Source organism: Cyanistes caeruleus, chromosome 26 (genome assembly GCF_971803275.1).
Source record: "Cyanistes caeruleus chromosome 26, bCyaCae1.hap1.1, whole genome shotgun sequence".
NCBI lineage: Eukaryota > Metazoa > Chordata > Aves > Passeriformes > Paridae > Cyanistes > Cyanistes caeruleus.
The window spans coordinates 2,507,676-2,609,442 of NC_141726.1; the positions used below are offsets into that span (position 1 = coordinate 2,507,676).

The 101,767-nt window shown below is 51.8% G+C and overlaps 7 protein-coding genes across 14 annotated transcripts; 5 read left to right on the forward strand and 2 right to left on the reverse strand.

The window, feature by feature from the left end:
• Nucleotides 1-19,979: 19,979 nt before the first annotated feature.
• Nucleotides 19,980-34,503, forward strand: RSPO1 (R-spondin 1). 2 transcript variants are annotated; one of them, XM_023940988.2, is made up of 6 exons: nucleotides 19,980-20,099; nucleotides 27,436-27,824; nucleotides 29,412-29,603; nucleotides 30,360-30,509; nucleotides 30,854-31,042; nucleotides 31,590-34,503. In XM_023940988.2, exons 2-6 carry the CDS (start codon nucleotides 27,731-27,733, stop codon nucleotides 31,739-31,741), a joined length of 777 nt encoding a protein of 258 aa, XP_023796756.1. In that variant the 5' UTR covers nucleotides 19,980-20,099; nucleotides 27,436-27,730; the 3' UTR covers nucleotides 31,742-34,503. The 2 variants fall into 2 exon arrangements, with proteins under 2 accessions (XP_023796756.1, XP_086719955.1); XM_086863829.1 differs by lacking the exon at nucleotides 19,980-20,099 and adding an exon at nucleotides 25,651-25,767.
• A 1,079-nt stretch (nucleotides 34,504-35,582) lies between these two features.
• On the forward strand, nucleotides 35,583-48,647 carry GNL2 (G protein nucleolar 2). 2 transcript variants are annotated; one of them, XM_086863825.1, is made up of 16 exons: nucleotides 35,583-38,700; nucleotides 38,774-38,858; nucleotides 39,762-39,856; nucleotides 40,764-40,903; nucleotides 42,167-42,351; nucleotides 42,613-42,679; nucleotides 43,747-43,905; nucleotides 44,465-44,578; nucleotides 44,724-44,852; nucleotides 45,200-45,304; nucleotides 45,391-45,549; nucleotides 45,682-45,798; nucleotides 46,120-46,556; nucleotides 47,196-47,275; nucleotides 47,947-48,047; nucleotides 48,467-48,647. In XM_086863825.1, the coding sequence occupies exons 1-16, from the start codon at nucleotides 38,637-38,639 to the stop codon at nucleotides 48,614-48,616; spliced, it is 2,187 nt and encodes a 728-aa protein (XP_086719951.1). In that variant the 5' UTR covers nucleotides 35,583-38,636; the 3' UTR covers nucleotides 48,617-48,647. The 2 variants fall into 2 exon arrangements, with proteins under 2 accessions (XP_086719951.1, XP_086719953.1); XM_086863827.1 differs by lacking the exon at nucleotides 43,747-43,905 and having other exon boundaries at nucleotides 38,455-38,700.
• DNALI1 (dynein axonemal light intermediate chain 1) lies at nucleotides 48,346-53,388 on the reverse strand. The gene is made up of 6 exons (XM_086863830.1): nucleotides 53,201-53,388; nucleotides 52,999-53,093; nucleotides 52,750-52,919; nucleotides 51,439-51,617; nucleotides 50,575-50,739; nucleotides 48,346-49,643 (listed from the first exon to the last, which is right to left on the reverse strand). The coding sequence occupies exons 1-6, from the start codon at nucleotides 53,279-53,281 to the stop codon at nucleotides 49,608-49,610; spliced, it is 726 nt and encodes a 241-aa protein (XP_086719956.1). The 5' UTR covers nucleotides 53,282-53,388; the 3' UTR covers nucleotides 48,346-49,607.
• Nucleotides 53,389-53,413: 25 nt separating this feature from the next.
• SNIP1 (Smad nuclear interacting protein 1) lies at nucleotides 53,414-56,857 on the forward strand. Its single transcript, XM_086863828.1, has 4 exons — nucleotides 53,414-53,580; nucleotides 53,653-53,755; nucleotides 54,209-54,807; nucleotides 55,410-56,857. The coding sequence occupies exons 1-4, from the start codon at nucleotides 53,429-53,431 to the stop codon at nucleotides 55,672-55,674; spliced, it is 1,119 nt and encodes a 372-aa protein (XP_086719954.1). The 5' UTR covers nucleotides 53,414-53,428; the 3' UTR covers nucleotides 55,675-56,857.
• Nucleotides 56,858-57,825: 968 nt separating this feature from the next.
• MEAF6 (MYST/Esa1 associated factor 6) lies at nucleotides 57,826-64,338 on the forward strand. Of its 6 annotated transcripts, XR_015279438.1 has the most exons (9): nucleotides 57,826-57,975; nucleotides 58,091-58,206; nucleotides 58,286-58,373; nucleotides 58,727-58,772; nucleotides 59,293-59,485; nucleotides 62,270-62,299; nucleotides 62,403-62,460; nucleotides 63,060-63,093; nucleotides 63,553-64,338. XR_015279438.1 is itself a non-coding variant. In XM_086863831.1 (8 exons), the coding sequence occupies exons 1-8, from the start codon at nucleotides 57,880-57,882 to the stop codon at nucleotides 63,559-63,561; spliced, it is 612 nt and encodes a 203-aa protein (XP_086719957.1). In that variant the 5' UTR covers nucleotides 57,826-57,879; the 3' UTR covers nucleotides 63,562-64,338. The 6 variants fall into 6 exon arrangements, 4 of the variants coding, with proteins under 4 accessions (XP_086719957.1, XP_086719958.1, XP_086719960.1 ...); XR_015279439.1 differs by lacking the exon at nucleotides 62,270-62,299; XM_086863831.1 differs by lacking the exon at nucleotides 62,403-62,460.
• Nucleotides 64,339-64,542: 204 nt separating this feature from the next.
• Nucleotides 64,543-67,956, forward strand: LOC147649263 (uncharacterized). Its single transcript, XM_086863914.1, has 7 exons — nucleotides 64,543-64,554; nucleotides 65,915-66,481; nucleotides 66,630-66,720; nucleotides 66,803-66,969; nucleotides 67,053-67,155; nucleotides 67,388-67,450; nucleotides 67,572-67,956. Exons 1-7 carry the CDS (start codon nucleotides 64,543-64,545, stop codon nucleotides 67,871-67,873), a joined length of 1,305 nt encoding a protein of 434 aa, XP_086720040.1. The 3' UTR covers nucleotides 67,874-67,956.
• A 3,142-nt stretch (nucleotides 67,957-71,098) lies between these two features.
• ZC3H12A (zinc finger CCCH-type containing 12A) lies at nucleotides 71,099-80,176 on the reverse strand. Its single transcript, XM_086863408.1, has 6 exons — nucleotides 80,109-80,176; nucleotides 79,500-79,943; nucleotides 76,424-76,563; nucleotides 74,961-75,195; nucleotides 73,954-74,060; nucleotides 71,099-73,848 (listed from the first exon to the last, which is right to left on the reverse strand). The coding sequence occupies exons 2-6, from the start codon at nucleotides 79,898-79,900 to the stop codon at nucleotides 72,854-72,856; spliced, it is 1,878 nt and encodes a 625-aa protein (XP_086719534.1). The 5' UTR covers nucleotides 79,901-79,943; nucleotides 80,109-80,176; the 3' UTR covers nucleotides 71,099-72,853.
• Between the last annotated feature and the right edge of the window lie 21,591 nt (nucleotides 80,177-101,767).

Below are 101,767 nucleotides of genomic sequence, written 5' to 3' on the forward strand. Positions count from 1 at the left end.
CCGCCCGCAGCCACGGCTCAACCACAACTGTAACTTTCCAGCTCGCCTCAGAAACAGGGGGGAGGGCGGCATGCAGGGGAAAGAGCTGGAAAATGTTAGGAAAAGGCAGCAAAGTCTCTAAAGAGACCAGAGGCAGCTGAGAAAAACAACAAATGGTCTTGGTAGGATACTAACATTTTAACAAGAATTCCTTTAATTTAATCACAATAAGATTCACCAAGAGGAGGAAGAAGCAGAAAGCTTCATCTGAGCATTTTATGAAAAAAATCTTCACAGTACAGGCCAGTGTTCCTGCAATTAATTCCCCTTGGTGGGGTTTCCATGTGCACCTCCGGAGTCAGAGCTTTCAGCCCTTGGCATCTGCAGAGCAACCAAAGGGTTGGCGGAGATTAATTTGCTTTAATCTTCTGCATCTTCCTCTGCTGTTTGTGCCTCTCTCTGGGATGGAAAACGAGGGGTAGCAGGAAACACAAGAGGTAGCAGGAGGCTCTTTTGGTGAGAGCAGCATCCATGAGGGCTCCCTGTCCCATGAGAGCCCCAGGGTGCTCACAGGGAGAATTTGCAATGCCACATCTGCAGCGGGCAGGGGAACTCTGCCCTGGGTGTCACAGCTGGTAAGAGCTTCCCTTGCCCTGCAAATCAAATAAACTCCTTTGGGTTTTACGTGGAGAGTGGTTTTTACTGCCACTAAGCTCAGCCGTGCTGCAGAGAGGCCCGAGTCAGACAATAGCAATGACACGTCCTAAACGGCATTTTTAAAGGCTCAAAGCGAGCTTGTAAAGATTTTATTTGTATATGAGGCTGTAATGAATAAAGGAGTTGGCATTGCCGCCTCTGCCACCCTGCAGGAGCCCTGTCTGCCTTCCTGAAGGGAGCACTCCGGGTAGCAGAGGCCGTGACGCTAGAGCCTTGGGCTGCTGTGGCACAGGGCACAGGGAATGGACAGGGCACAGGGACAGGCACAGGGCACAGGGACAGGGCACAGGGCACAGGGACAGGCACAGGGCACAGGGACAGGGCACAGGGCACAGGGACAGGCACAGGGCACAGGGCACAGGGAATGGACAGGGACAGGCACAGGGGCAGGCACAGGGACAGGGACAGGAACAGAGCACAGGGACAGGGCACAGGGCACAGGGCACAGGGAATGGACAGGGACAGGCACAGGGACAGGCACAGGGACAGGGCACAGGGACAGGCACAGGGACAGGCACAGGGCACAGGGACAGGGACAGGAACAGGGACAAGGCATAGGGCACAGGGACAGGGACAGGAACAGGGACAAGGCATAGGGCACAGGACAGGGCACAGGCAGATGTGTTTCTGATGGGGTCTCTTGCTCCTCCTGCTCTGGGAGCAGGGCACTCCCTGTCACACTGCAGGTGACAAGGTGCTCTGTTTTCAGGCTTGCTGCTTTGGGAAGCATCATAACAGAAACCAACTTTGCATTTAACCATTTTCCTTGAGAAGTAAAAGCAGAACCCAGGGATGGTGAGAGGCCAGGGAGGGCTGTCCTGAAGCTCTTGTCCTGTGCATTGACCTGTTCTGAGCCTGGCTTCCCCCCATCATGCCACACCCCTGACAGGCAGCTCCTGACCCCCCGGCCTCCCCAGCACAAAATCCAATGCTGCCCTTTCCCAGACGTCCTTCCCGGGCTGCACAGGGTGATTTCACCAGCTAATCCCAGGCAACTGCTGAACCATTGTCTGCCCAGCGCTGAGCTAGGATATTATGGCTGGGAAAACTTCCTTCCGATCTGCAAGCTGTGTGAACAGAACTTGTTTAAAATAGCTGCTTTGGCAAACAAACAGAGCCAGCTCCATTTTCATCAGCACCTCCCCTCCTCAAACATCAACATTTGCGTTTTGGTGACAGGAGATGGCCTTTGGAGCAACCGCAGCCGAGACCGTGCGGATCCTCGCCAGCTCTGCTGGCAAAGGGCAGGAGTGAGGAAGGTGCTGAACAGCCAGTTTGGGCAGTGACAGGATCCCTGGTGTCCCAGCAAGGCCCTGCCAGCAGCCACTCTCCCTGCCCGGATTGTGGCCCCATGGGGTGCCTGAGTGGTGAGAGGCACCTCAGGCACCTCGGGAAGGGGTTGCTGTTCCTGGGTGCGCTCCCTGGGATGGAAAGGAGTGCTGCTGTCAGAAATCCCATGAACCAAAAAGCATCCCCAGGACAGACTTTGAAGCCCACGTTGTTTTCATTTGGATGTCATTATTAAAGAAGTCATTTGCGTGTTTTCTGGTAAAAGAGGTTGCTGCAATGTTTTCCTCTTCTCCTCCCGCTCCAAGAAGAACCTGACAGGAGCACACAGGGGACCTGCCTGTGGGGATGGGATGGGATAGGATTTCTCATCAAAAACCTCTGCAAGTGACCAAGGTGGAGGTGGGGACAGCATCCTGGGCACCATGATCTTGTCAGGCCTAGTTGATGCTGGGTGCCCAAACTGCCATCTCCCAGAGCTGGGGGTGAAGCTGAAAAAGGGCAGGAACTCTGGGTTTCCAGCACAGTGTCGCCTTGCTGCAGGCAGTGCAGAGGCAAAAGGAAGTTCTGTGGAAGAAGGAGAAGGCCAAGTGGGTGGATTGGTCTGCAGTCAGTGCCACTGCTCAGGGCCTGCAGCACAGCCCTGCACGGCTGTCCCAGCTGTCCCCACAGGCAGGGCCATGCTGCAGAACTGTGTGCCCTGGTGCTGCAGAGAACCAGCTTGTATCTAGAGGTGCTTGATAAAGCCAAATAGGCTTGTCCAAAAATGAAACAGCATGGCAGAGGGACAGGGAGGAGCCTAGGAGTGCTGCTGCTGCCTCTCCCAGCCAGTTCCTGAGAGGAAAGGGTGTCCTGTGCTTCGGAAATCACTTTCACTGGCTTTTAAACCCAGAGGATCCCTGCTTAACTGGAAACTACCCTTCCAACAGAGAAAATTAATTATGTCCCAAAGACAGTGCGAGAATCAGCAAGGAGGCCAGCTGGAAGCAGCCTGAGTCCTCTTGCACCCAGGGCCAAGTTCCATTTCACATGACATCAGTGGGTGCTTTGGCTGCGATGCCAAAGTAACCAAGGTCTGTCCCGGGTGCAGACAGCTGCCTTCACAGAGAGGAGAAAATCCAGGCCTCTGGATGGTGCTCCCAGTGCAAACGGCTCCCTCCCTGCTGCGCCTTGGTGGGGATTTGGAGTGTACTGCCCTGAGCCACAGTGCAGGCTGCTCTGTCCCCAAACCTGCCTGGGAAGAGTGGGACCCACCCAGCCTGTTCAGCCCCGTTGCCCAGAGAGCCCCAGCAAAGAGGAACTGCTTTGGGACTGGGCATCTCCCTGCCTCTTCTGCTGCTGGCCACAGGTGGCAGCCCCAAGGGGCTAGGGAAAACAAGGTGCCTGCCTTGGGGGTGGTGGGTGACTGTGTGCAAAGTCCCTTTGCCCTTGGGAGGGTGAGTGTGGCCATGGGAGATGCTTTCAGCCCTGGAGACTGGGCATGGACTGGCAGAGAGCTGTCCCCAGGGCCTCTTATCCACACAGACCAGTGACAGCACAGGACCCTCACTGAGGGAAGTCATTTGACTCCAGTAACAGCCCTTGGGGGGTTGATACCCCAGGCACTGGGGTCAGTGCCCTGCTGGGTGACACTGTGTGTGCAGCCCGTGTGACGCCTAGGATGGATGTGTCCTGCTCCTTCCCACCCTTGCAGCAGCACCACCCTTGCAGACACTATGAGGAAGGTGAAGTGGTACAGCAGAATGAAGAGAGGCCTGGGGACTGCCCTGGGGGACAGCACCGGCCTCAGCTGCAGTTGTGTGTCATGGATGGTCCCTGCTCATCTCGGGTTTCTCAGCCCCGTGCACCTCTGCTGCAGCAGCAGTGTGCCCAGTTCTCCATGTGGTGTGGGGCCATTCCTCCTGGGACTGAGCAGGGCAGAATGGGTCACTGGCACAGGTTCAGCACAGCTCCCCTGAGTCCCTCCCTGTGAGCTCTCAGGCTCCAGCACAGCCAGGCAGCCTTGCCACGAGCTGGGGAGGCCTCGCACCACGCGCTGCTTCCCCTGCCAGCAGCGCTCAGGTTACACTCGACATAGTGAAGTGGCAGCAAAATGAATTTAATTTATTTACTTTTTAAATGCAATGGTGGAAAACAAAACATGTTGCAAAAGTTGTTTGTTCCATAGCAGCTCTGCAGAGACCCGCTGCAGAAGGAGTGGCTCCTGGCAGCTCAGCTCTTCGGAGACCAGCGATTGCTGGGCTGACACGCTGTGCCAAGGACCAGATGCCTGTTGGAGACACCCTCCCTCCCTGGGGGCTGTGCCAGGCATGGCCAGGGCTCGCACCAGGCCAGCTCTCTGGCCAGGGTGACCATGTGGGCTCCCAGGACCACTGGCACAGAGCCGGTGCCAGGCAGAGCCCGAGTGAGTCGGAGGCAGAGGCGCTGTCAGTGTGGGGCGAGCTGCTGCCCACCGTGCAACAGTGCTGTTGTGCCCATGCTGTGGGGCAGGGGAGAAGGGGCACCCACCAAAGCACCTGGCCCAGGTGGGACAGGGCACGGGGACCAGGTGGGAGCCATTGGCAGGGCTCAGCCACCCCACTCAGACAGGGGGCTCGGCAGGGCTGGGGCTGGTGTGTCCGGAAATCCCAGCCCCATGACGCACCCCAAGGCACCACCTCCCCTCCCCGGTCCAAACTTTCCCATGGCACCGTCAGCGCTCACAATTTATGAGGGACCACCAAGCCTGGGCATTGTCAAGCACCTAATTGAAAACACTGTAAAGGCAACACGGCAACATGGCCTGAGAGCTGATGCTGATGGCCACCCAGGTGCCTTGTGGCACTGGGGTCCCAGCACGGCACTGGCACGCAGGCCAGGATCCCACTTGGTGGGCACTGCTTGGCTCTGGGTCCATCCCAATCAGGCATCTGTGGAAAGGGGAGAGGCCCCAGGGAAACCTCCCACAGATGTGCTGCCTCCCACACAGGAGGGTGCTCTTTCCCAGAACTTTGGTTAGGAGATACTCATGAGTTAATTAATCCTTGAGTTTTTAAGCAGAGACATATTTATGAGCCCTGTAAGAGGCTGGGGCCCAGAGAGACATTTCTTTATTCTTCCTCCAGCTCAGCTGAAGGAAACCATAAGGGGAAAGAGCGACTGAGCCACGAAATCATGGAAGATGGACTTCAGGCTGGTGATGGGGAAACAAGCCCCAACTTGCCAGGGTGGGAACAGTGGCCAAATGACTGCTCCCTTCCCTCTCCTTTGTCTCCTTCTCCCTTGTCCACACTTGGTCAATGGGTGCTGGGGAATCTCCAGTTTGAAGTGCAGATGTGAAGGCCACATGGGGTTTCAGCACCCACCATGAACCTCCCCAGCTCCTTCAGCTGGGAGGAAGATGTCATGGTCTCGTTTGTCCCCTTCCCTGACACTCGTGGGGAGCATTGGCCCCAGAATTGCAGCTGCCCATGCCAAGGGGATCTGGCAGGCTTCTGTGTCAGGAGATGTAGGACATGGCTGTAAGCACGTGGAAGTTGTCACTGGTGCCAGCAGCCCAGGGAGCAGAGCGCAGCAGTGAGAACATCAGCCAAAGCACCAATGTCAAACCAAGAGTGGAGGACACATCCACTGTGCTTTTGTCAGGCTCTGCTGCATCCCAAGCAGCCGAGAAAATGTGTGATAGGGACAACCAGATGCCTTCCTGGGCACAGCACATTTTTCCAGGCTAAAAGCTTGGAGCAGAGGCTATTTAGCTGTACCCGTTTCCTCAGAGTGAGCTGCTTATGGCATTCCCTGTCTCTCTGCAATCTCCAGTTTATCTGTGCACCTCAGATGATGTTTCCTCAGCTTTACTGTGCATCTTGGCCAATAGCAGTGGAGAAATGTGGCCACCACATGTTGGCAGCAATTGAATCCTGGGCACATTTTTTCTCTGTGCAGCCTTTAAGCTGTGGGAACCATTTCAAAGGAAACCATTCCCCCTATAACATGCTTGTGATCTGAAGATGTCTATTTAGATGGCAGCCCGGCATTAATTTAGCAATTCACTACAGAGTTTGGCGTGATGTTTAAAGCACTAAAATAAATTGTGGTGAAGTCGTTTCCCTCAAACCAGATTGTGTGGTTTACATTATTTGTCAACCTTAAGTACAACTGGCATGTTTGTATCACTCATGCAAAGCCCCATTGTGCCTCTCTAGAAGGGGGAAGAATCCGCACAGAAATGCATCCAAGTTCCTGCCCCGGCAGTTTCATGTCCCTGGGAGATCTGCCCCGGAGGCACGCAGCCCAACTGTCTGGAAGAGAGCCTGGGCTTTCCTCACGACGATGGGTGTTAAGTGCAGGCTCATATAGGTTATATTACAAAGGGCCGATTTAATCAGAGGCAGATTTGCGCTCTCCGCCTGCAGTGCCTGAACTCCGCCGCGCCGCGATGGCCCCGCCACAGCCACCAGAGCGCACACACGCACCCTGCCATGAGAATCCCAAGCAGGAGGCTTGGCACAGCCCACCCTGCTGCCCCACAGCTCGCGGCCTCTCGCCCTGCCCGATGTGCCCAGGCTGTGGCCGGGAACAGGAGGGAGGGATGGAGCAGGTGAGGGAGGGCTGCCCCGGGAGCCCCACGGGGGGCTGGGTCTGCCTTCTGGAAGCCCCTCTCTCTCCGAGGGGCTGCTTTGAGCTCTCCCAGGCACGCAGACAGCCGAGGGGAGCCGGGACGGGCTGCCAGCCTCACGCAGGGGGCACCTGGAGCGGCGCTCACCTGAGATGCTGCCCCAGCCCGGCTGGAGCAGCAGGCGCACGGCGGGGTCCCTGTCGCTCCTGCCGTGCCCGGCTGTCCCTGCTGCCCCTGGCCGGCGGTGAGCCGCGCTCCGTGGGGACGGCTGCGGGGTCAGCCGGGGACAGCACGGCGGCACTCTGGCCAGCGCCGCCGGGAGCAGGGTGGCGGGGCTGTGGTGCTGTGGTGCTGCGCCTGCCTCTGGGCGAGCAGGCGGGATCTCGTCTGTGATCTCAGTGCTTTATCCCTTCCTTCCCTTGCCTCGGTCGCTGCAGCCAGAGAAATCCCCGGATGGCTGTCACAGCTCTCCGCACACAAGCTGGGCTGGCAGCGCCCTGGGTGTTTCATTCCTGCACCTCCCAGCGACTCCCTGATGCCAGAAGCGTCCTCGGAAGCGGCCGAGGCTCTGCGCTGACACAATTGCTCTCGCACACTCTGCAGCCCCCGGCAGCTGTCGCAGGCTCCCAGCTGAGGGTTTTCTCCCTACCTCACTGAGCCCACACCCCGGGACGCCGGGACCGTGGGGCAGGTCCGCTCTGCCAGGGGAGAGGCTCCCTCCCCTCCTCCTGAATGGTGACATCACAAACCCTTGGGATCGCTGTGCAGTGACCAAGGTTCTGCTGCTTCCCTCTTCCAGCCCCTCTAGGCGCCCCCTCCCTCCACTGCCCCCTCCTCTGCAGGTCTCTGGGCCCCGCTTGGGGCATGTTCTCCACCGTGCCCCCAGAGCAGCGTGGTAGCAGTGTGCCCTCCACGTTCTTCTCGCAGCGGCTCCTCAGCTGCATTTCTTCTGCAACATTTCTGAATTTTAAGAGACACCAGATTTTCTGAAAATTAGCTTGAGGCAACAAAAAGCTCCGGGAGCCTCAGAGCCGCCTGTGCTCTGGCCATGGCCATGTTTGTGCTTTCACTGGGCGGTGGCAGGAGCTTCATCGCTCGAATGGGAATTCCAAGGAATGAGCAGATGCCGAGCCAGGCTGGGCAGATATGTGGCAGCTCTGGCAGCTCTGAGCCTCTTGTCGCAGGTGCCCGGGCAGCGCCTGTGAATGAGACACTGCCCAGAAGGGCTGCACAAAAGCTCCCAGCCACGGCATTAAGTAATTGTCACATTTTTCTTCTGTAAGGATTAACGTTCCTGCTAACCTTGCAAACCTTCATTGAGCCATTGTCACCCCCCCAAACGCGGCACAATCGCCAAGGGATTAGGGTGTCTGCAGAGCAGCCTGTCCCCGCTATTGTGCGCTCCCGGCGGGGGGAGGAAATCCTGCGACATCAGCCGATGAGTCCCTGCGGCGGGGACGCCAAATTCCCTGCCGGCCGGGCACACGGCAGCCCCCGGGGAGCCGGGGGTGGTGGCACCGGGGAGCTGTCCCTGCAGCGTCTGGGCGGCCGGGCTGATGCAGCCGAGCTCGGGGTTACTGTCCCGGCGTGGGCAGCCCTGGGCACCAGGAGCCGGGAGCTCCCCAGCCCTGTCCCCTGCGGGCAGCAGGTCTCCCCGCTCGGCTTTGCCAGTGACAGGGCTCTTGGGTGCCGAGGAAATCCCATAAAAATGTAACGGGAAATACAGAGCCATAAAGGGAAGCTCCTGGCATTTTTGTCAGCTGTCGGCAGTGCCCGCTGTGTGTGCTGTGCTCAGGCACCTGGCAGCCACAGCAGCACTGTGGCCAGGCCAAGCTGCGTTAGCAGCTCATTCCCAAGCCCTCCCTTTGGAGCAAGAGCAGATGAGCATGGCAACAGCATAGCCCGATGCTCTTGGGAACAGGACTCAGACTCTGCAAAGCTCAAGCTTGCAGATGGGCAGGACAGGCAGAAGCTGTGCTGCAAGAGTGCAAGAGGAAAAAGGAATGCTGAAGCAAACCTAAGATTTATGCACGTAGGTCCCAGGAGGGTCCTAAAGAGCTTATAAATGACAATACATATTGTCATTCCAACCCCCATGCTCAGTAGCAAAGGAAAAGGAGTGGGAAGTGTCTCCAGTGCTGGGGCCATTGCACAACAACAGAGAATGGAAAACAGCCTCATCTGCTTCTCCCCCGCATCTGGGCCCTGCATCAGCATCCCTTCTCTCGTGGTGCTGTCCCAGGGGACAGAGCCATCCCTTCCAGAGAGCCACGGGGAGGATGGGGACAGCAGAGTCCCGAGTGTGGTGCTCAGGGAGCAGAGCCTGGCATTCTTCTGTTGGACTGCTCAACCAGAAAAACTAAGCTCCAGCCCTCTGCTCCATGCAAATAAGGACTCTTCCAACCAAGACAGAGAGAAGGCTCCATCATGGATGTCTCTGAGCCCTGCAGGTGTTCATTTCTGGAAAAGAGTTGGCTTATGGGGAGGCTGGGCTGGGGCTGGTCTCCTGCAGACCTGCACCAAGAGGATCTGTCATGGCAGATGTGGCATCTGGATGCCTCTGCCCAGCAGGATCTGGATTTGCCAGCCCTTTGGCAGGGCACTCAGTGTTTAGAAGCCAGGATTGTTACTGCTGTGCAGTGGGATTTCAAGGCAGTTTTTCATCAGCTTTGCACGTGTTTGATGGTACAAATAGGAACTGAATCTCCCCACAAGTGACAGCAGCCTGGCTGCCTGGGGCCCGCTGAGGCTTGAGAGGAAAGATGTCCATTCACATTCAGAAACTCTCTGTATTCACTGGGTACACGGGGCAATTTGGCTTCTCTTCTCTAGTGTCACAGCAGAGGAAGGGCTTCCCACTCTGCCTTGAGGATGTACAGGTGATTGAGCACGGAAAAAGCACACTCCTAAAACCAGACAGCAACCTGGAGCTCCTCTGCTATATCCTGCAGTGGGAGCTTTCCCTGGACACCTCTGCTGAAGGCAATAAACAGGTTTTGCATTTTGATCTCTTTTGCTTCATCTGGAGTAACTTTGAGAAACAAGTCCTGCAGTCAGGCTGGCTCTTCTTGGTCTCATCTCCGGTGGCTAAAATGAGCCCCCATGGACAAGGAAGGAGTGTTGAGGTCACACAGAGTCTCTCTGTGCCTCTGTGGGGCTTCTTCTCGTTGAATCCTCCTCAGACCACACCTTCTGTTCCATCAGGGTGTCCATTTCTGAAAAGCAGGTGGTGACTATGGTGGCCAGGATCTATCCTGCAACATCTGGAGGGAGGCTGATCTTCAGAAAGCAGCAGCAGATGAGCTTAATGATGAAAATTAGGCTCTGACAGTATATACCATCCTTAAAACACAAGCAGCTGCAAAATTCTTGGTCTTCCAAAGGCAGAAGGTGGTGACACCTCCACTTTGGCCTGCCTTGTTCTGCGTGGGGCGGATTGTGGCCGCGCACATGCAACGGCTGCAGTGCAAACGGGAAAGTTTCAATGAATTAATTTTTCACCAGAAAAGGTCACGAGGTCTGGGATGGGTGTCCCACCCTGGGAGCAGAAGTCTGTTGATGCCAGCGCAGCCACCATCACGGCAGTCTGAGCCACCACGGTCCCTGCTTCCCTGGCTCAGCGTGACCCATGGCTATTGGCTATTCCGGAGATGGTTTCCATGAGGACCTTTTTTTTTTGGTAAAAATGTTGAACAATTCTGGTTTCGTCCCCATGTGGAGCGGGAAAAATTTTGAAATCTCAAACATTTTTGAGGGCTTAAAAACAATTTCCCACCCAGTTATAGCCACCAGTCTCATCAGGATGTGTTTGAAAACCCTCCAGCAGGAGCTGAGCAGAGCTGGTCTCAGCTGGATACCACTCTCAACGAGAAATGCCGTGGCAAAGGGTCATGTTTCTTCAAAAAAAAAGTATCTTCAATAGCTCAGGAAGTTATTAGTGTCTGCTAACAATAAGAGCTTTGGATTGATTCAATAGATGCTCATTTTAATTGTAAAATGCCAGTAATGAGAAATGTGCCATCCAATGACTCATTTTTCCCTTGTAAAAATTATTGGACATTTTTATTAGTTTTACAAATGACAGGACCTCGTATTTCTGAGAACACTTTATACAAGCCTTGCACAAGCCCACTCTCATAAAAGCGTGTCTGTGGTGACATCCAGAGCCACAAGAAGGGGAGCGGTAGAAAGGCCCAAAGTGGTGAGGACAGCCCACAAGTGGAACTGGCAGGACCGAACCCCAAGAGGGTGGGAAGGGGTGGATACAGCACCGGAGACATGAGCCCCGGCACTCCTTCCCAGCAGTGCCTTTCTGGAGAGGCACGGGGCAGGCAGGGGGATGGGTGCCAGGCGGCGCCCGGAGGTGCGGAGCCCCGGAGCGGGGCAGCCGCCGCGGCGCTGAGCCCGGCCGGGCGATGTGCGGGGCTCAGGGAGGGCAGGAGCCAGCCCCGGCCGAGCAGAGCTGAGCCAGGTAAGCGCCGTGCCACGGCAGCGGACAGAGCGGGACCACGGACCGTCCTCCTGCGCTCCCCCGGAGCCGCTGCTGGGCGCCGCTAAGCCCGGAGCCGTCCCGGCGCTCTCCGAGCGCACGGCTCGCCTGCCCTTGCTTGGAGACAAACACCATAAGGGGTCAAGCGCGGGCAGGGAGACGCGGGCAGGGACATCGGGACAGCCCGGAGCAGCCCGGCTGCAGGAGCAGGGCTGCTGGACTGCGGCTGGACGGGCTGGAGGGGATTGCTGGCATCACGTTCCGCCTGCTCCAGAGAGCAGCAGAACTGCTTTGGCCAGACTGTGCTCTTTTAAAAAATCCAAGCGATTTCCCATGGAGAATTAATTTGCACAAGGGGAAAAAAAAGTAGTTTTAGAGGATTTGTCATTTCAGCATTTCATTTCTCCTCCCTTGGTGACATTATTTGTATTTTTGTTTACATCTCCTCATGAGAAGTCATCTGTAACTCTGCATAGTGTACCGTGAGCTGGCATGATATGACATAATGCAAGAGCTGAGATAGCCCAACACTTCTATTTTAGTTTGGAGGATATTTTAAACTTTATGTTATCCAGGAAATTTCTGAAATATTTGTCTTCATTCCAAGCCAGAATGAAAACAACTTTTGAAATGTCGGAAGTTCCCGTGAAACAAGTAGCGAGAGCTTCCAGCTCTGCCACTGTGCATGACAGGGCGGCTGGTGGGGAGGCCCCAGCCCTTTGCAGGAGAGTGGCAGTGGGCACTGGAGAGCAGGAAATGTGTTTCTGTGTTCCAGGACATCCCAGGAGGGACCTGTGGTGACTTCACAAACCCTGTCTGGTTTGTGGGGCACCAGTCTAGAGAGGGAGAGGCTCGGTGGGGCTGCAGGCAGGACCACCAGCCTCAATGCTGCCTTGGCCAAGGCTGAGCTGCTGTGGGATAGGCAGGGCTCTGTGGGGGCCGCAGGAAGCCAGGGTCCACACGTCTCTGTGTCTGGGTGGAAAGGGCTATCAGGTTCCCAAAGTCTTTGCCTTTGCCTCTGTGCTGAGACACTCAATTCTCAGAGCTTTGTTTTGTGTACTCTGGGAACTGACAATTTGTAAAGACATGCTGCTGGGCTAATCCTCCATCAGCTCCTGGAGTGGAGACCAGCTGGATCTGGCAGCTCTCTCCCTTCTCCCACTTGAGCCTGCTGAAGCAGTGAGTGTCTGTAACCAGTAGCTCACAGGTTTTGATTTATACGCAAAGCAGAGCCGCAGCTTTCCCAGCCGGCAGCCGGGACCACACAGGCACCTTGTCCTTGCAATGCCGGCCGTGCCAGCGAGGTCTGCGCGCCACGCTGGTCCTGGCAGCGATGCCAGCCTTGGTGCTGAACTCATCTTGGCCACTGCTGTGCCCTGGAGATGCTCTCAGGGAATTCTCCACACAGCTTGCTTTGCTGTTGCTGCACTCCACAAGCTGATGCGTCAGGGAAGCAATAAAATTAAGACTCTAAAATTAAGACACCTTTCTCCTTGCATGCAGGAAATCCCACAAAAAGGCAAAGGGCCAGGGGTTCCTAGCACAGAGCTCACCCACAGCCCAGTGGATTCTATGTTTGGGGGTCCTGGGAAACTGTGGGAGCTGGGTGTCCATCAGTCTAGTCCCTGGAAAATGGGATCTCCCTGCAGCCCTCACTGGGAAGGCACCAGTGCCATTGCTTGGCATGTACTAGGCCTCAGATTTTGGGAAAACTCATTTTTTAGCTACTTGTCAGAGCAAATGAGTTGTGGTTTCAGCAGCCACTTAGTCCTGGTTTAACCCTAGGAAAGCAACTGTGTTACAAATACTTACCTGATGAGGTAAACCACCAATATCCTTGAAACTTACATTAAAAAATACTGGACTAGAGCATCTTGTGGGTTTTGCTTTTTTCCCTTGCTGATTTGTTTCACAATATGCCAGAAGCATGGCTTGAGTTAAGGTTTTGGCAGGGGCTTTTATCATGATTGATACAGTGGAGGATAGAAAAGAAATTTGGTTATCAGAGGATGCCAGAACTCAACTTCCTAGCACATACATTCAATAATGCAAAAATTCTCCTTTAAAGGTCTCCTTAGAACAAATCCCAATCATCACAAAACCCATGGAGATAAATTAAATTACGTTTTAATAGTGGAGAACTCATTCCTGGGCCAGGCACAGCAGTGAAAGTATGTTCTCTCTTAGGCAAAAGTAGCCTCATCTCCCATCAAAATTCTGAATGTTACCATATGAAAAACTTAATTGGAAATGAAACCCCAAAGCTCCCAGGGCAGAGGCACCATGAGAGATCACCCCACCTCCTGATCCACTGCCCCACAGTTGCTCTGGCTGTGTTCTTGCTTGCCCTGTGCTTGGACTGGGATTGAGAAGCCAGGCTTGACCCATCTCTTCCTCATGCTGTTGTCCTGAAGATATATAAAATAGATACCAGTGCAGACATGGGTGTCTGAAGTGTCTGGTGTGTGCACATGGTGCTGAGGTGTAGGGTTATTGGGGTGGTGATGCAGGGGGCAGGGGATGCTGGGCAGTGACAAGGGTTGGTGGTACAGGGTGATGTGGGGTGATTCAGGGTGCTGCTCTGGGGTGCAGGCTGGCCCAGCCTCACCTCAGGGTCCCACGTAATGAATGCATCCAAAAACTGAACGGGGGCGAAAGGCAGAAAGAGAAAGGGCAGAGCTGCCATAGCTGTGCGGCAAGTCCTTCCCAACCAGGGAGCCTTTCACTCCTCATCCTCCCCATCCTGACCTCCCCTTGCCCTGGCTCTGAGAGCCTGATCCTTGCTCCCTGCGCAGCCTCCTCCATCCCAGCCTCATCCTGCAGTGCCGGGCTGGGCCTCACTCTTCTCCATGTCTGTGCAATGACCAAAACCCCCGGGCAGAATTAGCTCCTTGCTCAGCGCTGCATCCCATTAATTATACAGTTTAAGACACAATATGTAGACATTTCCCATCCACACCAGCAAAGCTCTTGGCTCTGCTAAGAGGTTCTGCAGAACCGCTGAGCAGCAGAAGGTGGCTGGGTAGGGGCAGGGATGTGCCCTCAGCACAGGCATGGCAGAGTCCCAAGCTGTAATTAAAGTAATTACAGGTATTCTGCAAGTGGCTCAGGATACAGCAGGGCGAGCACATCGCTACTGCTTTGGCTGCACAGGATTCCCCTCCTCGTGTTTGCTGCTGGGCTGTTCAGCTGCTTTCAGCGCAGTGATGCTCCTGGGCCAACCTGAACGGGTCCCTGCCCAGGGGACACACGCCCACTGTTAGTGAGGACACACAGACAGGCACTTCCCATCCATTGGTGCTGTGTCAGTACAACCCAGAGCACCAGCATCCATTCTGTGGGTAAGCAGGAACCTCCAGCTCATGCCTGGAGCATTCCCAAACTACCCCAGCATCCCAAAATCACCCCAGGGTCCCAAAACTGCCGCAGGTCCCTTCTGCTGCAGCCTGTTCTGCATGGGCACAGCTGGGCCAGCAAGGAGCTCTGTGTCACTGCCAGTGCCAGCCCAGGATGCAGGGCTCTGCTCTCGCTGTGGCAGGTGACCCATGGGACTCCCAAGGTTTCCAGTCTGTCCCCACACGGTGATGGGAGCTCACAACAATTACAGGCTTCCTGCATGTCCAGCCTGTGGGGTTTTGTCACACATGATGTCCCACATCTGGGACTCACCAGTTGGAGATGGCAGTGCTATTTCCATGTTGAACTGTAACTTTTTTACCCCCAGCCGTTCCAGGGCTTACAACTATTGTGTGGGGTTTTTAGTGTTGCAAGAATTTATATTGGGAAAAAAGTGCTTTTTTTTTTTCTCTATGCCTTGGGAAATGTCATCCAGCAGGAATGTTCCCAAGAGCTGATCATGGCTGAGAGAAAGATGGGTTTGAGCAGGGGCTGCATGCCCAGCTCCCATCCCTGTCCCAGTCTCCCAGGACTGGCTCACAGGGCTGTGGCTCCCTTGGGTGCCCCATCCGTGCTCCTCAGACTCTGCCCCGTGGTCCTGAGGGACATCTGCAGCACCAGCAGCAGAGGCAGGAGGGAGGGAGCAGATGCCTGGAGAGGGACAAGCTGCTCACAAAGCCACTCCTGCTGCAGAGGCTCTTGGTTTCATGTCCTCTTGACTGTGCCAGTGGCCTCTTCCACTTCCAGCTCTGGACGGAGCTTACAAGAAATGCTGGAAGTCCCAGCCCTGTGATGTGTCATCATTCAAACTTCTCTTTTATAGCATCCCAAAGTAATTTATTTTTCCCAAACATCAAAGCCCCCTGAGCAATGCTGGTTGAGGCAGGGCTTCCCCCCAAATTCCAGTGGCTCCTGCACCCCTCTGCCCTGCCTGGGGGCTGGACGCCCTCCTGGGCTGTGCTGGGGAGAGCGATGGTTTCAGGTGGGGCCGTGGGGCCAGGGGAGGCAGAGCTGTGCCACTGCATGCAAGATGAGAAGACAGATCTTCCCCTGAAAACACAAGTGAGATAGATATGGATTGCCCTGCTGTGAGGGTTCTGATGCCTTTTCCAGGGTCAGCATCACATCACAGACCACTTTTAGGAGCAGGTACCAAGGGAAAAAGAATAGTAATGAGAAAGAAATAGTGAGGAGATGCGAGTCTGCATCTCCTTCTCCTCTGCCAGGATTCAGTGCCAGGGGCACTGGGGAGGCAGGCAGAGCATCTCCTCAGTTGGATCTCTGAGCTCAGGGATCCCCTTATTCCCCAGTGCTGCTATCTTCCCCAGCTGCACGAGTTTTTGTAGAGGGAATTTTACAGAAAAATTGCAGCAGCTCCTGCCTCTACAAACACAGCATGCTGCTGTCTCTGCCAGCACTCCATGCTGGTTTGCCTCAAGGAATCTGTGACATCCGTCCTGCTGTGATCTGTAACAATATTGGGATTAAATTAGCTTCCCTGAGCTGCGGAGAGGTCAGTGTGTAAGGCCCCTGGTTAATCCAGCAGGCCAGAGAGAACAGAAGCCTCCCTGCATTGGGAAAGGAAAACAACGGGGTCTGTTTGCAATCCATGTGGCTAATTCAAACAGCATTCCTCAAACAACAGGGGAAAGGGCCTTCGGAGCGAATGGGAAAGGAGCATTTCCCAACACGCACATAATGTTGCTCCTCAGGGAGAGGGGAAATGTCCAGACTGCACGGATGAGCAGCCAGAAGACATGTCAGGCCCAGGAAAAGGGTCTGGATAGCCAGGCAGCTGTGGGGCACACAGGAGCTACCCCTGCCCTAGAGCAGGCCAGTCCTGCTGGCCCACAGGGCAGGGGTGTGCACATCTGGGGCAGGATGGGGCATCTCAGCCCCACCTCTGGGATGACAGGGTCTCACTCTCCTGTCACCTACAGATACTTTTACACTGAAGGAATTTGCGTGGCTCTGCAGCTTGTGGCTCTCAGCACCAAGCTGGGATGACGATCTGGGGACAATCCCAGATGGAGACACTTCCATCCCGGGCCAGGCTGTGAGTGTCACTGCCTCTGAGCACTGCCCATGAGCAGCACGGACTGGATGGAAGCCCGGCTTGCTTGGGAAACAGAGGCATGCCTGGGTGATCCTATCAGGAAGTCAGCTCCACATCCTCTGGCTCTCACATCTCCTGTAGAAGGCGAGATCCTGGTGCCCCCGTGCCTGACCCCCAGTGCAGGCTGTGCAGCCCTGCCAGGAGCTCAGCCAGAGTTAAGGGTCAGGCACTGGCAGAACTGTGCTCCTGAGACTCGGGCTGCTGATGTTCAGCTGTTATTACAAACAATTCCTGGGCTATCTGTCATGCTGCAGCAGAGAACCCTCAGAGCAGCAGACCAGAAAAGACCTCGTGTCCAGTCTGGGAGTGCCACAGACACTTCAGGACATACTCGCTTTCCTTCTGCTTTCTCTGTGATTGTCTTTTCTGCTTTTTGCTTATGCTGAGATATTATCAAAGGCTGATGAGGCACTAGGGATGAGTAATGCACCTTCTGTGCCAGCTGGGAATTTGTAGGCACTGGTAGGGTTAATGTGAGTCTGAAAGAAGCTGTGGTGCTCAGTGCTGGATCTGCTTGGTGCAGACCTGGCTACACCCACAGCCCCTGTCCTCAGTTGCACCAGAGGCAAGGGACAGGGCTCCTGGTAGTCCTTGCAGTTCCTGGGCAGCGTCAGCTTTCCAGGGAGACCTCTTTTCCCCTCTTTGAGAGAGGCAGAGAGTTTTGCAAAGCAGGAACTACAGAGGGATGAGATTGGACCAAAATATTGCTGTTTTTTGTTGTAGAGGAGGACCACATACTTTAAGGGTGGGCTAGGGGATGTGCAGGAATTGGCACTTCCTGTGCAGAAGCAGAGTGGGGTTCTCCCCTCAGCTTTGTGCAGAGCCACTGTGCCCATGTCCCAGCCAGAGGAGCCCAGGAAACCCACTGTGGGTGTCAAGGAACCCTCTGCTTTCAATCTGGAGTGGCTTGGCATCTTATCCTGCTAAAACAGGGAATTTCATGTCCTTTTGTACAAGAGGAGAGAAACAACCTGTTTGGGATTAATTTAGGATCAGCTTCAACAGCCATTAGCTAAAGAAAACCAAGCCTGTAAATGGGCTCCTGTCACAGGGGGAAGAAATGTAGGACTTGGTGCTGTATTTATTGTTCAGGGTGTTAAGGCAGGTTTTAGTGTGATTTACCATCCTCTGCAATGACACCTCTGGCACCAGGGAGCTGTGAGCCTGTCCCTCTGCTCTGTTGGCTAATTACTGCTGTGCCAGTAGCCCTGCTGCTGCATCTGGGTCTGCCAGCATTGCCAGTACAGAGCTCTGACTTTGGGGTTTATTGCTCAGTTAGAAACTTGATCTACACCTGTCAGCTGAGGCTGCACCACTCCAGTGTCAGAAAGGAAGTTTGGCTGTTCGGTGTGCATGGAATACAAATCTTGGGTTCATCAGATTTTTTACTCATACAGTCATTGGAGTAATGTTGTCCCTGACATTTGGTGGTAGTTAAGAATTTCGTAGAATAGAAAAGTAGAAATAGAAAATAGAAAAATAAATAGAAATAGAAGAAGGTCTTAGATATGGAGACTTGCAGCAGTGACTGCTCAGCATCTGCCAACAAGCAGCACGCATTCCCAACACTCCCGTGAGCTAGCAAAGATCTCAGTGGCATCATTTATAAATAGGAAACGAGGGACATTTAACAAGGTGCCAAGGAAAATTCAGGATGAATAAAACTTCCATGTATATGAGCACTAACACACACAGCACAAAGGAAGAGCTGCAGAAAGGGTGAGTTTTCCCTTTTGTCTGTGTTTGGGCTATTTTGCATCTCTGTGTTCACAGCTGCCCACACACAAGCGCTGTGTATGGCCGAGAAGATGATGGTGTGTGAAGAATTCATGAGGCTCTCCGAATCTCTGTGTCTGGGGGGCTCTTGATGCCATGTTCTGTATCCATACCCTTGCCCTCCTCTTCCTCAGGGCTGTCGGGTCCATACCAAGTCCCAGTGAGCACGGCCAGGCTCATGCCAGCAGCTCTCAGGGATACTCAGGGACCTCCCTTCAATGGGAGCTCATGGGCAGCAGTGTTGAAGGGGAACTGCCCAGCAGGGGATCCAGGAGGGATTCAGGAGCCACCACAGAGCTATTCACATCATTTGAAAGAGCCTGGGCCCTCTGGCTTCAGCTCAGAGCCCTGCTAGCTTGGGGAATGTCCCCCAGGAGTCTGTGGGCATGTCATGCCAAGGGGCTGCCTGGCAGGTTGTCACACGCCCCTGGGACAATTGGCCAGGGCACCAGGGCTCTGGGCAGAGCCCCATGGTCTTGAGCATCACATCAGCCCTGTGAGAACCAGGGATGAGGGTCAGTCATGGCTGGGAGCCAGCAATGCTGGCCCTCAGGGGGCTGGTGGCCACCAGCTGCTGTGCGTGGCTTGTACAGGAACACTGGGCCAGGGTCCAGCCTGGCTCCCAGGAACACCTGATCTGCTCATCCCACCAGGCATGGCGGGGCTCAGGAAGGTGCCTGAGCACTAATGTTCCCTGCTCACCTGCACCAAGTGGGGTCTCCACGTGTCCATCCTGGAGTACAGATGAAGGAGGGAAAGAGAGCTGGCAGAGCAAGGAGGAGAGCTCCCAGGCTGCTCACATGTGCTGCAGGGCAGGTGTCCCAGGCAGCCCCACTGCAGCCACGCTGTTCTCCTGAGCAGGATGGTTTCCTCCTGCTGCACAGCCAGCAATGGAAAAACAACCAGGCTCTGAGCTCCTCGCCTTCATGCCTTCCCCCCTCCAGAGGATAATAAGCTGCTTTTAATATCTGACATGTTTATTAACAGATGCAGTTGTGACAGCTGATGACTTCATATGCCACTTACCACTAAAATGTTAGTAATAACTCGGAATTAACTGTCATAAATAAAAAAGACTACAAAGACAACTCGATGGTGTGTCACTCTGCAGTAATTTACTGAGACCCTGTTGGCTCTGGATGCGAGGCTGGAAGGTCCTTTGTGGAGCTCCAGTCCGGGTTTTGCAACAGTCACAATATTTTGGCTGGATATTGTCTTAGGAGGTGGTACTAGTGGGGTGGAATTCCCTCATGCAGGAGTTTGCACTGGATGCCTTTACAAAGCTGGATACTCTGGTAATAATAATAATAAAAAGCCCCTACCCAGTGGATGGGGACGGAGTCTACGGATTGAGACCAGGATTTATTAATGTGCAAATTGCTCTGATATGATCACATACTTTCTGCTTTGCATACGCAGGGAGCAGCGTGGGCTGATGGAGTAGGAACTAGCCTGAGCGATCTTTACGAGCTGAGATCCTGCACATCGCAGAAGGGTTTGTTTCTCTGTGCAAAACCTGGGACCCTGTTAGAAACCTGCTTTAAAAAACAAGTGACCAAAATATCCAAATGCACCAGACTTCGCCATGAACTCGCCATGAATATATTTTTCATTTTTTTTGACAGAAACGTGTGTGTAACTTTCTCTGGAGGAACTGAGGAATTTTGTAGTTGTTCTTATAGTATTTTAAATCTGAGCACCCAGTAGAGTCTTTTCTGCAGTGATGAGGGAGTGACAAGTTGAAGGTAAGGGCTTCAGCATGCATGTTTGTGTCGATGGAGCTTTTGCAATGTGGGCTGCTAATGAAGAACGCGAGCCGTGTCAGCATCTGACTGCGGGTTTGCCTTGTGCAACGTGGATAATGAGTTCAGACAATGAGAGCCGTGCGAAATCACAGCACGATCTGTGGGATCCCCTTTCTCCCCCCTCTCCCCAAGGTGTGTGGGGCTTGCAGGGAAGCTGGGCTGCTGCGCGTGTCCCCTGCCACCGTGTCCCCTTCCCGTTGTGGGGAAGGGGAAATGGGGAGCCGGTCAGGATATTGATGGGCTCACTGGAGCTCGTAACTGATTCTGGACCTGCAGTGGGTGGCCGTGCCCTGCTGCCCTTCCACTGATCCAGGGACATGGGGCAATGGGAGGACGGGACAGTTAATTTGCTGCTGTCTCAGTACTGCTGTGGCTGCAGCTAAGCCAAGCCTCCTGCCACGCACCCATGGGGGCACAGCAGGCTCTGGGAGAGCACGGGGTAAGTACGGGCTCTGTGGAGTTCTGAATGGATGATCGGTGGAGAAAGAGTGAATAGGGATTATGGCAACAATTAGCCGTGGTGTGAGCAGCTGGTGCTGATGAGCAGGGGAAGTGCTGCTAGCGGATCCAGTGCTGGCTGCCATGGGTCAGTGCGGGCTCCCACAGCCAGGGCGTGGGTCAAGGTGGCTTCAGCCTCAGTCCTCTGTGCTGATGGAGCCAGGTGTTATGTGATGGGGGTGGGGGTGACTGGGGCTTGGTCACCCCTGGGCTGCTGCAGTATTTTATAGGCTCAGGCATGCGTGTTCCCTTGAACGGTACAGAGGTGGGGGTGCTCAGTTGATGCAGTTTGGGTTTAAAGACATTAAAATAGGGTAATAGTGGCAGAAGAAAATTCTGCATGACAAGGCAGGCATGGAGCCTCCACTCTGCTGCACAGGGGTCAGTGGGTCCCCACACAAAAAAATCCTGTCACATGAAGGTCTGTGAACTTGGGGGCAGTGCTTACAATGCTGTTTGGGGCAGCCAGGTCTGTGCTGAAATCCTGTAGGGACTGGGCACGTGCAGTGAAACATCTGCCCAGAGGGTTCTCTGGAGTGATTTTGTCTGAAGTCCACTGGTGACCTGGGAGCAGGTGAACTCCTGACTCCATCCACCCACCCTGCTGTGGGGCCAGGACTGTGGAGGCTGGGTGGGAGCACGGCAGCAGCACTGCGGGCCTGGGAATGCCAATGCTGCAACATGCCTGGAAACCACCCTGGAAAAAAGGCTCATTTCAGCTGGATCAGCTCCCTGGCCCCTGCTTGGCCGCTGCCAGAGCAGCAGCACCACCCTGAGGGATGTGGCAGGGAGGAGCTGGGGTGCTCTGGAGATACAGGGCCAGTGAGCCCCTGAGCACAGCCAAAACCAGCCAGCTGTGCTGGGCAAGCATAAACCCCACATTTCTATCAGCTGAGCTAGATGTGAGCTGGCATAGCTCTTCCTGGACTGTGAGGCTGGGGCTGGGATGAGCAACAGAGCTGAGGGCCAGGTCAAACCTCCTGACCTATGGGGACAGCTCTGGAGTGGGACAGACGGGACCATGCAAGTGAGACAGGTGGCACTGGCAGCAGGGACCCTTCCCCTTGTGAAGTGTGAGGGTGACATGTCATCTTGCCAAGGATGGAAGTGCTTGTCTTTGCCTAAAACCTGGCAAATACCGACAGGTTTCCTGTCATACCCACCACCAGCCTGCCTCCAGGAAGATCCTCTGGGACTGCACCTCACATGCTCATGGGCAGCGGGGCAGCGTGGGTTGGCTGTGGGATGTCTTTCATTGCAAACCACCTGAGCACTGCCAGGCCTGCAGAGCTCAGAACTTGCTCCCCGTGTTGTGGTGGTGCAGGGGGCTGTCATCCCACAAAAGGGCAGAGCTTGGATGGGCTCATTCCAGGCTGGCAGCAGCAACTGGTCTGGAGGACACCCTGTCTGCCTGCTCACTCCCTCTTGCTCTGTCCTGCCACACGCCCAGAGCTGAGGCTGTGGGTTATTTTTCCCAGTTTGTTTTCCTCTGCTGCTGGAGTTGGTGCTACTCCTGGCTCTTCAGAGCTCAGGTTTCCCTGGCAGTGATGTCTGGGAAAGCCAGAGCACCGGGAATCCCGTCAGGAAGCTCTGCTTGGCAGATGGTTCCTGTGCCCATGGCCAAGCAGAAAGCCCCAGGTGCTGCTCTGCCCTGGGCTTTGGACTTTGGCTCTGCCTTTGCAGCTCAGCACAGCACATCATAGCTCATCGGGCCCCTGTGAGCCTGGAAATTTGTGTTTACAAAGCAGGCAGGGTCTGTGGTGGAAGGAAGTGTAAGCCCTTGTTTGCATGCATTTCCACAGAAATAAGAGGGAAATTGCGTATTGAGCTGAATGTGTGCACTTGTTGTAGGATGAGCCTCAGCACCCCTGACTGTGCTTCCCAGTTTGCATCAGACCCCCCTGCTCCCCCACCCCTGGGGCTATACCTGACACGGTGTGTGTCCACTCTGCACCTCCTGGGACACCTGCTGAGCATGTCCCTGCTTAGCAATGGGCCTTTAGGGAGCCCTTTTTGTGGGAAGAGACAGATTTTCAGTGCCCTGGTCTGTGCTACCCTGAATTGGGCTGTTCTTCTTTCCTGGTCTGAAATTCGGTTGTTCTGTTCTGGTGAGTTACTGATTTGTAGGAGGCTCAAAGCCACTACAGCTGTACCTAACAGACACAGGTTTGCTGCTCCCCTGACTGCAGTCGGATCTCCAGGCACAGAGCTGTGCCTGCCAGGATGATTCCAGTGCAATTCCAGATGCTGCTCTGGTTCTGTGGAGAAGCAGCAGGCATGGATCCTGCAGCCTGCCTCAGGGCTCTGCCTCCTCCTCCTTCTCCAGAGCAGCATGCTGCCTCTGCGCTGGCATGAGGGCCATGGGAATCCCCCTGTAAAACATTTCCTGATGTTTTACAGTGCTGAAGCACAAGCACTCCTGGAGGGAGGCCTGTGGCACTATGGATCACAGCGTTTCTTGGAGCAGCTACTGTGGGGGCACTGCACGAGGCGGGCGAGGAGCCAGGGCTGGAGCTGCAGGGGCCGAGGTGCTGCTGACCCTCGGAGCAGCTCCCACTGCCAGGCCAGGGCAGGGGGATGACCATGAGCAGCAGCCTCTCCTCAGCGTATTCCCGATCCTGGGTCACAGCACGGCTCCGCAGATCCGGGGAATGCAGTGCAGGAGCTAGTGGAAGAAGTCAGACCTCAACAATGCTGTGGATAGCTCTGCTGCCAGATTGGGCTTTATTATTTTATTTTTTCAGTGAAGTTTATGGGTTGGGGATTTTGCAGAACTTGGCACTGGGATCCAATATCAAATGAAGACCTTCTGGTTCGGAAATTTGACTTAATGCAGCCGTCTTTTATTGCTTCAAGGATTAAGCAGAACAAAGTGGCTCTGCCTGTGCATGTGCGGAGATGTTTGCCAGAGGTACGTGAGACACCCTGTGGCAGCTCTGATGGCCGAGCCAAGTGTGGTGGGACCTTCCACTGCGGAGAGTTTCACAGCACTGCTCCTGGAACATTAGCCCTGCCGACAGGAAAACAGTCCTCGGGAACACAGCAGAAGAGAGGGACTTTCCCAAAGAGAATGAGGGCCCAAACCCACTCCCTTCAGCCCTTCCCTCCCGTGGCAGGGCTGGCGGAGCAGGCAGGAGCTCTGCTGTGGGGTCACCAGGGCAGGGAAGTAGGGCACAGGGAGCACCATGACCATCCCTATGTGCCTCTGGGACAGGAACAATGATAACCAGGTGCCATCACTGGTGTTTGAGGTGCCTGTTGAAAGCTCCACAAAGGCAGGCTGGGGAACGAGCTGGCAGCGTGGGATTGCTGCTGCCACTCACAACCTTCTGGAGCCAGATCCTGCCCTGGGGCTGGGAGGCCTCGGTGTGTCCCAGGTGCTGTCCCCTGGTGAGGGGCTGGGAGATGAGTGACCAAACTAACCCGAGTGAGACCCTGCAAAACCATGACTCCTCCTGCAGGAAGCCAGTTTGTGCATATTTACGCCCCTCGCTGACTACCAAGAGGAAATTCAAATTTCCTATCCAGTTCCAGGACCTGGAAACCCAAATTCCCCACCTCACAGCAGGTGCCCAGCTGGCTGTTGGCAGTGACCTGGCAGTTCCCAGAGTTTCATTCCTACTGCTGCTGTAACCAGGTTTGTCCTGCCTCCAGCATCTGGTCCTTCTCTCCAAGGCTCAGTAAACCTTTGGAGAGCCTGTTTACATTTCGGATCCCTGGTACATTCAGCAAGAGGCAATATATCAGCAATTTAGTTATTGTGGATTAGGTCTCAGATATCCTGGGGATATAATGTTGGTCTTTCTCACCTTGTGTGTAGGAGGACTAATGGCAAATTATCTGGATGGTTTACATTTTCTGGTTTGTATTGGAGCTCCCAAGGACCAATTTATCCTGATTGAATTGCAAACAAGGCTTAGTGCCATCTCAGATTCAAGGGGCCAGGTCTCTCCATAAATGAATTCAGAGCAATTCAGGTTACCCCAAATTCTTCTTGTAGATGGGATAATGGCATAAATCCTGCTAATGTTTAGACTGGAAATTGTTTGTAGCAACCTGAGCTTGACTGATGGCTGCAGTAACAGAAAGAATCATAACTTGTGTCCTGTGGTGAGGGTGGGAAGAACTGCAGTCCAGCCAGACGGCTCACCACAAACCCCCAGGTGCTCATGGGGAGGATTTGGAGACCTGTGTGTGACCTGCCAAGGCACTGACTCTGCTGCACCTAGAATGCCAGTGGCCTTTCTGTGCTGAGGCAGCAGCTGTGGCCAAGCCCAGGCTCTCTTTGGGCGAGAAAGCAAGGAAACAAGGAGGATAAAGTGTGTACTTGCTGGGTTTATGGTGCGGTCTCAGGGTTTCCCATGGCACTTCCCTGCCCTGGGCTGCCCAAGCCCTCAGAAATGGGGTGCGTGGTGATGGCACCAGCTTCACACTGGCTCTTGGCACGCTGGGGCTGTGTTTGCTCCCTCTGGACATCCATCCCTGCTGCTGTCCCCACGCCGGGGATCCGTGCCCAAACTGTGAGTGTTGTGTAAACACGGCGTGTGCTTCCTGTGAAGCCGAGGTAATTAAAAACCGGGGGCTGGCAGAGCGAGCAGCACCAGGGTCCCTCCGGAGCCGCTGGCACTCACTCGGCTGGTGCTGCACTGGGCCTGCTCACACCCACTGCCATGCCCAGGGTCCTGCGGCCGTGCTGGCCATGGCTGGACTCTCCCACACCAGCTGTCCGGAGAGCCCCTCCTGACCCGCTGCTCATCAGGTGCCCAAATGCAGCAGAGCTGCGGGGATCCCTGCTCTGCACAGCTCCCTGCTCCGTAAATACTCCCGCAGCCTGGCTTAAGCGCTTGACAGTGTTTATAAAGCAGCTTGCAGCAAACAGGCTTGGAAGTGCAGAACAAGTTGGTGTTTACACAAGTGACTAATTATTTATTTGAAAAGCCTGTGGACGAGCCGTGGGCTGTAACGACAAGCACATGGGGAGTGCTGGGCTCCTGCCCCAGCAGTGGCAGCAGGGACACGGTGAAAAGTTCAGAAGCACCGGGGTGGGGAGATGGTGGCGATGGCCCCACAGAGCCCGGTGGCCCCACAGAGCCCAGCTCTGGCGGCACAGGTGAGCCAGGAGGTGCCCACACCAGGCACAGCTCAGTGTTCATGCCCTGTGCTGCCACAGGAGCCAGCTGTACCCGGGTCACATCTCCCTGCAGCAGCTGCCGGCCCATGCCTGCTGCTGGGGCAGCCCCCTCGCTCCAGGTGTTCAGCGTGTGGCCAAAACTCCCCTCAGGAACCTGCTTGGGCCAGTGGTCCTTCAGCAGGGCCCCCAGCCAGGGTGGGCCAGGGAGGGGATCGGACCCCTGGGGACCCAGTCCATCCCAGGCTGAGGCCGGGCTCACTTCCAGCACTGTTGCCACCAGTTGTTTGGGGCATTGGTGATTGCGCAGTTATTATAAAGGGATTAAAACAATTTTCTGTTTCATTTGACTTCACAGAGCAAATGTTGTCGCCTTTATTCCAGCACAATGTCCGCCGTTGGCAGGGCTTTGCTCTGCCCAGCTGTGGAGGGGAGTGGGGCCTGGCCTGGCAGTGCCAGATCTCTCGGTGCAGCATGGAACTTGCTGTGCCTCACACTGGGCACAGGGGAAACCGCTTGAAAACTATGGGGGAAATGCCCTGTCAGCAGCCAGCTGGAGCAAGGCCTTGGGTGCTCTCAGGAGAAGATGGTACATGTGGAGGCTTGGGTGCTGCCTGGCCATTGGGCAGCCGGGCTTCCCCTCTCTCTCCAGAAATTCCTGCACAGCCGTTGTTTTGCTGCCCGGCCTGTCCTGCTGGTGCTGCCTCCCTCTGTCCTGCTGTGTACAGTGGGCTCTGCACCCTGGCTGGGTGAGGGTGGCGTGGCGCTCGCAGACGGGCTCGCTGCCCCACGCCAGGCTCTGCCCCATGTCAGGCTCTGCCCCACGCCAGGCCCACTGCCCCACACCAGGCTCTGCCCCACTCCAGGCTCTGCCCCACTCCAGGCTCTGCCCCATGCTCGGTTTACTGTCCCACAACGAGATCACTGCCCCATGCTAGGCTCACTAACCCACACCAAGCTCACTGCCTCACACCGAGATCACTGCCCCACGCCAGACCCACTGCCCCACACCGAGCTCACTGCCTCATGCCAGGCTCACTGCCCTACACTGAGATCACTGCCCCACACCCGGCCATCTCTGCCACTGAGCCTGGCACAGAGCAGCTCCTGCACTCAGCTCTGTGCAGGCACTGCTGACCCTGCCCTTCTGCTTCAGGGAATGGGAGATGGGAGGTTTGGAAATTCTCTTGGAGCAGAAACGCAGCGTTTTGGGCAGTTTGTGGAGGATCCCACCCCGTCCCCAGACAGCCCCAGCCTTGGCTGGGGACTGCAGCTCTCTGTTAGGCTTGACTACCAGCCCCAGAGGTGCCCACTTGATGGGAAACATCTTGTGTGCCTGGCACCCGCAGCAACCATCTGCCGCTTGGGGAGGGCAGCCCAGGGGTCTGGCTCTATTTTAAACAAGTTCCAGCTATAACTACTGTTTGCAGTACTGGCAGATGGCAAAGATGCACTGGGCATTTCGACAGGTGCTCATTATGAGCAACAGGGACTAATGGATGAGGCTGGAGCACAGTTCTCCTCAGACCACTTGGGGTGCCACTATCTGCCAGCACCCTCCAGTGCACCCCACAACCCCTGTACTCGCCCCCAGCCATTGTGGGAGCAATACTGTCTGTCAAGTGAACCTGTTCTCCTATTCTTTTGCAGTTCCTGCCAGCGTACCTGGAAACTGTGACCAGCTAACACCCACTGCCGAGCCCCCAATGGGACTAGGGCTGCGCTCCTGCACTCCTGACAGGGATGAAGGTAGAGCCATGTTACCTGCTACCTAAGCTCGTTGGTGCTGCTGTAGTTTGTGGATATGGTCCCAGACCTGGCTCTGTGCACAGACTCTCAGCTCTGATCCCACCCAAGAGGATTTAGCGGCAGCAGAGACCCCAGCTGTGGAGCACACTCCCCCAAACACCCCGCGACGGAGGGGCTGCAGCGCTGGAGAGTTACTATGCAGCTTGGACTGCTTGTGGTGGTGGTTTTTCTAAGCTCGATGGATCTAACAGGCAGCAGCAAAGTGGTGAAGGGCAAGAGGCAAAGACGAAGTATGTATGAAATGCTTTTCTTCTCTATTCCTCTCATGATGCCATGAAGGTCATGCTGGTGTGAATGTGTTTATAAGACAGGGAGCTGGGCAGGGCCTGCAGTACCCCAAGAGCCTGCAGAGATCCCCCAGTCCCACTCCCTATGTCCCCTGACCTGCCACAGCTCTGAGCTGCAGTGTCCCCTGAGGTCATGGGGGGGGTCAGTTATGCCTCCAGCCCAGAGGGTCCCTGGTGGGGCTCGTGCAGGGCAGCCAGGCAGAATTGGCACGAGAGCAGCCACAGGCGTTTGCCCTCCTTTATGTAAGCTCATGTTAGAACTGTTTTACATTAAAACTGCTTTAAATTGAATTATATAAAATTGATTTTATATTAAAACTGGGACTGCTGAGCCCTGGGAGAACAAGGAAAACCTGACGTCATGGCTAATGCTATAAAGGGCAATTTCCAGCAAGGGCCCAGTTTATACTTTTGCCATGGATGCGGAGCTTGGCACCAGCGCCCAACGCTGCGGGAGGGATGGGGCCGGAGCCCTGGGGCTCTCTGTGCAGAGAGGCCTGAGTCCACAGTGCCAAGGGGGTCCCAGTCCAGACCAGTGAGCCCTCCTGGAAGCTGGGGGCTGAGGACCCCCTGCCCTCAGTGTCTCTTCCCAAGACTGAAGCAGACCCCACACCCACAGGCCTGGCAATGGTGATGGGGCTGGGGCAGGCAGCAGGAGCTGCCAGGCTCTGGGGACACGGCAGGGGGACAATGCAGCTCTCTCACCTCTAGTCCTGACACGTGAACACTGTGCTGCTCTGCACTTGCTTTTGAAGTGTAGTAAACATAGTATTTAAAAGAATAAATTTTTTAATACACAGCTTTTCTATAAACAAGGACATGGCTTGCATAATAAACTAATAAAAATAACCTGCATTCTAGTCTGCAAAGAATGCGATTGGTTTCAAAACAAGCAGCATTTTATATGATAATGAAAAGCAGAAAACTCGCAAGACATGAGATTGAGTATTTTTCTTGGACTGAATGTAGGAGCTGAGAACACATCTCTGTTTTGGGGGCAGTGACACCTCCCGACTGCCAGAGAAAATTTAGCATAGTCGGGGTCAGAGTGAGATCCAGCATGGGATGCAGCATGGATGGAATTAGTGGAACAGTTTTGCTCCAGGGCCATATGCTCTGGGCCCTGCTCGTCCTTGGCACAGAGGCACCTCCAAGCAGGGAGGCAGCAGGAGGTGCTGGACCCCTGGGCATATGCCCATAGTTAGTGTCTGCCCCACACAGGCATGTGTGCTGGGAGGCAGTGGGCTGGGGTGGGCACTGCTGGGGCTCTGTGCACAATTGGTGGCTGCTTCTGGGTCCTGCTCCTCAGCATGGGCACTGCTGTGACTCTTGTGCCTGTGCTCAGCACAGCTCTGGCTCCTGTGGCCTTTGGGGACGCAGCCACGAGTCCCCATGCTGTGAGTGTGTCAGTGCTGCAGGACCCTGGCCCTTGCTTTGTCCCAGTTCCTGCCCTTCCTGCCAGTGGTTTGGGGTCACAGCTGGTTCCTGCATAGCCCGGCACTAACCACTGCCTCTCTCCTGCTCTTCCAGTCAGCACCGAGCTGAGTCAGGGCTGTGCCAGAGGCTGTGACCTGTGCTCTGAGTTCAATGGGTGCCTGAGGTGCTCCCCCAAACTCTTCATCCTTCTGGAGCGGAACGATATCCGGCAGATTGGGATTTGCCTGCCTTCTTGTCCACTGGGATACTTTGGCCTTCGCAATACGGACATGAACAAGTGCATCAGTGAGTGTGGGGCTGGGAGGTGGCAGTGCTCTGCAGGGCAGTACGTGCCTCTGCTCAGGTGCAGGAGGTGCTGTGGCTGTATGGAAGAGGTGAGGCAGGGCTGAGCATGGCAGCCTGAAAAGAGCCCTGCTCAGCACCTCATGAGCATGTTGTGCACGTGGGATCTTGCAGGACATCTGGGCAGTTTTGTTATATGGGCTGCCAGACTGGCAGCCTTTGGGAGGAGGGAGATCCTTTCAGGCATTTTGTGCCTCTTTTCCTGCTCTATTGCCCACCAGACTCAGGCGGCTCTGAGTGAAATCCTTGGCTTGCATCTTGTAGCCAGAGCACCAGAAAGAGCTGGACATGGAAATATGCAATCAGTCCCCTGGCAAGTCCCTGCACAGCACCCTCACAGCCAGGTTTCCATCTAGCTCCCTTTCCATGCAGCCTGTTCTGTAGCTGCAGCTGGAGCCGGGACTATATCCTTTGCACCGTCCCCTTTGGCTGACTGATGCTCAGCTGAACACCAGCCCAAAACTTTCCCGCCCTGCCTGATTCTGTCCTGGCAGTGGCTGTTGCTGGTCATGAGAGCTGCAGGCCAGGGAATGGTGCAAAGAAAGCTCACTTCTGAGTGGCAGCCTGGCAGGAAGCTCAGAGACATGCCCTGGTTGCTGCGAGATCCCTGGGAGCCAGGACTGGCAGTGTGGAGCTTCTTAAGTCTTTTGTTCACATTGGCTTACATGATGGCTTTGGTGTTTGGTTTTTTTTCCCCAGAATGCAAAATTGAGAACTGTGAGTCCTGTTTCAGTCGAAACTTTTGCACAAAATGTAAGGAAGGTTTGTATTTGCACAAAGGGAGATGTTACATCACATGCCCCGAAGGCTATGCTGCTGCCAACGGCACCATGGAGTGCAGCAGTCCTGGTAAGCAGCCCTGCACTCCGCTGTCTGGGCATGGGTAGTGCTGCAGCGGGGTTTAGATGATGAACTGAAATCCTCATCATACCTGTGTCGAGGGGGTGCCAGCACAACCCTTTTTGGGGCCCTCAGGGAACCAGCCTGGGTGGGGAGCAGCCCCAGGTGTTTGTCAGCTGTTACCCAGAGCTGGCAAGGAAAGGGGTGCTGGGGGATTTAAGAACCTGCTGGGGCAACCCACACACACTCCCTTGAAGCCTAAGGTGGGGAGAGAGGCAGGGGTGGGATCAGGGATGGCCTGAGTCAGCAGCCCAGGAACAGGAGTTACAGCTGGGCTCTCTTGTTATCGGCAGCACAATGTGAAATGAGCGAGTGGGGGCCGTGGGGGCCCTGCTCCAAGAAAAGGAAGCTCTGTGGCTTCAAGAAGGGCAACGAAGACCGAACACGGCGGATTCTGCAGGCTCCCTCTGGGGACGTGTCTCTGTGTCCTCCAACCACAGAGGTGCGGCGATGCACGGTGCAGAAGAACCAGTGCCCCGAAGGTGAGCAGAGCTGGGGGGGTCTCACCATCCCTCCCCACACCCTGTAGAGGTCAGGCACAAGGAGTCAGCCAATTGTCCAGTGTCACAAATGTGCTGTGCAGCTCCTGACTCCTCTGAAGTGCAGGGGATATGGATGTGACGGCACTTGGAAGAGCTGCAGGTGGAAGGGGCAACAGCCCCCAGGAGGGTGATCCTTGGCACAGCTTGCCATGTGTACCACAGGTTTCAGCTGTTTTAGTTTCTTCCCTGGCCAGAAAGCAGCCAAGGGTGCATGCCTGTGTGCTGCTGTGATGGGAGTTGTCTTCTCTACCAGAATGCTTAGGTCTGTTTATCCCAGGAATTAGTGTGTTCAGGACGAATGGTGGTTTGGCTGTCTTGTTACAGAATGGACAGGGATTGCAGCTGTGTTGAGTGTCCTGAGGGGAAAGGGCTCTGAGCAGTGATTAAATGCACAGTAATTAATCAGCAGGGCAGGGGGAGCTGGACAGGGCTGATCTGTTCCCCGATGCCTCACTCTACCTCGCACTACCTCTTTGCTTTACTGCAGGGAAAAGGAAGAAAAAGGAAGAACAAGGAAAGCAAGATAATGGGAATAGAAATCGGAAAGACACCAAAGGCACTAAGTCTGGCACCAAGAAGAGGAAGAACAAACAGAGAGGGGCCACGGTGCCTGCGACGCTCGCTAGCCCTGCCCAGTAGCTGGCCCTGTGCATCACCTGATGGCAAGACTCCATTGCTGCTATGTATATGAAAGCTTTATTGAACAGAGCACTGCTACACCATGTACACGTGTCCAGAGACAGACATATACTCCAGACTGACCCAGAGGCCACACACACAGTACTTATGGAGGCTGCACACACCCCCCGCCCAGGACTGTGGAAGAATGCCGCTGAGGAGTGGGAGCACACATGGAGGCAAAGCCCATGGCCCCAGGGCTCTGTGGGGACACTGCAGGGAGGAGAGGTGGAGCATAAATCAGTGAAGGACCCAGACGTCGGACTGATTTCATGATCGAAGGCCTCAACTGGAGCCCAAGCACGTGGTCCCAGCACAGCCCCACTCAGCCAGGGGATGAGACTGAACCCACATGGCCACTCTCCCTGACCTGGGACCCTGACACACACAGCAGTGGCCTCTTTCTCTTCCCTCACCCCTTATTTTGTGTTTTAAGCTGTATGACTTTATCATTGCGAATACATGTTAAAAGTTTGTGGTAAGAGGTCAGTGGTATCTGCCCTGAATCTGCTTCAAAGAATTATTTCAAATTAAAAAAAGAAAAACAAAATCAAAATGACAACCAGCTTCCTGAGTGTGTGGTTCATACCTTGGCCCCTATGGAGGCTGGTGTCCCACAGGACAGAGACTCACTTGTGGAAGGGAAACTCACCAAAGCTTTACGAAAATCCCAGAAAATGCTGCCAGCTGCACTGCAGCCACAAATCAGCTGTCCTGCGTGAGGGACCCCAACTGCACCCAGCTGAGCCCCAAGGAATTCCCCACTGAAGGATCCACTTAACACACAGCAGACTGAGAAAACGAGAGGTCACAACAAACCACAGGCTGCTGAAGCATTGTGACTTGGCTCAGACAGTCACAGCAGCAGGACAATCCTGGGCTGGGGACAGCCGGTCCAGCTGCCGGCCACCACCCTGGAGCGTGGCAGGAGGGAGGCAGGTGGGAGGGGGAAGGCACAGCTCAGGTCCTGCAGAAGAGAAACAAAATTTTAAATTGTCTGCATCCCACTGATTGGAATTTCCCGGATTCTCCTGCTCTGCGAGAGCTGATACCTGAGCAGAGGAACTGGGACAAGGACTGTGCAAGTTCTGGTGAGCCCTGTGTGGGACGTGTGGGTTCGCTGCCTGCTCTGCTCAGGGAGCTCTTCCTTTGGCAGGGTGGCTCACCATCACCGTCCTGGGATTTTAAAATGTGCTTTCTCTGTATAAATATGTAGAGCCACATTTAATTTCTTGAGAGTTCAGCAGAAGCTCTCTGGTGCCAAGGATGGTGCTGTGGCTCACAGAGATGTGCCGTGGGTAGATCAGGGATGTGCTGCTGGAGCTGCAACTCCCCTGGTAGGGCAAAGGGCAGGAGAAAGCTCACCCCAGACTAACCCTGGTGAGTCCAATCTTCACTGTGCTCCCTTCCATACCACCCTCTGCTCTGTGATTTTGGAGGGCAGAGTGAGCCAACAGGCATGCAGGGCAGCCTGTGAGAGAGCTCCCCATCCCTCTGAGGGGTCACCTGCCCACACCCACAGCTCTGGTTCTCTCCTGTAGCTTGTGGCGCCCACCGAGGACTTGGCTCTGGCACAGGACACCCCAACTTCCTTCACCCATCAGGGCTGCCTTGGCTTGGTGCAGGATGTGGAGGCTGCACAGTTGTTTTGTACCAAGCTCTCCATGACTGCTCTGCTGGCAGAAAAACCTTTCAGCCTGTAGTCCACTTTGTGTTTAAGTAAACAAGAAGCTGTTACATCTTTGAAAGGGGATTCCATTTCAGCACAATGATAAACGACCAGCATACCAAGCAGGGGGAGAAAGACGTTCTTAAAAGTCATCCTTTAAATTGTTTACGGCTTGTGTTCATAGGATTTCTGAAAGCTTCCCAGCTGAATGATCCAGTCTTGCTCTATTTTCTAGCCTGTGAGAGAAGTATTTTGTTTGTGCCATGGCATTGCTTGTAAGCAGAACCATTTTCCCTTCTTCTTACCAACACCCAGCAGTGACCCGCTGGTGAAGCTCAGCTCTCTCACTCGCTGTGCCTCCCTCCTGGTGCCCGATCCCCACAGAGTTCTCAGTGAGGATTAACGAAAAGAGAATGCATTAGGAAAGTTTTCCACATGAGGCTCTGGTAATGACTTGATTCCCTACAGTAACTCCTGGCACTATTAGCACAACTATTTCAAAACTAAACTGCATGTAATAAATCAACAGAACCTATTTTAGAGAACTCTAGGGATTATTAGAAAAACTGACAAACTTCTTTCTGTTGTAGCCTTTCCCCTACTTTCTTCCTTTTTTCAGAACAAAATGGGAAGAAAAAGGGACAAAGGCAACAGGAAGTTTAAGATGCATATTAAGAATATCCAAGATTTTTCAGTAGAGGTGATTTTAAAATTAAATTGTTTTAGAATAATTAGAAGAAAAAATATGAAAAATAAATCAAATTTCTTTTTTTTTTTTTTTAATCAGCTCAAGGATTGTGCTTATTTCCACTCCCAGAGAGCTGGTTCAGTTATGAATTTAGGAACATTTTGCCTTTGACCAATGTGAACTGCTCACTGAGCTCCCCAGTCCAAGCTGAGGTGTCCTTAGCTGGGTGACGTCACCTCAGCTCACACACACGTGAATGCTCTCTTTCCACGCACTAGATAGCCCTGTTGTGATGTTGTCTCCATGGCATCACTGTAAAATACAAGTCTTTAAACAAATAAATCAATAAATGGGTTTGCTGAACCAGCTTCATTTGTTTATTCACCAAAACTGGAGTCACACCAAACTAATCAAAAATGTCCGCAGACATAGTGAGCCTCTCCTAAGAGCCTTCTGCCTACATCTGAGAGCCATGGATCATGGATGGGAATGTCAGTGCTCTGACTCCTGCACGTATTCCCACTCTGTGCTTTGATCAGCTTGATGCTGAACTGGAAAAGCAACTGCTGGATGCACAGACAGACAGAGAGATCCTTTGTAACTCGACTGCCAGGAAACAGCTTCATTTTCCCTTCTGAACAACCTGGACAGAATTCCATTAACTCAGAATCTGAAGGATGGTTTCTACTGCTTTTCCTCAGCTTTTGAGCAATACATCTTATGCCATGGGGGGAACAAAGGGCCAGGAATAATGGACAGCTTGCAGTCGTGAGTTTAGAACTGTTTAATTTCTCTCTTATTTGCTGAGATTTGGAACCTAAACCAGATGAATGTCACCAAACACACGTTGTTTCTATCACATTCTTAACCCTCTCTGGGTAATATAAATCTGTATTTTTCATCAGTCTGTGTGCACACACACTTCTCACACAGTAATTCACTGACCTTCCACCCTCAGAGAGGTGGAGGTAATGTATATACTCCTTACCCCATGTTTATGTTTAAATGATTTCTCACTCAGGAGAAATCTTAGCTTTGATTAAAGGAAACAAAGTAGAATAGTGAAACAGGTTATCTCCAAAACTCTATTGTTTGGATTATATTGTCTGAGAACACTAAAAGGGATAATTCAGATACATATTTACAGATTTTATGAAGTCAATAGACTTCATAGAGAGAGATGATAGGCATTACATTTTAAAAAATCCATATTAAAATTACAGAAATATAGAAAATGTATTTAATCAGTCACTATCAATAAATCACCCTGATGGCATTTACAGACATGGTAATACATCACACCCAAGTGAATACCAAACCATACTTTGGATGGAGCTGCTTGCTGGAATTTCCAGAACTTTCGATGAACAGGAAAAAGGCAGCTGGGTAGGTCAGATATTGTTATTTACAGCCTGAGGTAAAGCGCTGGTTTAGAGGCACTGACAGGACTTCAGCCCCTCCTGTGCCACAGAGGAGCCCAGTCCGTAAGGGAGTTATTTTTCATGACTGTTCCAATGAAACCACAGGAAAACATTCCTATTTAACTGCTCTGGCTTCCAGAGTGCTGGTGAACGCCAGATCCACGGCACTGGCTGTCTCCAGAGCGCAGCCCAGGGCTCTGCAGCCTGCCCAGCTCTGAGCCTGCCACACGCTCCACGGGCTCGACCCCGCTGGCACAGCTCAGCCTGGGCTCTCCAGGCCCTCTTACACCTTTTTGCCTTTTTTCTTGACTTCAGTTTTCTCCTCCCTCCCAAGTTCCCCTGTTGCTTTCAGGCACCATTTTGGGAACTCCATATCCAAAGCAACAATCCAGGATTGCTTTGTTTTTCTTGTTCAAGAGCTGTCACACCTTTTGCCAAGGAGCCCTACCTCCTGCTCCTGACTGCTGTATCCCTGGGAAGCCATGCCTGAGGAACTGAGCTGGGAAAGCTGCTGTGGTGATAAACTACCTACAATATCTTCTGCTGGGATTTTTGAAGATGAGCTACAAAATCCACTTGCATCCTTGTGCTCTGCAGGGAGCTGCTGCAATAGGGGGAGATGGCTGATACTGCTTTATCCTGTTAAATTGAACAGAGGAGCTCTATACCACACTGAAAAAGGGCTCTGAGTGCAAGTCCAGTCTTGTTCTGAACTCTTGGAAATCTACTTTTCCTTCATTTAATTGACAAAATCTGTAGATCATACGAGGAAGACAGTCCCTGCCAAAAATCCAACATCACTGTTTTTTAATAATACAATGGGAATAACCCCTCAGAACATATGTAATTATGGGAATGAGTCATTCTGATGGCATCACGTAACCACATTCACTGGGATTTGACAAAGATGAGGCCATATAAAACTCAAAATTATTTCATTTCAGCCCTGGTCAGGGCAGTGGTGCTGAGGAGCTGAGGCCATGTAGCAGAGGCGATGGAGAACCATCTGTGACCCTGTTGTCCTGGCTGGCTGTGGTACAGACAGTGTCCTGCTGCAGCCAGTGGTAATAGAATGAGAAAAAGCTGAAGATTGAAATGGGGGGATGCATCAATATCAAAAGAAAAGCTGTGAGTCAGAGCAACAAAACATCAGTGGAGTAAAATATCTGGCTCACATGTTATCAGATACACAATAAGCAGCTGCAGCCTTGGGGATGCTTCAAGTTAAACACCAACTGCTGATGATAAACTGGCCCCAGTGATGGAATTTGGGTCAGGGAATATGTGAGAGTGAGCAAAGTGCTGCAGGAAGGTGCCAGTTGGAATGCAGGTCCCACACATTTCAGTAGGATCTTTCCTTATGACAGGCTTGTAGCCCACCCCAATGGAGATGTGGTATGGCTGAGTAAGGGGCCTGTGCTCTCCCACCAATGCTTCCAGCCTGGGAATTCAGCACTCAACTCCGGGGCATCCTCAAGACAAGTTCTCCCTGCCACAACCTCCTGCCCAAAGCTGGCTGGGTCTGTTCTCTCACAGAGACGGAGACTTTCTGGCTGCACCCCAAGATCTCCTGATAACAATAAAGAGGGAGTTTTCTTAAGGGAAAGGAGGAAAGAGTTCGGGAGAGCAGAGCAAAAGTATTACTCAACTATTTAGTCTAAAATTTTGAAAATCAAAAGGCTCTTCTGACAGATTGATATCGACTCTAATAGAAAACACACTTGTCCCGGGAAAACTCTTCTACATGAGCCTCGAGTCTGATAGCTTAAACAATTATCTACAATTTGGAATTGATTTTTTATGCCCACATCAATGTGTACTTTTTCAATGCCCAAGGCACAGATAATTCTATTAAGAGAAAAACCAGAATGTGTAGGCTTAAGCCAAACAGCCTCCAACTCCAGACTCATTCTTACAAAACATGTCCCAAGGCCTGACTCATGGCTCCCTTGTACATCAGGGACTCTACACCTCACAGCAAAACGCTGAAAATCATTAAAAGAACAAAATCCCAGCAGCTCTGTTATTGTTCTGGGTTTAAAGGAGCATTAGCAGCACCAGAAGGACATTGCACTGGCTGGGAACAGTCTGCTGCTAATAAGTGTTTAGGCAGGATGGGCCAGAGCTGTGTTTTGGGCAAGTATTCCCCAAGGTGCTGAGCTTGGCCCTAGCCCAAGCTCTGGTATCAATTAACACTGTTTCAGCTCAGCTTTGTTCATTTCCCCTAGGTGAGGAGCTTTCAAATTGCTATTACAGTCTGGCAGTAACATGAATGTGGGCTTATGCTTTGGACACAGAACTTGCACAGATTTGACTTGTTAGTGCACCATGCATGCAATTCTTTACACGCACATAAAAACAGTGTTGTTATTGCTATTTTTTTTAATTCTTTGCCAGTAACCCAGAAAGAACAGCCCCGTGCGCCTGTAAACACCCACCAGCACTGCCCTGTGCTCGAGTTTCTGCTGGGGCAGTGCCCTGTGGCATCCCCGGTGTCCCTCCGGCAGCCCCGCTGTCGCTCCGGCTGTCCCAGCGTCCCTCCGGCCGCCCCTATCCATCAGCGAGAGGCAGGGAGCGTTCCTGCCGCTCTCCCGAGCTATTTCCATTATGTGTCTGTGAACAAACACCATTTCCCAAACAATGGGGGCTCCCGTGCCAGCGCCCCCGCCGAGCCTTCGAACGAGCCCGCGGCCCCGGGCCGGACCCGGCCACACCGCAGCGCTCCGGGGCGGGCTCCCGCCATCCCCGGAGACGGGCGGAGACACGGAGCATGGGGGGTACACGGGGGAACGTGGGGTACACGACCCCCGGCAGGGCCGAGCCCACGCGTTGCCGTGGCAACCGGGCCCGGCGATGCCGCCTGCGCCTGCGCCGCCGTGCGGCGGCTCCCGGAAGTGCGTCACTCGCTGCCGCGCGCCGGAAGTGCCGCGCGCGTGTCCCCGGCCCGTCCTGAGCGCTCTGGGCCTGGCCCGCCACCGGCACCGGCACCGGCACCAGCACCAGCACCAGCACTAGCACTAGCACTAGCACTAGCACTTCCACCGGCACAGCCACCGGCACAGGCATCCTACCGGCACCATGGTGAAGCCACGCTACAAAGGCCGCTGCTCCATCAACCCCTCCCGCGCCAGCACCAACCCCGGTACGAGCGGGGCCGCGGGCCGGGCTGGGCCGGGCCGGGCCGGAGCGGAGCTGATATTCTCTTGTCTCCGCAGATCGCGTCGGGGGCGAGGGAGGGAACAACATGCGGGACCGAGCTACCATCCGGCGCCTCAACATGTACCGGCAGAAGGAGCGGAGGTGAGCTCGGCCCGGCCCGCGGGGGGCTGGGTCGTGGCCTGGCCGCGTTCCCGGTGCCGCCAGCGACAGGCGATAAAATGCCTCGTTACTAGCCCGGTGTCGCTCCATCGTGTGCTCCGTAAGCCCGTGAGCTGGGGAGCCTGATCCCAAACCTGTTCCCGAGCTCTCAGCAGTCCGGCGGTATAGCAGGGACACAGCTGGGAAACACTTGGTGCATCAGCGGGGATGGGTCGTAAGACCCAAAACACACAGAATTCCCGAATTTCCCACAGCAGTATAGATCAAAAGCTCACCCCAAAATACCTGAAGGGCCTCAGCTCCCCTCAGCATCTTCACAGAGGGTCCCCCTGTTCTCCTCTGTTCCACACTCAGGGATCACTGTCAGGGGAGCAGCACCCACCGTGTCTGTGCCATGGCAGCTCTGAAAATCCTGTTTCACATCAGTGTGCTTGGTTTCTTTTGCCAAATTTCCCTCTGTTTAGAGAGTAGACTGGGAGAGGGGGGTTTGAGATATTGCTGAATTCAAACTGTGTCTCATCTTGCAAATCCTGTGTGGATGAGCCCTGCAGAGCTGGTGGGCAGAACTGCTTAAAAGGCTTCATGAGAGAACATAGTGGGATTTGCTAGAAAATGCTCCTCGATGCCTTTTGCAGCCCCATGAGCCCTTCGTGGGCTGACACAAGCAGCTGCAGGGAGGGTCTGGCCAGACTGGAGTGAGACCAAGGGCTGTGAGTGCCATCATTGCAACTCAGGTTGGACTAACTCACCCTCATGGAATGTGTGGCAGCACTGGCTGTAGGTGAACGGTCTCTCTGCGTTTTGTGTCTCTGGCCTGGTACACACAAGGAATGGAGAGGTCACTGCTGCCCTTTGTGCACTGACATATCTTCATTTGTCCCTTAGGAACAAACATGGCAAAGTGATCAAACCTCTGCAGTATCAGTCAACTGTGGCACCAGGCACCGTTGCAAGAGTGGAACCAAATATCAAATGGTTTGGTGAGTTTTTCCCAACTTCCAGACTTGGCAAGCTTCAAAACTATTGAACTTTGTGTGTTGAAAGGTGTTTGTTTCAGAATGGTGGCCTAAGAGCTGTGTAGGAAGGTGCTGAAAGGGAAGGTGAGGGACCCCTGCAGGTTGATGCTTTGTTTGGGCTACCTAAAAACAGAGGCCAGACAAAATTAAACAAATAAACCACCAAATTTAAACAAATTAAACCAGTTCTATTTACTGAGGAACATTTCAGGCAGATAAAGCCCCCCAGGAGCTGCACCCAAAATGGACCACGGGTCATGGATTTCACACTTTTATAAGTTTGGTCCATTTGCATATTGGGGTTAATCTCCCAATTCCAGCTTCAGGTAATGAAGTCATTTCCCCCAAGTTTGCTGCCCCCAACTCCCTTTTGTTTCCATCTCTGGGGGCCTGAGGCAGTGAGGTGTCCTTGATTGCCAGGGCTGGAGAGGAATTGCTGTGTCTGACCCAAATGGGAAAGCAGCAGCTCACACTGTGTGTGGAGTTTGGAGTTACACACTAAAGAATTGCAGGGTTACAAATAGATGAAAAATATAAAAACTAAAATCTTAAGGCATCATTGTTACCCCTTGCCTGTACCTGTGCTTTGGGTCTGTACTTTCCACACAGTCCCCTAAGGGTGGTTATTTTGGCTCCTGTGGCTGTTCCCCATGCTTTGCCCATGTGTTAAGTGTCCTAGAGATGTTTGTAAAATTTCCTGTAAATGATGGGAAAGAAAGGGATTGGCTGCCTATTTGGGCTTGGTATCAAGTAAAACCCTTTGGGTTTGTATTTTTGTTCGTAGATGGAAAAGTCATGTTTTATTAGTGTCCTCAGCTGGAGCAGTTTAGATCAGGAATGGCCAGGTGCGATGTTTGTTTTTCACACTCAGGAAATACTCGTGTGATCAAGCAATCATCCCTACAGAAATTCCAGGAGGAGATGGAGACTGTGATGAAGGATCCTTACAGGGTGATCATGAAGCAGAAGAAGCTGCCCATGTCCCTGTTCTATGACCGGATCAAACCACATGTGGGTATCACTTGCTGTGCAGGTGTGTGCACACGGTGATTTACCTGTCAACAGTTGTGCTGCTTCTGCTCAGCCTGGGGAAACACTGGGTTCTGGAAGACTTGGGAGGTGCAGCTGTAGTGGATTCCTTGGGGAAAGATGGTTCTGATTTCCTATCACTGTGGGCATCAAGTGTGAGGGCAAAGAAAGATACATTATTTAATAAAAATTCTCATTTTCCAATAGGAAATTACCCCAGAAATTCTTTCATCTGAGGGTGGGGAGGCCCTGGCACAGGATGCCCAGAGAAGCTGTGGCTGCCCCATCCCTGGCAGTGTCCAAGGTCAGGTTGGACAGGGCTTAGAGCATCCTGGGATAATGGAAGGTGTCCCTGCTAATGACAGGGGGTGGCACTGGATGGGCTTTAAGGACCCTTCCAGCCCAAAGCCTTCTGTGATTCTGTAATAGGTTATGATACTATCATACTGTGATCTGATTTTTGATACACTGATCTGATCAGTGTGCCAGCTGATGTTCTAATGCCTCTAACAGCTCCTGGGCCTTTCTTTGAGGCTGCTTCACCCTGCAGACACTCACGTGATGAATTTGAACTCAAATACGTGCGATTTATCCTGTATCAGAAATTCTTCATTGCACCTTCATTTCTAATACATCAAGTTTTAGTTATTGCCATTTTTTTTCACAGTGTCTAAACCATTATTTTGGACTATTGGTAGCTATTTTGTATTATGGGAACTTTCTAAGTTCATGTCATAAGAACGTTATTTAAATTAGGGAAAAATTGTGTTAAAACATGCATTACAAAAACAAATAGCTGCTTTCAGTGATGGATTGTTTGCTGTTCCAAGACAAGCTGGCTTTCATTGCAAGCTTGAAAATCTACAGTTTTGATTGTAATTATCCCTGACAAAAATCTGAGACTTTGGCGAGATTTGTGCTCTTGTTAGAAAAACAAGAAATGATCAAAGATAGCAGCTGAATTTTCATCACAGTGCTTGTAATTGCATTTGACACCATTTATGGTGGAAGAACTGAAGCGTGGTTCGTTGGCAAGTGCAGAATGTTTTGTTGCTTATTAAATATCCACTCTTGTGTTTCTCAAGGCTGAGCTGGAAAACTCAAACATTGTTAGGGAAGTGCCTGTCACTTGTTAAAGGCTGCCAGGGCTGTGTTGAACTTGGGGCTCCTTCCCTGTGTGTCACGAGAAATGGGGAAAAAATGGTGCTTGGGGTTGTTTTTCTTTACCAACCTGTTTTTCTTCAGACCTCCAGAGTTCACATTCTTGACACAGAAACATTTGAAACAACGTTTGGCCCCAAATCACAAAGGAAAAGACCAACTCTGTCTGCAAGTGATGTGCAAACTCTGGTGGAGAATGCTGAGGCCTCGACAGAGTCTTATGACCAGGGCAAGGACCGAGATCTGGTGACAGAGGACACTGGTGTAAGGTGACTGGAAAGGAAGAATGATTCATTGTTTGCATGTATGCAAAGCCAGCCTTGTTTTTAAAGAAGTATCTGGTACCTCCATCAGTGCTGTTACTGTGTGAGGAGGAGGGGAAAGGAGATTAGCTGAATTTGGGATTTTGGCTAAATACCAACTGTTACTTGGGCTTTGTCCCCTCTTTTGTCTGTAAATGGCTTAAGAGAAAAGAAGTAGATTCTGACCCTGTATCTGTGGTTGCTGATCTTTCTGGTGATGTTTTTCAGGGATGAAGCACAAGAGGAAATCTTTAAGAAAGGACAGTCCAAAAGAATCTGGGGTGAGCTCTACAAGGTAAATGGCAGTTGGAATTTGCAGCAGTCACATTTGTCAGCCTTTACACAGCTAGGGGCTTCAGCACAGCATTGAAATCCTGTACAGCAACAATGAAAAAAACTCAAAAAAAGTACATTTTGATTCCCAAATCTCTGCCTGACTGAGCTTGATTCTTGAGCTCTTGTCCTACAGGAATAAACATTCTTAAAATACATGATCTAGAAGAGGACTGGCAGAGTGAGGGTGTAAGTTTCTCTTGGATTCCTGGGTCTTCACAAGTAAAAGAATCATGTTTCCTTAAGTTTCTTTAGACTAAACTCATCTGGCATGTAGATGGGATCTTCTTGGGAGAGCTCTGACCCTCAATTCTTCATGAGCCACTATGGCTGCCAGAGAAATGGAGACTGAGTGAATTGGGGTGGCATGAGCAGTTTGTGTGCTCTCAGTGACTCAGGTATAAAATTGCTTGACTTTCTGCTCTGAATTTCTGAATGCAGCTTAAAAACCTTTCATTTGGATCTAAAAGCACTGGGAATGGTTGAGCAAAACAGATTTCAGTAAGAGGCTGCCAAAACTGCAGGAAAAAGCTGTGAAACAAATTCACTTGGCTTGAAGCAAGACGTAAAATGACAGCTCCCTGCTGTAGTTGCTTCGTGGACTAACAGCAGGTTCCTGCTTGGTTGTGTGTTTCATATTGGTCCAGAAAACATCTTTTATACCCTGATCCATTAAGAAATGGCAGAAGGGAGTTGTTGCTGAATGGATGACAAACAATGGGGGTTTGTGTGCTGCAGCACTATAGTTTTCCCATTTGGATGTAGTGTTTTCTTTCCCTGGTGCATAAGAACAGGTAAAAGTCATTCAGCTGTCCAGGCTGAATTTGGAGGGGATTAAGAAGAGGAAAGAGTAGAGCATCAATGGATGTTAGTCTGAACTTCACCAGTCTGTGGGGAAGTAGCAGTTTGTGAGGGATACAAGGTTTTTAAATTCATGATGTAGTTTCAAATATGACTAGTTTCATTTGGGAGGTATATTTTGCTTACTGCAAAATCCTTTACTTCTGTGTGATTTTTTTTATTTTTCAGGTGATTGACTCATCAGATGTTGTTGTTCAAGTTCTTGATGCCCGGGATCCCATAGGCACTCGCTCCCCTCATGTGGAATCCTACCTTAAAAAGGAGAAGCACTGGAAACATCTCATTTTTGTCCTGAACAAATGTGATCTCATTCCTACCTGGGCCACTGTAAGCACAGTCCTGCCTGTTATTCTGTGGACCTTCTTTGTTCCTGTTGCAGCTGTGCTGCAGCTCAGTGCCAGTCCCCATGCTGGTCTGGAAGGCCGTACTGCAGCTGGGGCGCTGGGAGTTCTCTGCTTGCCTGCAGTAAAAGTAACAATTACCATGTAAATCTGTCCAAGTTTGGCCAAGTTGAGCAACACACGCCAGCCACAAATTCCCTACTTCCTCTGTCTGGATTTAACAGTTCAGCTGTTGTCTCCAGAGTGCGCTAAATGTTAGTCTGCCTAGGATCCATATCCACCCCAGCTGGTTTGCTTTATGTCATTAAACTAATGAGTTTTAGCTAGCAGTGAAGGCGTTTTTGGGAAATGGTTTGTCTTTTATACAAACAATACTCAGTGCTTTTAGCTGTTGGGTTGGGGAAGTGCTTCAAAGGTTCTTCCCTAGCAATGTTCATGGCCAGTTGCATTTGTGAGCCCAGTGCAGATGCTGTGTCCTCCTCTCTGAACACAGAGTGTCACTCTCCAGCCTTGGGTCTCTAACTTAGACCCTTTTGCCTCTCCAGAAGCGCTGGGTTGCTGTCCTTTCCCAGGAGTATCCAACACTCGCTTTCCATGCCAGCCTCACCAACCCGTTTGGCAAAGGTGCTTTCATACAGCTCCTCAGACAGTTTGGAAAGGTACAAAACAATTTTGGGGATCTGTGGTTGGTTTGGGGGGTTACTGTGTGTGGTCTTTTGCTTTGTTAGCATTGGGGCTTCAGGACTGCAGTGGTAATTCTGTCCCTCACTCCAAGATGTGAAAGCACATGTTATTTCTTACCAGTTACACTCTGACAAGAAGCAGATCAGTGTGGGATTCATTGGTTACCCCAATGTTGGCAAGAGCTCAGTGATCAATACCCTACGGTCCAAGAAGGTCTGCAGTGTGGCCCCCATTGCAGGGGAAACAAAGGTAGGAACATCTCTGTGTTAAAGATACAAATGTGATTGCAGGAAGAATTCACGTGAAATCAGCCTAATGACCTTGTCAAGTTTTGCACTGACCTGCACAGGTTGTGTGACCCTGAGGAGGGGCCAAGGGACAGTCCCTGCTCTGAGGCACTGCTCTGGCAGCGTTCCCAAATTCCCACTCTGCCGTACTGCAGGGCTGTGATGGGAATGCTCAGGTGCCCTTCCTCCCTATCCATGCTCTCCTGGTCCAAATGATGGGTTAGGCTCTGTTTCTCTGACTTCTGGTCTTCAAAAATGAAACAGGGACTGTGTGGAAGGTGCTGATGGGGAACTGGTGATCTCTTCCAGGTGTGGCAATACATCACCTTGATGCGGCGGATTTTTCTTATCGACTGCCCTGGGGTGGTTTATCCATCAGGAGACTCAGAGACAGACATTGTGCTGAAGGGAGTGGTATGTGTCTGCATTGGATGCTGGAAGGCTTTGCTTGTTCACTGTGATGGTCTCAGAGGGTTTGATCCTCTGCTGTGCTTTTTCAGGTTCAAGTTGAAAAGATTAAGAGCCCCGAAGACCATATCGGTGCTGTGCTGGAAAGAGCCAAAGCAGAGTACATCAGAAAGACATACAAAATTGACTCCTGGACAGATACAGAAGACTTCCTTGAGAAACTTGCTGCTAGGACTGGAAAACTGCTAAAGGTGCAACAGCTTCCTGTATTTGCATGGTGGAAGAGCGTGTGGCCTGTTCTGAGCATGGGAAATAGCTCACAGGGCACAGGAGGGCTGTATGCCCTGAAAATATGGATATAAACTGTTCCTGTTTTTAATCAGGGTGGTGAGCCTGACTTGCAGACTGTGAGCAAGATGGTTCTCAATGACTGGCAGAGGGGCAGAATCCCTTTCTTTGTGAAGCCACCGAATGCAGAACCAGGTCAGCCAGGGCCCCAGGTAAGAATGTGAGGCTTGTGCCTCCTCTTCCCACATACTTGATTTTCCTAATGGTATTCACTGTTGCTTTTCCCAGAGCATTGTGAGGCTTGGCCAGTGCATGTCCTGGGCTCTGCCCAAGCATGGTCCTTCAGGTGACACCTGAATTTGGTGAGGGCCAGGTAGCAGCTCTCTTTACAGAGACATCTGAGTCATTGACTGCCAGAAATGTCAGTAATCATGTTGTCATCTTAAGCTTTTTCCAAAGAGAGAAAATGGAAATTGTTCCTTGGAGATGGTGGGACAGACTTTGAGGATAAAATATCCTGCTCTTTCTTGCAGCCTCCTGTGTTGGAAGTGTCTGTGACATCCAGCCAAGATAATACTGAGGAGAAAGTCTCTGAGTTGGTAGCATCAGGTGTGGAGCCAGCAGAAGAGGAGGGGAACAACACAAACACTGAAATCAGGCAGCTCATGTCCCACGTTCGGCAGAACTTCGGCAGGATTAACGTGGCACCTCAGTTCTCAGAAGAAGACCTGGTTCCTGTGGATGTGCCAGGTTTTGATGACACAGACAATGATTCCTCTGGAGAGGAGGAGCAGGAGGAGGAGGAGGAGAAAGAGAATGACCAACATCAGGATCTGGGAGAGGAGGAGTTGCAGGCTGCACCAGGTGCTCAGGAGAGCTCTAAAGCAGTTCTTAAAGCTTTGGAGGACAAGATTGCAAAATATAAAAAATTTTTGGATAAAGCCAAGGCCAAGAGATTCTCAGCAATAAGGTACCTGAATCTCTCCAATACACTGCAGGGGGCAGAAGGGTTGATGAGGCTCTGCTGTAGGTTGACTCCATTTCTGACTTGCTTAACAAGTCCCCCCGTGCTGCCACACACAAGTTGCCACAGCTTATCTGGCTTAGCTAAGGGATGGAAATTGGGTGAAGTAGCAGTTTGTTTTTGAAAGATTATTCCAAGAACTGCTATTTACCAGTAAATTAAAAATGTTCTCACTTTTGGAAAGCTGCCTCTTAAACTATGGATCAGTTACCATTATCTTGGTTTTCTGGGTAGCAATACTGCATCCTTGGATCTCTCCTTGACGTTGAGTGATACCAAGGCTGGATATGCCTGGGTCTTCGTGCATGTGCAGTAAATCCTAGCCCATACAGCAGGCCCAGTTTTAGCAAAGCTCACCCACCAGCCTTGTGAGGATTGAAATTTCAAGGTTTAAGTGCTACATTTTCACTCTCATATAGCACACAAACACAGTAACTCCAGCAACAAGGGTATTGCAATATTCTGGTGCAAAGACTGGCTTTGATGCTGACAGGGGACTGGGATCTGCTGGAGTCTGATGGCTTCTCAGAGGTGGTCACTGTTTGTGTAACAATAATCTTTTATTGCTGGTTTTATCTTCCATAGAATCCCCAAGGGACTGAGTGACAAAGTGTTTGCAAAATCTGTGCAGAAGGCTGAAGAACCCAAAGAAAATGAAGACAGAGGTAAAACAAGATTAGTAGATGTTCTTAATCTACATTTGGAAATCCTATGAGCCAGAGGAAAAAATGGTATTAAGGGGAGAAGCATCCACTGGATCCTGCATGCAAGTTCTTTTCCCCTAAAACTGCTTAAATCTCCCTTTAGGTGACCCAAGGGCTGCTGGTAACCTGGTGTAGCCTTCCTATAAAACAGCTGTCTGTGTGATGGGAGATGTCCCTCTTAGTGAGGGAAGATACAGTGAAGGCAAATGTTGAGTTCCAACAGCCTGGGCTCCGGGCCAGAGCAGCTCCCCTTCCCTGGGGTGTTGTAGGAAGGAGTGGACAGGGTTTGGGATGTTATAAAAGCAGAGATACTTCAGGCTATAGGTTTCTATGTGGCTTCAGTTGTTGTAGTCAGTTTGACTACAGGCACAATCAGGTGGGAGAGCCCTGTCCTGACAGGACTGTGGAATTCTCCTGGACTTGAATGGGGCTGGAGTAACCTGCTTCTCAAGAGCAGTTTGCACAGTAATAGCTGTGATTCTCTTGTGAGGAACATTCATGTTTTGGTAGAAGCTCTTAAATACAAAGGGAATGTGTTGCTCAAGGAGTTGAGACGGTGACCTCAGCCTGAAGTTCTTCAAACATAGGAGTGTTCTAGAAGGTAACAAGTGCATGATCTCTGCTGTTTGCAGGCAGCACAGAGAAGAAAAGAAAGAGGAGAGAAGAAGAGAAAGATGATGATGATGATGACCAGTTGGGTAAACAGCCTTGTAAGAAACTCACATCCAAAGAAGTAAGTGTGCTTTCCTGTATACAAGTAAGAAGGGAAATAAGCTGGCTTTTTTACCCTTGGTGATACCACTAAAGAGCCTTTTGTCACAAAAGAGCTTTGAGACTTTGGGCACGAACAAAAGGGGAATGAAAACTGAATTCTGTTGTGAATGTTCTGTGACAATTTCTGTCACCCCTCTCTTACCTGACTATGCACGCCAGATTGAATCTTGTTTCTTGCTGGCTACTTCTGTAAAGACTGAAGATTAACTCTCCTAAGAGCAGGGACGTGGGTTCCTTTTAGAGTCACATCAGTAACATTTTGCTTGAAATTATTTATTTTACTTAACTTGTGTGGAATGCAGAGTGAACACCATTGGAGAGTTGCAGACACCGAGGCTCTGGATGCTGGGGGTTTGCTAATGTGTTTTGTGTTTGCAGAGGAGACGAGCCGAGAGGCAGCAGCGCTCCAAGAAAGTTGGAGTCCGGTATTATGAAACTCACAACGTGAAAAATAAGAATAAGAACAAGAAAAAAACTGGCTTGGAGGGACAAAGATCAAAGCACAAAAAATACAAACATAAGCAATAGCTGCTTATTCTATTAAATTTTACATAAAACAGCTCTAGTATGAGGCGGCTTTTTTTACTATAAAACTTGCGGTTCCTGTTCAAAGCCCAGTGTGACTGGTCTGTCCTGGCCCCAGGAGCAGCATCTCTCTCTTTGTTTCTGCATCATCTGAAAGTTCTTTGTGCAGTTGGAGCTGATGGTATTTCCACATCGCCGTCCCAGGCCAGCAAACACTGCAGTAGCCAAACAGCTCTTCCAGTGTTGCTCAGTGATGGGGTTTGGGTGGGTTTTTTTCTGGAAACTGGCTTTATGGGGTTTTTCACATGACTACAGGGAATTCTCTTTGCCATGTTCACTTGCTGTGTAACCAGCTGCTCACAGAGGTACCTCAAGCAGGGACTTCATTTGCTTCCATTAAGAAGTGAATCCATGACTGCCATCGTGCCCCTTCAATTTCACTAGGAACAATCACACTCAGAGCTTTGGTGTCACCTGTACTCAGTTACTGCTGATGGTTCTGACAAGGGATTTCCATGTACAGGTGACACCAGCCTGCAGGTACTCAAGGAAATGCCCCCACAACACCTGTCCGAGAGTGAGCTGCCATTTCTTTCTTAGTGCACGTGACTTATGTTCCTTGTAGGCACTTTTCTATTGGTTCTGAATCTTCTACAACATTTTCAAATTAATAATGTCAGGGAGATGTTTACATTTGAAAATGTTTATTAGTTATTGCTTTGAAGGTCATTAGCACGTTACCAACAGGCAAGTCCCAGACAAGTTCACTGTTCAAAGAGCTGACTGCTGAGATGGCTCTGAAGGAGGGAGTGGTAATTAATGAAGCTCTTGAATTTCAACTTGTCAAGAGAGAAAGAAAGAACACAGTTATACTGCCTGCTGTTACTGGTAAGTGAAAACTCAAGATCGTTTTAGGAAGACAAATATTTGTCACTAATTGCAAGCTTCTTGCTCTGACAGCTCTTCTGAGCCTGCCTTGAGGACAACAAAACAATTAATTCTTTGCTGCAATGATGCATTCAAGTTGGGCCTGAAAAACAAACGAGACAGTGAGACAAATTAGATTCCCTAACCTAAAAAATAAACCTTCAGTGCTGTGAAGGGCTAAATTTTCTGTAGGATGTTCACAGCAAGGAGCTGAGGGACACTGCGCCTGCTGCCAGGAGAGCCAGGCCAGGTTTGTTCCCCAGCAATTCCATTCCTACATGTTTTATAAATTAGTTTGTCATTTCTGGCATGCACACTTGTTGCATTCTGAGGAGAACAGAGCTGGCCTTGGCTCTGTACGATGAGGGACTCAGTTTAGAATGTGAAGCATCAAGGGGGAAATTAAATAAAAGTTGTTGAAACAGTGGTCTGAATTCTCTGATTTCAGGCTGGACTGTGTGAACTAAATTAAGTATTTGGCTCTCCAGCATTTGGAACACAAACTGACTCTGGGACAAGAGTAGCTGGGAACAGCAAGTTTTGTGATTACTGGGACAATATGATGCCAGTTAGTGGATGGATGGGAGCAGCCACCACAATAACCCACAGCAGTGGCACACAAGCACGAGTACTTCAAGGAGGAAACAGATTCAGGGGCAACACACATCTGACTTAAGATTTTGTGCCCTAAAACATTCCAGCACACCCTCAAATATGAGTTAAAAAGTAGGATCTGCAGGAAAAGCAGCTTGCTCTAAGGGAAATGTTTTTAGCTGTAGCCAGAAACATTTGATGCTGTTCAGGGTGACATTCTTTCCTCACTCAAAAGATGTGGGGTTTTTTTCCTTTTAAAAACAAAGTATGGAGCAGAACTTCTGTTCTCCCCAAAGCCACATGCACAAATAATTATCCAGTCCCTGCACAGTTGTTCTTGAGTAATATTTAATGTTGAATGGTGTGTTGTGTTACTAGGGCTTTAATGGTTTTAATGAGAATTTTACCACTAGTATTTGGAATTCTGGATTTTTACTGACCTTCAGCTGCTGGTTTGTCCGTTTGAGGAACAGAACCTCTTCACTGTGTTTCTTCTCTTCTATTTCTCGCCGCTCAGTTTCTTGCTTTTCAATAGCTTCACATTTCGCTTTCTCTTCACTCACTTGTTTTTCCAGCTCCTTCTTTTCCTCTTCCAGCTCTGCAATCTTGGAAAAAAGTATGGATGTCTCAAGTTTTGTTAGCGAATAGTCAGTTTTCAGTTAAAATAGGATTGATGCCTTGTGAGGCTACCTAGAATGGAGGCTAGACAGAGTTAAAGGAATAAAACATAAAATAAAAAGGGATTTGTTAAAAAGCCTTCAAAGGATACACCGTGGGAAGTACAAGAGCCTGGCTGAGGCTACACCCAAGATGCACCACAGATCACAAATTTGCACACTTAAAAGTTTTGGTCCATTTACATATTTGGGTTAATTATCCAATTATAGATTAAGGTTATTAAGTCCCATCCTCCCAGTTTGCTCTCCTCAATTCACTGTTTGAATTTTTTGGGCCTGAAGCTGCAACGGTGTCCTTGGTTCTCAGGCTGGAAAAGGATTTTGTCTAACTAAACGGTGAGCTTGCTAACACTTTATATGAAGTTCAGAGTTACATCCTAATGCAGTACAGAATCTGAAAAATATGAGAGCTAAAATTTAAGGCATCAGGACAAATTGGTGTGTGGCACAGTCTTTAAACGTGTAGAACAAGCTTCAGAAGCGCAGCTAAGCCCGAGGACAGCGAGCTGAGTATTTTGATGGTCTTTGCTGCCATCCCGTGGAAATGGAAACAATGAGTTGAAGGCTATAAAATTTGCTGTTTTCACGCGCAGAAAGCTCCGTCACAGGGTGAACGACCCCACTCACCCTTTCCTCCAAGTGGGCCTTGCCCTGCTCAGCCTGCAGCGCCTTGCGCACGCCGAAGGCCACGCTGCTCTCGTACAGCGCCTGGTAGGCAGCCAGCGTCAGCTGCAGCTCGTCCCGCACCCGCAGCAGCAGCAGCCCCCGCTCCGCGCAGCTCACCGTGGTCTGCCGGATCAGCTCGTCTGCGGAGGAGCAACAGAGGCTGCAACAACTGATCCTCTTGCCCGTTCCCTGCGCCGCAGCACCGGGGACGCGCAATAATCGAACCTTTTGTGTGGGGTGAAATAGGGTAAATGTGGCTGGTGGGGTCCTGAGGTGTTAATGGAGTTGTGGAAGAGTAAAGATGGTTTTCAGAGAATAAAGGGGGTCTTGGATGGGTAGATGGGGCTCTGGGGGGAAAATGAAATCCTGGAAGGGTATTCCCTTATCCTGAGGGAATAAAGAGGCTCCTGGAAAGGTAAATGCAGGCTTTTGGGGTAAATGGGCCTATATTTAGGACATGACATGTACTAGAGATGGTAATAATAACTGATTTGTCTGCAGAGAACAAACAGAGGCTACAGTGCCTTTATCTGGGAGTACTGGACACTGCTCCTCTCACCCATTCCTTGCATCACAAAAACAGGGACACATAATAATTGTCCTTATTACATTACAGTATAAAATAGGGTCCTGGAAGGATAAATGTGTCCCTGAAGGGTCGGTGGGGTCCTAAAGTGTAAATGGGGTCCTGGAAGAGTAAAGAGGGTCATCTGAGAATAAACGGGGTCCTGGAAGGGTAAATGGGGCCCTGAGGGGAAGAAAATGAAGTCCTGGAAGTGATGCCTTAAGCTTTAGCTTTGATACAGAAGGGTAAAGAGAGTTCTGGGGGAAGAAAGAGGGTCCTGGAAAGGTAAATGGGGAGCTTTTTTTGTAAATGGGCCCACATTTAGAACATGACATGTACAAGAGACAGTGATAATTGATTTTTGTTATACTGCAGCAGGTAAAAGCAGAGTGGTGGTGCAGCCCTTCAGGTAATGCCAGTGATGCCAATCCTCTAAAGCCCTAACAGCAAACACTTAAAAACGTGTAATGACTTGCTGCAGTTACGGGGGAACCTTCAGAGGCTCTGCCGTGGCTACCCCTCGCCTTTGGGAGACCAGCGCTCCATCACCAGAGCGTGTGAGATCCACACGGCTTTGAGTTACTTTAAATAAACTTGGTTTAAGCGCAACTCAGAGGATAACCAAGAGGATTTAAAGGTGTGTTTCACGTGCAGGCCTGTCCTGCCAGCCTGTCGCCTGAGCGGTGCTGGGCACGGCGGGCACTGACCGAAGCACTGCGTGTAGAGCTCCCGGCGCACGGGGCACAGCCCGGTCTCCCGGGCCTGCCGCTGCTGCAGCTGCCGGTCCAGCTGTTCCTGCAGCTGCACGACGTCCCGACGGGTGCTGGGCGCGGTGGACACCTCCTGCACCCAGAGCTTCTGCGCCTCCTCCCACTCCCTGCCAGAGAAGCACCGGCCGTTACCGGAGTCACCGGGCGCCCGCCGGGCGCTGCCGGCCCCGGCCCGGCCCCGCTCACCGCGGCGGCAGGATGGCGTTCAGGAGCTCCTGCGGCTGCTGCGAGGAGGGGATGCTGCCGGGGGTTAGCGGGAGCGTCCCCTTCAGCGGCTGACTCTGCGGGAACAAAAGAGGAGGACGGGCGCCGTAAGAGCGGGCAGGGGACCGCGGTAGCCTCGGCCCCCGGCGCGCGTATCCCCCTGCGTGCCCCCCGTCCCGCTCACCCCCGCCGAGGCCCTGTCTCCTCGCCGGGACACCAGCACGGGGGTGCAGTACCGCAGCAGCGACTCCGGCGGCGCCGCCATGGCGGCCGCGGCCCCGTCACCATGGCGACAGCACCGCCGCCGCCGCGCGCGGCCCCGCGCAGGCGCAGCAACGCCCGGGCGGAAGCGGCGGCGGGCGGAAGCGCTGCCGGGCCGGAAGTGGCGGCACTTCCCGTCGGGACGGGCGCCATGGAGGCGGCGGAGGAGCGGCGGCGAGAGCGGCGGCGGCGGCGGGAGGCGGCGGTGAAGGCCGAGCGGCGAAGCCCTCGGCGCAGTCCGTCGCCGCCGGGCGAGGAGCGGCGGGGCCCGGCAGGCCCGCGCGCGGGCAGCCGCGGTAGCAGGTAGGGAGGCCCGGCAGCTCGGCACCGCGCTCGGCCTGGCCCCGCCGCTCAACCCCTCCCGTTGTTCCGCAGGTCGCCCCGGCGGAGGAGCCGGTCCGGGCGGAGGAGCCGCTCGCCGCGAAGCAGGAGGAGCCGCAGCCACAGCCCGCACCACGGCGCCGTGAGGGTGAAGCAGGTGAGTGGTGCTCTCGGTACAGCGGCGCCCTGCGGCTCCCGGACACTCGGCCGGGCCGGATACACAAGGCGCCTCTTCACTTGTCGCTTCAGACTGGGCCCTGCATCGTGCCCCATGAGCAGAGGGAGGATCTGGGCGAGCCAGGAGCTCCTGCTGCCCAGCTCAGGCTGTGCCACCAGTGACTGGAGCTCCTGTTCGAGCCCAGCCTGTGCTACAGCACAGGCATCCCTGGGAGCTGCCTCCTTTTCTCAGAGCAGGTTACCCTGCCTGTTCCTGGTGCTTTATTTGATGCAATTTGTGGGAACCCAAGCAGTTTGGCAAGGAAATCTGTTCCACATTGTGTCAGAGCTGCACACACACATCCCAGTATGTGTTTTCCCAGTGTGTAGGACTGGGATTTTCTGAAAGGCCAAGGTAGATGGGCTGCTCTTTCATTCTGATTGTCCCTTCCAGGAGCGAGATGATCACTGTCGCAGGGGGAATGAGGAGCGGAAGCAGAGGCACCCATCAGAGCAGGAGCACCGGCGGGACAGGAGCGGTGACCGGGACAGGAGCAGTGACCGGGACAGACACAAGGACCACTCAGACAGAAAGAAGAACCCCAGTGACAGGCTGGGAGCACGCGGCCACGAGCGGGACGTGCAGAACCTGCGGGAGCAGCAGGCAGAGAGGGAGTTCTACAACGAGAGGAGGCGAGAACACCGGCAGGGCACCGAGGGTGGCGGCGACCAGAACGCAGAGCTCTGGCAGCCAGAGAGCAAACCCAAAGAAAAAGCCGCTGCAAACAAGGAGAAGCCAAGCTTCGAGCTGTCGGGGGCGCTGCTGGAGGACACCAACACTTTCCGGGGTGTGGTGATCAAGTACAGCGAGCCCCCCGAGGCGCGCATCCCCAAGACGCGCTGGCGCCTGTATCCCTTCAAGAACGACGAGTTCCTGCCCGTGATGTACATCCACAGGCAGAGTGCCTACCTGCTGGGCCGGCACCGCCGCATTGCCGACATCCCCATCGACCACCCCTCCTGCTCCAAGCAGCACGCCGTCTTCCAGTACCGGTGAGCAGCCTGAGCAGCTTTGGGAGGAAGGCAGCGCACAAAGCAAACGCCTTGGAATGTGCGGCGAGTTCGCTGTGGGCATGTTAGAAATGGAATTTATTGTGACTGCTGCAGATCATCCCAGCAGTGGGCAAATGTAGCTGAAATTCCTGTCATTTAGCTGGGAGTAGAGAAATCGCATAGTGGGGTTAGACACAGCATGGGGTATGAGTCCAGGCTGGGAATAACCCACCAGGTGTGATGGACAGTAAAAGCCTTTCAAGGAGAGGTTTGTTGGTTTACTGTCTCACACTGATGGCAGCTGTGCTCTGATGCAGAGTGGGCTCCTGCTGCTGCTGCCAGCAGTATTCTCTTGGAGAACATCTGTCCCAGTGCAGGAGTTGCTATGTTACATCCCCAGAGGTTTAGGGAATGATGCAGCCTCTCAGAATCTGCTCTGTCTCAGAGGTTCTTGTTGATCTCATTGGGCTGTTCCAGTCTTGTGAGGGATGAGCGTTCACTCCACAAACCCACCTGCTCACGGAGCACAATTTGTGTCTCACCTGCTTTTGGAGCATGTTTCCTGTCTCTCTGGTAGTTCAGGCAGTGCTTTTGTTTTCCAGGCTGGTGGAGTACACCCGAGCTGACGGCACCGTGGGCCGCAGGGTGAGGCCATACATCATCGACCTGGGCTCGGGGAACGGCACCTTCCTCAACAACCAGCGCATCGAGCCCCAGCGCTACTACGAACTGAAGGAGAAGGACGTGCTCAAGTTCGGCTTCAGCAGCAGGGAGTATGTCCTGCTCCATGAATCCTCAGATAAATCTGAGGCCAATGCAAAGGACGATGATGAGGATGAGGAGAAGGAGGAAGAGTCTGACAGTTAACAGATGAGGAAGAAGTTTGGGAGAGGCAGAGGAGAGAAACTCCTTCCAGTTGAACGGGACTGGGATGTGAACACGGAGCATTGCAGCACTGATGCCTCTTGTTGCCTTAAAGTCATTTCTCTGTTGCTGGTCTGTTCCCATAGTTTGTTTTTGGGGGCTTTGCTCGTTATTCATCTTTGATAGTTTTGCATATCAGGAAATACAGCTTTACTTCTATTTTATTTTTCTCCCAAGAAGCCGAAGAGCACCTGGACATGAAAGCTCTGGTGCTGGAAACCCTCCACAAGATGTTGCCAGACTCTTCTAGCAAACCATGTCAAACACGGACAGCATCTGGAAAATTATTTTTACAGCTTGTTTTGTTATAGCCCTTTGAAAATGCTACAGACTAAAAGGTTAGTTAGAGAGTACCTGATGCACATCCTGTTCCGTAGTTTGCCAAATTTCTCTGCCTCCTGGGAGTTCTGACAGGAGAATTTACCCAGATCACTGCTAAAATGGCAGAAACGTCAGAAAGACCCTCTTGTATTTGTATGTTTTTGGTATTTAATTTGCCTCACGGTGATTGAGGGATGGGCATTTCACTGGAATTCTGCCTGGAAATCACAAGGGAATGTGAAACAGAAGTTAAACAACTCCTGGAATTTCAGGTGATGAGACTGTGACCCAAGTTTCCTGTTCCCACACATGATGCTGAAACTGTCCTGGATGTGGAGTGTCTGGGTTGAAAGCTGGAGCCCTTATTTCTGACCCCACACCAGGGTTTGTGTCAGACAGAAACACCTTTGATAGGGTGACATGTTTTAACCAGTTTGCACTATTTAAGTTCTCTTTTTATAAAAACTTTCCCAAGCCCCTTGTTTAACACAGTGAATAAGTCAGTGTTTAGGGAGAGAAGCACCAGTCCCGCTCCCTGGGAGTTGCAGAGTCTTTGGTGTCTCCTCCATGTTGCTTTATGTTCAGTGTGTGTGTCCCACATTTTACTGATTCACCTGGGTGTTTGTGGTCTCACCTGTTTGTCCCTGCTGTGTACGGACTGTACACAAAGGTGCTTGTTGTACACATTGATGGTGTAAATATGGGGCATTGCTGTGGGGTTTCAGATGGGTAGGATGGGGTTTGAGCAGGAGGAGCTCCTTTATATCTACTCCAAGGGTTTTTAAATAAACAGTTTGTAAGTTTAGCCCTGATTGCTTTCAGTTGTAATATTTTTCTATTTTTTTTTTCACTCCAAAGAAATGAAGTTTCAGTACTGCTTTCTGTAGTAAAGAAAGCAAATAAGTTAAAAACTGCACAGTTTGTATCCTGGAGAGGCCGTGAGTATGGGAGGTTTGTATTGCTCCCCTTGGCCGGGCCTTTCTCACCTGAGTGTGGCCAGGGTGGCTCATTCTGTGTCCCCTGGGACGGTTCACACAGGAATGTGAAGTGACAGAATTGATGTACTGCAGAAGTGCAAACTGGCCCCCAGTGTCACTGCAGAGGATCGGAGTGACATGGTTTAATGGGATCATAGAAAGTTTGGGGTTGGAGGTGCCAGGAAAATCAGTCCACAAACACCAGAGGTTCATGTCGAAAGAGGAGACAGAGCAGTTCTGTAACTTTATTTGAATAAAGAGAGAGGCCATGGGGCATTTCCCCTGGGGTCTGTCAAATTTTTGGAGAACACAGCTTCCTTTTTACCCCAATTTCCTGGCCTCATATCCCTGTCTCTTTCCCCATTGCCCGAGGTGCTTGAGAGGCTCAGACTTCCCAAATAGCCTAACACAGCCCCCCTTCTAATGTATATCCCCCCTTTTCCTTGTGCCAAATTCCTGTGGAATTGATGGTTCTTCCCATTGTTTCTTTCATCTCTCAGGATCCAATTTTATTTATCAGCAGACCTACAGTACATCTGTAAAGACAAATCCCTCTCATTCCATTCGTCAATCAGTGCAATCCTTCCCCCTGTCTATCTCCCAGCGCTAGTTTTATCTACCAGCAGAGTGGTTTATAAAGACAAACCCCTCATTCCTTTCAGAGGGGCCCCCAAAGGCGGCAGAATCTCGGGATATCCGAATTATTCCGGCTGGCACGAGGACGGAATATTGCGATTTTTGAGGCTGCCTCATCCCGGTGGCCGCGGTGCCCCCGCCCCTCTCTCCTCTCCAGCGCCCCCTGCGGCCGCAGCCGGCAGCGCCCGCCCCGCCCCGCGCAGGCCGCGCCGCCATGGCCGCGCTGCACGCCAAGGCCGGCGGGCCCCCGCAGATCCCGGACACCCGCCGGGAGCTCGCCGAGCTGGTGAAACGCAAACAGGAGCTGGCGGTGAGCGCCGGGGAGGGGCTCGGTGCGGTGCGGGAGGCGGCGGAGCGGCTCGGGGAGCGGCGGGCCCGGAGCGGCGCGGCCGGGCCTGCTCCATGCGCGGCGGTGTTCCCAGCAGGAGACGCTGGCAAACCTGGAGCGGCAGATCTACGCCTTCGAGGGCAGCTACCTGGAGGACACGCAGATGTACGGGAACATCATCCGCGGCTGGGATCGCTATCTCACCAACCAGAAGTGAGTGGTGGAGGCGCTGCCCACCTGCCCGGCCCCCCCCGCCCGCCCGGCCCCGCCATCGCGCCTGTCTCTGTTTCAGGAACTCCAACAGCAAAAACGACCGGAGGAACCGCAAGTTCAAGGAGGCCGAGAGGCTCTTCAGCAAGTCCTCGGTCACCTCAGCAGCGGTGAGGGCCGGGATGAGCCCTGACCCCATAGCCGTCCCTGTGCCCACCTCTGCCCTTATCCCTGTCCCCATCCCTGTCTCCGTTCCCATCTCTCTCCTTGTCCCTATTCCTGTTCCTGTTTTATCCCCATCCCACCCTGCAGCCTCTTCCAGAGCTTTTCTCCGGGTACCTGGGGGGTGAGAGGATGCCTGTCACTGCTGTCACTGTTGCCCCCTTCCTTTGCCTCTGCCCCAGACCCCCTGGGTCACACGGGGCCACGGGCACTTCAGAGAGAAGTGTGTGACCTGGGCTCCCTGCTTTGGGTATTGGGAAGTGAATCCCTGCTTGGCTTGACATCCTGTTTGGTTTTCCAGGCTGTCAGTGCATTAGCTGGAGTCCAGGACCAGCTCATTGAGAAGCGTAAGTCTGTCGTTTTTCTCTGAATTTGGGAAGGATTACGCTCTCCCCACCATTCAGCCTTGTCCTAGCCTTCAGATCTGGGCTGGACTTGGGCTCCTGTTCCCAGTCCCTGTGTTTGCTGCCCTCGGGCTTCTCCTGGCTGTTGACTTCCCAAGTTCCTTCCACACTCAGCAGGGCCTTTTTTGTGTGTAAAAGGGATTGAAATTGGTTTGGTGTTCTTTGGAGGAAGAGGCTGGACGAGCTGAAGCACGGCATCGCTGTAGATGTGTCAGTCACAGGAGGTGTGGGGAGGGACTTCTCACCTCCAGGATACAAAACTTTTTTCAGCAGCAAATCTGCAGCAAATAGGATGTGGTTCCTCAGTGCTGAGGAGCAGCTTCCTGTCCATCCTGCAGAGTTGTTTCCCAGGTTCTGTGGTTCACCTGGTGCTGCAGGGCTCGGGTGTCTCTGCTGCTGTTCTGGGGTTGTTTCTCCCAAGGGCAGCTCACCCTGGTGCTCACCTGGGTTTGTCCTGCTCTAGGGGAGCCAGGCAGTGGCACAGAGAGTGACACTTCTCCAGACTTCCACAACCAGGAGAATGAGCCCAACCAGGAGGATGCTGAAGAGCTGGATGGCTCCGTGCAGGGTGTGAAGCCTCAGAAAGCTGCTTCCTCCACTTCCTCTGGGAGCCACCACAGCAGCCACAAAAAGCGAAAGAACAAAAACAGACACAGGTCAGTGGGACCAGCAGCCTGCTCACCACACCTGGACAGTTGGCTGGGGCTGGATTGAATTTGCTGCCTGAGGGGAACCAGTAACACATTGGAATAACAGGCAGCTGGGGTCAGTTGTTTGGGTGGTTTTCCTGGTTTTGTAACAGGAGGGGAAGGTGCTGAGGAAGTTGAACAAGCAGCACAGGGTGCTCACTCCAGCTGTGCTTCTGGGCAGCTTCTCCAGCTCTCCCATCTCTCCAGGATAAAGCTTGTTGCTTCCAGCAGGTCCTGACCTCCTGAGCTTGTTGCTTGGTTTCTGCAGAGCCCAGTAGGATAGGAATGCTAGTGCTTTCTTTGAAGGAGGGTGGAAAACAAATGGGAATGTTTTTGGGGTTTTGGACACTCCCTGTACCTGGAATTCCATTCCAGCCCCTTCCAGCTCCCATGTTCCAGCCAAGTCTCAGTGCTGGCATAGAGGAGTTGCTTTGTCACCTTCACCTCAGAGTGTTTGTTATTAAACTGACCTGAAATTCATGTGAAACAGATTCCTTGAACTCTTTTCTGGTTGGATTTACCTGTCCAGCTCTGCCCCTAAGGTGTAATGAGGGCGATGAGCTGGTCCCTGTGCCCTCAGCCCAGGCTGCTGGCAGTACCAGTGCCTGTGAACCAGGCCCTGAGGGAGAAAAACCGTGCAGAGGAGACACTGCAGAGCTGTGCCCCTCTGGAAGGATTGCTGAAGCTGGTGCCTAAGGATTTAATAGAAGTAATGGAGCTTCTAAAACTCTCTAGTGTCTGTGCTGGCTCTGAGCTGTTGGCTCTGCCTAAGGACAGGCAGGCTCTTTAAGGGACCTATGATGCAATTAAAGAAAGGGTTTAAAGTGGTAAAAGTTTACAAGGGGAGCTGGGGACAGTTGGGGTGGGGAGATGAGGTAGGTGCAATGCTTGAAAAATGCTTAACTCCTTTTTTTGCCTTCATTAAGTGTTGAGTCATTAGCGTGTCTTTAATTCTTAGGTCAGAATTTCCTTCCTACAGCAGCCTGAATTGGGCAAATATCCAAAAGGACTGGATGTCCCTTTGGTTCCTCATGAGCTGGGAATCCAAAGAAGTTCAAATCTCTTTTTTTGCCTGTAGATATTTGGAAGAAGTTCAGGAATAACACAAGAAACTACATCCGTGAACAAGTCCAGAGAAACAACCTGTAAAACTGAAGTACAGCTTAAGAAAACTGCCATTTCAAACAAATTATAGAATATTCTCCCTGGACAAACCATGGCCAACAACATGGTGGGGTGCAGGGCAGGAGCTGGAACTGGCATAAATCCCTTTGCTCTGGTCCATGAGCCAGACTTTAGGGACAGGAGCTGGGGGGAAGCTGCCCCCCAAAAGGTTGTGTAGCTCTGGGTTCCTTCACATGCCCCCTCTGCAGCTTTGGCTGCTGCTGCCAGGCCAGGCTGTTGGACAGAGGAGCCCTGCCCTACTCACCTGTGGCAGCATCTGTGTTCCCAGGCCCCATCAGACACTCTGAGGGGCTCAGTGAGGCAGGAACTGACTGTTTGTAATGCTTAGCGGGGCCAGATAGATAATTAAAAAAGATAAAAAAAATCGTTAAATTTGTCTGTAATAAAAGCTCTGTTAAAATTGTGATTGCTGTTACTGACTATCCCCTAAATTTTGGCAGATGACACCAAACAATTCTCAAGTATATTTAGGCTAAAAACAGCCCAGCAACAACACAGTCCCTGAACGTGCAGCGAGGGTGTTCCAGGCCCCACAACCCCACAGGTGCTCCAGCCAGACTTTTGGGTCTGTCCCCTGAGGGGTCTGGCATGAAAAAGAGAAAAATAAAAAGAAATGTTGGCTTTTCTCTTTATTCAGAAGCTCTTCCATTTGCCAGCACGACTCTGGGCTTCACTCCCCCGTTCCTGGAGAACTGGCAGGGGCTGGGAAAGGGCCCTGCAGGAGCTCGGCCCCGCTGGGGTTCCCATGTGGGGAGCTGGCTCAGCACAGGGACCTTTGGCCTCACGTGTGGGTGCAGAGGCTGTGCTGTCCCTCTGCTCCCTGCCACACCACAGCAGGGCCAGAGTGGATGTTTTCTGTGTACTGGGCTGTTTCCACAAGTGTTTGAGGGAGCCCAGCGCTGTTGGCTCAGTGCAGTCCTGGAGAGGGACTCCATGATCGATGTGTCCCGAGTGGTGTCGGTCTTGGGCAGAGCTGTGGCACTTGTTTGAGTGGTGGGAAGGCACCAAACTGGTCAGCTCTGGCCAAACGTGCCAGGTCAGCAGTGCTGGGGGTGTGGGGGGAGCAGCCCAGAGCAGGGCTGAGTACCAAGCTCTGTGCCACCTCTACCTGAAGCAGCTTTGCCTTGCCCTGGCAGCCCAGCCCCTCCCCAGCTCCCTAAGCCCACCCTGCTTCCTGAGCCCTCACTTTGGTTTTCCAAGCCCTCGGGTTCCTCTCCTGCCCCTGAGCTCTGCCCTCTCTGGGTCTGGCAGCTGCTCCTCTTTCAGCTCCTAAAATCCCCTGCAGAAACTGAGCCCACCTCTGCTAACACCTCTTGTTCCCAGAAATCCGGTGGGGAGGGGGAGTCTGGATTGCCAACCCAGAGTGCTTTTTTGTGTCCAGCCCTCTGGTTAAGATTATCTGGTTAAGATAATCTGAAGAACTTGATGGTGTTTGAACAATGGCTTTATTATTTATTTTATTTTATTTTTTTAGCAATCTCGCTAGGGTGGCTAATCAATTAATTGATTTAATTCATTAGTATATTAATTTCTATTGCTTTCTTCCTTTCAAATGCTGCCCCTCAGCCCGTCTGGCATGTTTGATTATGACTTTGAGTAAGTTTGACTTGAATTAGTACTTGTGCTGTGTTGTTAGTGTGTAGACACTGATGTGCCTTTTGAGACTTCGCTAACCCCTAGTTTATCTGTTTAATTGTAGGTATGTATATTAGGTTAGGCTGGGAAGTTTTTTTTAAAAACAGAAAAGCGTGATGGAGGTAACATTTTATTTAATAACTTCAGCAAATTATAAATTAACTTCACTCTTCTTTACCTTTCTGTTTCATATTTAAATAGATAAAACTTTTTAACTTTAAAATTTAGTTTAAAAACTGATTCTTTTGACTTTGCTGCTTAAGGAGATAAGTATAGACTTGGGTATTTCCTTTTGAAAAAATGCACTAAACTCAGTAATTGTGGCTTATATAATCCCTGTCACCCTAACTCCTCTCTCTATCCAAGTAAACAACACTCACACTATGTCTGGCTAATTACCTGTGGCATAGTTACACCTCTGGCAGATTAAATTAACATAGAGCATGCCTAATTCCCCTTGTTCACCTGCCTAAGTGCCCTGTGATTGATTGTGCCCCTTGATTAACTGTCTGGGAGTGGATGGAATCTGCTTTTTGGCAAATAATACCTCGACTCTCCTCTGCTGCTCTTATGCCCAGTAACCCTGGGAACAGCGCCCTGGCTCAGCCAGTTGGGAATGGATGGATTAACCGTAGTCTCTGTTGTAGCTGTGCCCTGTGCAGTAACTCTGGTGTTGGGTCAGGTATTGACATGGACGTTTCTCTTGTCTTTCCAACCACAGGATTGATCTCAAGTTAAACAAAAAGCCAAGAGCCGTAAGTATCTGTGCTCTGTCTGTGTTTTCATTGCTCGCTGGAGGGGCTGGCTGACTCCCAAGCTTTAAAAACCCTCCTGCTGCTGTCATTTGAGTTCTTACTGTCATGGTTGAGGAGTTACAGTGTGAGATAAGCATTGTCCCCTGGCTGTGACAGCAACTGAGCCCAGGTGGGCTGTTCTGAACCCGGGTCACAGATAACTCCTGTGTGCTTCTCATGGAAAAAGCTGCTTCGCATCCTGTGATCATTTCATGATCTGGAGCATCAAAAGCATCTGGTTTGAGTTGATACTCCAGGTTGGAAGGGTCCATCCTTTTCAATATTTAGCTACAAGAAAAAGATCTGTTTTGCCTGCAGCTAGTGGTGTGTGAGATGAGAGAGGACTGAGACCACCCAGCTCCAAGAGCAGAATTGGAGGTGGGAAGGTGTTAACGTGCATGTGCTGTCCTTTCTCTGCAGGACTACTAGAGCCATCAGTGCTGATGCTCCTGGGATTTAGGTCTGTGACTCCCCACTGAGAAGCCCTGAAGCAGGATGGCAGCTGCAGCAGGAGTGACTCACTCTAAGGGACTTGGATGGGGGGAGGAGATCCTGGACCATGTATTTTGCGTCATTTTTAAGTCACCCAAGTTGCAGGAAGACAAGCGTGGTGTAGTAGTTGCAGTAGTTCTGAATTCTTGACTGTTCTGTGCTTCCACATTGGTCAGGAACTTCCTGAAACGGCTGATACTGCTGCCCCCCTGTCACCTGCAGACCCACAGAGAGGCATTTTCTTTTCCACTGGAATTGGGGTAGGATTCAGTGTGTCCCATCTGTATTGTGAGACTTAGATTACTTTTGTTGCTGATATTTAGCTTTGCGGGTTTGTTTTTTGTTCTGGTTTTTTGTTTAGTTTTGTTGGTTTTGTTGTGCTTTTTTTAAAGCTGAAGTGTATAGTTACAAGTTGACTTTGGGTTTCTTTGTTTAGTCCGTGTAGTGGAAGGTTCTTCATTTTGTGGAGCAGCTCTTTTGCTTCTTAATCAAGCAGAGAAGAAGGTAGTTTAACCCTTTTCTCTTACTTTCATTTTGAACACCATCTCCCAGTACTCCTCAGTGTGTTAGGTGCAGGAAGGGCCAGAGCTCAGAGCCAGCTCTTCGCTGTCATTGACTTTGGGTGGGTTCTCTTTTTAATACAAACTTCTGTCATTTGTACATAAACAATAAAACTTCCATGTTTGTCTCTTCTCATGGTTTATTTAGTCCAAACTTTGACTCCTGGTGCTTTTTAGTGTTCACCTGCCTTATGGGGACTTTGCTGGAATTCTTCCCCTTCCTTGTCCCATGGCCTTTGGGAGGTTCACTTGGTGCTTTCTGTGCTCGGCGTAGCTGTAACCAAGTTCTGCAGGGAGTGCCAGGCTCTGATCTGCAGTTGTTTGGCTGATCTGGCTGCAAGACAGGAATGGGATGTACATGGTTCTGCTGGTGAGGGCATATTGCTTGCAGGGATGAGCTGGCTGGACTGTCCCTGGAGCAGGACAGAGGAGTGAGGGCCAGGTGCTCCTCACAGCAGCCAGGTCAGAACCTTGGTGTTGCTGTTGAACTGAGCCTCACTCAGAGTGGGGGGTTGCCTTCTTTATCAGTGCTGGGATGTGTTTGTGTAACCCCTGCTCCTGGAGGGAGATGTGGGAAAGGGGCCTTAGGAAAGGGGCCATGGGACAGGGCTGAGCCCTTGAGTGTGCATGGCCCTTGAACACTCCAGGGTTCATGTCTTCTGCTCCTCTGGGGTTTGGGGTCCTCCTCAGCTCTCTCCAGGCACCAGGAGCAGAATTCTGATTTGGGCTGTGTCTGTTGGGGGATCAAGGCAGCTCTGGTGTTGTTCCCGGAGGGATCTGGCTTATCCTGCAGGGAGCTGGCTCTGCTCAGGGACTGGTGGCTGCTTCTCCATGGGATAGAGCGGCTTAAAGGCCAAGCTGCAAAGCTGGCCTACTTCTGTGGTTCAAGTTACAGGGTTTAAGTACAGGGGGTGGAAGATCTAGGAAAGAGCATAAACTACAAGGCCTTGCTCCTCCATAGTTCTGGAAAACAAGAATTCTCAGTTGATGGTTTAGATTTCCTGGCCTCGGTATGAGAAGTTCTGCTGCTGCTGCTGCTCCAAGTAGGGATGGCTGGAACACCTGGATTTCAGAGGCTGAAGTCTCTGCTGCACCTCTGACCACAAGGAAAGCTGCCAGACTTTTTTGTGTGGAACATTTTGGAGAAGCAGCAGAGGGTGGGTGTAGCTCAGAGCCTGTGTGCAGGCAGGGCCAGCTCCCCATTCCCTGTGACACATTGGGGTGCTGCAGGGACAATGGGGACATGCAGCCATTCCTGCCTCTGGCTGTGTTTGTCACTGAAGGAGGGGACAGCCTCTTCTGCCCGGCTCGATGTCTGATGCAGCAGCCTGAAGGGGGACATTGATTGGGGCAGAAAGAAATGGCAAACACTTGATTCAGTCAAAGGATCAGCTGTTCCCGGCTGGGTCCTGACTCCAGCAGTTGTGCCTAAAACTTCCATCTGACTTCTGAGCACTTGTGTTTTGCTTCCTGAAGAGCCTGAGTGACTGAAGACCCCCAGAATGGCCGGTGCCTGGGCATAGGAGTCAGAGGGAGCTGCACAGGCTTTACCTGAATGCTCATTAAAGCTAAAAGTAGTGGTTAGAAATGTATCCTGAGTCCTTTGCTTGTGAAAGATAAATCCTGAGCAAAGAAAAGCGTAGAAGAGCAGCCACTGTCCTTATGGACCCCAAAGGTGGAGCGTTAGGGAAGCGCTAATCCCTGCAGAGCCTCGTCACCAAGAGGATTAGGCAGGAGTTGATCTGGTCACCGAGGGGCAGGAGGGGCCGGTGCATGGCTGGCTGAGGGGGCCCCGCAAGCGCTCCGGTCTCCTCTCGCCGTGCTGGCTCCTGGCGAGCCGGACAGACCCTGGCACGTGTTGGCATCGCTCATTGAGTGCCCGGGGCTCTCAGTGGCGTGTCCCGGCCCGCAGGAGCCATGGGCCGGCAGCGCGCACCGCCCGAGCCCGGCTGGAGGCGGCTCCTGCGCTCCGGCTGCCGCTGCCTCCTGTCGCTCTGCGGGACGGCGCTGCGAGGACTGCGGGGGCTCTGGAGCCTGACGTGGGTCCGTACCACACAGCCCCTTCCCCAGGGACCCCCACGCACCGGAGCCGGGCGCTGCTGGGATGCAATCGCTGCAGGGCTGCGGGACGGGGATCTTGGTCCCAGGCTGGTTCTTGGCCCAGGCTCTGTGCCTGTGCCCGGCAGGAGCCCTGGGAACGCGGGGCTGCACAGGGCGGCTGTGAGCCCTCCTCTCCCCAGGTCCTGCTGATGTGCTACAAGAGCTGCTGGGACGGCGCCTTCCAGGTCACCGAGCAGGTAACTCCCGCAGCGGGAAAGGCCCCTGCCCACCGAGCCCCGGGACACAGCTGAGCCCGGTGACAAACCCTGCTGGCACCAGGGGGGCTCCCCAGACAGGGCTGGTGCCTATGGACACACAGTTCCCACTGTCCGTGTTGGCTTCCAGCTCGGCACAGCCCTGCAGCTGAGACTAGACAGGAGTGAGGAGGAGGAGGAGGATGTGGACTCAGATTCTGCATGGGAGCCTGGACAGACAGGTGGGTCCCTGGCCCAGAGGTGTCCCTGGGGCTGGCAGGTGCCATGGGGGTTGGCAGGAGCTGAGCTGTGGTGCCAGGGCAGTGGTGGGACAGCAGTGGCACGGTGATGCTGGCGAGGCCGTGCTGCGGAGGCTGGAGGCTCTGGAGGCCGATGTCCGCTTCCTCTGCACCGAGCTCGGCGCTGAGAAGCTTCTGTGGAGCAGCCGCTTCCTGGAGCTGCTGCGGGAACAGCAAAGCCTGCGCCAGCGGGTGAGTCCCCCGGAGGCCCTGGCCCCCAGAGTCCCCACACAGACACACAGTCTGACACCATAGACCCTCACACCCTGCTCCAGCTGCAGGAGCTGCCATGGCGGTGGAACAGTGGTGACAGCCCCGAGCTGCTGGGGGAAGCCGAGGATCAAAGTGCCAGTGGGAGTGAGGGAGAGAGCCCAGAAGGTAAGGGCTGGGAATTGTGGGGGAGCACAGGGAGGCAGTAGCTGGGGAGGGGGTAATGTGCTAATGGGCGGTATGGGGGATCCACCAGCTCCCACCTGGGCACTGGGTGGCACTGGGCAGCCCAGGGAAGTAGGTGCTGGGAAAGGGTCCCAGCTCTCTGCATCTGTTCCCATCAGGAGCCTGGCTGGGTGTTCCCACTGGTGTTCCCTCTCTCTCCTTTGCTCTTTTCCAGGATGTCAGTGGATGGAAGCACCTCGGCAACCACGTGGCTCCATCCAGCATGACAGGCAGAAAATATAAGTGAAGGTGTGAGCAGGGCCTCAGCAAGCCAGGAAGGATCCACACATTCGGGATCCTGCGGGACACAGGCCAGGCTGCAGTCCTGGCTGTGTCCCCGTATGTGCCTCCATCCCTTGCTGCTGGCTGGGCTCAGCCCCATCCTGCAGAACTGCAGCCATTTCCCAGGAGCAGGAACCAGCCAGAGGCAGGTCAGGACAAGCCACTGGCCCTGAGTCTGCCCCAGGACACATCACAGCCCTCCCTGCCCAGGGCTGCCAGTGCTCCACGGGGGCTGGCTCTGGTGAAGCCCACCGAAGAGCATCCCCTCCTATTCTGCTCCTTGTTGGGAGGTTCTAGGAACAAGGAGTCTGGTCAGTGCCAGCTGCAGTCACCTTGCACTGGGGTGAACCATTGCAAAACTCACCCAACGACGTCCTGATCGATGGTCAGATCCGTCCTCTCCAGCAGCTGCTCCCGCACACATTGCAACCCTGGGCCAGCTCCTCCCAACAGCAGTCGAGGGCAGCCAGCTCCCCAGGCACAGCTGGCAGCCCCTTGCTGGGCTGGGAGCAGCAGCACTGCAGGGAGCAGGGCTGAGGGGCTGCCTGGTGCCCAGGACTGGCCCGGCATGGGGGGCTGCATCCTGCCCCACGCTCCCACTGTTCAATACAGGCAGCCTCTCTCCATCGGTTGTGTCTGCCTGGTCTTTGCCCAGCAGAGCTGGGACAGCCGCTCCAGTGCCCTGCAACAGCCCCCAGCTCTTTGGGGAGGGGGACAGGATGAGCTGTGGCTGAAGCAGAGCAGGGATCAGCAAGCAGGGGCTGGGGCCAGGCTCCAGCAGCAGGCAGGATCGGCAGGGATCTCTCCTCCCAACGTGCCCGTGCAGCTCCCACATGCAGGGAACTGATGCAATGCAAATATCAGCGGCCTGACTCACCCTGCACCCACCTGGCCCCAGCAGGGTGGAGGTGGCACGGCCCCGTGCTACTCAGAAATACCAAAGTAAACCAAATCCTGCAAATGAGCTGCTCTGGGGGCCCTGTTGCACTGAAACCCCAGCCTTAAGCTGTCCCATCCCTCCTCCCGCAGGAATCCCAGCACCATCCATGCTGAGACCATGGGAGCACCAGACAACAATGTGACAAGGTCCTGTTTATGCTGCAGCCACCATTCAGCTCTCCGTGGCAAGCCTTGGGCTGGAAATCCCCAGCCAGGACAGGGGCCAGGAGGCAGAGGGTGACATCAAGCAGCATTAGCCACAGCCACCAGCTCTGCACCCCCACGGGAGCAGCCCCTCACCACAGCACCCGCACAAGGCAAGAGCCACGGAAACCTTTCCCCAGACAAAGCCTCCTGACCTATTGCTTAACCTGAGGCTGTATTTACTCCAGCACACTTGTACAGTACTCCCCAGTGCTGGTCAGGGGCCTCAGTGGCTTTGTCAGGTGGGCTGAGCAGTTGCTGCTGCCCCAAACAGGGCTTTGGCTTCCAGGGGCAACCCCTGGCCTTGGGGAGCACCGGGCTATTCAGGGCCCTTAGGAAAGCTTGTGAGAGAACTGAAAATCAAGTGGCTGGAGAGCTAGTGCTGACAGCACCTCCACCACCACCCCATCCCAGCCTAGCCTCCCCCAGTGCCCTGGGGCAGCACTCAAGCTCATCCCCAGCACCTTTCCCTTCTCCTGTGTGCAATACTGACTGCAGTTAGCTTCCTGCAGTCCTGACTCACAGGGAGGCTGTGCTGCAGCAGCACTTTGGGATGCAGGGCGCAGAGCTGCTGCCATGCTCAGTTTCCCACAGCCTGCACAGGAACCTTTCCCATTCCTGCCTCTGAAAATGCTTTAAAATGTTGGAACTGAGTTAGCCACATCCTGGAAACCCCCAATGGGAGGAACCAGCTGAGTTCAGATGGAAGTTTAGGGAGCAAGGACAGCATGGGGCTGTGGGGCCAGGGAGAGGTAAGCAAGCCCTGGAGAGCAGACTGGCCTGCTTGGAAGAACCAGCCTCACCTGAAGCTCAGCACGAGGGTTCAGTGGCACACAGCTGACAGGATGAGGGCTGGGAAGCCCCTGAGCACAGGAAGCCTTCAACAGGCCCATGTGTGACCTCCTTTTCTCCAAGCTGACACACAGATCTGACCCAGTTTGGCTCACCCAGGAACACAAAGCAAACACCCAGCAGTCATAGCAGGCTCTACCCCCAAGCCCCAGGAAGTGCTGAGCCAAAGGATGCACCCCAAAGACCCCATCTTAACAGCCCCAGCAGGGTTGCCAAAGAACACAGGCAGGCAGCCCCACCACTCCTGGCACTGAGGAGTCTGTAGGGGAAAAAATGTGCGGCAGCAACAGTTCCCATGAAGATTCCCATTTCCCAAATCTGGCACCACAGTGAGCTTGGGAAATGGGGACACAGAACTTAGTGTGAATGAAGGAGAAAATTCAGAGCACAGCAGTGGGACTGTGGCTGGGCTTGCTGGCTGCCCCAGCAGCACACACAGCAGTTTTGGGGGAGTAACTTCCACCAGATCTGTGCTAGGGCCTGACCCTCCCAAACTACTCCCTGTGCCACCAGGACTGTCACTGCAATAGAAACATCATAGCAAATTCAGCCAGCTCCAGCTCTTCCTCTCCTGGTTGTAATAATGAACCTCTGCGCTTCTACTGATTCCTTTAATTGTGTCAATACAGCTTTCAGAGACACATCCACCAGAACTAGAATTACCTATTACAGACACACCAGCCTTAAAACCCTGCAGCATTTTTCAGCTACAGATCCCATTATTGACAGTACCAAACTCCTCACCTGGTTAAAGGTGTGCTCAGATCCCTGACACACCACTCCAGCCCCCCCACACCAAGCCACATGAGCTCTGTCACTGCAGTGATGTCCTCAGAGGTTTCCACTCCCACAGTCAATAAAGACACTTCTGACTGTGAGGCTGCAGGTTTGTTTTGAAATACAGCTGTTCTCTGGGAGCACCTGCCTCCCTGGGTTCTGATTAACTAGAGTCACTGCCCTGTGGTAAATGAAGAGCACAAATTTCAATACAGACTATAAAGTTATTTAACCAGTGAGATAAGAACATGCTGTGCTGCAGTGGAGCAGGTGGGAGGGGAACACAACGTCAACACTGATATTCCTGCTGCACTTCCAGTCCATGACAAATCTTCAGAGTAAAACCTGGATATGTTACCATTCACATATTCCACTCAACATCTGACACACATGTACTGTAACTGGATAAAATATGTATTTATTTTCAGGCTGTACTGTGGAATTGCCCCTTAAAGGCAAACACAGTCCATGCTGATTCCAAAATTGCTGAGTGTGCTGTGCTTTAGCACTTGAGACATCCACTGTGGTGCTGAGTGAGAGTCAGTGCTGCTGCTCATCCCACCTGCCCTGCCAGTGCCTGCCCTGGGCACTGAGAGCCCCAGTAATACCAAATAAACAGCAGACACTGCACATGCCCTTATCTGCCATAGCACATGGATGTTTTGGTCTCACTGCATCGATTAACAGCCTGTCAATAGCCAGCCCTCAGACTGCACAGAGATCTAAACCTGTCAGAGGAACCATGGGGAGGAAGGATAATTTCTCTGACATCCCTGGAAAACCAACCAAAATGTCGAATGTTCCTCCACAAAGCCACCAGAGACCAAATATGTCAAGTCAGCAGTTTTTATTTATATAGCACAGCTCTTCTTTGCCACGGCTGTCACATGGCTATTCAGTACATGACTACACTGCATAGTGATACAGAAAGTTCAGCAAGTGTCAGCTGGGGAGTACAAAACATTAATCCTTTCATTGCAAGAGAGGCAGCAGATACCAGCATTCCACCAGAAGCCCACACCCTCCTTGCCAAGTAATATATGGCTGAGGTGAGAACAGCATTGATTAAAATTGCAAGCAGCAAAGTGCTGAACAATAACATTAAAAACCATTTTTTCTGTAATTTACAAATATGCAAAGTATCAGGTTACTTAAAATTAAGAAGCATTTTGCTTACTAACATGAAACATTACTAATTTGTAATGTATCATTATTAACCAGGTATACAGGTTTCTGTGTCCCTGTGGTCTCATGGCACATGGTGCCAGTCTGGGCAGGTCATTCCTTGGACATCAGAGGGAAGAGCAGAAATAGGCAACACTGCTCCCAGGAGGGTTTCAGGACCAGCTGCCTTCCACTCTCCCCTTCCTAAATTGCCACTCAATAACCTTGGTTTAACCACAGAAGAGCGTATTGTATTTAGAAAACAACAACACACACAGATACAATGTGTATCAACAAATTAATTGCTTCTGGCCTGCAAGTGCCAGGAACATTTCTGCATCCCTTGCACAGCAAAATTCCAGGACCAGAACCAATTACTATAGCAATTGGTTTTGTATATTTAAAATCTTACAGTACCTATAATAGAAAACATCTTACAGAGTAAGAGGAAATTAAACAGGAACAGTCTTGCCAAATAAGTCTTATCCTACAATTCTGGATGCTGCTCTAATTGGGCACAGCCAAAGGGAACAGGGGAAATATTGGTGAGGAAGAAGATGAAGCAACAGCTTTACAGCGTAAAATATTAAAGACTCCTTGGGAAGGCCCTTGGCAGCAGTCCAGATGTGACTGCAGCTGTTCTATTGCTGTCTGAAGGCAAAAGGCACATAATAAATCCTTGTCAGCACTGTACAGAGCCAGCCTGGGACAGGGACAGTTGCAGAGCAGCACTCACAGCATGCTCAGCTCACCCACCTGCTCTGACACTGCGGCTGTCACCACATGCCCAGCAGCTCCAGAGCAGTGTCTGGCTACTCCTGAGCAAGGAGTGTGCTCCTGGGAGCTGAGCAGCTCACTCAGCACTTGTGGTCCATGTGGCAGAATTACCTCACCTCAGGGAGATAAGCTGAGGTGGCAGGGATGTGGAAAACATCATTCAAGAAGTGCACCAGTAAAACCAGTCAGATAAACCCACCTTCAGATTACATTAATAACCCAACATTTGCCATAGATCTGAATGGTGTGATTTAGTTAAGAGGCTTAGTCAGGACCTAATAACAGCATTGACAAGGCATTTGGGTCCTCAGAAACTAGCCTTAGGCCACCACAAGGGCACAGCCACTTCTCTCACATCCAGTTATGGACAACTGCAGGAACTCAGGGTGTGCCAGACTCCCACAAACCCCAAAGGAACAGTCCTGCTCTAGAGCTGCAGCCTCCCTTCCTGCTTAGCAGCCCCTGGGGAAGGTGGGATGCTGGAGTGCCCTCACCTCTCTCACAGGCATGCGGTCATAGCTGGAGCAGAATGTGCTGTGAGCACACCACCAATACTTCCAAAGGAATAAGGAGCACCTGTAGCAGCTGCAGAGGCAAAAGCAGCCCCTCTAGCACTCCCCATGCCTGACTGCCCTTGGCACCTGCCTCACATACCTGGGTTCTGGGCCTTGTAGGTGAGGATCTCTGCTGCCAGCCTCTGGGGGTCCAGCAGCCGGGGGAAGCGGCTCATCACGGCATCCACCAGGTGCGGGTGGAAGATGCCGCACAGCTTGACGTGCACACTGGCCCGCTCCTCAGCAAACTGCTCCTCGGCAGCCCAGGGCCCCGAGTCCCCGTAGGCTGACCCCGGGGCCCTCTGCACCGCGCGGGGGTCGCGCACGCCGGGGGATCTCACCTGCGGCAGTGCGTACGGCTCGGACCAGAACTCCCGCGAGTGGGGCAGCGCAGCACCCAACTCACCGGGCAGGCTGTACTGCCCCGCGGCACCCGCGTGCACAGGCACTCCATAGCCTGAGAAAGAGTGGGGTGCTCCTGAGGGAGGCATCTCAGGGCTGTACTGCAAGAAGCTAGGACCAGAGGAAGAAGATTTATGAGAGCTGTGCTTGTAAGAGACCAGACCTTTCTGCTCTAAGCTGGGGGAATGTGGGTAGACGGGTCGCTGCCTACCACAGGTGCAGACAGCCACCTGCTCTGTGTGGGAATGGTCACAGTGACTGGTACATCTGTGAGGCCACATGTCAGACAGCTGGTTCTCCAGAGACCCAATGCCTGAGTCAAGATGCTCCTGAGAGATGTAAGACAGAGAGTCCATGGGAGGCTGCTGGTACCTGTCAGCGGACACACTGCCTGACACACAACCTTTGGCCTGAAGCACAATGTCACTGGGCTTGGCTTTGTGGGCCAAGCTCTTCCTGTCTGCAGAGACCTTCTGTAAAGAGCTTTTGTCGCTCTCTGTGGGCACAGAGCACAAGAGCTCTGCCTGGGAACCCCGTTTCCCCTTTTTCTCCTCCTTGGCACTGGGACTTCTGGTTGGAGACAGCCTTGCGTTGGCACGGAGTTCATCGGCTAACGAGCGCTGGGGCTGGTTGGTCCTTTCAGGATGGTAGAACTTACACTTAATTCCGTAAGTGCATTTTTTCCCTGTAAGGAAAGCCAGAAAATGGCATGACCAGATGGATTTGACCCAGATCATGAATGACACTTGCATAGACACCTTGTTCTTCACATAAAGAAGGCAGATCTTACCATAAGGGCACTGCTGTTTCTTGTGTTCTGGAAGTACAGGCTTCTTCCTGAGGAAGTTATCCAGGCTCGGGCCATGACGTCCTAAGGGATCATCTGGAGGCATAAACCTAAAGAAAAATAAATTTCAGTCAGAAGCAGTTCACCTTTTTGAGTTGAGGTTTGGTTTCTTCTCAAAGCCTCCTATTTCACTGAAGATCAAGCTGAGCCCTACAAAGCTCTCCCATTTCCTGCAGAGATAACCCTCCTGCCACCCAGTCCACACCAGCACAAAATGCTTCCCTTCAGGCACAGAAGACATTCAATGCTTGGTTGTTGACCAGAATTAGTACCTGGTGCTGAGCCTGAACTGTCCTGTGAGGAAATCACACACTGGAGCTGTGCTTGGAGCTCCTAGCTCCAAATCAGGAGCAGCTACTGAGATGCCACCAACTTCTTTTGCCTTTGTATCCTACAGCTTTTCTTTATTTCTTCACTAGCATTTTGCTCTTCTCATGTGTCACTTGCAAACACTTCATTAGAACAAGCCAGTGTGTTCACACAGATCTTTCTTAAAAGCCCAGGAAGATGTGACCATGATGTTATGGAGTGGCTGCCTAGAACAGAGGCTAGACAGTGTTAGGAGAATAAAGTAAGTATTTATTAAAGGCCTTCAATAGCTTGGGTAGTGCAAAACCCTCACACAGGCTACACCAAAGCTGGAAGATGGTCACAAGTTTTTCAGACAAATTGGTCTGTTTGCACATCAGGAGTTAATTGTCCAATTACAGCTTCAGGTATGAAGTCAGATTCTTCCAGTTTGCTCCCCCCTCCCCAATTCACTTTCATTTATACTTTTTGGGGACTGAGGCAGAGGGTGTCCTTGGTTCTCAGGCCTGGAAGGATTGTTTTGTCTGACCACAATGTGAAGAGAGCTTGCTAACACTCTATACAGAGCTCAGAGTCCTACACTAACGCAGTACAGGCTCTGAAAAAACATAAAAGCTAAAAACATAAGGCATCAACCATACTTGTCATTAACAAAGGAATACATCAGCAGACGCTCCTCGATGAACTTCTTCCACTCGGGCCGCTCGTTCTGCAGGTCCCGGTAGGTGTCGTTGGACACGACAATGCCGTCAGACTCATGGGCCAGCTTCACGATGAACCGGTCATCATAGCACACCACGCGCTTGCCGCCGACCCGCCGCGATGGCGTGAACACCAGGATCTTCTTCTTCTCCAGGTCACGCAGGATGTATTGGTCTAGGGCAAACACAACTGTGAGCACACCTGTAGAACTTTTTAATCTGTTTTTCTGATTCTGCTGCACCACTTCTGCACTCCTCCTTACTCCTGGATTTCTCAGCTTCTCTGAGCTGAGCTCCTTCAGAATACTCCCTTACAGGGAGTTCTGCTTATCTCAGTTCTCCAGGTCAGGAAGAAAACTCCAAAGCTCGTTAGGATCTTGTTTCTTGTGTTTATTAGGATGTTATCACAAAGCTTGGCAGGTCTCTCCAGACCTTCTGCACAAGTTTAAATCACTGCAACCTGGTAGACTTTGGGCTCTGATGGCACAAAATGGCCCCAAACTTTGCAGCCTTTTTATTTTTATACTTATATAATTAACAATAGACACGTATATTATTTTTCTTAATGACCTGTGTGCTTCACTGTGGCATTTTCTATCCAGTCACCTACTACCCAAAAACCTCTAGAAGAAGAAAATGAAGAAGGAAAAGAGACAACACTTTAAATCCTCCATCTTGTCTTCTGCTTTCTAAACTAGCTTAAACTCTAACTTTTTTACCCAGTGACTAAAGAAAACTCTAATCTACACACACTTTTAGCTTTTCTATCTAACTTTAACAGCTGTTTTCATGTATCACCATGAAAACATACCCATAAATTTCATGCTATATAAAATTCAGTGTTCTCCTGGATCCCAGAGCCAGGCATCAGAGACAAGGGCACACAGTCTGTGTCTCAGACTCCAACACACCTGCACAGCCTTTGCACATATAACAATGTGATAAATGAACAGAAAAATTCAGGTTTCTCTGTAGCCCAGACTGTATTCCACACTGCTCATCGATGTTTGAGTTACTCAGAAATCTCAGCTCTCTGCAAGCTCCCCCCACTTTGAATAATTCTGGCTAAATATGCTTCAGTTAAATACAAAGAACAAAGTGTCCCTTGTGTCCCTGCAAGAGGAAAAAAAAAAATAAAATCAAGAAATAAAAGACAAGAATTTAGGAAGCAGAGCAGTATTACATTCCTTGATTTCTGAATTATTCCAACTGGTTCAGGCAAAAGCTGGCTTAGGGAAGAAGTTAATGACTAATTCTCCCTGGTCAGTTCAGCTCATTGCAGCTCCTACTACTCAGACTTTCCATTCTGAAGTTAATTAATGACTTAGCCAGAATTCTGCAAGCTCACTAAGTGACAGAGCAGGCAGCCTGAAAAGCTACTTTTGGTTTTCATATTTTCATACCTGTTATGAGTACATCTGGTCTTGGCTGCTCCTTCCTCCATGATGGCACAAAGACTGTAATATCCTTGTGCCCCCTGTCCCAGAACCACTGGACAGCCAGAAGGATCCCTCGGCAGGAGAACACTTCTTTGTTCCCATGGCTGCAAAAGAGAAAATTAAGACTTTAATCCCCTCATGACTCAGTACACACTAGTCAGGCAATGCACAGAGCAAAGGGAGCTGGCAATAAGGACAAGCTTCAGGAAAGTGCTGAGGAGCACAGGCAGCAAACGCAGATATTGTCTTGTGTAACAACACCCTCACTCAGACCTGCCCAGCACCCCTGTTCATTTCAGCACCTCAGGATACCAGTAAATACACAAATACTCACAGGGAGGGAGGGAGGGAGGCAGCAGCTAGAACTGATGCAGCTGCTCTGAAACAGCCTCTGCTTCAACCCTGGACTGATGACGGTTATTTTTAGCTCAGAGCACAATGTGATCCGAAACCCCTTTGTGCTACTCTGACAACTAATGCCAGAGGCTGCTTCCTGCTAGGGCGCACTGTACCCTCACTGGGGGTTTGCTTGCAAACTTGTTCTGATCGCTTCAGGACAAGAAGATATTGTATATGCACTCTCACCTCAAGGAAAGATGATTCATTCCATGATGGCTCAAAATCCCATCTACAAATGCACTATTTGCACAAAATGGCAACATCTCCTGTGATCAGCTCTGAATGAGTGAACAGCTCATGGCAGTTGGAGAACAAAATTTGACAACCTTGTCAGAAGCCACGTACTGATGCTAAAAGCTCCTTAATTATTCATTAGGTCATATCAATAAGTTTCCAGAACTTCTAGGAGGAAACTGCCCCTCCTGTTTTACAAGTATTTACAGTGCAATCAGCTCTTCTCTTGATAGTGGTTTTGGCAAGCTTTCAACACTTCTATTCCAGCATGATATGTTACACTGTGGGGATCCAACTGCCCGTGCTCTGCAACAGCGTTCTGGGAAGATGCACTGCACCAAAAGGAGAACTGCTTTCAGAATTCAGGAAGATTTTCCTTACCTGGGCACTCCCTGTTCCAAGTCTTACTCCTTCCATCTGGACCTGAATGACATTTCAGCTCCCACCACCCCCTGGCAGCTCCTCACCAGAGCCAACAGTGACACTGTTGCAGCACCACTACAGAGAAGTTCCACTTCCCCTCCCGGCCTCACCTTTCTTTGAAACTACAAAGAAAGTTGAAGAGCTGTACCAAAGTACTTATTCTAGAAGAACTAAACAGTTGGCAACAGAACTAACACCTAAAGAGACACCTAACATACCTCAAATAAGAATCCTGAATTACAGAAGGCTGACAATCACCATCAGAAGATGCTCTATAAATTTTCTCCAATATCAGACAGATTTAGCCATAAATAACCAGGCACAGGTTACTAAAATTTTTCAGAGAAATATATGAAAAAAATTCCTCTTCGGTGAATTTTTTTTTTGCTTGTTGGTTGTTTTTTATTTTTTGAGTCCCTGCTACCAACCTCAAACCTCCAGAAGGCAGTGAATTGGGCTGATCTGATTTGGCAGCAGCCAAGGAAAAATTCCCTTAGAAGGAAGTAAAAGCTAATTTCCACTATGATTTGCATAAGTTTGTCAAGAGCTGTTGAGGGAGGCCGCTGTACACACTGCAAATGAATCAGCAGGGAACATCACACCATCAATACAGGAAGTTTCAGAATGGAATTCCCCTTCTAGCAAATTGCTTAAAAAAGCCAGACTGCTTCTCTCATGTCAGACCCTGGGCTCTGGCCTGCCCTGACTCACAGCTGCTGTGATTTCCCCTCTGCATTTTGGGGTAACTTTCACCAGTAAGAGGATCCTCTTTAACAAACACAGCAAATCCTGCTGTTAAAGCCCAAGCATTTATCCAAGGTAAACTTTGCTGCCAGAGTCACTTATCAGCCTGGGCACACAATAGGCCACTTTCCATAGCGCTCCCAGAGCAATGAAGAGAGTAGGACGTGGAACAGGTTCTCTTCAGGGACACCAGGCATGGCTTTCACTCTCCAGCCCAGTTCCACGGCCATCACCATTCCTCATTTGCCCTGGCACTTGCCTGTGCCCCATCTTTCTCAGTTCTGTTCTCAGAACTGTCAGCCAGGGCTTGGTGAAAGACACACCTGCAAACAAACCTCCACGCAGCACTTTCACCTCAGACAAACCTACTGCAACCCACAGGGCAGCTCCACCTGCACCCAGGGTTATTTTTTATAAAATCTGCATGCACAAACATAAACAACAAAGGAGACAGCTTCTGTGCTGCAACAGAAAAAAGCTTTCAGAACTGGGTGCATTAGATTTCAAGAGCCCAGAAGCCCCACTATACAGAGGAGGGAACACATTCTGCTGGGGTTGGGGTGAAGGTGAGCAGCGCTCACCATCATGGGATCAAAAGCCAGGCTGAAAACTGGGGGCATCACGCCAATAAATATCCAGCCCTGAGATTCTGGATGCTTTATGGATATTGGGGCCTCTAGTCAGTGTCCAACAGGACCTGCTCCAACAACACTGGGACACACGAAATGCAGAGGATAAGCCATATCCCTGCCTTGGTGACACCTTTGACATCTCATCATTCTCTACCTTGTAGAAAGATTCACCAAAATAAAATAGGCACAACTGGAGACAAGTCTCCAATGAAGCTCCATATTACAAAGCCTTCTCTAATTAACCCTGTCATTATTTATTGAGCAACTTCCTGCTACGGAAACTTACACAAAGCCACTAGCTGAGAGGACAACGTCTCTTCAGTTATCCCCTCAGCGCTAGGAGGAAATGTCTGTCCCAGAGGAAGCGCTGCTGCCCTCATCATCGCCCCGTGACTGGCGGCTCTGGGCGGGCAGAGCAGCGGCAGACGGACCCGCACCGTGATGCTCATCCTCATGTACTGGAGGAAATTATTACCAGCCCCGTTCCAGAGCCTTTCCAACTTCCCCCAGAAGCGGCTGCTTTGAGGGAGGCACTCAGCGCCTTTCTCCGAGCTCCGTGCGCCCGGCAGAGCTCACACCCCACAGCCCCGCGCCCACCCCGGACGCACCTCATGGCCACGTTGCTACCATCGATAACGATGGGCTTCAGGTTGTCGCTCTCCGTCTCTTCGGGGCCGGGCGCGGGGGACTTGTTGCCGGCACCGCCCCGAGGGACCAGCGGGGCCTCTCCGGGCTCGGGCGGGGCCTCGGGGCCGTCCCGCTCGGCCGGGCCGTGCTTCACCAGCTCCCCCAGCACCGTGTTGGTGTCGGCGCCCAGGCCCAGCTTCTGCAGCACGACGCGGATCTCCTCCGAGGAGTAGCCGAGCTTGCGGAAAAAATCCACCTTCAGCTGCAGCTCGGGGCCGTCCCCGGGCCCCTCGGGGCTCTCGCTGCCGCTCATCCCCGCTGCGGGCCGGGCCGCGGCCGGCAGCGCCTCAGGCCAGCCCGGGGCGACGCTGCCCGCGCTCATGGCTCCCGGCGGGGGACTCGCGACCTCCGCTCGCCGCCGGGACCTGTGGGGCGACAGCGGCGTTAGCAGCGCTGTCAGCAGCGCTGTTAGCAGTGATATCAGCAGCGATATCAGCAGCGATGCCAGCAACGGGCCCGCACCGCGGCCCCCGCTCCCGGCCGGGCCCCCGCTCCCGGCCGAGCCCCCGCCCCGGTCCCCCCGCGCTCACCGGGCAGCTGCCACCGCCGGGCTGCCGCTGCCGCTCCATGGGGCCGGAGCGGGGCGGGCGGCGGCCGCCGATTTATATCGGAGAGCCGCGCAGGGCGGAAGGGCAGAGCGAGGGGAGGAGCGGCGGCCGCTTCCCGGCCCGCCCAGCCCGGCCCGCGGCGCTCCCGAGCTGTCCCCGGGGCAGAGACAGGGCCACCTCCGGGGAACGGGCTCCCACACGTGTCCCTTGCACCACCTGGGTCCCAGTGATGCAGGTGGCCGTGATTCAGCCAGCGGTGGATTATCAGCCCGGCCGTGCAGAGGAGATTCGCGCTGGCAGGAAACATCTGTCACCCGCCAGTACCTGTCCCGTGCCAAGCGCTGAACCGCACCTGCGGACCGTATGGAACTGCAGGGGTTAAAATCTACATTGTGAAACGTGCAAAAACTTCATATCTCTGACTTCTGATTAATCATGCCTAAACAATTTAATGAAGGTAGTTGCAAATTTGCTTCCCCGAGGCCATGTACCGGAGCCTAACTCAGGAGCGAGGAACTCTCCCAGTTACAGGAATACATTTGCATTCATCTTCCTTGTGGTTACCCCAAAACAATCATTTTTCCTTGTCTCTGGCCATGTCTGAAACCGCACTGTGTGCTCAACAGTAACACACACACAGCGAGATTCAGATCAGAGATAATCCTTACTCAGTTCTTTAGTAGGTGCTTTCCCAACACTTCTTTCCCTTGGAATCTACTCCAGTCAGCATGCATTTAGCATTGTTTGTGTGCTTTTGCTTCCAGGCTAAAGTTTATTATGTGGCACCAGAAAGTGCCACAACTGTACTTCATACAGGACATACCCCAAGGAAGAGGCACAAAGCTGAATCTCCTGATTTACGCAAAGCAGTGACAGCAGCTGCACGGCTCTAATTTGGTGAGAGAGAAGCCAGTAGAGAGGGAGGCTGTTGACTTCTCCACCCATAAAGTCAGAGGGAGTCACATGCCAGTCGCACCTCAGATCTCCTTATGGGTGATTTCGACCTTTTTTTTTTTAATTTTTCACATTTGCAAACTGCTTTGAACAGTTTCTGGGTTGTTGTTTGGGTTTTTTTGGTTTTTTTTTTTTTTGGTACTGCAAGGGAGGGAGGAGGCTGCAGCTTCTGAGGATACGAAGAATCACAGAACAAAGCCTTTGCTGGGATCACAGGTGAACTGAGGCTCTTCACCTCAAGGCAAGAGACTCTGCTGGTTCTGGCCAGAGCTGTGCCCACAGCAAGGCAGCTGCATCATCCCTGTGCTGCGGGGGCTGTCAGCTGGCACTGCCGAGCGGCGCTCATGTCTCTGTCCCTCTGCCACACATCCGTGCCCACAGCAGAGGTGGAAGTCCCCATCGTAGCACAAGAGAGCACTGGGCTGTGCCAAGGAGGAACCTGTGAGACCGAGGGTAGCACAGGGGCTGGCAAGGGCAGATGTCCTCAGTCATTAAGAGCAGCAAGCAGCATCTCATCCTGCTGAGCTGGGAACTGTGGAATGCAAAAAGGGAACTAAAGCATCCAGGGGCAGTAGGGACCCAAAGTGCTCTACGACAGCAGCAGCCCTGTTCCATGAAGGGCTCAGTCCCTCCCAGTCCTCCACCTTCATCCCCTTCTCTGCTGACTCAGTGTAAGCTTTCCTCCAGCCTGGTTCCTTGTTCATGAACAAGTCTCACAAAATCCTCATGTCACGTTTTTCTAGGGATTACCACCCCCATCTCCCAGATTTTAAAGGAAGAGCTTGTCCTCTGGCAGAACCTTTGATCTCCCACTCATGCATTTAACACAGCCAAAACAGGTGATATTCAAGGCTCCCATTATCTGCTGGTGGGAAAGAAGCTGGCCTTGTGCCAGCTCCTTGTGCCAGTGCTTTGTTACTCCTGCTAACCAGCCTCCTAACCAGGAGCCCTGTCAGCAAAGTGGCCCTGGACCTGGCTGCTTCCCTATGGAAGCTCAAGGTAGTTAAATCACTTCTAAAAAGGGGCTAATTAAGTCTCATTTATAAAAGCCTATGTGGGACCATTATGTTAATTAAAGACAATTTAAATGGCTTTATTTAGTAGCATTTGGGAGTAAATTAAACTGAATTAAGGCCACTTTAATTCTGAATGAGAATTTTATGCAGAATTTTAATGTTCTACTTTAGACTTAGTTAATTCAATTTTATTTTCTTAAGAATTGTGTATAGACAAACCCTGAGCAATGAGGTACCTACAAAGGCACCTGCTCCAAGCTGAGCTCATTCCTCAGCTTCTCCAGGAGCCAACAGGGCTGGGACTGGCTGCCTTGGGAATCTATGTGTTTCCAACACCTTTGGTGTCCTAAATGCCTTGTTCATCTGTGGAGGCTCACCTTACTGCACTCACCTACATGTGCTTCTGGAACTGAATTCTCCCAATCACCTGCAACTCAAGAGGCTCACGGAGCTGCCTCTGGATTTTCTTTTACAGTGAGCTATATAATTTATTACGGAGGACTTAGTACATTCCAGAATTAAAGGAAAAACAAATGATGATTTATGTCCTTTCTTTGGAAGAGGGTCAGCATGCCTCACAAGAAAAACTGAGCAGTAATGCTGGAAGTGAAGCTGAGCACCATCCCTTTATGGCTGTTTTTACAGTGCAGCCACTCAGTTTCACGGAGATGCTACCTGAGAGACCATCTGCTGCTCTGATGGCCTTCATAAAGAACTCTCTGATGGCAGCACCATCATGGGTTGCTGGAGAAAGGTCACCAGCTGACCAAAGCCCCAGTCTGGACACATGCCCAGTGGAGGCACTGAGGGAAAGTTACTCCCCCTCATATGTTGTGAAAGACCTCCTGGCCTCCAGACCCCGGTGCTGTGTGCTGCAGTGATTCCAGAGGAGAAATTAAGCTCAGGTCTTCTCAGAAACAAGGAAAATGTAGCAAGGGAGGACTAGAGGAGAAGCTTATCAAGAATGTGCAGAGCTCACCTTTGGAGCCTGTATACCTGCAGTCCATGTCACACTGCTTGTGGTCCTCCCAGTGCTGTCTTCACCCATGAGTATGGGATTCCTATGCAGCTGCAGACAAGTGGATGGATTTTTCTCTATTATATTTTGAATTTATTCCATGGGCTTTAAGGAGATCCTCATAAGCACTCTTCAGAGTAACTACTCCCTGAGTAGCCTAAGGGCTCCTTGCAGAGCAGGCATGTTTCTGAGCTCTGGAGGAGAGTGCATGCTCCCAGGGGACCATACCAAGGAAATTTATTTGGCTGTCACTGTGTGCCTGACTAGACACAGCCTTAGGTACTTCTCTGAGTAAGCAGCATTGATCTCTACCTTTGGTCTTAGTGACTGATGGCATTAAGTTACAGGATGAGCCTATCTCCTCAGTGACAGATGGATTGGGCACACCCTGACAATTTTTTTCTCATTCACTTTTGTCAAGGAAAAGAGCCATCCTTCGAGAGGTTTTTGGGCTATAAATCTGTCATTGTTGAGGACTGAAGTGACAGAGACAGCAGAAGCCCTACCAGCACCAGGGCTTTCAGCTGGACCTGAGAAAGCAGTTCCTCCACATCCCTGTGCCAGAGCCAGGGGGGAACAGTCCCATGTCCCTGCCCAGGATGTGTCAGGAGTTCAATATCTGGTGATACCCTCGCTTTGTGATCACCTCATCCCAGCACTGTGTCTTGCAGCAGTACCCAGAGCATCCTCAATCCAGCAGCACCTCACCAGGCAACCTCAGGTTTCCAGCAGCTAGGTCAAGAGCAGAGAGAAGCAACAAATTCAAGTAATAAATAATGCTGGGGAAAACCGAGCAATTGCGCAAGTGGCAATGACAGCAGCATTTATTGTTTTGCTAAGCTCTTCCCAGCTGTGGCCTCTCTGCCGGAAAATGTCAGTGGTCCCCTTATCCAGAAATATCCTTGCCTGCTCAGCCCCAGTTTAGTTTGGATGCAGTGTCTACAGCTCTGGATTTGCTGTTCTCTGACGTGCCTGGGAGCATTCGCTATTTCAGAACTAAAAGAATAATAGAAGTTGAACAAACATTTCATGGTATTAACATAAGATGTTTAAATAGACAGTCACAGAATATTTTATCCCACCTAGACTGATGTGTAGAGCAGAAGATTTATGCCTACTGCTAAGCAAATACCTTCTAAGAAGTCACATCCATCTGGGAAGTGGTTGTTGTAAGGAACTGAAAGCAGAGCAGCAGTGTCTGCTCTGGGTGCCCAGGAAGTCAGGGGAGGATGTGGCAGCCCCTCTGAAGCCCCAAAGCCAATAGTTAACTCCTGGACAACCTTGTGATCTTCTCTGCAAAGTGGGCTCATCATGAATCTTTTGGGACACAGGCTGGGTTTCCCCAGTGCTTTTGTTAGGAATGGGAGGTCCTGCCTCCTAATCACAGGTTGCCTTGTCAGGAAATGAATTTCCTCCTTCCAGGGGCCAGGCCAGCGGGGTCCATGGGGCTGTGTGGTCATAGGGGCCATAGGGGCAATATGGTTATGGGGACTGTGTGCTTATGAGGGCTGTGTGGTTATGGGGACCATAGGGGCCATGTGGTTATGGGGGCTGTGTGGTTATGGGGACTGTGTGGTTATGGGGACTGTGTGGTTATGGGGGTTATGGGGACCATAGGGGCCATGTGCTTATGGGGGCTGTGTGGTTATGGGGGCTGTGTGGTTATGGGGGCTGTGTGGTTATGGAGGTTGTTTGGTTATGGGGGCTGTGTGGTTATGGGGGCCATGTGGTTATGGGGGTCATGGGGGCCATAGGGGCCATGTGCTTATGGGGGCTGTGTGGTTATGGGGGCTGTGTGGTTATGGGGGTTATGGGGAACATAGGGGCCATGTGGTTATGGGGGCTGTGTGGTTATGGGGGCTGTGTGGTTATGGGGGCTGTGTGGTTATGGGGGTTATGGGGGCCATAGGGGCCATGTGGTTATGGGGGCTGTGTGGTCATGGGGACTGTGTGGTTATGGGGGCTGTGTGGTTATGGGGGTCGTGGGGGCCGTGCAATCATGGGGGCTGTGTGGTTATGGGGGTTGTGTGGTTATGGGGGCTGTGTGGTTATGGGGGCTGTGTGGTTATGGGGGTTATGGGGACCATAGGGGCCATGTGGTTATGGGGGCTGTGTGGTTTGGGGGCTGTGTGGTTATGGGGGTCGTGGGGGCCGTGCAATCATGGGGGCTGTGTGGTCATGGGGGCTGTGTGGTTATGGGGGTTATAGGGGCCATAGGGGCTGTGTGGTCATGGGGGCTGTGTGGTCATGGGGGCTGTGTGGTTATGGGGGTTATAGGGGCCATAGGGGCTGTGTGGTCATGGGGGCTGTGTGGTCATGGGGACTGTGTGGTCAAGGGGACTGTGTGGCCATGGGGACTGTGTGGCTATGGGGGTCACGGGGGCCATGGGGCCGTGCCGCTGCCTGCGCAATGTGGGGCAGAGCCGTGGGTCCCAGGGACGGATGTGTGTCAGCGGGACGCCCAGACAAACAGCCGCAGCTCCGCTCGCCGCTCCGGTGATGTCAGTGCCCGCTCCGCTGTGACTCAGGAGGTAGCAGCGAGGTGGCAGCAGGGGCCAGGCCGTGGCTCCCACCTTCTCAGGCTCACCTGGAGAAGTCAGCTAGAGCCAGGAAGCGGGGAGGGCTCGTTCCCCGAGCCGGGCACGGCCGGACCGCGGGGAAGGGTGAGCTCCGCGGTACCGCAGCGGAGCAGCCCTCGCAGCAGTTGTGCAACCTGCACAACAGCACCCGCCTCCCCCGCCGCTCGCACTGCTCCGGGAAGAAGCCAGCAGAGTGAGGCAAGAGCGTGCTTTCGCTGCCTTGGGCTGGGGATTTCCCCGCTGCGGGCCGGGTGCCGCTGGGGGGCTGCAGCAGGGCCGGCCGCTGCCCGCTGCCGGGAGCCGTGGCTTTCCCTGCTGCCCGGGCCTCCGGGAGCTCCCCTGGCACAGCACGGGACTCAGGATGCTCTGCCTGGAGGCTTGCGCCACTGCCACCCCCAGCACAAATCCTGCTGCTGCTGCTGCTGTGGCCCAGCTGGGGAGCCCAGCCCGGCCCCAGCCTGTCTTTCCACTTTTACACAACCGTGTGCAGGAGTGATGCATTTATTGCAAAACGGCTTCTGGAGTTGAGACTCAAGAGACACGATATGCAGTGTGTGGGATCTGAGGTCTGTTTGTCAGACAGTTTCAGTTAAGACCTCGCCAGTCTTAACATCCTCCCAAGCCCACACACCTGATTCACAGCTGACATCAAGGACAGGGGCAAAGAAATGATTGCGCGTTTGTTTTCCTCTTTGGGACAACTACCCCTTTTCCTAAGAATCAGATTTGCTTTCTCAGCCTTCCACCTAGAGGCTTAAGAGAGGCTTTACAGTTTAGTCTAAATGTTCTGATTTGTCGTCTCAGCTTTGTGGAACGAGCACTCGGGATGAGAAGGATGATGAGATGCAGAAAGCAGGTTAATGACTGGCCAAGGCTGGTTAGTGCCACTTCCAGTCCTGCTGGTAAATGCAGGTTCTTTGCTGGGCTTGTCTGTCCAATCTGATGTGAAGAAATGAAAACTTGTTCCTTGGTCTATAATCTTAAGTTCTCTCTGCAGTAACTACCAGCAAATTCCGATTGCTCAGAGCAGGAGGTGGATGTGGTGTGCCTGACCCCTGTCCCTGTTTGCAATCCTGCCCCTTTGCAAACCTGGAAGAGCAGCACATCCTTCTCTTCCTCCCTGCTTCGTGCAGTGTTTCTGTGAAGGTGGAAAGTTGCCCATTTACCAGCAATAATTGCATTTTGGTAGAAAACACCTTTTCACGACAACAGGAGGCTAACTTTTGGTTCCCATTTAGGTCTGCTTTAACAGACACATTAATGTGCTGATGAAATTAAGGGAAAAACCTGTGCATGCAACACCTCCTAAGAACCACGAACAGCAGTGACCCAGCAGCCAGTTCTGACTCCTCAGGAGGTGCCGTGCCTCGCCAGCAGCCTCAGGTGTGGGTTTTGCTGTTATCCCACGCTTCAGGCTGCCCCCGCACAGCCACGATCCCCACAGTCCTGCGGGAAGCTCTGCAGAGCTGCCCAGCACTTCAGAGAGGAATGGTGTGGGGATTGGGGGACTGAAATTTCCAAAGAGATGTCTTTGACTATTCCTGAAGGGAGCAGTTGAGCACCTCCCATTGCAGTGCTGCTGGGCTGGCTCAGTGCTCTGAGCATCACCAGGTGACAGTGAAATGAAAGACTCCTGAGCGGTAAATACTGATCCATTTAACATGACTACATAAAATCCATGCCAATAACCTGTTGCAGCTTAAGGCATTTAAACAATTCTCTATCTTTTTGTAATTCTCTGTAAGAATAATTAAATGACCTTTAAAATGGCAGTGGGTGGAAAAATTGTGCAAAGCTGAATAGCAATTCAGCAACTGCTGAAGAACAGTGAAAATCAAGTAGAAAAAAACTCACTTTGATGTAAAGGGAAGTAAAGCAATCAAGCCTGAAGCTGGAAGTTTGTTCTTCATTTGTGCTGATTTACAGATCCCATTGGGAAGAATAAATATGGGATCATGGAGCACCCAAGGGATCAGCAAACACCTCCCTGTGCACAGGTCACATCTGCTCCAGAGCAAGGGACAACAGAGTGGTGACAAGTTTGCTTTGCCATGACCAGCAGCTGTTGCAGAGTGGTTGAAGCTGCTGAGGGCTTTGGTCCTTCTGAGGATCCCTCACAAGGAGCTGGTTAAATCCCTGTGTGTGCTCACTGCAGGTCTAAAGACGAGGTTGGAGAGGAAGGAGCCAGTCCTTCTTCCCCGTACCAGCCTGTCAGGCAGCAAAGGGCCCCTCTGCCCTGGTTGCTCAGAGTGCTGATGGTTTCACCGTGCTGGCCATAGCAGGGCTGGGGGACACACAGGGCTGGGGGTGCACACAGCTGCAGGCAAGCAGTGATGGGTGACAGAGGGAGCAGAAGCACTGGTGGGTGGCAGAGGCCAGGCCAGGCAGAGCCTGCAGCGTCCTGGGAGAGGAGCTATTGCTGCGCTGCTGCTGGCACTGCCTCCTTCCTGGTATCGCCACTTCGCAGCCTTGTGCTGGATTTGATCCCTACAATACATGGGATTTATCTCTCTCACTTTCATGTGCCTTTAAGGAAACACCACTTTTAATCTCGTTTCTGCTGCTTTTTATCATCACAAAGAGTTTTTAATGAAATGAGAAAGCGTCTGTTTCTGTGGGCCGATGTGGCGTGGGTAATTTCAATATAAAACAAACAAGGCGGCTTTCAAAATTAAAATTTTATGTGTGGCATTTTCTCATTTAACGGAATGCACAAAGACGGGCAAAACCAATTAACGGGAGGTTGAGACTCAGCAACTGGCAAAATTAAACAACAGGACTCTGCAAATGGAATGATTTGTTCAAAGAAAGTTGGAGAAGGGGATGGAGAGGAGGGAGGATGCAAGGCTGTGATCAAAAATCCACCACCTCTTAAAAATAGATGCAAACAACCTGCTTCTTAACTCACGCTCCTCAGATGGGCTCCAGAGCCACACAGGCCAGGTGGAAACATTGGGTGGGAACATAGCCTGGGAACACCAGCTTTGGGGAGAGCAGGGGATGTCCCAGGTCAGGGCTTGGATGCTGTGAGTGGCAGGAGAAGTTGGCTCCCAAAATGTCCCTGCCCCAGAGCAGCAGCTTGTGTCGGGTGCAGGGCTGCTCAAAGGACGCTTCAGGAGATGGCTGCTTCCATCCCCAGATCTGCCTCTGCTTCCAAATCCCCTCCCACCAAAGAAAAAATCAGTTCCAGGAGGAGTTAAGCTGGAGACAAGAAGGAAACCAGGAAGGGGAGACTGGAGGTGGCTGAGGAGGAGCAGAAGCAGCCTCTGCCCCCTGCACATGGCCCTGCTCCTGTGCAGGGCTGTGATCAGAGGAACACTGTGGGGGCTCCAGATGAAACATCTTAAAAGAGAGGAAGAGTGGAATTAAGGCTAATCACTAGCTATCAACCATCAGCCAGGGCTGTGCCTGCAGAGTTCAGGATTTACAGTCCCTGGGAGCCGACCTGAGCTGGGCTCTGATTGCTGCAATCACTGCAAAACGGGGCTGGGGCTTCTTTGCCTGTTTGTGATTGCAAAACGGGGCTGGGGCTTATTTGCCTGTTTAGCTCATAATTTGTAGTGTGAAGTGCTGAATTCTTTAAGGTGAGGTGTCGGGACCATATTTAACTGGGAATTTAGGCCTGGTGGAGCAGAGCAAGGCTGAGTCCTGCCTCATCATACAGGTGAATCAAGATTTCTCTGTGGTGTGCTGCCCTTTGCTAGAGCCCCAGAGGTCACAGTGGGAGAGTCTGTCTGCTTGGCAAATGAAATGTGGAGCAGCATTATTCCCTGTGCTTCCAGCTCTGCTTTCCACAGAACAACTGATGGAGAAGTCAAAAGTCACTTGCCATTAAGGGGCAGCAGCCATCCAGCCCTTGCATGTGGCTGCTCAGATATATGTCTTAAAAAAAGATGCAATTCTTGGGGGGAAAAGTTGGGAAGGGATGTGCTGAACACCCATGGCAGCCTGGGTAGGAAGAGATGATGCACTTTGCACCCACTAGAGCTAATGTGGCACTATTTTAGCCAATTTGTGGCTGAGTCTGGAGGTGCCAGATGAAAGGAGGGTAGACCCTAGGCCTGGGTCTGCTTCCAACCAGCAGGAATTTGCTTCCAACAAGCAGGAATGCCAGAACTCTGGCAGCCACAGGTCCAGCCTGGCCATGGGAGCACCTGGAGAGTAACATAGAGCTCCCTGGGGCATGGGTATGGAGCAGGAAGCTTCTGTGTCTGGGCAATGAAACTCCACTGAAAGCAGAAAAGCATGGCTGTGGAAAGAGAGGAGCAAGCTGCCAAACCAGGTAATCCATCTCCGGAGCATCTGCGTCAAGATGATTCATGCCTTCCAATTTACTCCCAGCTCAAATCTGAAGTAAATCAGCCCAGACTGTTCCCGCCCTGTGCCGGGACACGGTGTCAGTGTGGAGAACATCCCATCCCACCCATCCATCTCGCTGGGCTCACAGCTCCCAGCTCTAACGTGTGTCCTTCGCAATTAGTGCCAAACTGTTTGTTTGTTGATGGGTGACAGGAGGAGAGGAGGTGCCCTGGGAAGCAAGATGGGATGTGAAAAGGGATGATGAGAATGGATTTTTTTTTTTAATATGTTGCTCAGTTGCTTTCCTGCAGCAAATCCTTCCACAAGAGAATAGCTCAGGAAGAAGGTTATCAATATTAGTTCCCACCTGTAATAACAAAGTTGTCCAAAGTCTTAATTACCTTTTAAAACTATTTATAATTCTCCTGCCTCCATCTGTGGCCTTTCTGCCAGTCTTGATATCTCACTGCCCCCGCCAGCAGCTTGGAGCCAACCCCAGTGGCACAGAGAGATGTGACCCACGGGGAGAAGGGGACATGGGAGCAGCTCAATGCACCCCTGTGCAGAGCCAGGGGGGATGGCCCAACACAGCCCCCTGGACAGTCTGTGCTGCAGGAGGAGCTGCAGGAACAGGGATTCTGGCTGTTGCACTGGCACTCCACACTTCATTACAGATAATTTCTGCAGAGGGAAGTCAGAATGGGAGGTGCCTCATTTCCCACCAGCAGTGGGGCTATGTCCCCCCAGGCTGGTCCTGCTATCCACAGATCCTTTGCTGGAGGGACTGGACAAAGCAGGTTGTGGCTCCCTGTAGCCAAATGCCAGTGCACTCATGAAAATTATTTACTCATCTTCCTCTGTTATAATTGGAGCAGAGGAGGAGAAAAACTAGTTAAAATAAAGCTGATAGGGTTGGTATAAGGATTAGGAGAAAATGCTTTAGGGGCAAAATAGGCTCAAAACTTTAAAGGATACAAAGAAAACTTTATTAACAGAATAAAAAGAAGAATGGTAAGAACTAAATAAACTTTTAGAACACCTTTCTCCCCTCAGTCCTTCTTTCCTTCCCACTGACAACGTAAAGAGGCAAAACCTGGGATTATCAGTCAGTTTACCATTTCTAAAAAGGATCTTTCTTCAGTTCATTTCATGTCCTGCAACCTGGGGCTCAGCCATGGGGTCTGGGTGTCACGGACAGCTCTGGCTGCAACCCTGGGAGCAGTGACACCGCTCTGAGTCTGCTCACGAGCCAGAGACATTTTAGGCACTAATTCACTTTATGATGAGAGTGCTGCTGCTACTCAGATTAAGTATTTATCTACTTGTTTAATGCAAATCAATAACTGAATAACTGTTTGATGGGGAGGTGGCATCTGTGGAACTCTGCAGTCGTTTGTAAGTCGTGTTTTAATGCCTTTCTAATGAGCAATACCAGCTCCTCAGCACTCAGGCCGTGCACTGGGAGCAATGAACCCAAACACACCATCCCCAGGAGCTTTCCCTGTGTTCAATACACTCTTGCCTTCCAGTCTACTCCTTTCCCTGTGTCAGAGCAGCCGAGGGGCTGGGAAGAGCTGGCAGCAAAGCCAAGCCCTAGTGGGGCTTGTCAGCCCAGTATTGACATGGGCTGGGAACTGCTTTGACTTGTCCTCTACAAGTTCTGCTCTTTGCAGGAGCTGTAAAAGTTATCCCTTAGAATCTAATTTTCATTTTGCTTCTATTATTTTGTGCCAATGAGTTTGGAAATTTTTGGACAATGGGACCTGCCTGTCCCATTGGGTAAGGCAGGACTCTGCAGAGATCAGCTGTGTGTTGTAGGCAAGGCCAGCATCTGGGTAGGAAAAGAGTCTGGGAGTTTCAGATCCAGGCAAGGGAAGGACCTCACAGAACCATCTCAGCCAGCTCCATGCCCTGCCCAGTCAGCTCTGATGGACATTTTTTTGGGTAGTTCCTAAAAAAATCAGTGAAGGAGACATTTTAGCAGCCCTCATCCTGCAGACATGGTTCTGGATCTGTGCCTCCAAAGTGTCCTAGAAAGGGTCCCCAGAAGAACTAATTTCCAGCTGGGCTGGACTTTATGTACTCCAGCCATGTTTAATTTTCTGAATATTTTATGTCGCTGTTTTTGGTAGCTCTTCAAACTCCTAAAAAGTGAGAAGACAAACTTTTCCATCTATTATCTTGGGCCATTTTGCATCTGTTACCCCATGGCTGCAGTCCCAGTGCTGGAGGCACCATATGGCTCGCATTGTTATTAGACACAACACACACAAGGAGCAGCAGGACTGAAAAAATGGTCTGAAATTAAAATTCACCTTGTTGCTAACTGCAGAGTAAATGACTAAGCCAGAGGGACCAGGTATCACTGCAGTGGGCAGAGGGTGTTTGTTTCTCTGCTGAAGGAGCCCTGAAGTATTTTGATATTGTGTCTGATTTAAAAACACAGGAACTGCTCCACTCGTGGTGCAGCACAGCGCTGCCTCATACAGCTAATGAGAGTGGAACAAATACCAGAGTGGTGAAACAGGCCCTAAATACTACTTACATTTTCCATCATGTGGGAAATAAGAGTGTCTCTGAAGGGAGCTCCTTCTGGGAAGTCCTGACACAGTGAAAATAATCTGCTCATGCAGGAAACCTGCAATTAGAGAGGTACCTGGGTGAGTTGCCTGTCATCTCCAGCCTGCAGAACATGCCAGGTTGAGCTGCTCTTCATCCTCAGCAGGACATACTGGGGTGAGCTGCTCCTCACCCTTGGCAGAACATACTGGGGTGAGCTGCTCCTCACCCTCGGCAGAACATACTGGGGTGAGCTGCTCTTCATCCTCAGCAGAACATACTGGGGTGAGCTGCTCCTCACCCTCAGCAGAACATACTGGGGTGAGCTGCTCCTCACCCTCGGCAGAACATACTGGGGTGAGCTGCTCTTCATCCTCAGCAGAACATACTGGGGTGAGCTGCTCTTCATCCTCAGCAGGACATACTGGGGTGAGCTGCTCTTCATCCTCAGCAGAACATACTGGGGTGAGCTGCTCTTCATCCTCAGCAGAACATACTGGGGTGAGCTGCTCCTCACCCTTGGCAGAACATACTGGGGTGAGCTGCTCTTCATCCTCAGCAGAACATACTGGGGTGAGCTGCTCTTCATCCTCAGCAGAACATACTGGGGTGAGCTGCTCTTCATCCTCAGCAGAACATGCCAGGTTGAGCTGCTCTTCACCCTCAGCAGGACATACTGGGGTGAGCTGCTCTTCATCCTCAGCAGAACATACTGGGGTGAGCTGCTCTTCATCCTCAGCAGGACATACTGGGGTGAGCTGCTCCTCACCCTTGGCAGAACATACTGGGGTGAGCTGCTCTTCATCCTCAGCAGGACATACTGGGGTGAGCTGCTCTTCATCCTCAGCAGGACATACTGGGGTGAGCTGCTCCTCACCCTCAGCAGAACCCTGGTGTAATGGGACTGCAACTGGGGCCTCCCACGTTCCACCTCTGATTCCATCAGCAGCTGCTCTGCAGTGGGGTTGGGTGGGTGTTTCTCCATCTCTGAAGTGGGGAGATGGGCAGTGGGCTGTCACACAGCTCAGGAACAACCTGCAGCCCAGACCTCTCTGGTCAGAGGTAAGTGCCTGAGCCCAGCCCATGCTGTCCGTGCTCCCCTCTGTGCCCAGACACGGTTCTCTGTGCTGTGCTTGAGCTCTGAGCAGGCTGGGGTTTGACAACCAGACAGCAGCAGTTGGAGGATGCTTCCCACTAATGAGATCTCTGAGGGTTTCTGCCTTCACCCACTCTGCTCTCCTCCATCCTTGCAGTGGCAGCAGAGCTGGCAATGCCATCAGAATCTCCTGCTACCAGGCGGCTCCCAGCTGCTCATGGGGTGAATGAAACTTGCTCTGGAAGCTGAAATTCAGCATTAAAGGGTTTGCCTCCTTCTTTGAAGTTGAGGCTAAGAGCAGGTTAAAGCCATGGCAGTTTGGGTGGGAGCACACGAGAGCAAACTCCCAAGGTGTACTGTCACTCTCCACTCTGGGCCAAGTGGATCCCAGGATCTCATGGATCCCTGCCTTCTGATGGAATCCAAGCCCCAGCAGTTCCCTATGGCACTGAGGGACCTCCTCATGTCCTTCTGTGTCAGGTTCCATCTGGGCAGGACAGGGCTTGACTTGGATTTCAGCTGTGGTTTCCTGCACTCCATTTCATCCCTCAGCGTGGAGGTATTTTTGAAGACTTGACTCTCAGCCTTCTTTGATCTCAGAATATTGATGTAAATATTGCATGATCCTGCCTTAGCCTCCAGGAAACTCAGATGTTCAATTGATCAGATCTTAGCATCGTGTTCAGGAATCCTGAAAAGCACATGAAATAATAAACTTGTTCCAGCATGACGGTTCTCTATTCAGGATCAAATTCAGGGTTTATTCATTACTCCTGACAGCTATTGCAGGAGGCAGAGCAGGTAAATAAAGTAGTTGTGGGCTGGATCTGCATGAGCTGAGTGCAACAGGTCACACACAATTAATATTCAAATCAGTCTGATACAGAGGCATAAAACCCCCAGCCAGCCGGCTCACTGGGTGGAAAGCTGAGTAAGGCTGAGCCCAAGTTTTCCTAGAGTTCCTCATGCTGTTGTTTAGATAAGTTTAAATGAGCTGTGATTAAGCTAATTTCAAGCTAATTAACTCAGAAAGATATTCTCCACTTTTTAAAATTCTAAGTGGTTGTTCATTAGGAGCAAGCAAACGGGTGGGAGCTGCGTCACCGCAGCGCGAGGAGCTAAATGCAGCACGAGCAGAGTCATTACTGAAATATGAATATTTGTCATCTAATTAAATGGCATAATTAACGGACTGTTATGGTACTGCTGCTGTGGGGATGCAGGCAGGTGTGGGGCATGAGGCATTCCTGTCCTGCCCCACTGCTGCCCTGCTGGCACAGGCTGGGTGCTGCCAGCCACACCTGGGCTGATTTGGGGATGAGGTGGCATTTGGGGACCAGCCCTTGGTTGCCCCCAGGACACGGCCCAGGAGCCTGTTGCTGCTGGCTTGTGCCCAGGGCTCAGGTCATGCACTCTCTACACCAGCCTGCTCAAAAATCAAGATGGAAAATCCCACCCCAGCCCTGCTCTTGGGACACCACAATGCAGCTGCAGCCCAGCACTGCCAGGGTGATAAAAAATGAATGAAAACAAGACTGGGAGGAGAAGTGGTGGGTCGGTCCAGGGAGACAGCTCTGTGTGGCTGTGAGCATGAGCCTGGCTGGGTTGTTGCTGGATCTAATGGCTTTTGCAGTTCAGTTTCTGGCTCACTGGAGCATCACCTGATTGAAGGCACAGAGGAAGGGCAGGGCCATCCCCACGTTGTCACAGCCTTTGGTTTGGGCTGAATGAGCATTGCAGCCTCTAGGGCTGCAGCGGCTGCCAGGCAGGCTGCTTGGAAAAGCCTTGCAGGGAATGTGGGCTTCAGGGAGATCTCTCACCCAGCCTCCCTGCACCCTCATGGTGCCCCTCTGCCCTTGCCAAATCCCCTCTGGGCTGGCAGGGGTGCTCTGGCTGTGCCTGGCCAGCCCTGCTCCCTTGGCACAGAGGCTGAGGCACAGCCACATGCTGGCAGGAGAATTCTGTGAGTAGCAGAAGGTACTCAAATAGGTGGTGAGCCCTGCTTTCAAACCCCACAAAACCATAACACAGAGCATAATGCAGACACAAGCACTGTATCATCACAGCTCGTGAGTTTTCCTTTCCTGCCCAGGTCATTCTGCATTGAATGGAAACCAGAGAGCTCTTTATCCTTACGTCCTTCTCTGCACAGCTCTCGTTCTGTTAAGTGAAAAACCTCAAAATCCTCGAGCAGGTCATGAAATACAGTTACAATGGAGTGTGAGGCATTAGATTGAAGAATTGATCCCAGCAGCAAAGCCATTTCCCTCTATTGTGCACATATAAATGAACCTGGATTGTGTTTTGAGCAATGAGCTGCCTCCACAGATGGCTCTTGGCACAGGGAAGGGGCAGGTGCACTCTGTGGTGTGTTCCCAGGATGCTGGAGCCAGACCTGTCCTCTGCATGCTCCTCTCTCACCCCTTGGGAAGGGCCAGGGGGACCATGCTGCTTCTGGCAGGATCAGGGTGGCTCAGCTTTGAGTTTACCACTGCCCAGGTCCTTCCAGCACCCCTCAGTGATTTATTGAAATTTCACACTCTATTTCTGAAATTTCCACTGCTCTTGGAGCTGTAATAATTTATCCCTTCATTTTCCCCAGGAGCAGGGGAGCAGAGCCATCACCCCCAGCAGCAGCTCCCTCATCTGCCTTGAGACTTTTTATCCTTTGATAGGTACAAATATCACTATCACCCCTCCAGAGCCTGCTGCCCCTTCTGTGTCCCTGCCAGGGAGGTGGGAGCTCATCCAGCCGGAGCTCTGAGAGCAGAATTGCTCCTCCCTCCTGAAACTTTCTCACAGCTTGATGCTGCACTTCTTAAAATGGATTTCTCAGTCCCTTCTGAGCTGAACTCCTTTGGGATACTCCCTCATGGGGAGTTCTGTTTATCTCAGTTCTCCAGGTCAGGAAGAAAACTCCAAAGCCCATTAGGGTCTTGTTTTTCATGTTTATTAGGATGTTATCAAAAGACTTGGCAGGCCTTCCCAGACTTTCTGCACAAGTTCAACTCACCATAACCTGGCTCACCTTGGCTCTGAAGGCACAAAATGGTCCCAAACAATGAGGCTGTTTCATCTTTATATCCATTTTTACCCAATTAACAATAGACACATGTATTGTTTTTATATATTAACAAATAAGTTTCCTATATCTACTTACATAACTAAAACTGTGACTTTCAACCACTCACTCTTTGTGCTCTTATAAACTTCAGAATCATGGATAAGAAGGAAGAAGGAGAGCTAAGAACCACACACTTTTCTGTCCATGTATTAAACACTCTAAAATCCACATTTTTCACTTCAGTGACATACTAAACATTATACTACTTTCTACTTAATTTTTTTATAAACCCTGGTTTACCCAGGGATATTTGGAAGCCTTTCTATCAGTGACAGACAAGATTAATACCTTTTTGGAGAATAGGACAAACAGAGAAATGTTTCTCCATTTCTGGATTCCTACACCTCACCTCTGGCTCACACTGCAGGGACGCAGCTCCCATGGCCAGGCTTTAGCTCAGCCCAAATAGAGCAGTGTAGCAAAAGGGGATGATAAATCAGTGCTAAAATCTCTTTTGCCTGACAACAAAATGATCTTTTCTAGCAAGAGAAGACCCTGTTTGGAAGGGACAGCAATGTGAGCTGCTCCTCTCCAGCCTTGCTCTCAAGTCTGCTCTGCCTCACGCGAGCGGAGCCGCTGGGTTTGTGTTGTTCAGCTCAGGGGCTGAGCCACGAGCTCTGCTAACCAGGCTGTGTAGTTTGATGCTAATTTGAGGTAATGAATTAAACTTAAAAAGTCATAATCTCCAGTTCTGCAATCTCTCATCTGTGGCTTCGAAGATTTACAGAAGGTTTAGTGCAAACTAATTCCTCGTGAGAGCTTGTTCTTGTGATTAGTAGTGATGAAGGGAAATGCCACCTGATTATTTCATAACTCTCAGAAATGCAAAGAGATTTATTTTTTTTTTCCCCCATTTGTATCCCTGCCTGCTTTAAAGGGATAAACTGTGGGGGAAGAATGGCTCTGCTGGCATTGTCCAGCCCCCCAAGCTGGGACCCTGGTGAATGTCCCTGCTGAGCCCTGCAAGTCCAAGACCTCAGTTCAAAGGCGACCAACTCAAAAGCTTAAAATGAAGCAAGTGCCTGGCTGGGCAGAGATGAGGTTTGTTTGTTGCTGGCATTTCATGAGGGGCTCTTTGGCATCCTGTGAAGTGCAAAGGTCTGGAGCTACAGACCCAGGAGGAGCTGCTCTTCATCTGAATGTAATTCATAATAATCATGGCAACATATGGCAAGTGACATTTCAAAGCATCTAAATCTCACCAAGGCACAGGTAGGCTGCCTAATGTAAAATATCCAGCCTGGTGCCATAAAAAACATGAGAAAGAAAGAAAGAAAACCCAGCACTGACAATGCCGGGAGTTAGAAGAGAGTCCCTGGAAAATGACTTAGTCGATGATATCAAAGTTCACAAATTTAAGTGCCTGAGAGTGCACTTTCCTGACAGCTGAATATTTCCTCCAAGTCTCATCATCTTGTAACAAATTAAAGGCAAACAGGAATTCATCAAAGGGAACAGTCTCAATTGTTACAGCAAATTGACTTTAGATTATTGCTGGAGATGGAGTGAGGACAGGGCAGCAGCTCCCTGAGCAGGGTGTGAGCACGAGCAAGGGGACAATCACCCCTGGGAGGATGGCTGCAGACATCCCAGAGCCACTGCTGTGACATCTCTGGGTGATTTACCAGCTCCCCTCATCCCCCCTGAGAGATCTGTGACCCTTCCCTAGTCCCTGAGAGAGCTGGGCCTTGTCCCAGGAGGGACTTGAGGCAGATTCCTCCTTCAGGGGCCTCCCCACCACACTCCTTCTCACTGAGGTGCCCCCAGCACGTAACCCCTGTGTGGGCAGGACATGATCCAGCATCTCCAGGGTGGCAGAGCTTCCGTGAGCTCTGTCTCCTGCTCCAGGCACCCCCTGAGAGGTTTCTGTGTGTCTGTCTGCCCGTGCAGCCCTGGGGAGTTCTCAGCTCCAGCTTCTGTTTGTTAATGTGGCTCAGCAAGTAAATAGTGGGTTGTGGGTTTTCACCGTTATAAACCAGCCAAGATAAGAGTGGGTGAAAAATGACAGATGAGCGGAAACAAATCCTCCAGAATCATGAGAAGATACCAGAGTGGGGGAGAAAAAAAAGCTTTTTATTGTGATTGTGCAGAAAATCAATAAAGCCCCACTACAAGGCAGCGCTGCAGATAACAAGCAGATTATATCAGTTTTCATGGAACATATTGTTCGGCAGGCGGAATGCTCTTGGAGGCTGTAATGATGCATCATAAAGTTTAAGTTAGTGTTGGTGAGGAGATTTAAATAAAACCTAAATGCTGGTGTTTTGATGGTTATTATTTATTCAATAGCCTGAGATGTCAAACATTGTTGTCTTCAGTTTTCCAAGGAAGAGAAGCTCCAGACAGAGCGGGCCTGGAGTGATGGATAGCCATTACATCCCACACCCAGCACAATCCCAGGTGGATATTCTCCCAGCAACAGGCTTGAGGGCAGCCACAGAGACACTGCCTTTGACAGAGAAAACTCCTAGAGCAGAAATACGGATGTAAGCCTTCAGCCTGCCTGGCCATGTGCTCCCCAGGAGCCTCCCTGGGGCAGGCAGGGCTCCAGCAGTGGGTGCTCCACACCTGCACCAAAGCAGCCACACTCACTGGCCCGGGCTTCCCCAAAAAATCCATCCTGAACCCTCCTGGGAGGCCATGGGCACTGGCAGGACAGGCTGATGACTGCAGGGCTCTGAGGGTCACCCTGCAGAGTGAGTGAGCAATGCCATGCCAATGACAGGGGAGAAATAAGATGACCCTGAGCTGCCAACCTGCACCCCACACCTTGGTCATTGGGTCAACAGGAGAAATATTATTGGGGTTTGAAGGCAAATGATTTTGCTCTGCCCATGGAAACGCTGTTGTTGGCTCTCCATGGGATGTTCCTGCCAAGTGCAGCCCGTTGCAGAGCGCTCACTCTTCTGCTAATTGCAAAGCTAATTGTTCTTACTGCAGAACCCATTATAGTGTATCGTTATACTGCAGTTAACGAGATGTTTGGATTAAATGGCTCACTAAAAGTCAATAAAAAGAAATTTGCTTGACTATTCCTTTAATTTTTCAGATGCAGCGTTAATTCACTGTTAATTCTCCCCGAAGGCCTGCATTCATTAAACTGCTTAACACAGGACTGATACATGCATATATATTGTGCAAAGACACTAAGGCAGAACCCCAGAACAGGGATCACAGGGGATCAGAACCCCAGAACAGGGATCAGAACCCCAGAACAGGGATCAGAACCCCAGAACAAGGATCCAGAACCCCAGAGCAGGAAGTACAGGATGTCAGAACCCCAGAGCAGGGGTCAGAACCCCAGAACAGGGAGCACAGGGGATCAGAACCCCAGAGCAGGGGTCAGAACCCCAGAGCAGGGAGTACAGGGTATTAGAACCCCAGAGCAGGGATCAGAACCCCAGAGCAGGGATCAGAACCCCAGAACAGGGAGTACAGGAGGTCAGAACCCCAGAGCAGGGGTCAGAACCCCAGAACAGGGAGCACAGGGTATCAGAACCCCAGAGCAGGGATCAGAACCCCAGAGCAGGGGTCAGAACCCCAGAACAGGGATCAGAACCCCAGAACAGGGAGCACAGGGGATCAGAACCCCAGAGCAGGGGTCAGAACCCCAGAACAGGGAGCACAGGGGATCAGAACCCCAGAACAGGGATCAGAACCCCAGAACAGGGAGCACAGGGTCAGAACCCCAGAGCAGGGATCAGAACCCCAGAACAGGGAGCACAGGGGATCAGAACCCCAGAACAGGGATCAGAACCTCAGAACAGGGACCACAAGGCATCAGGAGGATGCTGCACAGTGCAGATGTCTGATGGACACACAGGCACTCCCCAGAATGACCCCAATGACAGCATCATTCCTGGCAGGCAGGGTAGGGCTCTGTCACTCTCTGCACTATAGCTGGGGAAAAGGATGGCCTGGCTGAAAACATCACTAAAAGTGGGAGAGATTGCAGGGGGAGAGGGTGCACCAGCCTTGCCAGGAGTCACTGTGAAAGGTGCCTGGGGACAAGCAGGAGGTCACGGTGCACTGGGGACACTCTGCAGTGGGAATCTCCATCCCTGGGCTGATCTGGCTCTCAGCAGGACAGGCTAGTGACTGCTCACCTGGCCTGGGTCTGTGGCAGGCACTGCCTCACTGTAATCACCATTTCTCTGGATTTACTTGCATTTTCCTGCAATTTCTGCCAGCAGGTTGTTAGCCTTTTGGGACACAACAAAGTGCATCAGGAGCAATATGAATATAACTCTTCCAAAATTAGATGGAAGAGCTCACAGCACTTTTAGAAAGGATCCCAAGCATCTGAATTCTTAGCAGAGAATCTCGATTCAGCTGTAATGAACTATAAAGAAGGAATAAATGTCTTTTATACAGTCTTGTCTTGCAAAAAAACACCCTCCTTTGTTTGTTTCATTGGTGTGTGTGCCCCATGGGATGCTGACCTCGGGTTTCCACCTGCTACTGGAACAGAGCTGGAGCCATTCAGAGAACAGCCAGACATTGGTCCAGTCTTGAGGAGGTTCAGGCTAGGTGGCAGAGGTGGGTGAGAGTTTTCTGCACAAGACGCATTTTCAAGGGCAAATGCAAAACAATCTGGTGAACACTGAGATAATTTTACATTGAGTGAATGTGTAAAGGAAATCCTTTAGTCTCACTTCTCCCTTTGCCTGGCACAGGCTCCTGACATGCTGCCAAGCAAGATATGACAGAGAATTATGCCTTTAACTATGAACAGAGGAGGGAGAAGCTGAAAAGCAGAATAAAGGGGCAGCCGCACTCCTACTGCCTGACACTGGGCTGTTCCCGATGGCTCAATCAGCTCCCCCGAGCACAGAGAGAGGTGGGAGGACCCCTGGTGCCACAGGTTCTGTTTCCAGAAAGGTGTTGTCGCTGTTTTTAAGCCACACACCAGCCTTCCCACAGCTCAGTCACCAGAGCAGCAGCGAGTGCTGCAGGCTGCGGGTGTCCCCTGGCACTGGCACAGTGAGGCTGCCCC

Coding starts and splice junctions, on each gene's coding strand:
- RSPO1 (XM_023940988.2), top strand. CDS start 27,731: ATGCAGCTTGGACTGCTTGTGGTGGTGGTTTTTCTAAGCTCGATGGAT. Junction 29,604..30,359: donor GGACATGAACAAGTGCATCA/GTGAGTGTGGGG, acceptor TTTTTTCCCCAG/AATGCAAAATTGAGAACTGT. Junction 30,510..30,853: donor CATGGAGTGCAGCAGTCCTG/GTAAGCAGCCCT, acceptor TGTTATCGGCAG/CACAATGTGAAATGAGCGAG.
- GNL2 (XM_086863825.1), top strand. CDS start 38,637: ATGGTGAAGCCACGCTACAAAGGCCGCTGCTCCATCAACCCCTCCCGC. Junction 40,904..42,166: donor ATGACCGGATCAAACCACAT/GTGGGTATCACT, acceptor GTTTTTCTTCAG/ACCTCCAGAGTTCACATTCT. Junction 43,906..44,464: donor TCATTCCTACCTGGGCCACT/GTAAGCACAGTC, acceptor TTGCCTCTCCAG/AAGCGCTGGGTTGCTGTCCT.
- DNALI1 (XM_086863830.1), bottom strand. CDS start 53,281: ATGGCGGCGCCGCCGGAGTCGCTGCTGCGGTACTGCACCCCCGTGCTG. Junction 52,920..52,998: donor AACGCCATCCTGCCGCCGCG/GTGAGCGGGGCC, acceptor CTTCTCTGGCAG/GGAGTGGGAGGAGGCGCAGA. Junction 51,618..52,749: donor GCTCTACACGCAGTGCTTCG/GTCAGTGCCCGC, acceptor GCTCCTCCGCAG/ACGAGCTGATCCGGCAGACC.
- SNIP1 (XM_086863828.1), top strand. CDS start 53,429: ATGGAGGCGGCGGAGGAGCGGCGGCGAGAGCGGCGGCGGCGGCGGGAG. Junction 53,581..53,652: donor GCGGGCAGCCGCGGTAGCAG/GTAGGGAGGCCC, acceptor GTTGTTCCGCAG/GTCGCCCCGGCGGAGGAGCC. Junction 53,756..54,208: donor GCGCCGTGAGGGTGAAGCAG/GTGAGTGGTGCT, acceptor TGTCCCTTCCAG/GAGCGAGATGATCACTGTCG.
- MEAF6 (XM_086863831.1), top strand. CDS start 57,880: ATGGCCGCGCTGCACGCCAAGGCCGGCGGGCCCCCGCAGATCCCGGAC. Junction 58,207..58,285: donor CGCTATCTCACCAACCAGAA/GTGAGTGGTGGA, acceptor TCTCTGTTTCAG/GAACTCCAACAGCAAAAACG. Junction 62,300..63,059: donor ATGTTTGATTATGACTTTGA/GTAAGTTTGACT, acceptor TTCCAACCACAG/GATTGATCTCAAGTTAAACA.
- LOC147649263 (XM_086863914.1), top strand. Junction 67,156..67,387: donor TGAGGGAGAGAGCCCAGAAG/GTAAGGGCTGGG, acceptor GCTCTTTTCCAG/GATGTCAGTGGATGGAAGCA. Junction 67,451..67,571: donor CCAGCATGACAGGCAGAAAA/TATAAGTGAAGG, acceptor CTCCATCCCTTG/CTGCTGGCTGGGCTCAGCCC.
- ZC3H12A (XM_086863408.1), bottom strand. CDS start 79,900: ATGAGCGCGGGCAGCGTCGCCCCGGGCTGGCCTGAGGCGCTGCCGGCC. Junction 75,196..76,423: donor ACCAGATGTACTCATAACAG/GTATGAAAATAT, acceptor TGTTTGCCCTAG/ACCAATACATCCTGCGTGAC. Junction 74,061..74,960: donor TATTCCTTTGTTAATGACAA/GTATGGTTGATG, acceptor ATTTTTCTTTAG/GTTTATGCCTCCAGATGATC.